We start from the raw sequence: 137,411 nt of genomic DNA, 5'->3' as shown, positions 1-137,411 counted from the left end.
AATACGGTCTATAGTGAGTATAAAGTTGTTACACTAGATGTTTTGGAAACTTGAAATCTTGTTGTTGACATATACAATTAAACATTCGACTTAGAATAGAGGTTTGAGAGTTACGACATCTCAGTCGGGACGCCACTTGGTACATGGTGACATTGCTGTGTCGAATAGTGCCCAAAATTAGGCCGCTATTTAACCTCCTAAGGCCCAGCCGTAGAAGAAACAAATCCAAATTTTGCCTGTGAAATTTGAACCTACAAGGTAGGAAATAGAGTCGATTTTGGTTTGAGTGAATACTAAACGAAACAAAACAAATGCAACTCTATTCCGATTGAAAATTATTTTTTCATCGAACTTAATAAGTAGGTCAAAGGTCAAATAATTTAATTGTAGTACCATTTTGTACTTTTTAACAGTGACAATCAATATGAAAGTCGCTATGGGACCTCATGCTATCGTCACTGTGACAAGGTAGTATTAGGTACGAAATGGTACTGAAATTAAATTCCTTGACCATACGACCTTGACGTTTTTGAAACAGAATAGACAATTTTAATTTAGATCCTTAGGAATACATCATGTACTGCATTGTAACAACTACAACATACGTTTGTTTAACTTACATGCGTATAGAATTTTACATAGGTACTTTAACTAAAAACGTGCCTAAAATGTAAGATTATTTGTTGATGATTATTGGCTTTTAGAAATCTCCTTGTACCAAAAATGGCGTCTCGATGAAAACTATGTTATAGCGTAAACTGTTGTTATGACACATTTTTATAAGATTCCTGACTAACACTTGTTACTCGGCATAGCGTGTTGTAGTTATAAATATGTATAGTCTTCAAACCTACCACAGAGAGGTTTAAAACTGTTCTAACTTTTAATATAACTGAAGGAAAAATATAACTATGAATGTGTTAAAAAAAATCGATTTGTCCCAATAGTGATACGGATTTTTACATCTGTATTTGTTTTGCCACTTGCAATGTTTCGCTTTCGATACACAAGTGTTAAAAAACTACAATCCGATCACTGTTCGGACAAAAATCTTCAGCAACACTTTAATTGTTAAAATTTTACGTACCAGTTAATAAAAACACTTTTTTACTAAATAGCACGCTGTTTTAAAAACTACTTATATTTTTAAATTGTTGACATACTGTTTTAAACTTTACACTTTTCGGAATAAGGTTGCTTATTACTGTATACTGTCGGTGTACATAGCATGTTGAACGTTTATATAATAAAGTGTTATAGTCTCCATTGTCAAATGTACTCTATATCTGTGAGAATACGGTTCGTAATTGTATGGTTGGACGAGTGATAAATATAGTATAACTGCCGTGAGTGACACCAGTCGTCATATGATTATCGGTCTTATGTTCTACATACGTGTGTACGCAGCCTTATTTGTTTAGTTACACTATTGATTTCAGAATACCTTAAATGAACTTTTATCTAACTTTTTAAAATTTCTTCAATCAAACGGTATTTTCTTTAAAATCGTTAAATTATCTACTACTTTTATTTTACCCATATCGTATTAGCGCCAATACTTTTTTTATTCAGAAAATAAGTATCTAAGAACATATGCAAAATGTTGTTTACAATTCTAATATATTTCAATTTTTAACTTGTAGATAATTATTATAACAATATGTGTTCTATGTTACTATGGAAAAGTTAGATAATCGCTCTTATAGGTGAAGAAGTGTTTCAAACTAGTCACCACAAGTATTAATGACAGGAAATAGTAGAGTGGGTCTAATGCTAACATGAGGCAGCTCATATACTCATTTAACTTAAGATTCTTATGATACAGACACATAATATAAAACATAAATTTGAATTACTCATTTAAATCATGCATTAGAAAATCAGAAGCTATTTTACAACTTTGTAGCAGTCTATTGCAGACCCACGAAAATATGGAGCATGAATGGAGAAACAACTAGCTACTCGTACATGCCAAAAATTATCACATGCCAAATATTCACGGTCATGTTTCACTGCACTATATTATATTGTCATTTTTACTGACGTTTGGCAGCCACATTCAACTCGTGGCACGGTTACAGCGCTCCCATCGTAAAGTCAGGTGCAGAGAAAAGGTACCACTCTTGCATACAAACTTCTATGCAGGGGTGGTACCTTTTCTCTGCAGCTGACTGTACAATACAATGTAAGGCAATTCAGTACCGAAAACCAGCCAACTATAGTCCAAAATCTCCTAAGTTACAAAACTAACTCTAATATCTTGGTTTAGGTGTGACAATTATATGAATGGGTGGGTCCACACCAAAACAAGCCGCCTCGCGAGGAAATTGCCGCGCGAAGCAGCTCGGTCTGTGTAGATGTGCCTCGGAAGCAAACCCACTCGCGGCCGCAATGCCTCGGGCGAGGCACGTCTTCACTGACGGAGCTGCTTCGCGCGTGGCTCCGATTAATTACTTAGTTCTCAGGCAAAATAGTTTCATAAATGGCGAAAACACCCAGAAAAAAAAACTTATAACTGGTATTTATACTTTCAGTGTTGAACTTGTAGACCGTAGTGGTAGTCTTGGACTATTGTTGTGTGATTTTGCGGTATGTCTAGTTTATACTACGCAATATTGTCGATCTCTTCACATGGTTTTATAGTTAAATGTAATAGGTAACCAAATGGTCCGAAGCGCTGTAATTAGTGCCACCTAAAACTTTCTGCACACTCAAATTGTTTAATGAACTCAACACTATTTTTACATGAACTCGTGAGACTTAATAACTATTTTTTGTGCATTTACTGTAATCCATTTTACTATTTAGTCTTTAGAAATGGTGATATTTAAAACTACTATTTTCTTGTTTAGGATACCTTTTCATACTGTGTATTGTGTATATATATTGACGTTGATGTTGAACATAATGTAAGTGTATCATAAATTATACCGAATGAATGAAATTAGGTATCTATTGTGAATGAGCATTTTAATTGCAATAAAATTTTACATGAATTCATGTTTAAAAGTCTAATAATGTCATGGCAATCTTTGTATTAGTCTATAAATATTAAATAATCGGGTTAAGAAGAATTTGGTTCGTCGGCAGCTAGGCAGGGCTTGGAATATACTTGGTTTTTGTCTGTGGATCCTCTATTGTTATTATATATCGTTGTCCATATCATTTGCTGTACCAATTTATTGACTTATCATTATCAATCTAATCTGATAAGTTCTAGTTCGTACTGTGCGAAAAAGGCGCGAGAAGTCACTTCGCGCGACTTGTTACTTGAACTTAGTCATGCTAACCTAACAGCACTGTATGTGTTTTATGATTTTATTTTAATAATCTTACAAATGTTTTCAATCAACTAACGGTACTTCATGCCGTATGACGGGGGCAATGATTCTAATTATAATTATCGTTGTACCTAATATATAAGTTATCTATAGAAGTTGGTCTCAAGCCCCGCGGCTAGGTGTTTCGACCCGAGAACATCATGACAATAATATATAATGTTCTATTTTTCTGGTCGTTCGAAGCAAGTGCCAGATCATGTAGGATGTTAACTTTAATGAAATATTTTATGCACTTTACGATAATTCTTTTCGGCCATTGTTTCCTTAAATATTTCACAAAATATCATATGCATTCTACCTAGCAATAACATCAACAATATTTCTTGTTCGACATAAATGTTGATATCTAAAGATTAATAAAGCAATGGCCAGATGATGCATTTAATGTTATTGTTCCTTATAGAATGTAAAGTTTTATTCCTTGGGTATTTTTGCTAATATAGATCTAAGCATAATATTGCATTTAACTTATTGAACTCCTCTGAGGGTTGATTGTAATCAGAATAAAAATATTTTCATATTCTCCAATGAAGTGATATTGGATAAATTATTTATTTTACACTTCAATTTAAAAATTCTTATTATGAATTGTATTAAAAATAGTTTAGTTTTCTAAATACATGCATTGCAAAACGCAAAATTCTCAACATACTATACATAGGTACTTTTTATTTATTATGGACAAGTACCAAATTACCATTTGTTATTAAAGGTCCTTAAAGAAAGTCTGGAGAAATACCTGTTATGATTTCGCTCCTTGCAGTCTATGTATTTATTTGTTTAAATATTAATGTATTTAGGGAGCAACTAAAATCTACAGCAAAAATATGTAATATTCACCCGTTACATAATATTATGTGACCTAGTTCTCAGCGGGTATCGTCCGTGCCTTCTAAAGAGTAATGTTGCGTTTCAAGCTACTTATTATACCTACGTTCCTCTATCATTTACTTATTCATAGTGCATTTGTATTAAGAGGAAAGTTAGATTGTTGTGTCACTGACTATTGTCACTGACAATAGTCAGTTACACGCGTAATAAACAATCTAACACTATCAAAATTTTAAATCATTGTAATTGTAATACAAAAACTAAATTGTATAATTTCCACAAGATTCATTGTGTGGTTAAATTGTGAATAAAACTGAAATGCGCATACCATATAAACAGACGTCGCAAAGCACCTGATAATTAATAAGTTACCTTAAAGTTACGGCGAAGAAATGGTTAATACACATTACACCTAGGTAATGTAATCGTTGTTAACTAGTTTCAATTGTTTATGTGCTATGATCTTTGTTTATATCGTCTGAACACTAGTTTTAATGGAGAACCGATATACTTCACGAGGCAATTTCCTCGCGAGGCGGTTTCTTCTGTAAGTATACTACTTTTGTCGGTGGCAGCGTAGTTTTGTTTATCAAATGGACGAAAAGTTGTTTAAATTGCTGTAGTATACTATATCACCTTGTTAAGGATAGTTTTAGCAGGAGCAGCTCTTGGCCGTAGCTGTAACTAAGTTATTTCGTGGCAATATTTAACAATTAAGCTTTAAACAAATTACTTTACTCCTTGGATCCCTCCAGTTTTCGTTGTAATAACGACAATACAGCGATGTATTGCTCAATGTTATGCTCATTTACTTCGTCTAGTATTGATATTAAATTTAATTGTATGTGTATACGTTTCGTTGGTCACTTGCGAGTGATTCTAGTATATTTTGTCAACTTTCTGTGACGATTCGCGGACCACGTCCGCTTTGTATTTAGAATAGATGAATGAATAAACATTTACTTAGAATCATTCCGACTTTTATTTTTCCTACTAATCGAATACCATCCTATATTTTATTCCACTTACCTACAACGGCATATGGTACCTACCCCGAGATAACCGGATATTGTGAATAAATTTACGACTGCTTTATGACAACACATATTTTTTTTATTCCTTTGTCCTCCGCCCCACGTGACAGATGAGAATTATTTTTATCATTTATATGACTGCCACCTTTGGGATGGATCCGCCAAGTATCAGCTAGCCGCCTTAGATTCCATAGACAAGCGCGCTAGGAAGCTTATTGGAGATGCGGGATTGGTTGAGGCTAGACTGCAGAGCCTTGAACACCGTAGAAAGGTAGCTTGTTTATCGGTATTCTACAGGATACATTTCGGGGAGTGTGCGATGGGATTACATAATCTAATCCCCCCATCCCCGTTCTGCCACCGCGGGACTAGACGCGGACTTGCGTTTCACCCCTACGTTGTTGCTCTGCCACTGGTTCGTACCAAACGCTATGCATCCAGCTTTATCATGCGAACGGCTAAGGAGTGGAATTCACTTCCTGCAAATCTATTCCCAATCCACTATAACTTGGATCTTTTTAAATCGAGAGTGAATAGACATCTTTTAGGTAAGCATGTTCCATCCTAGACTGCATCGGCACTTACCATCAGGTGAGATTGTGGTCAAATGCTTACCTATTTCTAATTAAAAAAAAAAAAAAAAATTTCCTCGCGAGGCAGCTGGTTCTATGGGGGCTATTATTTAATTTTCATTAATGAAAAGACATTATTAAACAAAAAAGTTATATATTTAATTACTATAAAAACATAATTTGACTTAATCTCGGCCAGCTGTTCATTCAGGTAGGTTTTTAAAAGAAATAAACAAAACCTGAAAAGGTTCAGGTAACAGGTACCTATTAGGTAGTAACATTTTGACCGAGTGGTTTTGTTTATTTACATTCAATAATAACATACCGAGAAGATAGATATATAATTTTGAAACAATATAATAGGTACCAATTTCTAGGTGTAAGTAGTGCAACTATATATTTTTTATATTTCAAGCAATCAAGCAAACCCTAAGCGGGTTAGCTATTAGGGCAATTTAGCATTTTAAGAGTAGGTACTTTCTACATTTATAGGCAATAACTTCATGTAGAAATAACTTACATTAATTTAGGATAAGGACATACACATAAGAACTTTCCGTCACAAATATCTGTGCGTTTTTTTTTCAAAATCAAATTTTACGATAAACGTAAATACGGTTTTGTAAAGCCAAAGTTTACGGAATATATTGTAGCTGAAAGTACACTCAGCTGCAAAAATGCATGGACACTTTATGATTACCTACCTACCTACATTCATGAAGTGTCCAAGTTTAAGCACTTTTGCAGCTTACATTTAGAGGCAATCGTATTTCCTGTTTGATCTATCATAGTGTGTTGTTAGTTATCACATTATAATTATAGTAAAAATCTTACAAATACTAACATGCAGTCTTATCGTTATCATACTTATAGACTAAGAGCTAGCACCGAAAAACATTAGGTACCCAAAAATTTTTTTTTTTGGGGCAAGCTCTCAGACTATTACAAGCGTCTTAACCACGCGTTATCGGAAAACCATAAGCTTGACATATGTAGTAGGTACCTAGAGGTAAAGTGTCATTCAATAGAACTTGCTAACTATGTAAACAAACCGCCATACTAAAATTGACACTGAATGTCAATTTACTTAGTAACTTTTGTTTAGATAGTTAGCAAGTTCTATTGAATGACACTTTAGTGGAAACTTAACGGATAATTCGCTTGCTGCTTGCTCATAATCCTCCTAGGATTTAAAAACAGATAACTTAGATCACTATTTAACTATCCTGTCTATCGGCAGTTTAATATTGTAAAAGTTATGGTTATATAATTTCAAGCATTATTTTCTAAGAAGGTAAGGTAATGCACACTGCTGTAATCAAAGTGTTCAAATATATCTTAACACCTTTTTGAAGAGTATTTATACTCAAAATTATGCTGAGGGTGTGTTCAGTTTCAGATGTTAGACTTGAGCATTTCATGATATGGCAATCATTTCATGAAAAAGTTAAACCTAACTTAACCATATCATGAAGTGATCAATTATAAAATGGAATTTTACGAAATGATCAATAATATATCTATGATTGGGGCACGACTAGGGTTTGCACGACGGATCCGAAATGTATGGGAAGATCCGAGGATCCGGATCCAGATCCGGATAATTTCATACATTCTGGATACGGATTGCAAACCCTAGGCACGACAGACATTGGTGAATAACTAATAGGCCACCTATAAGCTCAAATAAAGGTCCAATCAAATAACAACTATCAGTACAAAATGCAACTCTGTTGCTAACTACACAAGGTTGGAATTGCTTTGACGTCACTACAGGGAAATACTGGGAAGGTACTTAACTATTTCATGGCACTTGTGATTTAAGGCATACCTATTGCGGTTAGTGGTCTGCCTTCCCCAGGCATTATGCATTCACGATGTTAGCTTAAGGCGTAATGTAATGATCTAATTAATTGTCGCAATTGTTTTTTAGGTCCCAGCACAGTTCTGAATGTATAGCAATTTTAAAATATAGATATGAATTAAGGGTGTAAGATATCTATACACTACACTAAAAATGTGTATTAACCACCTTAATATTTGGGCAATAAAGTTGAAAGATGTGTATTTCTTGACAAACCTGTAGAATTGCAGATATACTTTATAAACGTGCTGGTACCCATTGAGTTCTTTATGTATGCATAAATCATCCTAATTTTTGACAAAACTTTTGAGCCGCTTAATATCCAAAATTTCATTTGTAATTGAGTTGTTTATGTTTTTTAGTCACTGCTGATTCAACACGTAACTCAAAAATTGTGTCAACTGAGTTGAACATCAGTCCATAATAATCAACAACATTATCAACATTCTCTCATTCATTATCTTATTCTCATCTATATTGCTGTTCAATAAATGCCTATTTAACTTATCTTGTTTTTTAAGTGCATACAGGCATCCCATCTTAAATAAGCTTACTTAGATATTATTTCCCAATACAAAACATTTGTTAAACAATTTTTTTACAGCATATCCCTAACATTCTCATTAGACATTTTCTCCCAAATTTGCCCTGATCTGTAGAGCCTGTAAATCTTGTTGTTTACCAAACTCGGTCCAAACTTCATCATGGCTGCTTCATACTTATTACGGAACACTTCCATCTGCGTCTCGTTGAATCCTACACCTCTCGGATGGTAGCTGTTTGGGTCCCTGCATTCCGTATATTTGTGTACAGCTAGCAAATTGGCAGGTATAGCTTGCCCGCTGGTAGTGGTAGCATTGAAAATGTCCTCAAAAGTGGTCATGGAGTCCAAATTTCTAATATACACTGGCCGCTTCTTCTCCTGTGGTAGCTGGTAATAGTGCGTCTTTTTCATAATGTCTGGATAACCAATTTCTGAGTTGTCATCATCATTCTGATTTAAGCAGAATAATAAAGGCTCCACTGTTATTGATTTCTGTTTGTATGTAGGGTCGAAATCTGAGATGACAGCTTTTAAACTGTTATGGATGCGGGGAACAAGAAATTCATCCCAGGAGATAACAATAGCATGACTTGCTTTGTTTGTGTCTTCCTTGTCTAACTTAAAGTGACGAAAGAGACAATCCAGCTCTATAGCCTGCTTGACTATGTCATAACTTTTGGCAAAGTTGAAAGGGAAATTTAAGGGGAAGAACTGTATGTCCCACTGTGTAATATCACTTGGTACCAAATTCAGTCTTTTAACAATGTCTTCAGAGATAAGACTGTCATAAATGGTGAACGAGTTGACACCCATCATGTGGTGAAAGACTAAGGACTCTATGAGGGAGTCTCTGGAGACTATTGGCACTTGGTTAGGGATGATGCACATAGCCGGCACAACATTGTTTACAAATTTAATGTTGTTTGTATACCTCATGGGTCTTGATTTCCGTTTTGTAGTTACGTCAATCAGTCTATTTATCGGGGCATGAATGGGACTTATTTTATAGTCATTGGCATAGAAGCTTATGCCTTTTAATTTACCTAAGTTTTGGCTTAATGAGCACTGAAATACGAATAATCTGAAGCCATTGATAGGCTGAGAGATTGTTTTGAAAGTGAATGTGCCTACTTTATGTTTGGAACTGTTCTCTAGCCAGATGTTACAGCGGAAATTGGGGCGCGCATTCGCTCGCCCGATGACGATAGTGTCTATGTTGTGTGCGTGAGGCGTGAGCTTCTCGTACTTCTGATACGAGCGCAAAAATGACGAGTACGCGTAGAAATTATCGTCAATCTGTTGGAACAGCGGTGGAGTTTCCCTCACCTCCATCGACGAGTTCCGCATTATCTCCGTGAGCATCGTAGCATTGAAGCCAGGACCGCAAAACTCGATCTCGGACAAACCGGGCTTCCCGAAGAAGTTGAGTACTTCGAGGACATATCGCAGTCGGTAGTACTCGTGCCGGTAAATAAGAAGCGTCACGATGCTGACGAAGCACACTATGACGAGAATAAGCTGGTAATATTTCCTCATGATGGATCCTGACGACTGTCGCGGAGTCTTCATTTATTTGGCGACATCTGCAACGATTTAGTAAGTTTCAGACGCACATTGGAGTTGTATAACCGAAAATCGAATATATATTGTAAATATTCACTTACGAATTATTGTATAAATCTTAAAGAAAGAGCACAAGACAGTAAAAGTTTTATTTCTCAGCCTAAGATGAGCAAATTGAGCATTGCAGATTGCATTGCAGCTGCTGAATCTGACATTATGTTGACATTGACATGTCATTTGTTTTTTTCTCATTCAACTAATCCCTAAGACTAACATAACTGAAAGCATACTGCTTTTTACAGGAAAAAATCGCAATATTAATACAAGGACACGCGTGAAATCTAAATATATTAGAAATTATCAAAACAGTGAGCTGTAATTATTACATTTAAGAATGCTGTCTAGCATTAAGGCTTTTTGTTTTTTGGTTCCGCGAAAATCGAAGTTCGCAAATTGCGGGCATTTTTCTCCGTCACTCTTATTATGTAGTCATTGGAGTAAAAGAGAAAGATCTCCGCATTCCGCAATTTGCGAATTTCGGTTTTTGCCTTGTTTTTGCGGTAGCCCCTCTGACTCTATGTACGCTTAAAACTTCCTTTGCCTTGTCTGTGGCCTTTTTTTCCTCCTCTAAATGAAATGTCAAAAATTCTGAACCGTCATCCATTGCAACGAGTCGGTATTTTTGTGTTTAATTTCATTAAGACAATAAACTACAATAATCGTTAGCATGTCGGCTAATAAGGAGGACACATTACGACAGTTTTGTGACGTGACCGGTGCCGACGAAACTCGCAGTCGTTTCTTTTTGGAATCCTCGAATTGGCAGCTTGACGTGAGTTGGTTAAATTTTTGTTTGTTGATTTTGATGAGTTTGTATTGTAAAATTTTAGTATATGATACCTGTTTTCACTTGCTTAAGTATTATTGTGTTTATTCTGGTATTTCAGGTAGCGTTATCTAGTTTCTATGAGCACGGAGGTAGTGTAGACGAGGCGCCTATACCTACGGTTGCTCCGGCGTCGTTGCCGACGCTGTCGGACAGTGACATGGAGTCCCCGCCGGCGTCGCCGGTGCGACAGAAGAAGGAGAAAAAGAAGCCCACTGGAAACTTCGCGACGTTAGGATCGCTCCAGCAGGAGAGCTCCAGTGATGAAGATGAAGGTGGGTTGTCTATTATTTCTGATTGGAAGGGCACAGAAAAATAGCGCCTAAAAACAGTATATCGTAGAGAATACCAATGTGATTAATAGCATTAAGATCATTTGGTACTGATTTCACTTAAAAAAATCAGTGTATGAGTCAGCTCTTTAAACAGAATCTTTTGGCATCAGTGCAAGCAGTTTGGGAAACAGAAAAAGACTATGATGTATGTTGTGACATTGCTTCATGTTCCAAAAAGAATACTTATAATGAAAACATGCCATCAACAAGTAAAAGTATGGATTATCCATCAACTAGCAAAAGTTACTCGGACCGTACAGATGTTGTTAATGAGAGTTTATCTCCTGAAGATGAGATAAAACAATTGAAAGAGAAAATTAGCATATTGACAAATGAGAATCAAGCTCTGAAGGCAGAAATTGCAAGATTGAAAGGAGAAAGTGATAAAGGTGTGTTAAGTGACATGCATTTCTCAAGAACATTCTCAGTTTTGTATGAGAAACATTCTTACTTAAGGACTTTTCTGGGGCCTATTGCATAATAAAATACAAACTAATACAATTAGCAATTTTGTATGTAAAATTACTAATAGTATTAGCTTGTATATTATTATGTAATAGGTCCCTGATAATAAAACTGAGAATGTCCTGAAGAATGGCAAAAACACTTGGTGTGTCAATATACAACATACAGTCTTGATAATTACTAGCTTAACCCCTTGAATGCCACTCCTATCCCTATTAGGCTGTCAATGCACACCTAAAGTCTTTGGCGGTGAAAGGGTTAACACTGCCATAATTTTTTTGCTCTTATTTGTTGCAATAAATTGTGGGTGGGAAAGATTCTTACATGCCTACTGGATACTTGTTGGTTTTAAATTTAGAAACAGACTAATCAATATGTTGATCACAGTGTCAAAATTACTACTCCTTACTATTATTAGCATTGGCAGGGACTAAATACAGATTTTACTGTGTAGGCATAGCAGGGGAGTCCAACCCTTTTGACAGAAGGAGGCCCTCTATGTGGCTGTAGATTGGAGACCTATATAATGGCTTATTGGATATATTTCAGAATAAATTACGTAAATCTATCTCTTATTGTTTCAGGGCAAGCATTCTACGCCGGCGGGTCAGAAAGGTCTGGCCAACAGATCATTGGCCCAGGCAAGAACAGGAAGGACATAGTCACTGAGATGTTCAAAAGTGTGAGAGAGTGAGTATTTGAATTTAAACATGGGGCCTTTTTAACTAGATAAAAACTTGTAACCATATTTTTAGCCCCGTAGGGTTTAAATTTCAAAAACAATCAAATAAAAATAACATAGGGGAAAAGAAGGATACATGGTTCAAATGTCAAGGTTCCATCTTCAAAGGTTTAGGCTGTGTATTGTGTCAGTATCTAAACAGAACTTTTTATATGTGGGTCATACTGAAAGTTTCTGGATTCTGATATATGAGAAAACTTATTTTTTCTAAGTGGCCAGTCCAGGAATTTTCAGTATGACCTAAGTATAAGTATATAATATATGTAGGTTGGCAGGTTCATACTAATCTTGTACTTGTTTGTTTGATCCACACCAGACGTGGGGCCGTGGTATTTGAAGACGAGCCAACGACGGCCAGCCGAGGCCGCGGTGGCGCTTTCAGCGGTACTGGCTACAGACTTGGTAAGAATTCAATTGTTACATTATATTTTTGTAATATGTCTACAAACATTTCATATTCAGTTTAAATTTTTTTTCTTCTTATCTAATTTCCAATAGGTCCTATTAAAAAAGATACAAATGGTTTTAAAACAATAATTTCAAATCTGGCAGACAAGATTTTAGAAAAATATATTTCGATAAAAAAAATCCTTTTGTAAATATTTTTTTTTTTTTTTTTTTTTTTTATTGAAAATTTTACATAAAATACAGCATTTTAGTACCTTAATCTAATGTTTCGCCAAACTGTGAGACAGTTTGTTGGCGGTGCGCTCTAGAGTAATCTTAAGCTAAATTAGGTACACTAATTATTAATAGTAACAAGTTAGCATTAGGAACATAAATTTACTTATATGTATGTATCTTAAATCTATCTTGCGAGACAGCATCACACTCAACTATAACCATGCGTAGATCTTATATCGTAGAGATAAGGTCCACGCACGGCCATCCAATCACATTAAATTGTATTAAGCTTTGTTATTGAATTACTTTATAAATATTATGTATTCCAATTACACTTTACATATGCGAGTGTAATTTTAGGACAGACATCAGACGACCACGAGCCAGTGTCGGCGCCGGGCGCGCAGTCGCAAGGGGAGGACATCCGCGCCGTGCGCCTGCGCCTGTACAGAGAGGGCTTCACCGTGGACGAGGGCCCCGTGCGCTCCTACACCGACCCGGAGCACGCGGAGTTCTTAGACAGCATACGCCGAGGGTGAGGGTTGTACAGTGACACACAGACAGCAGTAGACATCCGCGCCTGTACAGAGAGGGCTTCACCGTGGACGAGGGCCCCGTGCGCTCCTACACCGACCCGGAGCACGCGGAGTTCTTAGACAGCATACGCCGAGGGTGAGGGTTGTACAGTGACACACAGACAGCAGTAGACATCCGCGCCTGTACAGAGAGGGCTTCACCGTGGACGAGGGCCCCGTGCGCTCCTACACCGACCCGGAGCACGCGGAGTTCTTAGACAGCATACGCCGAGGGTGAGGGTTGTACAGTGACACACAGACAGCAGTAGACATCCGCGCCTGTACAGAGAGGGCTTCACCGTGGACGAGGGCCCCGTGCGCTCCTACACCGACCCGGAGCACGCGGAGTTCTTAGACAGCATACGCCGAGGGTGAGGGTTGTACAGTGACACACAGACAGCAGTAGACATCCGCGCCTGTACAGAGAGGGCTTCACCGTGGACGAGGGCCCCGTGCGCTCCTACACCGACCCGGAGCACGCGGAGTTCTTAGACAGCATACGCCGAGGGTGAGGGTTGTACAGTGACACACAGACAGCAGTAGACATCCGCGCCTGTACAGAGAGGGCTTCACCGTGGACGAGGGCCCCGTGCGCTCCTACACCGACCCGGAGCACGGAGGATTGAGAAATCATCCGCCAATGAGGGCTACCGCGTGTAACTTCGCCGCTAGGGGCGCTAGTGGAGATGGAGGTCTTTCAAAATGTCAAATGCATAGAAGTTTTGGGGGTTTCAAGCTTTTTTAAAGCTTTTTTCACTTATTCATAGTTGTGGTAAATCTTTGTCCATCTTTGATTATAATCATGGTAAACAATAGATATAGCTCATTAAATGTGAATGTTTTAAAAAAAAGTGCCAACTTAGATATTATGCAAAATTAAACAGGTTGAATAAAAACCTTTGTGTATATTACTGATTTTATAAAAATAAGCATAGAAGAATTTTGAGATCTGTTTTTCTGTTCTACCATCAACAGTGGCGCCAAATGGTGAGCAAAAAACCGCTAGCCCCAGTGAACGGATATACAAGGAAACCGCCTTTGGGAACATTACCGTTCAAATTCTCGGGCCAAATTAGCACACATACACAATTACGCCTACATTTAAATAAGACGATACGTTTACAGAGCCTGTCTCTATTACACTAACGTACACAGCTAAGTGTAGATGAAATGCATATAATGTCAATAACTACCAATCAGCGACATTAATCCGCTAATAACCTTCTTGCTGTACGTACTGGCCGCTGAGAGTTCGCGGTTCATATTTGATTAGAATATGACTTGGACAGGGATAGGTTTATGCCATACATTGAAGAACCAGTCAAATAATTCACGTATAATAATTTAATGCAGATTAAAAGATAACTAGTTAAAATGTTGTTATGAAATGACAGACTAACTCAACATAAGTAAATATTCATTGTTGTATAAATGTATTCCGCTAGGTATAATAAGTATTTTTTTATAGCTAGGTATAATATGGCAGTGCGAAGTCACGGTCTGTCCGTTTTTCTAAGATCAAGCACGCCATAATAAATAATAGTTTATAAATGTATGGCGAACTTGATCTTAGAAATCGGACCGGCTATACAGCCTGCAAAATTTATATGGGTACACGAATCGGGTCAAAAATATTTGAACAGGCGGAGTCACAATAAATCCCCACTTTCAGTTCCAATGGAAATATTTTATATGTATATAGCCGGTTAAGCAAGTTTGTCAGTAGAAAAAGGCGCGAAATTAAAATTTTATATGGGACCATAACCGTTCGCGCGCTTACATTTTCTAAATTTTCTGCTCTTTTCTACTGACTGAAATGGCTTGAGAGAGCATATATGTGACAGTAGAGGGTGGATTGAAATGATCAACATAACGTGTGTATTTGTTAAATTAATTCAGTGAAAACGTGATAGAAAAAATGTATCTACATATAGGAGACCGGGTATAATTATCTCACGGGTTATCTCATGAATAGAACATATTCTAGATATCTTGCCAGGCATCCACTCAATTTCATGTCTCTCTAATTGGACAGCTTTTTTCCATAGTTCTCTGCGAATAGCATCTTGTGGGAATCTGAATAGAAAGTAATGTAAAATGACAATACCAAATTTGATTATTAATTTGAAATAACTAGGTAGTTTTTTTATAGCTCCATCCCATGAAATAAAAAAGGAAAATACAAATCTGTAAGAAGGAATTTATTACTACATTTATATTTAGGTATATAGAAAATACCTAAATCAAACACAAGTTAATAAAATAGTCTACTTCATTTGGCATAATACCATCCCTATTATCCTCGCAATTTAAAATGTCGTATGTTGTTAAGAAAGTCGTATGCAGTTGTTACGTTTTAGCTTAGCACGGTAGTATTGAAAAAATGTCGTCATGTTTATTCCAAATTTTACTGAAGTTATCTGTTTACTACACGTGAAAAGTGATTCCACTGTCCTTGGTATGAACTAAAATAACTTCTGCACCACTTCACGACCCATGAAGACATTCTTAATTACAAAAAGACGTTGTTTTTATAAACCAATTTAGCCATCCGTCACTGACTGTCATCTCGGTCGAACTGAAGTTGCCAATCGAACAGTTCGTAAGTACCGCCTACAATCGAATACTTTACGTTGGGTCATAATTGAGCGGACAGAATACTTCCATGGTAAATATTCGTTCACTGGCTAGCCCTCATTCCCATGACACATTAGAGTTTGGCAGAATTTTATTTCCTAGATTCAAACCGAAAGCTCGCCGATATAATCTTTAAAAAATTGTTTAGGAAATTATCATCACCAAGGTTACTGGAAATAATTTGAATGATGGATGGACGTGGTTGCAGGGAAATTCCGGCGAGCCTGGGTGGCGCTGGCGCGGTGCGCGTGTCGCTGGAGGACCGGCGGCACGAGCCCGCGCCCGCGGCCAAGTCGCACGCCTTCGCCGGCAAGGGCCAGATGCTCGGCAGGTATGTTAACAATGTGACTTGAACCATAGAGAAAAAAATACATAGAGTGCTCACTCCATACCAGGGATCGGATACCGGTATTTTTTGTATGGGAACGGAAACGGTATTTTTTCGTTCTTTGCTAATTACTTCATTTCTAATTGGGCAATCTAATAATACGAAGTCGTAACCTAAAAACACAACTGAGTGCTACATTTCGAGTATAAAATAATTCGAAAAATATGGTTATTTCTATGTTTTTGCAAAAAACCGGTTCCGATCCCTGCTCCATACATCAGTTCAGACTATTAATTTCAGTGTCTACATCTAGCATCGAGTAGCGGAACTATCAGTACTGCTACTTGACAATAGATGTAGCACCGACCGGAAAGTCTTATCTCAACAGCGTAAGACTTTCCGGTCGGTGGCGACATCTATTGTCAAGTAGCAGTACTGATAGTTCCGCTACTCGATGCTAGATGCTAATAGTCTTTTTGGTACTAACTGATGTATGGAGTGAGCACTCTATGTATTTCTTTCTCTATGCTAGAACAGAGATTTGCTTATACATACATACATCCTCAATCACTTAACTCTTCCAAGTTAAACCTCATGTTTAATCTTAACCCTTAAAGGCATGATTTTTTCTTTTTGCCCGAAATTAATATATGTATCACATATTATCTATTTTCACTGCGAAATCAGTGTTAAAAGTTGCATAGGCTAAATCATATTTTTGGAAATATATAGCTATATTAGTAAAGGGTATAGGAAAAATCTTAACTGCCATCAGAAAGGTACACTATTTATGATGTTCTTATGATAAAGTTTGTAAATATAAAATAATTACAAACCCCGAAAAATCTGCCCAAAATAATATGCTTAAAAATCATCAACTTCCAGGTTTTTCCAAGTTTTCTGATATTTCGTGTATAAACAAATGTAATTTTTATAAATTAAAATACTGCGTAAATTTATGTAATAATTCGGAAAATTGATTAGTTTTACTATTGAAATAATACACAGGAACAAATAGAATTTGTTTAACCCTTAATCTGTGAGCTGTCTTATGCTTTGTAGATATTTGGCAATACTATGCATTTAAGGGTTAAAATCGATTTTATGTTGTTGTGTAATAAATATACCCCTGGGTTTTGGGTGCGGGAATGATATTTATAAATTAAAGCCTAAACTACTTTGCTAATCCGCGAAAAGATAACGTGCTAGTCAATTAGTGCTATTTAACCCGTTATATGTGACGTCCCACGGATAAAGGTACCTTATGGCCGTTGGCGCTTACACTATTATTAACGCCGCCCCGCCGCCGCGCGCTATTATTATTGCGGCGCTATGCGACGTAAGCGCCAACTGCCATAAGGTACCTTTTGCCGTGGAACGTCACATATACTTCAAAAATCCAATTTTACATAATTCTTGTAAAGCAATATGATGCTTAAAAAATTAACCGAAGGGCGATTCCGGTGGTTCGGACACGTCATGCGCCGAGAACCCGAACATATGACACGTAAGGTGCTAGATATGTTCCCCACACAATCACGACGAGGAAGACCCCGACTGACATGGCTGGCAACAGTCAAGAGGGATGGAAGAAGCCCAAATCACATCTGCGGGCTCAGCACGGTTCCATTTTTATCGACTATCACTATGCCCGTCACTTTCGCACTTACATACTTGTTAGAACGTGACAGACATGGAGATAAACGATAAAAATGCGACCGTGCTACTAGGGCTGAGACGGCCCAGGACCGTGAAGCCTGGCGAAACATAATTAGGAGAGCCGACCCCAAATAATGGGAAAAGGACAAGGAAAAGAAGAAGAAAAAGATGCTTAAATAAAAACCGGCCAAGTGTGAGTCGGACTCGCGCACGGAGGATTCCGCACCATCAACAAAAAATAGAGCAAAACAAGCAAAAAAAACGGTCACCCATCCAAGTCCTGACCCCGCCCGACGTTGCTTAACTTCGGTCAAAAATCACGTTTGTTGTATGGGAGCCGCACTTAAATCTTTATTTTATTCTGTTTTTAGTATTTGTTGTTATAGCGGCAACAGAAATACATCATCTGTGAAAATTTCAACTGTCTAGCTAGCACGGTTCGTGAGATACAGCCTGGTGACAGACGGACGGACGGACGGACGGACAGCGGAGTCTTAGTAATAGGGTCCCGTTTTTACCCTTTGGGTACGGAACCCTAAAAAAGGTTAGGTTTACCATCAAGTAAAATCAAGTAAATAATAATTATTGTTTTTCAATTATCGTATTATAATAATGCATGTTTGTCGAAGCAAACATTAAATATTGTAAAATTTAAAATCTTTATCTACGCAATTTATAAATAATATAAAATTTTATGTACCTATTCATCAAATGTTATGAAAAAATGTTTCTCATATAAGTGAAATGTAAATTTCTTTTTGAGAAAATAAAAAAATTCTTTAACCCGAAGTATATAAAAACGTTTGTGCTTCAGTCCGACGCCACCAGTGGTGGGCGCGCCGGCGGCGGCGGGCACGCCGGACCGCGACGCCAACACGCGCGCCGCGCAGGCCGCCGTGCAGCTCGACGACACGCAGCCCGCCACCTCCATACAGGTATACATGACTATACAGTCCCAGGATATAGGGGTTACATCTCTATGGTAACACGACAAAAATCTACTCGGCGACCCGGAGTAAACCATTGAACATACTTTTTTCTCGAAACCTGTCAGAAGTGGTGCTTAATTGTTTCAAGGTGGTTAATCGAGTAATAAGTTAAGGCATCATAGTATTTATGATGCCTTTACTGCATGTAATAAAAAATATTTGTTTAAATTTGAACTTTAATAGCCGTCAATAGGGTTGAATATCATATCATATGGCATTGTATGCGTAAATTGAAAAGCTCCAACTCATTTCCAAATATTTTACGAATGGACGTCGTGTTGGGATTATTATATCTTGAGGTTAGAAATTATGTAAGTTGGGTAACAATGAAACAATATTATGGTACCGTCGAGCTGATCTGATGATGCCGACGATGGACACAAGAGGTAGCCGTAGGAACTCTGTGATAAAACAAGGCAACCTAATTATGTTGGTATCATCTTGGGTCGTCCCATTCGTTTTTCGTCAAGTTCTTAAATTAGTCCTATTCTGCTTTCGTCACTCATTCTACATTCGTCACAATCGTCGGTGGCTTTCAATGTAGAATGAGTGACGAAAGCAGAATAGGACTAATTTAAGAACTTGACGAAAAACTAATGGGACCACCCAAGATGATACCATTATGTTTGGGTTTGTTAGAATTATCTCGATGTGTGTTGAAAGAAAAGTACAGTTAGCGAGAAAAACCTGTATCTGACATGAAGATTATTTCCAGTTCCGGCTAGCGGACGGCACCCGCGTGGCGGGCCGGTTCAACCTGTCGCACACGGTGGCGGAGCTGCGGCAGTTCGTGTCGCGCGCCGAGCCCGCCTACCGGGCGCGGCCGTTCCTGCTGCTCACCTCCTACCCGCCCGCCGAGCTGGCCGACGCCGCCACCGTGCAGCAGGCCAACCTCGCCAACAGCACGCTGCTGCAGCGGCTCAAGTAAACACTTCATCAACGGCTGCTAACTTACACTTATACAGTGTGTAAGTCAAATACGGGCAATAAATTAAACCAGATATAGAATTTACCCGTCTTATCATTAATTAAGATGTTTTTTTAAGTCACACTTAATTATGACCCCGTGATTAATTTTTTCCACATGTACCGAGCAGCAATGTACTGTAAACATTAAGAAACAGAAGATGATAATGACATTACGAGATACGAGCTTTTCATAGTAACTGCCAACAACCGTTGACAGTTACTTTAAAAAGCTCGTATCCCGTAACGTGTGTGGTGTATTACATTGCGGGCCGAATTATTTTGTATGGTTAAAATTTTCAATGCATTTCTAAGTAAAATCTATCTCAATATACTTTTTATTACGTCCTATGCTAACCACCGTTTAAATATTCGCCCGTATTGGATTTACACACTGTATATACCGGGATGTGAACCGTGACAGGCGTGGCTCACTCCGCGATTTCGTCGCGTCGCTATAAGTACATGCGGCCAACACCAATTTTGGTGTCTAGCCATAGTAGTTGCCGCGCACCGCTACGGAACGGACGCCTGCTCGCGCTTGCGCCACCTAGCGGTCATATATGTCGTAATAGACACATTTTGTTAGAGAGTGAACCATATGTACCTAGTACTATTATTTAGTCTGTGACCGTGATTACCTTTAGTATTGTTTTCGAGCTCCCGATATTTCGACGCAGTTACATGCATCTTGTTCACGGGTAACTGCGGGTGGGTGTCAAAGTTGTGTAGACCGCGCTCGGTCTACCCTCATTTAACGTTGAAAGCGAACGCAGCGCTACCACCAGACGCGTCCACACTCGTTGGTTCGTTCGCGTTCACACTTGTTGGTCTATGCAAGCACACTACACTCACAATGTCACTACGCGAGTTTGATTCGGATGTCACTGGTTCACATCCCGGTCTATATAAGTCTAGTGGAACTAACCGTGAATCATTCAAAACTGTGGCTGCTAACCTAATTAGTTGGTGATCGTCGTGTATCCCTATCTGTCGTTATGTCACAGAGAGGGACAAACGATGATCATCAGCTGATTAATTTAGTAGACGTTTATGACTAATAAATTATGAGTAACACCGTTATAATACAGCCACACTATGCTCCTCGCCCTCTTTCCAGGCCGTACCAATCTACAAGGTTTTCTCAAAAAATGCAAATATATTCCAACTGGACAGTTTTGATTTGTAGAAGTCACATTTTCCAAAAGTCCAATCTAATTAGAACCTTAAATCGGATTGTTAAGGTGGAAATTGTATTGGCGCATCGCGTGTGTGGTCGATAAATCGTACTATGCCTGGAAAAGGGTTAACTCCTCGTATGCGGTCTGGGACATTGACATTTATAGTATTTTTTAAACTAGAAGGGTACGCTGACAGGTGTCATCTCCATACAATATATAACCTAAAATACCAAATGTCGAATCATATGTCGAATGATCAAAGATAAAATTGGAACCATGCTGCACCGCAAGGTTATACGTTTTCTTAACAACTTCATAAAAGTTAGGAAAAAGGCTTTTAGGACAAAATGGTTATGTGATAACTATATACATATAGTACTAAATACTACGTACACTTACTCCTTGTGGCTGTGTACTTCGAGGTCTTTTTCTCTTTATTTTGACTGAATGATTGTTTTAAGTAATTCATAATTCTATGAAATATAACAATCCTATTTAGAATTATGGTTTTAGTTAAATAATAGTTTAGAATGCAAATGTATCACCGGCCCGCCACATATTTGTAATCTATCTATGTTATTTTATTAATATTTAATTTTATTAAGATTTATTCGTAATTTAAAAGTTCATAAATTTAATCAATTTTAAAATAGCGGTCGCCAGAAATGTTAACAGATTTACTCCTAACTAATGCATAAATCAAATAATTATTTGTTAACGTTCGTATTCACATTCAAAAGATTTGAAATCGTATAATTCATAACTTAGTACAGATCTGTTTACATCATTGGCGACTTCTATCCACCCAGGTGAATCGCGTTGAAGCGTGTCGCGCCGCCATTTTGTAAGCACGGGATGCACAAGATGGCCGACGCCGTTTTCTTAAACCAAAAGCTGTAACGATATATTTTTATATAGCGTGTAGTATAAAAGTGATTGCTTGAATGACGCCCTACGTATGAAATGTACTAATTGAGGCGCTCATGTAAAGATTTTCTTAATAAATCTTTGTCTAAACACGATTTTCTTTTGACACTTCATACGTTCAAATCAAACCGTGAGTTGTTCTCATCTTCGATCAACACGGGCTTCTGACACGTCGGAAGGGATAGGCCCAAGCGATATCTTGACATTCAAATCATTCTGCCATTTTTCGCGGGGGGGAACGTGCACACAGTCGCACTTATCACACACTTACATACAAAATCCAATCTGTAATGACGACACAAATACATAGAAAATGACACACGTCAAAGACAAATCTTGCAAACCTCGATCTCTTTTTGTGTACGGACGAGTCACAAGTGTGACAACACGCACACTAACACATTTACGTCGAAGAATTTTATTGTATTCTGAGAGATGAGAAGTCGGATTTGTCGCTCGACCGATCCACAATTTGTACTGGACGAGCAAAATCGATAAATCCAGCAATTACACGAGACTAAAATATAATAATTGTGTTTAAATGTAATTAAACGTATGACATGTAAAAAAAATATTACATGTGAAATGGTACCTTCTTTTTGTAAATTTGATGTCCACGACCTCTTTTTACAACATAAAACCGAGCAATTAGGCATTTTTTCTGCTGCTGTATTCACTCGCGCGTCTGGACTCGGTCTAGTTAAAAATCCGAGCGCAACTAGTTTTATTATACCCGCGCTAGATCAGTTGATCTTGTACCTAGGCAGAGGGGAAATAGTGCGAATGCCGCATCCCTTCCGTGTTGATCGAAGGTTCTCATAGCGCCAAACGCGCGTGGACTGACAAAATAACATTTACACTTTTAGATTTCCTTCAAGGTTCTTGTACTAATCACATTGGCGTGTGCGTCACATTTTTAGTTGATAAACAGTTTAAAATGTTAAATAGAAAAAAGTGAAATAATATATATTGCCCTAGAGTAGAGGGAAATAAAACCGAACTTCGCTTTCTTTTAAAATAAAAATGATTGGTTAATTGTAGAGTCTGTTCGGAAAGTGAAGAGTCATGGAATGTATTGGGCCCCATACACAGACTCTAAACTAAAAGAATGCTCAATAAATTACGAATGTACGACAAAATGAGGGCAGCACCAGTCGTGCACATAGCGAATACAATGATCCAATGTTGAGTGAACAAGTGGCTTATTACTTGTTTTGAGCCACTTTTTTGTATTGTAGAGTAGCAATATGCAATGATCTAAACGATTTGTAATATAAGCAATTTATATCAGTGAGCATAATGAGTAAGAAACTATTTTTTCGCATTTTGAGCCTTAACCCTTTCGACGCCAAGAATAAGTCAAGCCCACCATGTCGTGAACACTTATGTACGTACGTTGTAAATGTCATCTTCATGTGTTAAAATAAGGTTTATATTGGCTCGCTTGCCCTACGTTTTTAGCGTGTGAGTGACGTGTGGCGTTCAAAGGGTTAATGCATTTTATAAAGTGTTCTTATATTAATAAAATTCAAAATACCGAAAACGTTCTTTAATTTAAATAAAATAATTTACAACCAAAACTAGAATAGAGGCTTATACTAACCCTAATTACCCGTTAGATTTTAACAAATAACCTAGACAGTGTTTACCTAATGTCTGCGAATACCTACTCTTAAAAAAAACGTAAAAACACAAATCACAGCCTGATTTGGCGTACAGATGTACAAGTTTCAGAAAGTTTCCTAAATATCCTTTCTCCATATACAAAAATATGTGTAGGTAGTTTCCGAAATTACACCATGCGGAAATTTCGTTATTCTGGAAACTTTCCGACGGCACATCAGTGAGTTGGCGCCATTTTGAGACGGGCGCCATTTTGAACACGCTCAATTTGGAGGCAATATGGCGGCGGCTAGCTGCAGCACGCCGCTCTTGGGAACGCGCACGCGCAGGGGTCCGTGGCGATGCACTCCGCTGGGCACGTGCAGTCGCACGCTGGAAGAAATATTTCAATATGTAACTATGCACAATTATGTCCTTTCTGGGAACAGAGGATAGGGGAGGAGGTGTCTTACGTTTGCAATCACCGTAGCTGCAGGGGTCGATGTACTGAGAGCAGTCCTCTCCGGGCGGCAAGAACGACGACCTGTAGACCGTCGTCGCGTCGATCTGTGGGAAAACACGGGACGTAATTAATTGTGGCAGTTCTCAACCTCTTGTCTATCTATGATAAGTTGATAAGGGTCCTGGCCGAATTTTTAGTCATCTTTTTGCATTATTTGGTATCAGCGTAATTCGTCCCATTCGTTTTTCGTTCATTTCTTATGTCCGTCTCATTCTGTGTTCGTCACTCATTCTTTATTCGTCTCGATCGCTATATGTCCCTATCGTCTTAAGTACAATTATGTAACCTGTCTCTTTCTTAACAAGTCTTTTTCGTTTTTCGTCACGGTCTTCCTAGGACTCATTCTTTCTTATTCCCTTTCGATTTTTGTCTCATTCACTTATTCGTCTCATTTTTTTTCATGCATTCGTTATTAGTCACATTCGTGATTAGTCTCATTCATTTTCAGTCTAATTCTAAGTTCGTTACATTCGTTTTGCGTCTCGTTTTCTTAGTTTTTGTGGCTGCGGAATTAGAAAATTTGCGTTTCAAAAATCATGGCCAACATCTTGATGTTGGCCATGATTTTATTGTAAACGAATACCATGCCGATTATTGACGGCATATCAAAATCTATGAATGCAGTTATTCTTATTTTTTCATATGAAATAATGTTTATCTTGAGAAAAATTAACTATCTTAAGTATCTTAAGTCCCAGACCCTTCAGGGCCCTCATTTTTTTCCGTTCTGTATATGTACGGGACATATAAACTTCAATTTGTTTATGAATTCCGATCCGGAGGACATATGAATAGCAACTAAGACCTACTAGTACGGGACGATTAGCGAACGTGCCCAAAAAAGAACGGAACGAGTTACCATTAAAGACAAAAAAAGAGTGAGACGAATAACGAAAGTGACTAAAGATAAAGTGCGAATGATACCAAAAAAGAGAGACACAAACAAAGACATAGTCCTAGGAAGACCGTGACGAAAAACGAAAAAGACTTGTTAAGAAAGAGACAGGTTACATAATTGTACTTAAGACGATAGGGACATATAGCGATCGAGACGAATAAAGAATGAGTGACGAACACAGAATGAGACGGACATAAGAAATGAACGAAAAACGAATGGGACGAATTACGCTGATACCCATTATTTCGAGAATGATTCTTTCTGTTTTATATACAGCACAACCGAAGCGAAGTTTGAACCCACGATTTTTGTAAACGTAAAGCGCGACATCTAGCCTCGTATTATATAAGACCCAAGGCAATTATGGCGCTTTTTAATTTCGAACTTTCTTGAGTTCAAAACTCGAGTTTAATTTGTACTTGTACAAGTACACGGGGACTTACGACTCTTACGAGGCTAAGTGTAAGGCCTGAGTGGACGCTCGAGTTGGGCGTGCAGCGGGGCGGGGCGTGCGGCGTGCATGTTAAACAAATGCAAGCGTATAGGAGCGGCCTTAGTACACGCTGCTCACATCACTTGTGAGCCCGACGCCACGCTGCACGCCCCGCCGAACGCTCCGCTTCGAGCGTCCACTCAGGCTTTAGGTACACTAAGTAGGTACAATACAAGACGACGACAACGCTTCATACCTTGTCTGTCGATGTTGAGTCGAAGTGATGGTTCGTGTCGCATTTCCGTTTGCTGTTTTAACACTCAAGAATGGGCATAGGTAGTACTATTTATTTACATAACAGGTACCTAATTACCTACATAGGAAACCAAGGTGGATGGCACTATTACATACCTTCTGGCACGGCTTCTGGTACTGGCCCTTGCAGGCCCAGGGCGGCCGCTGCGGCGCCGGCGCGCACACCGGCTGGTACGACAGCTTGTGGGTCGTTGAACCCTCCATCTTGGCTGAAACGTATATTAAGCAGTGCTATTTCACTCTGTTCTAGCGCACTCGGCTCACGATTGCTCGTAGCAGTTTTTCGACGCCAACGACGGATATATCCGAACCGCAGGTCCAACGCTAAAGACGGATTAATCCGTCACAGAACAACAGACGTGCATATGCATAATAAAGTTGAATTTCAGTTTTGACACTGCGGTGACGTGGCGTCCGAAGTGACAGCTTTTGTGTTTGACACGGCGTCGAAAAGTGCACAGTCTAGGCTAAATGTCGAATACAAATCTGTGGCTTTAATGAAAAGGGATGTAAGTTCCAAACAGCTCTGGTTAAGAAGTAAGAAGTGTTTTTTTATGGAACTTAGCGACACTTGTATACCCCTTTTCACAAGAGCAACAGAAATAGGTAGAGTCAGACCAAGATAACTCTGCAACTGCGATTTTGGTAGCACAGACTGCAAGTGTTAATTGAAACGTCATAATTTAATAGAAGTTTGACGTTTATTCAGTAATTCGTTTAAAATAGCATTTGCACAGGCTGTGCTATGAAAATCGCTGCAACGTTAGCTTGGTCTGACGCTAGTTACCTGCAGGTTTCTCGTAGCACTTGACAGGTGCGAAGGAGGCCGCGGGCGGCGCGGGGCCCGGGTTGATGTACGACATACGATTCACGGTACGGTCTGCGAAAGAGAACACACACAGAAGAACGTAATTACAATAAGGTAAGGTCAAACCTTGAGTTGCCATGGTTACCAGTACAATTTGACACTGGGGTAACGGTTTAACCGTTTAATCCCGGTTTATTGGGATGGTGCAAATGGCCCTAAGGGTAATTTCATGGATTCTAGAGTTTACATTTCTCGTGAGCTCATGTGAACTTTGGCGCCTTTTTAGGGTTCCGTACCCAAAGGGTAAAAACGGGACCCTATTACTAAGACTCCGCTGTCCGTCCGTCCGTCCGTCCGTCCGTCCGTCCGTCCGTCTGTCTGTCACCAGGCTGTATCTCACGAACCGTGATAGCTAGACAGTTGAAATTTTCACAGATGATGTATTTCTGTTGCCGCTATAACAACAAATACTAAAAACAGAATAAAATAAAGATTTAAGTGGGGCTCCCATACAACAAACGTGATTTTTGACCGAAGTTAAGCAACGTCGGGCGGGGTCAGTACTTGGACGGGTGACCGTTTTTTTGCTTGTTTTGCTCTATTTTTTGTTGATGGTGCGGAACCCTCCGTGCGCGAGTCCGACTCGCACTTGGCCAGTTTTTTTTGTTGCAAGTAAACTTTGGTGTACCTACCTACCTCAGGGCATTCACGGGACTACCAATTTTCCTAACTAGTGTAGATAATAAGTAAACTTAGTCTAAAACGATCGAAACGCAACTGTCACTGTCGCACTAATATGGAAGAGTGATAGAGATACAAAGCGTTTCGTTATCGAAGCGATAGCGATTGTCAGCTTGGCTAGGCCTGCTGGCCGTACACTTACTTTCAAACGGCGACTCGACGCAATGGAACTTGGGCGGCGGCTTGCACGATTCCCTGATGGCCGAGGGTTTGGGCACGTAGTCGTGGCGCTGCGTGGTGATGGCCTGCATGGGGCCCTGTCCCCACATGTCGTGGTGGCACGGCCGGATCGGCTGCGTCACGCACACCGGGTTCGGCAGGAAGGACAGCTGAGTACAAACGCACCTTTGTTAACCTTTTCAACGCCAAGAGCCACTAAAGTGGTCGAGTGCTGTCGTGCCCATGACGCCAACAGCCACTAAAAAGGCTATGACGGACGCTGTCAAAGCAATTTTCCTGCTGACAGATAAGGTTTATTTTCGCTCTTCATATTGCAACCATTTGGCGTATAAGCCACATTTTAGCATGGGACGAAAAGCGTTGAAAAGGTTAACGAATTAGTACCAGATCTTAGATCCCGTTTTCTAAGGGGACCTTGCATTTTGGAGACAAAGCAAACCGCTTGGAACAGGTGTTCCTGGGGGTGATCTGAGCTGATTTTGCCCGGTTGCCGAGAGGTCCCCCATAGCAGGTGGGCAGGGGAGGGGGGGGAAAAGTGCCTCCGGCGCGCCTCACTCTAAATTGTATATCTGCATACATCTAGCAACTATATCAAGTTTGGTGTCTTTTTCGTGTAATTCGAGGATAAGGAATTCATTTCTGTGACTAAATTTTCACTCACCCATACAAAAAATACGAGAAATTCAAAATTCAAAAAAAATCTTTACACTTTTTTTTTCGAAAATCCTCTACAGAATTAAAAGTATGAGGATTTGCTCTAGAAAAAAATACCTGTGAATAGCCCAGTTATCCTTCTATATAGAATAATAAACTTGTCAGACATTTTTCTTTTATAACTCTCGTTAAAATAAATGTTTTGTGTCGCGCGGCGTACCTGCATTGTAAGAGCGGTATGCAGCTTTAGGATTTTTAAGCAGATTTCTGATAAGTTGTTATTGTTCTGGTTGTAGATTAAATTAATAAATTACTTTTGGACGTGATAAATTAAATATATAAATAAAAATATTGGGAAAACTTTCGAGCGTAGAGTTATTATAAATGTGATAAAATTTTAACATATTTTTAGTTACCTAGGAGATTTTTTTAAACTTTATTGCACAAATTTACACAAAAAAAGTACAAATGGCGGACTTAACGTCTTGAGGCATTCTCTGCCAGTCAACCATTGGGCTAAACAGAGACAATATTGGCAACGCCTGCTCAATATTTCCTTGTTTGCCTTATTTAAATCCCTCCGTTACAGCAGGATATGCGCTCCAAGCTTGAAATACGATTTTTTTCCCTTTCCACACAAAAAAGAAACAGTGTCGCAACCTGAAAAGGCGTGGAAGAATGGCAAAACTTCTGTCCTTTCTGGTCCTGTAAAATTAATTATAATATCTAGGAGACCGAGCTTTGCTCGGAAAACATAAAAACTCAAAAATGCGCGTTTTCACAGAGATAAGACCTAGCTATATCGATTTATCGCCCCCGAAAACCCCCATATAGCCAATTTCATCGAAATCGTTAGAGCCGTTTCCGAGATCCCCGAAATATATATATAAATAAATATACATATACATAAATAAATAAACACAAATTGCTCGTTTAAGGGTATTATATTATTATAATATATTATAGATACCTATCTATGCGTTACAAATAAAATCATATTATATTTAAAGAAAGTTTGCAGCACGTGACCAATTGCCCACATGACCTGTTTCGTACTGCGGTGACATATTTATTTTATTTACAATTAATGGAGGAACTACAAAAGTTACCTACCTAAAGAAGCTGCAATAGCATGGCACAAGAGAAACTGGCGATTCTTTCCTGTGCCAATATGTACCCATAACTCCTGGAGCTCCGGCAATTGTGATAAACATGTAATCAACAGTAGCAGAGATAAACAAAAACGAGATCCAAGTAGCCACGAGGAAGCAGACATGCGCATGATGGTCCATGTCGCTGATGCTGTAGCCCAAGGTCACACAAAAAATATGTTACGCACAGTGGATACTGATGTCGTTGTTCTCGCAGTTGCATTGCATGTACATCACACTTGCCGGAGCTCCAGGAGTTATGGGTACATATTGGTACAGGAAAGAATCACCAGTTCCTCCCGTGCCATGCTATTGCAGCTTCTTTGGGTAACTTATGTAGTTCATAGATATATAATTTATTTTAAAGGACCAAAAAGGACAGAAGTCATGCCATTCTTCCTCGCCTTTTCAGGTTGTGACACTGTTTTTTTTGCGTGGAAAGGGGAAAAAAGCGTATTTCAAGCTTGGAGCGCATATCCTGCTGTAACTGAGGTATTTAAATACAGCAAACAAGGCAATATTGAGCAGGCGTTGCCAATAATGGAAACAATTGTTATTGTCTTGTATGACAAGTAAGAGTCTTACAATATTAGTCTGAACAGATTTGAATTACGAGGTGTGAATTGGTCCCTAGACATTATTTTAACACTATGCATTTTGTTACTGATTTCAGATCAGGTATAAGTGTAAATGAGTGCCGTTAAGTACTTTTTACAAAAAGAAATCTCCAGTAAGAGAATCTGTCTCCAACGGAAGATGCGCTACGTAAACATATTCTCCGTGCAGTTTACCAAAGAGGCTATTTTTGGGGACAGATGATAGCCCCTCAGCAACAGCTACCATGCCCTGCTGACTGGGGCTCGTCCAAACAAAATGGTTATTGAGAGTATTTGAGAGCCCATATGGACAAGCCTACCTGCGCGCGGCGGCTGCTGCTTGTTTAGAGCTTATTCGTTGCCGCTGCAAAACAAAATGCACAGGGAGGAGCAACTGCATTAAAAAACCGGCCAAGTGCGAGTTGGACTCGCGTTCCAAGGGTTCCGTCTATTAAGTCCGACTCCCGCTTGACTGCACATTTGCACGGACCTATGTGCATTTTTTGTCAGACATATCCTAACTAAATATGTTAATTTTATCACAATTATAATAACTCTACTGGCGAAAGTGTTCCCAACATCTTTATTTATATGAATTTAAAAATGGAAAAATTACTGTCTTTGGTGAGACTTGAACTCACGGCGTATTTTTTAGTATTTTTTCCAATTTTTAATTTATTCTGAGCATAATAGCATCGGTCGCAGACATTTCTGCTTCTTAAAAAAAAAAATTAAATTGTATATATCAAGTCCAGAAGTAATTTATTAATGTTATCTACAACCAGAAGCATAACAAACTTATCAGAAATCATCTAAACATACTTAAAAATCCTCAAAGCTGCTTACCGCTCTTACAATGCCGGTACGCCGCGCGACACAAAACATTTTTTTTAACAGGGTTATAAAAGAAAAATGTTTAACAAGTTTACTATTATATATAGTAGAATAACTGGGCTATTCACAGGTATTTTTTTTCTAGGGCAAATCCTCATACTTTTAATTCTGTAGAGGATTTTCGAAAAAAAAAATGTAAAGATTTTTTTTGAATTTTGAATTTCTCGTATTTTTTGTATGGGTGAGTGAAAATTTAGTTACATAAATGAATTCCTTATCCTCGAATTACACGAAAAAGACACCAAACTTGATATAGTTGCTAGATGTATGCAGATATAAAATTTAGAGTGAGGCGCGCCGGAGGCACTTTTCCCCCCCCTCCCCTGCCCACCTGCTAGGGGGGACCCCTCGGCAACCGGGCTAAATCAGCTCAGATCGACAACAGGAACACCAGTTCCAAGCGGTTTGCTTTGTCTCCAAAATGCAAGGTGGTGGACCTTAGATCTCTTGCTAAATTCTGTAAGTGAAGCTGTGTTTTTATCGAGCCCTATGTAAGTCTCGCTATTATCGCTTTTAGTCTAAGTAGGTAGATTTTAAGGCAGCAGTGGTGACTTTTATACAAAAATTGACAAATGAAATGGACAACAGGAAGGCTAGGTTTTCCATATAAATCTATCACTTCCTTCATGATGGCTTGTATGACGAATCGGTATTAATTACAATATGATAAGGTACCTATGTTGACGAAATCGTCGACATACCATAAATGCATTGATGAATTGACTGAGTATGATATTGCCGCCTTCAAACTAACAGTCTGTAAAGTACTCTAGTCTGAAACAGGGATGTTGCGGATGCGGATGCGGATTTTTAAAGGTTCACATCCGCGGATGCGGATGTCAAGATAGTACCATAAAAAACGTCAAATATTACATTTTAGTAATTTTTATTTCAAAAAACCGGCCAAGTGCGAGTCGGACTCGCGTTCTAAGGGTTCCGTACATTAAGTCCGACTCACGCTTGACTGCTCATTTTAATAGGTTTTTGGTTAATGATTAAATTACCTAGCAGTCTAGCACTTACGCCGATGCTAAGACGTTCCTGTACCGACCTGTTCCACATCCGCATCCGCATTAAATCCGCATCGATTTTATGCGGATGCGGATGTTGAAAATAATGCGGAAGCTCCGCGGTTGCAGATGCGGATGCGGATATTCGCAACATCCCTGGTCTGAAAGACGAGCAGCCTAGTTAAATTGAGGACAGCAGATATTGGCACCTTCTGCACGGTGTCACCCTCCATCATGGCTGTGGACGGAACTAGATTGGGCACCGGCTTCACCGGCGAAGGGATCGGGGCTGCCGCCGGCAAGTAGCTGCAACCAAGAGGAATCTTAACTTTATAGAATAGAACAGAATAAAATTTATTCAGGACGCTTATACAACATTTTACAAAAACATGTCACAAAAAAGGTTTAAAACGTCGCTGAAAAGGTTTCCACTCAGCTTGGTGTCAAGGTATCTTATGAGTACCTTGAGGCTCGTCTTCCGTGGAAACCCTCTCATTGATGGATGGATGGACGCCTAGGCACCATAAGGAACTCATTCTTAACTTTCTCGTCTTTTTTATATTTAACTCTAACCAAACCTTAGTTGTAGCTTTCAACACCGCTTGGTACGCTAATTAATCAAATACCTATTACTTATTTGCGGTAGCCGACTAGCCATTGCAACCTAGAGAGGACACTAAAGATTATTGAGATTAGTGCCAGTTGCACCATCCGCACTTGACAGAATGATCAACGTCACCCGGCGCGCCGCGGCGGTTTACTATGAAACTTTCCATACAATACAATTTAGCGAACTCTCTAACGATGACAAACAGTTTGATGCAACTGGCCCATATAGTGTTGCAACTGTTGTATCTGGGAGCATATCCTCATCAATGGAATACATTTTATAGTTTCACACCTGTTCTTGTAAATGGTCTGCGTATCGAATCTCTTGGAGGACGTCACGGGGTTACCGCAAGAATCAGGAATGATCGCGCGTCGCCGGCAATCGCTTTCCGCGTTCAAGTAACTGCACAAAATGTTAATGTAAATATTACCTATGTAATTTATCTAATATATAAGCATTGCAGCCTAAATAAATTTGTAAATACTTTCGAGAAAAACTGTTTCATCTACAGCTGGAATCTGAAATGATTATGAAGTGTATTATGGCATGTCAAATTGTGGGTGTTAATGACATATGTGAACCAATGTTTTTGAATTGGTTAGATTTATTTATTGGCCATACTGATGTGTAGTAAGTAGGTAATGTAAAATTTCTAGAGCGCTTTTATTTAAGTTAGGTTAGGTTAGAAAGAAGAATGGCAATGATAAGATGTAATATACGTTACACTAACTATACCTCATAGTGTAAGTAGTGCTAGCGTCTAACTTCTGGCACGGCTTCTGATATTGACCCCGACACGCCCACGGGAGTGGCTCCTTCGGATTTATCTAAAGACCCAACAACATGATTTTATTGCAACAACAGCTATTCTCATCATCTAAATCAGGAATCTCTAAACTGGTGCCCTATTGATATTCCGAGAAAAATTACGCCGATTTTTGTTTCGCCGACAACGATTCGCCGACGGGTTGTTTGGCAGAGTAACGATTGGCCGAATCTCATTACGCATAATAGTCGTTTGCGAGAGTAGTCAATAAGCAGAACATTGATACGCATATTTACTATTCGTAGAATAATCATTTAGTAACTGTCATAATTACCCGAGAAACCATTGGTCGAAACACAATAGGTCGAATGTTCATTTGGCATATTATTGACTAGCAGAACTTAGAACTTCCCCCGGAGTTACACACAATATTTTTCATCACACTTGCGAAGAAAGAACTAAATTTTAATCGAAATAATTATAAACTAAGGTGAGAGTTCAAATATTTTGATGAAGTGTACCTGATGATGATGATTGTTTTGATGATAATGATGATGATTTACTTCAAGTAATATGTTCAGCGATTACTCCGGCACCCATGGTCCGATTTGAGTAAGTTACCTTCGAGGTATTCCCATGATAATTTTCTTCTTTAATCTTTATTCTGAGGAATTGAGGGAACTTCTAAATTTTTAAAGGCTGTGTATTATGATTTGGATATTTTCTAAAGTAACTCAAGCATTTCCTCCCGAAATCCACCAATTTGATGTAGTGCAATTGTAGCCTTACGACGAGTCTGACACTACATATTCGCTAATTTCTTCGTAACTTACTTTATATACATATGTATCTACTTAACGCATTTAATTAAAAAATGATAATATTTTATATCTTATCTTATTTATACCTTTTGTTGCGAAAATAAAATTATATGTATAATGTGAAAGGTTATTCGACTAAACATTGCTTAAACGAAACAGTTACTCTGCCAAATGGAAATCGTCCGATAATAGTTCAGCTAATTTACACAGAAGCGAACTGAACTGTATGTGAACCAAGACTTTGCGTAACGTTAGTCGACCAAAAGTTACATTTACAAATAAATGACTCTGCGAAACGATGTTCGGCGAATCGTTGTCGGCGAATCGTTGTCGGCGAATCGATAATCTGCTAAAAGTTTCTCGGAGAATCATTAGGTACCCCTCTAAACTACAACGCGGTAGAGCCGAAAGCTTGGCCAGAAATAAGCGACCATAACCGTAAAAAGATTCTCGCCCTTACCAGGCGTGGCACACTCCGCGATTTCGACGCTTTGCTACAGGTAGCAAAGCGACGGTGGCTAAAAGTACATCCGTTCCGCCCCAATTTTGGGGAAAGCCATAAGCCGCGCGTGGCGCTGTCGCCACCTAGCGGCCATATGTGTGCTGATCGTAACAGACGCGTTTTGTTAGAGAGTGAGTCTTCTGTACTTAGTACTATTATTTATTCTGTGCCCTTACGAAGAATTTATCTAAATTAATTTAAGTGTGATCCTTGAGTCAACGCCTAATCTACATAGGTATACGTACTACTGTAAAGTGTCATTCTAGAGAACTTACCTACTATGTAAACAAACCGCCATATTGAAACTGTTAAAAAATATGAATTTACTAGTGACTTTTTTTTACATAGTTAGCAAGTTCCAAAGAATGACATTTTATAATCTTTAAATACGGATAGTACCTATTCGAAAGTATGAAAAAGGTGATGTACTATACCTAAAATGTCTACCGAGAAAACGAATAGTCTACGACGTCTACCTACGTGTTCATAAATGGTCTGTTACCGGGACAGGCATGTAGCTCATCTTGTGTGTGGTAGAGCCGTCCATTTTCGCGACGGGCTTCTCATAGCAGCGCTCGGGCGCAAACGACTTCACCAGCGGCACCCGCTCGGGAGGCAGGTACGACAGCTTGTTCACCGTGCGATCTGAAATGTTGCATTAACGTAGCACGAGATATTGATTGAAACAACCAATCAGGAAACAAAACGAGGTATTTTAACTTTCCTCGTTTTCTAGATATCAGTCTAAAACGAAATGTTGGTATTTTTGTAAATCGGGTACCTACTTAGGTACCTACTTATTTAGGACCTTTTTTTAGGGTTCCGTAGCCAAATGGCAAAAAACGGAACCCTTATAGATTCGTCATGTCTCTGTCTGTCTGTCTGTCTGTCCGTCTGTCCGTCCGTATGTCACAGCCACTTTTCTCCGAAACTATAAGGACTATACTGTTGACACTTGGTAAGTAGATGTATTCTGTGAACCGCATTCAGATTTTCACACAAAAATAGAAAAAAACAATAAATTTTGGGGGTTCCCCATACTTAGAACTGAAACTCAAAAAATTTTTTTTCATCAAACCCATACGTGTGGGGTATCTATGGATAGGTCTTCAAAAATGATATTGAGGTTCCTAATATAATTTTTTTTTCTAAACTGAATAGTTTGCGCGAGAGACACTTCCAAAGTGGTAAAATGTGTGTCCCCCCCCCCCCTGTAACTTCTAAAATAAGAGAATGATAAAACTAAAAAAAATATATGAAATATAGAAATAGAAATAGAAATATATTTATTTGCCATTAAATGTGGTATACAATGTTGTTACATTATTATTTATAGAGCCATACACATTTAGGCTTTAAAAAGCCATGCAAAGTGAAATTATATTAAATTTAAGTTTAATTTACATTATTATTTTTAAACATAAACATGCATTATTAAACTAGTTATAAAAAACTATTAAAAGTCTTAAAATTCTAAAATTATGAAGATACAGTTTTATCTAAAAATTCATTCAGACTGTAGTAACACTTGTCAACAAGGAAAGAGTACAGTTTGTTTTTAAATTTTTTAAGCGGTAGCTGTTTAAGCTCATCAGGCAGTGTGTTAAATATTTTAACGCACATTGCGTAACAGCTTTTATTTTTCATGACTGTATGCATATTAGGGAGTACTAGTCTGTCAGGATATCTAGTGTTAAAATGTGTTATATCTCTTTTCATGACGAACATATCGGGGTGCAATTTAACAAATACACAAACTTCATATATATAAATCGAGTGCACCGTTAACAATTTCAACTTAATAAATATATGATGTACATTACCATGTAAACTTCCACCGAAAATTGGTTTGAACGAGATCTAGTAAGTAGTTTTTTTTTAATACGTCATAAATCGCCTAAATACGGAACCCTTCATGGGCGAGTCCGATTCGCACTTGGCCGCTTTTTTTTAGTTTGTATCACTTGTGTGAGTCAATCGGTCCTCGCTAGAAATACGGGCGGCCGGTTGTTCTTTGTCGAATAGAGGATATAATAATGTTAGTTATTCGGTGGGTTTGGTGGGAGTAGTTGCCAAGCGGACCCCAGGCTCCCATGGGCCGTGGCATATGCCGGGACAACGCGAGGAAGATGATGATTCTTATTCTTACGGAATAATCCTGTGGGGCAACAGTACAGATGTTCCCTCCCTATTCATCTTGCAAAAAAAACTTATCCGCATAAGTACTAGGTAGTAAACATAAAACAAATTGATAGTTGTAAACCTCATTTTAAAGAACACAAAATACTTACCTTACCTTAGTCTTAGCCTTTATATCTTAGAAATATGCAAATTTGTCCGCAAACATCCAGTATTATATACCAAACGTGAAGATATACAGCTAACTTATACAATACACTAAGAAACAAATCAACGTTAATGCCACCACCCTCCCGATTAAAACTCCAGTCATCTGGCCCTTTATCAATGTCCATAAAGATATATAATAAACTACCACAAAATATAAAGGAAGAAAAGAAAGAACATTTATTTATAAGAAAATTAAAAGAAACCCTTATAAACAAAATCTACTAATATACACTGTCGACGAATATTTAAATGATAAGTTTTAAGATGTAATAAGATTACAATTTAATATTTTTATTTGTATTAGGTATAAGTTAGGTTAAGTAATATGCTATGCTCTTGCAGGGCTCATGTTTGAAACAACTCATTTGTTATTTAATACCCATATTATGTACAACATGCAAATAAAGAACTTGAAACTTGATGATGATAGTTATTCACTGGAATGTTCATAAAACAATTTATGTAAGTACCTACTTATTAATAATTCTGTCTATGCCGCCAGGTAAATTGTGCGTTGCCCTGTGGTATTTTGGCTGGGTATTAAACTTATTTAATTTGAAATAATCGGTGAAAATTTTGAGGTGAGGTATTTCAGCGAAACGTTGAAATATAAATTCAAGGAATTTATTATTTATGTTTATTGCCATTATAATTTTACAATAGGTACGAATTTATTAATCACGGTTATCTGTGTAGATCTAAATTACCTACTTAATGCACCTAAACGCAATTAATTATTAAAATCAGATCTGATAAGTAGGCAGTAAGTAGGTAGGATAATGGGATGACATGGCATGTAAGGCAAGAAAATATGATTATTGATTTAGGTGGTGCCCTATTGATATTCCGAGAAAAATTACGCCGATTTTTGTTTCGCCGACAACGATTCGCCGACGGGTTGTTTGGCAGAGTAAAGCCCTTGCTACACGGTCGCCGACAAGCCTTCTAACTGTCCTTGATCAGTTTTGGTCAAATTTTGTTGGAAACAACTGTCTACACGGTCCGTCCAAACCAAGGCCACGCGGTCTGAGGGGCTTGTCGGCGACCGTGTAGCAAGGGCTTAACGATTGGCCGAATCTCATTACGCATAATAGTCGTTTGCGAGTGTAGTCAATAAGCAGAACATGGATACGCATATTTACTATTCGTAGAATAATCATTTAGTAACTGTCATAATTACCCGAGAAACCATTGGTCGAAACACAATAGGTCGAATGTTCATTTGGCATTAATATTGACTAGCTGAACTTCTCTATTATTTATGACTATACTAGGACATGACTAACCTTTACAACAACTTTTAGTTTGAGTCTGATAAACATGGTTTTAGATACATTTAATTATCTAATAGTTCCGTTCCGATTTGAGTAATTCTTTTTTTGTTTAAAAGAAGTTACCTTCGAGGTAATACCATAATAATTTTGGTTCTGATCTGATGTTGGAATCCATGAGGAATTGACGGAACTCCTCAATTTTTAAAGGCATGTGTATTATGATTTCGGTATTTTCTAAACTCTAATAATGATTTGTTTTATTAATATGTACATTAACGACCTTTAAACTTTAAATTTAAAAATATTAGATATTTTTAAGTTTAAAAAATGAAATTACTTTCCATAAGTTTCTCTCAAAGCTGAACTTCGCGACCCCCTTGGACAAGTGCCGCGACCCCCCTGGGGGTCGCGACGCACACTTTGAAAAACACTGTTCTAAAGTAACTCAAGCATTTCCTTCCAAATCCACCAATTTGATGTAGTGCAATTGTAGCCTTACCACGAGTCTGACACTACATATTCGCTAACTGCTTTGTAACTCAGGTATTTTGTAAACATATACTTAACGCATTTATTTTAAAACTGATAATATTTTATATCATCCTTTTGTTTTGAAAATAACGACTTATATGTAAAATGTGAAACGTTATTCGACTAAACATTGCTTAAACGAAACGATTACTCTGCGAAATGGAAATCGTCCAATAATAGTTCTGCTAATTTACACAGAAGCGAACTGAACTGTAATGTGAACCAAGAGTCTACGTAACGTTGGTCGACCAAAAGTTACATTTACAAATAAATGACTCTGCGAAACGATGTTCGGCGAATCGTTGTCGGCGAATCGATAATCTGCTAAAAGTTTCTCGGAGAATCATTAGGTACCCGATTTAGGTACCTTCTGTAGAAAAACCTAACTAATTTGCTGATGACATTCACAGTTGACATCACAAGAATTCTTTGCCGGGTCAAACATGGCCGGATCTGTTGCGAAAGGCGCTAGAATTCCACTACTCTTTAGAGGTGGGGTCTTAGAGGGTAAGCTCTTTCTTTTAAACGAATTCCTTACAGGATTAACCTGGGAGACAACCTGGGTTGGGACTACTACTGGGTTCAAAGTAGAGTTCTTAATTGGATCGGCCTTGGAATTAACCTTTGCTGTTGCATAGTGCAGTAAATTGCGTACACTGGACGAGTCCTGGCTTTTTGAACGGCGCTTATTTTCAAACTGCATCTGAGCTGGCTCCATTTTGGAAACAGTTTGCGCTGTATCTAGGCTTTTAAAAGGCGGTTCTTTTGCTAGAACATGCTTAGAGGGAATTTGCTCCGTTGCATAGGGAGCTAGAGCTCCTTTATTTACTGAGAATTTTCTTTTAGAAGGTCTGTTACATTCACATCGCTCCTCGTTGACCCGGGGTAAGGTCGCAAAGTTAGGGGGATTTTGCAGGGCCTTCGAACTAATCTGATCAATCGCATACGGCGGTAACCTTTTACTCAACAAAGCTTGAAGACTCTCAGGGCTCTTACTTTCGAAAGGTTGCTCGACGCAGTGGAACTTCGGTGGCGGCTTGCAGCTTTCTCGAACCACGGAGGGTTTGGGCACGTAGTCGTGGCGCTGCGTGGTGATGGCCTGCATGGGGCCCTGTCCCCACATGTCGTGGTGGCACGGCCGGATCGGCTGCGTCACGCACACCGGGTTCGGTAGGAAGGATAACTGGAGAAAATGGTTAATTTTGGTTTAGAACTATTTTAGCAAACTGTAGCTGTGCTGCCACAGCTAAAGTATGTGTTATTAAATTTAATTAAACGGTAGGATAAACTCTACTCCTATGTATAAGTGAACAAAGTTTTAAACGAGAATCCCATTATGTTTCTGTACGCCCAGATTTTTGCCATCGGCAATAGGCAGGTGTAGTTACGACAGTTGTATATCAGAGAGCCTTCAACAGAAACCGACAGCTTGGTGTAAAGCGAGGTGCAAAATTTGCGTATTAGTAGTGGCCAGCAGACATCTGTAAACACACATCTGTCTCATAGGTTCATGAGCTACCTTCTGCACAGTGCATCCCTCCATAGGCTCGCAGCTCGGCACGAGGTTAGGCGCCGGTTTCCTGGCCACTCCGCGCAGATTCTTGCTGTCGCATGTCGGCAAATAGGAAAGCTTGTAGGTCGTGCAGCCTTCGACAGGAGCCGTCGGTTTGACGTAGCACCGGCGTGGGGCGTACGAGTCAGGAATCTTAGGTTGCTTGTAGCACTGGGGAAGGAAATGTAACAACAACCGCTTGAGAAAGGCATCTACGATATAGATGGTGCAAGTTTGCGTCCTAATAAGCTATGAAGTCTCTTCACGGTTTAAGCGCTTGAGCGATTTAGATGAAATTGCGTATGGAGATAGTTTGAGGCCCCGGAATGGACATGCATAGGAAGGACAGAAAAACTCTAATCAAGCTTTGGCTAAATACATCTACTTCATTTGTTCGCAGGTAAGTATATTAATCTCTTGTTCGAATTCACAAGAGCGATCGATATAGGCATCAAATATACCTACTATTGTTGCGGTAATACCCCTGTGCGTATGATACCTATAATCCTTCAGCGCTTTTGGCGGCTAAGTAAGGTTAAAGAAAGACGAATTAGTACCTAGTAATTACGTTTCTTTGTTGTCAAAATACCAATTCAGATTTACCAATATGTTTAAGTTTTGATTTTGTAATGATACAATTTCGCGTGTACCTACCAATCACGTCGTACGTCGTACCTATCATAACATAACAAGATCAAAACCATAACGATTTGTAAAACAGAATCAGCCTTCAGTTGAGAGCAAGGGATTAGTGTTCTAACTTGACTATAGAGTTATGAAAGATGACTATTTTAGACATATGAAAGTAATACCGGAATGAGTGGGTGGTTACCGGGTTGACTTTCGCAGGTTTGCCGCAGCAGCAGGTGCGGCAGGGGCACGGCCCGCCGGCCGGGGCGGGGGGCGCGGGGCACGCGGGGCATGGTACGCATCTGGATGACAACCAAATAATTATACAATAGGGATGTTGCCTGTTTTTACTTGTTGTGTTTTATATATAATTTCCATAGTCTCGTCATCTCATCATAAGTCATATCACTCTCAGATATCAGGTATTGAAATTACTGCATCCCAGCAATTATTACGACAGGACGTTGCCTAAGAACTAACGACTAGTGGTTAGGTGTCGTGTCTCGGAAGTTTCGGGGCTACTTAACTGCCGAATCCTACACAAGAGCAGATGATTCAACGGAGCCACGCCGTTTTGTCCCCAAAATAGTGTTTAGTTTTTATGTTTATGATTTTTTTGTATGTTGTATTTATGTATGTTGGTATATAAGATATATGTAAAAGTCCATACCTTGTTGCCTGACTCAAATTAAAAAATAGAATAAATAAATCTCACGGTAAGACCATAATTATGAAGCTATAACTCTGTCGATTCGCCCCTGTGCCGTAACCACATAGATTAACTTCTCAATTGACACTACACCTATTATGTAACAATGACACATACCTACAGTTTATAACCGACCTTCACACCTTCGCATAAAGTTCATGCATTTTGTCTCACAAATAGGTACAATTTTACACAACATTTCTAAGAAAGGTCTTCTAATACTTAACTACGCTAAATCGTACAAGTAGATACTTAATACATAGGGATCTTACGAAGCACCTGCGGCTGTCTTTTATAGCAAAGTTACCAAATAATGATAAATATTACTTACTCAGGCATGATTTAGTAGATAACACGTAAACGTGTCTAAAATATACTGAGTAAATAAAAAAATAACATAAAAACTAAATTGACTCTGAAAATAACTGAAAATAATTTTAAAAATACATTTCAATCGAAAGGTCCATAATATAAAAAATGACAGTAGGTATGACATAAGCTATTGTTTTGCTTGCACCTATTCAAAGTTCACAAATTGTTCTTTATTTAAATAATAACATGTTATGCATGTAGGTACCTAGTTATGTTACAAATTAAAAAGTTTGTAATGCCGGGACCACACTCGGGAAACGCTAATCAACTAGCGCTGGCGATACACCACGAAATTCAGTAGAAAAAGACAAACCAAAGAAAGTCTGCAGCGCTAGATTAAAAGTAGTTTTTAAAAATCAGTATGTGACAACACCACAGAAAATGGATTAAATAGTCTTGATACTTGTGAAATTTCTACCATATTTACCGTCTATGAAAAAATTAAGCTGTATGAACAGCTTAATTTTTATGGTAAAATAAATTTCATTCCAACAATAGATGTCACTATTAATATGTAGACATATACTAATATTGATAAATAATATTGGGAGAATGTGACATTTGGCTTCATCAAAATTAATAAGCTTTTGTAATATCCGCGACGGCGGTAAATAGGTACAGAGGGCCTACCGCGAACACCGAAGTTCTCAATATGCGAGCATCTTTCTCTTTTACTCCCATTAAGGCGTAATTAGATTGACAGAGAAATTGCCCGCAATTTGCGAACTAAAGTTTTCGGAAAAACGAAATAAACCATTAAAACAATAAATATATATTAAAAATTAATTTTAGCTTTAACTAGTAGGTACCCATGCCGTGAGCATAAGCATGGAGGTTGTGGGTTCGAGCTCAAAACCCGGCTAGTACCAATGAGTTTCTCGAAATGTTAGAGGAAGTTCATAAGTATGCCTATACCTATTAGGTGTGTTCAATTTGATGTGAAACCTTAGTCTAAACCAATATTATATTATCTAAGTAGGTACATATGGTGAAGTATTAAGATGTTTCATTCCACGTACCCGTCATCAACTCCAAATTTTGTAAACATTGTCGTTTTTCAGCTTGAATCGCCTCGTGCTGACTTTTTACAAGTGTAAAATTATTCGTCATGCGGAAAAGTAACTCCCGCACGCCGGTTTTGTAAGGTTTCACCATGTTTATTCCGTTCATCACAAAACACAATGAATATTTAAACGATTTTGACAAACACATACCATAGTGCATGACGTTTACTGACTGCTTAAAAAACATTGCCATATGTAGTTTTTTAATGACAGCGTTTTACACAAAAATAAAACGCTAATTAAATAACTTACCATATTCGGAACCTAAAGTAATATATTGAGAGTGGCAACACTGTAGTTAGTCGTATTGTCCTTTTCTAGCATATACGTCCATCTCTCTCCCACACCCCCACCACTTCAGGCAGTTGCGTTTGACAATTTTGACACTTAGAAATAAACGCAAATTACCTCATTGTCTCAAAATTATACATATTTACACCAGGCAGGATTAAAACTTTAGGTTCCGAATATGGTAAGTTATTTAATTAGCGTTTTATTTTTGTGTAAAACGCTGTCATTAAACAACTGTACCGATATTCGGAACCTAAAGTAATATATTGAGACGTGTTTGTTATCGCCTGGTGGTGGGAAGACGCCAAGCCAATGTGATTATACATGTACTTACATATTATGTATATGTAATATTATTATATTAGGAGTGTTTAATTAATTAATTAATTATGTAGTACACCCTTTATTTTAATACATGTGAGGAGAGAGGTATTTAGTAAAGCATACAATTTTATATGCCATTATATTATGATACTAACTTTCCATTTTATATACGTATTTAATGTAGGTACTTATAAATTTTCAACGAAAATAAGTGAGTCACCACAAGGGTGCTATAGTACTTAATTATATGTATGTGAGACTATGTAAAAGAAGATAAGTCAGTCTACTCTTCAGGGAGCATACAACATCTGTGATATGGAGTGATGTAATTAAAATATGAAAAGATAAAAATCATAAAGTACTCGAGTAGTTTTTATTTATAACTCCCAATTATTGACAAATTTGATAATAATTATCTAGTAAGGTAAGCAGTTGCAGGATATAACAAGGACAAGACCTTTCTTATTTCCAGAATCCCTCAGGATTAAGTAGACGAATATTTTAAATATTCGTTATATCACTATCACTACCCACAAAGTTAATATTGGGTAGGTACTTAATAAAATGTCATAGGGAATACTTTTAATGATTTTACTGAATTCTTTTAATGACTGTGAGCCAGTGTGAGCTATTTATTTGGTTATAGCTATAAAATTCATTTAATCGTTTGTACGCTTTACTAACGCGAACGCGAGCTAATGGACCTAAACAAACCTTACTTAAAATTGTGAAGGTTACTTTGAGAGCTTAAGCCATATCATAATACTCATGTGGGCACTAGTTACGACGCTTTTTGGTGCTCTTGGCGTTCAAATGGTAAATGTAGAATTGCCACAGAGCTTTATCAATGATATTTGTATAGGTGCAGCTCATTCTGCTTATATTCATGTTTAGCTATTATCAAGTGACCTTAATTGTACTCATTATTGTCTATATATGCAGTATGAGTAGTTTACCTTATCTGGTGCCTACTAGTAGACATAAACTTGATTGTTTCTGAACGCTAAAGTGGCTTAATTTATGTAAACCATTCATAGACATAGCTTAATTCTGAATATTCAGTCTTCTCTTTCCAGATTAAGAATAAGGTACTTAATTCGAAACCTTAGCTCATCGCATATTTGTTTTTAACCAAAATGAAAATTTGTGTTTATTTTGTGATTTTACATTATTTGCAATAACTGTGCGGAACCATGGGGTCCCCGACCTTTTGCCGGGCACCCGTGGGCCCAAAGCCAACAGCGCAGATGCCGTTTAAGAGGAACCTATTTTATCCAATGCTAGGGTCAACACTTTGTCGAATATATTTGATATTTATGTATATTTATCCTCCTTATGACCTAAGGGTAGGTAATTGTAACTTTTTGATATCAAATATACGCAGAATAGTCAATTATTTTGTATTCTGAAGTGCATATAATATTACTGGATTTGGGCCAGTGTGCTTTTGTATACTATATCTCTGGCCTACTATATAGGCTAGTCTATTAACATCCCGCCTCCTGGAAGGCAGTATACAGACTTCTTAGATATATTCACGGTAGTGCTAAGAGTGTGGACCTGGTTTTCCGACACTTGACTGCATGAGATTATTTTTTCAGGTCTCGAGCAAGAAGGGTGCCTAGATAGGTTGAGGTCCTCAACTTGTGGATTTGGTAGGAGCAAGACACAGACGGGGTGTAAATTAGTTAATCCACCATGTTTCAAGAGATTCATGTGCATTCATGCCTTCAGGTTACACTGTAGAGACAGACTAACACTTTGGCAGAGTTTTGCTAACATATAATAAATGATTGCATTTGTTTGGGTGTACAATTACATGTTCCACACCAAAAACATAATTATTTATATATTTCAATCTATTTTTGAAAGGTTTGCGTTTCAAAATAGCTTCGCCTTTTCGCAAGGCGTGCTCCTGTTCCCCTATTTTATTGTGCAAAGCGAACAGTATCACAATGCTATAATTTTGTATAAATTGAGAACTAGAGGGTCATGCCCTAGACGTGACCGCCCAGAAACTGTGCTAGAACCGTTCGTGCAAACCATTCAGTCACTATTTTTAAAAACCTTTTGTAGTGGGTACATTCCACGGTCTTAAATTTATTAAACGTGTAGTATCAAACTATGACAAGTCATGATAAGTGAAATAAGTGATAACAGTATCTGGTCCGTGCATAGAAGCACTTGCCCTTGAGGTTAGGGCATGGGTAGTTTATTATAAACTTAATCCGTGCATAGGAGCACTTATGATACAGGTGGTTTAAAACTTCCAGGGTCACAATACAGACACAAGGGTGTAAAATACATAATTCATAAACGCCCGTTAGGCCAGTTTTGTATATTTTATTTCAAACATGCTTGTGCAGCACCGCCAGCACATGATAATTTTCCTAATATACCATGGCAGTCAGGGATATAATAATTATGTAAAAAGGTAGGTAACCTTGGTCATGTCGTGTACATAGGTAGGTACTCGTAAACATGTTAACTGAAAGACAAGTGCTCTCCAGCCAAATGTAATTTATGCAACTGTGAGCTGCTCTTACATTGGGATCATATGTATTTATTTCTAGTCTGTCATATTGTAGCAGGCCTAGACTTCAAAGGTTTGTAGATGTTTATAGGGCCGTTAAACGGACCCTTTGTACACCTTGAGCAGGCTGTTTGTTTCACACCATGGGTAATATATATTGTAAACATAGCTTATTTCAGAATGGAATCGTAAGCTCTGTCGTGTCGTGAGCTTACCGAGCCTGATTTAATTAGAGTCCACAGATTGTATGGACCTTGGAGGATTGACCACTCCTTATTCTAATTATCAATATTCTGCCTGGGCTTATAGTCGAAATTAGGTGACTAAATCTCTTAGTATTATCTATGCCACCCAAGTTACGAGGCTTAGCGTCTCCAGACCACAATTTTATATTAGGGTGCAAAGATTTTTTCATCTTTAAAATAAAAATGAGTCGAGATAGGCCTGGAATCTTAGGTTTTTATTTTACCTATTATAATTTTAGAAATGTTATGTAAATGGAAAGCAGTTTTCACTTTTACCACAGTTAATTAGCCCAATTTCGGGTTTAGCCAATAGGGTGTTCGGGACCCTTGAAATAGATTGGTAAACAAAAATGAAAACTCTAATAACGAAGCCTTGCCTATTTCGACTGATTTTTAGCCAAAACATTATTTTAAACCATTTTTACTTTCTCTAAAAAGAGATATTTACAACTTAATCTTTGTAATATTTTTGTGATTGTGGTCTACTCGCACGCCTGTGTTATGACCATATCATTTATATTTCTGTGAATATGTCTGACGTGCCTTGCGCAGGCTTACATAGGTTATAATATCATCATCAATAACTTGACGTCAGTTTGTGAACGAATCAAAGATTCTTTTGGCACACCTTACGCAGGTGTAAACATGGCAGCCTTGCGCAGGTTTAGATAGGTACATAATATATTGGTTTCATCACAAATAACTTGACGTTAGTTTGTGAACGAATCAAAGATTCTTTTGGCACACCTTACGCAGGTGTAAACATGGCAGCCTTGCGCAGGTTTAGATAGGTACATAATATATTGGTTTCATCACAAATAACTTGACGTTAGTTTGTGAACGAATAAAAGATTCTCTTAGGCGCACCTTAGCAGGTGGAACCATAACAAACGTAAGTTTAAGAATAAGTATCATTCAAATCAAATACCCTGAGTTTATGGGTAATATTCCCTAAGTTGCGGGTTCCTTGCTCGACAAGGTGAAAGGCTTTACGCAGGCTTTAACAGGCACTTTTAGAAAGTGTCATTCACGGTGACGTACAGATTTGCCAAAACTAAACTTTAACTCTACAGTTAACTAATATAATTTGACAATATGAACCAAACCATGCGTCTTCGTCAATGAATCAATCTAAAGATTCCCGTATCGTTAATGCCCTTCCATGTCACAGGCTTCCGATTTTATTTGAAACGTTTAATTTAAGTGTACTATTTATGTAGGTAGGTAAGTAGGCTTAAGAATTGACCCTCTTGTATGTAGTTACGTATAGAATTAATAATCAAGTTATTCAAATTCAAAATAACACAAGCACATATAGCACCTACATGCAAGAGTTCTTTTCCTTAACCTTTAAAGCTGTAAGTACCTGCTAAGTTATATATTTAAGTAGGTACCTACCTACATAAATCAAAGATCTAGTTGGAGAGATATAAGTTGATAGATACAGAGTGAAATACTTCACGAATTCGCATGTCATTCTTGCGCAGAGCCATGCTAATCTCTCTCTATGTCTAGTCAGATTTAAGTTTATGTACTGCCGAAGTACTCACTTTCCACAAAAATAAATGCAATGTTTGCGATGTAGGTTTGTTCGTTACCTTGTGTCCCTTAGAGCGGAAATATCGTCGACTCCTATTCGGGTACACGTTATTTATCAGCAAGTTTATTACCAAAAAATTAATTTTGCAATATTCCTCCACACATCACCATTTAAGTATTATATAATTTCAACCGTTATTATACACACACAAAGATTTAAACTAAGAAGACTCGGAAGAGACTTAATAAAATTAAATTATAATGGTGACACGTGCACGCTTTACCAGCTCGATGTGTTTTCTACCATGTGATTTTAGTATTTTCATTGGCATAGCGACGGTGCGCGCAGGCAGCCTTTGAAAACACTTGCACATCACTATTCCGGATCATTTTTATTTGCTAGATAGTTTAACGGACAACTAAATTTAAATATTTATTTCGAACGGCAAAAGCCGTTAGAAACTGTTTTTCAATATAGTCAGCTAAACTGGGGTACAAATTCAAAAACTCACCAGCAGTTTAGCTTCACGACCTTCCAGATGGAAAAACAGCAAGCCAATGAGGTAATTTGCGTTTATTTCTAAGTGTCAAAATTGTCAAACGCAACTGCCTGAAGTGGTGGGGGTGTGGGAGAGAGATGGACGTATATGCTAGAAAAGGACAATACGACTAACTACAGTGTTGCCACTCTCAATATATTACTTTAGGTTCCGAATATCGGTACAGTTGTTTAATTCGATGTCAAATTATTGCGCTGCAGACTTTCTTTGGTTTGTCTCTAACATCAAACCCAAAAACTGTGTAGGAACTATTACACATTATTTTTTTTGACCTAACACATAATTATATTTAAGAAAAAAGTGACAAAATGGCTTCAACAAAATTGTTTCTACAGCCTAAATGAATATTTTAATTATAATGCCATTTAATTATTGAATGAATATTCCTATTACTTATATTATATGTGATTTAAATTTTAAATTTTACCTAATGACTTTATTTTGCAATACTTACTTTATTTTTTCTTGTTTCTGGAATTCTGATAATTGACATAATTTTGTATCTCCTTACTTTAAAATATTTGTGATTTAGATAAATTTAGATAAGTTTAGTTTAAGCAAACCTTCTTTGCATGCTTTGTTAAGCAGAATGTATTGGACATTTTTATATTGTAAGAACTTGTTTTGTGTACTACATTCTTGCAAATGAATAAATGATTAATGATTAATGATTAACTCTGGAGAGCTTCCATCCTAGTCCTTCCAAGATCGTAAATTTAAATTTAACATTGGCAATTGAACTGTCGTCATACAAAGTAAAAATGTACCTACACTGGATATTTAATTCATGGACTCTGTTACGATTGATAACCCTTTCAAGACCACCATCATATTGCTATCCTTTTCCAGCACGGCATCGGAATCTCAACAGCATAAGACTTTCCGGTCGGTGCTACATCTATTGTCAAGTAGCAGTACTGATAGTTCCGCTACTCGATGCTAGACGTAGACACTGAAATTAATAGTCTGAACTGATGTATGGAGTGAGCACTCTTGTCTTACTATATTTATCTATGATAGAACAGAAAAAATCGTTCTCGTAAAAAATTCAAAAATAAGACAAAATAATTCGGTCTGGATTAATGATATGATAAGGTCATACATAGACAAGAGGTTAATATCAACTTTGTAAAGATAACCACATGCGACAAATATTGATTATCCTAAATTAGAATTAGTTTATTTCCTTTGTTAATCTTGCCTCAATTGACCTCATTTTACAGGTGACGATAAGCAAAGCCACAATACTGGAGTGGCAGGACCGTCCTATAGCTCTGGTGGGAGGTTTCATCGCCAACTACTGCAAACGCCGCGCTTTGCTCCATGCCAGCCAATAACCCCCAATCCTGTAGCTCTGGTGGGAAGTTTCATTGCCAACTGCTGCTAGTGATTTTTCACCTCAGCAGCTCGAACAAGGGTAGTTTGCTACTTAAAAACAGTGAGCAAAATCGCATTTTGCTCACTGAGTGAGACAAAATGACATTCAAGTGACCTTAATATTCAAATGTCATTTCAACATGCGGGGTCTAATACAAGTTCGAAATACTTGGATTTTATTATCTCTGTCCCTTTCACGTCGTTAGCAAAAAGAAAGAGACAAAAAAAGTTCAAACGACATTCAACGGTATACTGACGGTTTATAATAGACCCCCGAATAACGTCAGAACGCATCGTTCCAAAACATATACGAGTATGAATTCTTAATAATTAATTAATGAAAATAAAGTTTAAGATTTGACAAAAACACTATATTTTACGTAATTTATTGTCAGATTAAAATAATGAACTCAAAAAATACACAGAATATCACGTAAAATAAATAATTATACTTTTAAGAATCTCTACTATAGTTTACAAATAGTAAGTATCCGCAATTCGGACCGTATCTTACAATGATTTTTTTTTACAAAAAAAAGTTGTCGCATGAAGTGTCAATCAATTGATGGTCGTTGCATGGTCGTTGTTTTCATATATTTCCTATTTAACTGAAATTTACTACGTTTTGTTTTTGCGTTTGATTGTGGCGATTAAACTTAATTGTTAGTATATCATAAGAGAACATGAGTGAATAGGTAAGTCATGAAGAACGATTACATCTTTCGGGTTGTCTAATATGTTCTCACTGTTGAGGTGAAAAGTTTTGTGAACTACACGAGATCAAAGTTATTTACATCTCGTGCGCTTTTGAGTCCCTTACTACGCTCAAGATTCTAAATTAGATTCACTCGCTACGCTCGTGAATCTACTATAGAATCTTTCGCTTGCACGGGACTCAAAATAAGCACTCGAAGAAATATCAAACTTTGATCTCTTGTTGTACAAATAACTATTTTTTCCTCAAAATGAGACATGACGTTTACATTCTAAAATAAATACGCTTAATTGAAATTCCTTGTATAATTGCATAAAAATTATATATTTTTAAGTATTTCATTATTTTATTTCAATGTATGTATTATTTTTAGTATTTTATGCAGATTTTAAATAAAAAATAGTCAAAATGTATCCGTTTTTTTATTGAAAACTTATTTCACAAAGTACAGAAATGCAAAAAATCCTTAAAAGGAACATAAAAAGCTTTTGCTACAAAATCAAATACATACAAATTATTAATAACCAAGTGTTAAGGATGTAGTTAAAATTCCCCACTTTGAGAGAAATATCTATATTCTGGCAATACAATATAGTGTGTGTTGCTGAGCGTAAAACACGAGCCTCGCACGCACACATCGATCGAGTTCCGGCCAAGTTTCGGCTTCACTTTTGACAGGTCAGCCGTATGGGGACTATCTGTCTATGCGTTATTCGTTTAAGGCTGTACTTATATTAGATACTTATTGTTTACCATCGCACACGTTGAAACAACAGTTAGGTTGGGACTTCAAATTCATGAAACACGACTAGTTCAGGGACGTGAGGGCATTTCCATAAAGGTTCTGATAGACTTGAGCATTCACTCGAACATCGACTAGGTATTCGTAGATTTTCAGAAAATTCGTGAATTGATTCGTCGCTCATTACAAGCGAACGCTCAAGTCTATTAGCACTCAAGCGCGAGCGCGAAAATGACAAGTCTGTGATTAGCACAAAACAAAAGCCGTAGATTCAAACCTCGGTTGTGCTGTATAGAGCAGAAAATAATATACTTATCTCGAGAAAAATGCAAAAAAATGACTTATAATTATGTCAGGAATGTCAGGATCCTTATCATACATAGACAAGAGGTAAACAAATGCAACAGGGTGGACAGAACATACACACTGACCAGCCACCAGAGACGGAAACTTTCACAACTTGCATAACTTTTCACATAAGATAATATCCAAATCTGTCACAATTTAATAAAAAGCTACTTTTGAATATAAAGAAAATCTTTAACTCCTGTTTAAAATAATTTCCCAGAAGTTTCCTTGAACCATGCCAACTTTTTGTACCTACATTTTCAGTAACTTGGAGTTGGGACATCTGTAATTTTGTGTTTACCTTTCACATCAGACCTAAAGCGGGCGACGTGTAGATAATTGATTGGGTACCTTTTCGCTCGAATGTATCCCGATTATTTATTCTACATCCCAGCTACATCCCGAGTTGATTGGTGACGTTTGTTTAGGTCCTAAACTTTAGGATGTTATTTATAGAACGAATTTGTTATATATTTGATTCGTAAATGTGATTATTTTTGGCTTGAGCGTGCACGTTAAGAAGAAGAAGAAGAAGATGTATTTATTGTCACAACACAACAGCGAATACATGACACACAATATAAAAAAAAAGAAGTTACTTAACCTATAAACATTAGGTATACCTATTATCTAAAAACTTAACCAAACTATTGTAACTTAATAACTAAACATTTGCTGTGACAAATGGTTTGGGCGTCAGCATAATGCTGCCAGCATCAACTCAGCATGAGTGACACTGCAGCGCTGTTTTTCAGCCCAGACCAGGTTACCAATTAAAACAAATTAAATTAGCTCCGTACTTAACATCTACACAACACAGATACAATATTTAGACTTAGCCACTAACGAAAAAAAGGCAAAATAAACTTTAGTGCATATAATTGAATAAATAACAAAGTGCTAAAATTTTGTAGACTACTCATCTATTATTCTATTTATTTATTTATTTTTCCTATTACATTCATGAATGCAAAATTACTCGATTGATGGAATCTAAAATACCTCTAAAATAAAAGATTTTTGGTGCTAGGTTGATCTGTTTGGTAGGTAAGACTGTCTCCCAATACTATTAATGTTATTCTTCTGATTGATGAACTGATTTCTAAAAATTTTATGTTACCCCATTCTGGGGATGTTTTATTTAAATTAACCCCGTACTGCAAGTAAAACTAATTCAGTAATTTTGAACTTTAATAGCTGTCAATAGAGTTGAATATTATATCCGCCGCATATTGGCTTCGTATGCGGTAAAGGGTTAAAAACAAGTAAAAATAATTACCTGTATAAAAGTGTGTTTTTAGTGTAGTATGTAAGTACAATTTTATTAACCTAGTTATAAGTAGCTGAGTAACAAATGTGGACTGTATATTGTCTGAATAAAGAAAATTATTATTATTATTCTCTTTATTTATTTATCTTCTCTAAGTTAGGTTATTTTATAACATGGATATAAAAATAAAATACAAAAACATTTACAAAAACAATACAAAATACTTATAAACATATTATAAAAAACCTAACCTAGGGTGCCGCCAGCAGCGGGGCAAGGCCCAAGCTGCCGGTGGTCAGGGCTGCAGAGAGAGGAACCGGCGGACTATCCAATTATTATTATTATTATTTTCTCTTTATTTATTTATGTTCTCTAAGTTAGGTTATTTTATAATATGGATATAAAAATAAAATACAAAAAAAATACAAAATACTTATAAACATATCAGAGTCAAACCGAGAAAAGTCTGCAGCGATTTTGATAGCCCACGCAGTGCAAGTGTTATTTACACGTCATAAATTCATAGAAGTTTGACGTTTAAAATGACACTTGCACTGCGTGGGCTATCAAAATCGCTGCAGACTTTTCTTGGTCTAACTATAGAGTTAGACCAAGGTTAGGTTTATAGAAAAAACCTAACCTAGGGTGCCGCCAGCAGCGGGGCAAGGCCCAAGCTGCCGGTGGTCAGGGCTGCAGAGAGAGGAACCGGCGGACTATCCGTGCCGTGTCCAAGATTACCGCCTTCTGCATCTGACCCTTGATCCAACCACCTAGCGAGAGTCTCTCAAGATGTTGGTCGAGACTCTTCGCTATTAGACCGTTCGCTGATAGAACTATCGGGACAATGATTGTCAAATCAACATCCTACATGGCGGTTATCTCGTGAGCCATGGGCTGGCCATTCTGGGGATGTTTTATTTAAATTAACCCCGTACTGCAAGTAAAACTAATTCAGTAATTTTGAACTTTAATAGCTGTCAATAGAGTTGAATATTATATCCGCCGCATATTGGCTTCGTATGCGGTAAAGGGTTAAAAACAAGTAAAAATAATTACCTGTATAAAAGTGTGTTTTTAGTGTAGTATGTAAGTACAATTTTATTAACCTAGTTATAAGTAGCTGAGTAACAAATGTGGACTGTATATTGTCTGAATAAAGAAAATTATTATTATTATTCTCTTTATTTATTTATCTTCTCTAAGTTAGGTTATTTTATAACATGGATATAAAAATAAAATACAAAAACATTTACAAAAACAATACAAAATACTTATAAACATATTATAAAAAACCTAACCTAGGGTGCCGCCAGCAGCGGGGCAAGGCCCAAGCTGCCGGTGGTCAGGGCTGCAGAGAGAGGAACCGGCGGACTATCCAATTATTATTATTATTATTTTCTCTTTATTTATTTATGTTCTCTAAGTTAGGTTATTTTATAATATGGATATAAAAATAAAATACAAAAAAAATACAAAATACTTATAAACATATCAGAGTCAAACCGAGAAAAGTCTGCAGCGATTTTGATAGCCCACGCAGTGCAAGTGTTATTTACACGTCATAAATTCATAGAAGTTTGACGTTTAAAATGACACTTGCACTGCGTGGGCTATCAAAATCGCTGCAGACTTTTCTTGGTCTAACTATAGAGTTAGACCAAGGTTAGGTTTATAGAAAAAACCTAACCTAGGGTGCCGCCAGCAGCGGGGCAAGGCCCAAGCTGCCGGTGGTCAGGGCTGCAGAGAGAGGAACCGGCGGACTATCCGTGCCGTGTCCAAGATTACCGCCTTCTGCATCTGACCCTTGATCCAACCACCTAGCGAGAGTCTCTCAAGATGTTGGTCGAGACTCTTCGCTATTAGACCGTTCGCTGATAGAACTATCGGGACAATGATTGTCAAATCAACATCCTACATGGCGGTTATCTCGTGAGCCAAGTCTAGGTACTTACTGGACTTGTCCTTCTCGGCTTTCACGAGATTCTCATCATGGGGGATGGTGATGTCAACGAGCACGGCCCGGCGTTGCGCTCGATCTATTATCACAATGTCAGGCTTATTGGCTACAATAGTCCTGTCAGTGATGATAGATCGATCCCAATAATTATTATTATTACAATCAATATTGCAAACGCTTGACGCATAAAACACGTTACAACACCCATCCACAGGCTACTTGTAGTTTTACCCTGTGCTCGTTTAGGGGTCACGCGGGCAAAAAGACAGCTTGTCGGACTTATCCCGTGGTATGGGGACAGGTGGAGCTACCAACCCATGCCCGTGGGATAAGCAAAGTCTAATCCAGTGGCGGGGGCAGCGCGTAGCCGGACTTAATCCCTGCGCTGCGCCAGTAGCCCGGGCATACGTACATAGGCCTGTAATTGAAATAGGAATCATTTGTAGGGTATAGTACACATTATGCACTAATGTAGGTAACAAAACATCTCATGCACTCTCTATTGGCAAACCCAAGAACAGTGTAGGAACTATTACACATTTTTTTTTGACCTCATGGCTCCTCTACACGATGGGCCAACGCCGGCCACTCCAAGGGACGCAGCCATGCGGTAGACTGAGATAGCAATATCATTTGCTCCCTCTAACGCATAAATGCGTCCCTTGCGAGTGGCCGGCGTTGGCCCATCGTGTAGAGGAGCCATAACACATATATTATACTACACTTTGCCTAACACTCCGCTGTTCAAAACTTTGACGCCATTTATTTCCTTGCAAGCATCTACCGTTAAATGAGCCGTCTTCACGCTATATCCTTCCACGACCACGATCAATTCCTTTCTTCGGATTTATGGGTGATTACCGGCTGTACGCGGACAAAGCCGCAGGCAAAGGTATGGTTAGCTAACTTGAGATCAAATAACATTGTACAGTCAGCAACAGACGTTGCTAAGCAGGCGAGGTGTTGAATATTACCTTGACACATGCTTGACACACTCTTATTATCTTAACAATATAGTCGCGTCGAGATCATTTTGAACACCTGGCCCGCTTAGTAATTTCTGCTGCTGACTGAATAATAGGTAGGTACCTACCTACCTATTCACTAATGACACTAATGCTTGAGATAGAGAAGATAAGTATATAATTACAAATAAATTGCTTGTCCTTAAGCTACTGTGGTGTGGGACGTAAAGACAAACACTATCTCTGGAGTATAGGTTTATTCTGCTCTATGATACTTATGCTAGGGTATATATAGGGTACATGTGAGAGAGTGTGCGTGCACACTACACCTCCCTTCCAAAGAAAAAAAAGATTATAAGTTTAAATATATAATAATCTTTTTTTTTGTTCATATATTTAGTAAGTGTTAATAAGAGTAAATAGAACACAGTTACACAGTTTTAAAATTTATAACAAAAAAAATATTAAATCAAAATCTAAGAAATATCAATATAACCTTTTATCGTTTAAAGTTAGATTGGAAAAAAAATTGCAAAAAGAAAAACCTTAGTCGTAAAACAAAGCAGATATATTTACGGCTGTTGTTGTCCTGAATACCAATAAAATAAAAATAAAAAATATAATTAACATATGACAATTGCAAAAAAAAAAAAAAAACAAAGATAATAAACACAATTTCAGCACGCTTTGATGACGAAACGAAATTACAAAGTAGGTACATTACACAGTTATATACTAGTCATAAGAAAAATAAAAACCCAAAGATTTATAAAAAAAAAACACAAAATAAAAAAGAAATCACATTATTCAAACATTATCACTATTATAAAAAACAGTTCTTGTCCATTTAGGACACATGTGTCTAATTAGTCAATCCTAGGTAGGTACCTTTACTTTACATTCGGTATTTATCATATTTTAATACATCAATACATCATATTCTCAAATCCATAATTGTTGTTACATACTTGCAAGTAGTTTCTTAATTATTCCGTTTTTAAGACGTCATTATTGTTAAATTTCACTTTATTTATTATATTATTTTAACTCAAAGTGTGCATCCTGTGTGCATCACTTGCGGCAAGGGTACACAACGCATTTATTTTATGGCCGGCCGACCTTAATACACATTTATTTATTTATTTGCTCAGGATACAAGGAATTTATTTATTACGCGCGCACACCTATTATTTCATTATTTATACACTCAGGCAGTTCTTTTAACACGTCCATACATAAAACCTTCCATGTGTCCAAGGAGTCTCCACGATTGATGCTCGATCGAATCATGGTCAGACGCCAAGGATTCCGTGCCTGCCTTGTATCCTGGCGTACCCTCGCTATACCGTATCGCTCAAGGCCGCCTCTCGGGCCACCGAAGATGCGATAGGCATGTTCTATTTATATATATTTTACTTCATATTTCCCTCTCATACACAAAACATTCAAAAACCAACCGTATAACGCAACACCATGAAAGCTTCAACATGTAAGAATTTCAACAACTCTTAGTTGATCAGGCTAATCGTTCTTTGAAAAACTTATATATATCAGCCTTCCCAAGCACTACTTAAATAAAAACCAATTCCTTCTACACATATCAAACTATACCTCTCAAAACTATTCCATCCTATTTCTTTACATAAACTTCCAATCTCAAACATTTCTAAACCACAACCCATAAAATTCCAGCTTTAAAACAATCCTAAGCATACCTACCAACTAATAAAACTTTTCATAAACGATCACAATCCTGTTTTTTTAATACTTTTTTTTACCACCCGATTCATTTATCGTCATTTATCAATATTGTCATTATTTCATTTCACTTTGATCTTAAATCCGTCAAGTCCATATTATATGTCAACTCCAAACACATTAAATTACAAAAAAAATTGTCTTAAAATCAAAATAATCCTTAATTAATAAACCATCACTAATCTAGTATAATAATAATATGATATATGGTTAAAAGGCGGTATCGCGTTATATTTTGCATTTGTTATTACAAAAATATTATTATGTTAAGTTTTATCAAGTATGATTTGTTTTAATACATTACATTGAATTCAAAAGATCTAAAACACTGCAGGAAGACTATGAAATTTGAGATGAAATGACAGACTTCACGTGCCATTCCATATATGGAGTACACGCGCCGCCGTCATGTGGGCTATAGGTATTCGAGAAGGATGAAGTAATTGTGTCATTCATGTACTGATAATACTTAAGCAAATTTGAAAAAAATATGAATGATCACCGGAAAGCAAATTGAGGCAAGGAAAAATAATAATTATAGGAAAAAAAAATTAGCACCAAAATACACTTAAGACTGAAAATTAATTATTATTCTCGTTAATCGTTATATAATGACCGCCCTTTTATCCATATTGTGTTTCGTCATCTAGCGGCATTATCATAAATGAAATGTTATCAATAGTTCATACACTTATAAAATAATTAGTTAATGAATGCCTTAAAAATGTACGATTAAAAACTTTAAAAATAGAAGTCACTTCAATTATGTCTGTTTTTCACTTTTTTACTACCACTGTGATACGCTGGATCTCGTGCCTTGGTTTAGGGCACCCGTAGCTGCAGACCACGCCCTTATCCACCGACACGAGCAACGCCCAGCAGCAACCAACATCACAAAAATTACAAGTCTCAATTTTATTTTTAATTTTTATTAAGGTAATTCTTATTTATGTCTCGTTTACAGTCACACCTTATTTTTCTTTAAATTATTTTGTTTACTTCACTGCCCGAGAAATATTCATACGCACTTTATTTTTTCCACTGTTTTTATTACTGTCTATTTACTTAGTCGAACTTTTTTTTTCCCGTTAATTTTGTAACAGAGTTCCGTTAAATCACTATAAGTTCGGATCACTACTTATCAACTGTTCCAATAGTCCGATAGGTTTTTTTTTTTTTTAAGTTGTTATAACACTTTAATTTATGCACTAGTTTAACTTTCAAAACTGTCCACACTGTGCAGTATCTATAACTGTCAATATGATTGAAATCAAATGTAATGTCCTTGTAAATATTGTTGATTTAATTTGTATTCTTCGTTTTCTTGTTGTTCGTCCTCTGGCTGGCGCGGCGCGCCGCCAGTGCAGCGCAAGGCCGCACTGGCAGGATCGCCATGTGGTGTGGGACGTAAAGACAAACACTATCTCTGGAGTATAGGTTTATTCTGCTCTATGATACTTATGCTAGGGTATATATAGGGTACATGTGAGAGAGTGTGCGTGCACACTACACTACGTTATCTCAGAATGAGAGTAGGATGAAGTGATAACTGTATATTTCATATATAACTTTATTCTTTGCCGATAACTCCTCATCGATACCGACACATGATAATAGGTCTTGATAACACTTCTGATATTGACACAATGACCTCTCGGAGGGCAAATGAAAATATTAATAGGGGTTTCAAAACATAACTTTTTAAAACTAATTTCACTCGCAAATATTTGGCTGTGGATTTATGTAAGTTAATGTATTTATACTGATTTTGTGACTATTATGCTTGCGTGAAATGCGGTGTAAAACTATATTAGGAACTAGGTGCACTGATAAGTTAATAGATTATATTAATTAGGTAATTACATCATAAATGAATATCTAAATGCATTATCTGTCGATGTATCCTCAAAGTCGATTAACTTACAATAATATTATCATAGGCAACCCTATTGTTTGAATCAAAGATCACGTTTATATAATATAAACAAACGTTTGTATTGTATTAGTCCTACTGCGACTGTTGACTAGAGAAGTTCTGTTCTGTATAATCAGAACATAAAAGAAATATTGCTTATAAAAAACAACAAAGAATTAAAACCCCACTTGGATTGCCTGTTCTAACTCCCATAACCACTGTGATCAAAGACCGTAAAAAGTCAAAATAAAAATAAAGTGTTGTGTTAAAAATGCTGTGCAATTGTGACCATCTCTTGGAAAATTCCAAAGAGCACTACTACAACTGTAGTGCTATGTGGGATGAGCGCAAGATTGGATATCCATGTCCGAAGTAAGCAGCCAGCCTATTATGGATAGCTTTATCCATCTTTATCCACGTGATAAAATAACTGTCACTGTTTAACACCGTGGGAAAGAAAGTGACGGACACCGTTTTATCACGCTGTCACGTAGACAAGAACGACCATCATATCCGTACAGCCAGCCTATTATGGATAGCTTTATCCATCTTTATCCACGTGATAAAATAACTGTCACTGTTTAACACCGTGGGAAAGAAAGTGACGGACACCGTTTTATCACGCTGTCACGTAGACAAGAACGACCATCATATCCGTACGACTCTATGTAGATACCTATTATATGTTTTTTATTAAAGTGTATAAGTGCATATTTTTAATAGAAAAATATATTAATTGATCTTATATCAATAAAGGAAATAGGCTTTTTAATTTTTTTTGTGACTGTAGAACTACTACCAAAATTAATAGAAATTGGTGCAACCACTTAATACTTGCCTATGTATTTTGCTTGCATTTTTGTACCCACTGAAAATTACAAAATGTTACTAAAAATCGGTGGATTTATTTTCAAGTTTTTGCGAGACTTCATTGCAATTTAAAATATTTAGGTAAAGTCAGCTGAAGATCGTGAAACGTCAGATGCTAACAAAATCTGTGATACTTTGTTTACATTTTTGCAATTTCTACTGAACTTCACTTTAATAACGTAACGTAATAGGAACCCTGACGGGACACTGCGTTTGCGCAATCCGCACCTGCGACACCTGGAGCGTGACTTCATCTACCACCTGGGCCTGGACACTAGCGCCGACGTGTCCGCCATGTTCGGAGACGTCAAGGTTAGTATACAGCTGTATACAGCACTACACCTGGAGTGTGACGTCATACCACCTAGGCCTGGACACTAGCGCCGACGTGTCCGACATGTTCGGAGACGTCAAGGTTAGTAAACAGCTGTATACAGCACTAAACCTGGAGTGTGACCTACCTATTGATTTACAGTCTTATTCGAACTTTAAAGATACGTCAAATATTAGATATAGAAACGATATGGATCAGATATGTCAGTGTCAAAAGTGACGTTTCTTCAAACAAAACGAAGAAACGTCACTTTTGTCACTTGTTTGACACTGACATATCCCATCCATACAAGTGTCAAATGTGACGTTTTTTTGAAGAAACGTCACTTTTGACATTTCATGTACCACCAAAAGTCGTGATATTAAATAAAATTATCAGTTTCGTACGGTAGACTTTTTAAACTTAGGTCAGCTAAACGTACGAGTAGGACACATGTCGTTAGAAATTTCGCAATTTATCCATTTTAAACTTAGGTCAACTAGACGTAGGAAAAAAGGTCGTTAGTATTTTCGTGCACTAGCAGTATTGTACTTTAGATATTTAAAACATAGGTTAAATTAACCATAGGACGTTCATCTTTAGGAATTTCGTACATTAGACAATTTGTTTTTCGATGTTCTGTCTTTAGGAATTTCATACTTAGGATTTTTGATTTTAGAAATTATGCTACATAACCGTTGGTAGGTATTTGGAAATACCTTACATCGCTACATGGATAAAACTAAATTATTCTAGATGGTCTAGGTTTCAAGGCGAGTTACTTGATCATTCACTTATAAGTTCATTTGAAATTTAAATAAGGTAAATGGAGCTTAAAACAAGGTAGGGCTGTGGTGCATTTTAACAGCGTTATTCGTAAGGGTCAAAAATAATACTGTGTTCACGTCTTTCCTGTAGACATACACAAGAGTTAAGGGCTATAAAGGTTAATTTTCTTATTTAATCCTTATCCACGTGAAAAGGTTCTCCTTTTATTTAGAGAACTATGATAAAATCATTACTTACATGCCCACAAGCTGTTAACTATTGCCCACAGGAGAGAAAAATGTACAGTTCGCGCGAACACACTAGTTTTCTCTCCTGTGGGCAATAGAGCACGCTCGATCAAAAATTGCTGGCGGTTAAAATTAGGTATCTCCGTATTAGGTATCTAATTTTGTGGATAATTTTGGAATGCGTTGACTTTACCATACTTAGGTTTAAAGTCGTAGAAGTAGTACGCCATTATTTCCCAACAACTAGTACCTACCCTTAATCATCATAATATTTTTCAGTTCGTCTGTATGGGCGGCACCAAATACCGCATGCGCGAGTTCGCTCTCCACGTAAGACAGGCGCTGGGTCTGCCTGACACAGGCAAGATGGAAAACCTGACCAAACACGCGCACCGGTACGCCATGTATAAAGTGGGGCCTGTCATCTCTGTCAGCGTAAGTAATAGTACATTACATACCTAGGGAGGTGAATTCGTGAATGCTCCAGATCTGCGATCTGGGGCTTTACGAATTACCGCCCGTGGTTTGTCTAAAGTTTTACGTCTTGCCTTGGCCACGGGCCTAGGGTGACGTAAAGTCTATTTTTTTTATTCGGTGGACTAAAATGACATTTATTATTATGAAATTTTATTTTATGTTCATATTATGAAATGTCATTTTAGTCTACCGAATAAAAAAATAGACTTTATAGATAGGTACCGAAGTTCACGGTGCATGTGAGGCAAGCTGTTTTACGGACACAGGTAGGGTTTGCACAGGCATGGGAAGAATGAAGATCCGCGCATCTGGATCCAGATACGGATAATTTCAAACCCTAGACACAGGAAAGCAGGAGGACCGGGCTGAATCGGGCCAAGCATGCGTACCGGTAGGCGGTACTACGCCATATATAAATATAGTGTCTGTCAGCGTAAGTTTCTATGAAGCACATAATATTTCACATCATACGTTGTGCGGATGTCCAAATGGTTATTCAATTACATATTTAACTAACTCTGGAGAGCTTCCATTCAAGTCCTTCCAAGATCGAAAATTTAGATTTGACACTGGCGATTAATCTATCATCAATATCATCATACAAAGTAAGAATGTACAGTCAGCTGCAGACAGAGGTGACCCCCCTGGATAGAAGTTTGTTTGCAGGGGAGGGGGGGGGGAGGTCACCTCTCTCTGCAGCTGACTGTACCAATACCATATGCAACTTTTGACATCAAATTCCAATCACACAACCCTGGATATTTCATTCATGGACTCTGTTACGATTGATAACCCTTTCATGGCCACCATCACATAAATATTGTTATCCTTTTCCAGCACGGCATCGGAATACCCTCCATGAGCATCCTCCTCCAGGAGATTTTCAAGCTGCTCCACTACGCGTGCGCAAAGGACCCAGTGTTCTTCAGAATAGGGACCAGTGGGGGTCTCGGTGTGCCCCCAGGGTCGGTGGTTGTGTCGTCGTGGGGCCTGAATGGGACCTTGGAAAAAAGTTACAATATTGTGAGTGTAATGTGTATTGTTTACCCTGTGTTTTTCAGTCGAGTTCACAAACACTGTTCCTGGTCCTGGATAGGAACTAGTGGTGGAGTTCTAGGAACTAGTGGTGGAGACCTAGGAACTAGTGATGGAGTTCTCGTAGAAATTATGTCGGATTTTACTTCAGGAGTGGGCTGGGTGTCTGAAGAGCATGAACCTTGATGGGACTCAGTGGCTTTAGGGACTAATTATGATCAGTTTCGAACGGTAACCATTGCAGAATAAGTATAGAATCTCGGCAAATATAACGATTTAGGTATCATTAAAAGGCAAACTGAATTAATAGTGGTATAGGATTACGGTGTCCCTATTACACAATGTTAAATATGAGTGCCAGTGTAGGAGTAGAAACATTATTACGTAGCACGCTATACAAATCGCGAAAACAACAACAACGCGTTATGTGCGCTAGCGGCGAGGCGTTTCACTTGATCTGGATTTTGGATGCAGTGGACGCACCTTATGAAGTTGATTTAAACTCTTTATTTCAGCCTGTGCTTGGCAAGGTGCGCAAACTGCCCTCGTTCTTTGATGAGCGTCTGTACAGGGAGGTGCAGTCAGTGGCCACACACGAGGGTTACACCACTTATATCGGAGGCACTATGGCTGCAGATGATTTCTATCGAGGTGAGAAACACAGAATTAAGAGACACAGATTTAGGATGTGCAAGCACACACTGCTCGCCCTTAGAGTTGGTCAAAGAGTTGGCGTAATCATGATTTATATGGCTGAAATGAGACTGTAATCTTTTAAATTAAATCAATACCTTATTTTCTAGGCCAAGCTCGCATTGATGGACCATTCTGTGACCACACAGAGGCGGACAAAATGTCCTTCCTACGCACTCTCTCAGAGCTAGGCGTGAAGAACATAGAGATGGAGGCCACAGCCTTCGCCGCGTATACCAGGGAGGCAGGAGTGCGAGCAGCTGACGTATGTGTCACCCTTCTGGACAGACTGCAGGGCGACCAGGTCCGTAGCTTTGATGAGAGATGGCGCTGATATCAACCGCGTAAAGTTTTTTTAATTTGCTTATAGATGGCGTGATAATCAATATGAGGATTAGTTTATTTCCTTTGTCAGACTTGTATCTTCATTGTACAGGTGACGTCAAGCAAAGCCACAATGCTGGAGTGGCAGAACCGTCCCATAGCTCTGGTGGGGAGTTTCATCGCCAACTACTGCAAACGCCGGGCATTGCTCCATGGCAGCCAATAACCCCCAATCCTATAGCTCTGGTGGGGAGTTTCATCGCCAACTGCTGCAAGAACGCGTGTGAGAACCCAAGTCATGCTAGAGGGTCTGGCGTGGGAATCGTGGGATTGGCTTGGCTTGGTGAAAGAATGGCCAGAAGGCTGTGCTTATATTAGATACATTGTTTACCATCGCACACGTTGAAACAACAGTAGGTTGGGAATTCAAATTCATGGAACACGTATAGTTCAGGGACGTGAGGACATTTCCATAAAGGTGCTCATAGACTTGAGCATTCACTCGAACATCGACTAGGTATTTGTAGATATTCAGAAAATTCGTTAATTGATTCGTCGCTCATTACAAGTGAACGCTCAAGTCTATTAGCACAAAACAAAAGCCGTGGATTCAAACCTCGGTTGTGCTGTATAGACCAGAAAAAAATAATACTCGAGAAAAAATACTCAAAAAGATGACTTCAAATTATGTCAGGATCCATCATACATAGACAAGAGGTTAAACAAATGCAACATGGTGGACAGAACATACACATTGACCAGCCACCAGGGACGGAAACTTTCAAAACTTGCATAACTTTTCACATAAGATAATATCAAAATCTGTCACAATTTAATAAAAAGCTCCTTTTGAATATAAAGAAACTCTTTAACTCCTGTTTAAAATAATTTCCCAGAAGTTTCCTTGAACCATGCCAACTTTTTGTACCTACATTTTCAGTAACTTAGAGTTGGGACATCTGTAATTTTGTGTTTACCCTTCACATCAGACCTAAAGCGGGCGACGTGTAGATAATTGATTGGGTACCTTTTCGCTCGAATGTATCCCGATTATTTATTCTACATCCCGAGTCGATTGGTGACGTTTGTTTAGGATGTTCCCTTTAACGAGCCGTTTTATTTATAGAACGAATTACTGACTGACTGGCCCGTTTAAATAACTATATTTGATTCGTAAATGTGATTATTTTTGGCTTGAGCGTGAATGCAAAATTACTCGATTGATGGAATCAAAAATAACTCTAAAGATTCCTCGGACTTCGCTTAGTTAGGTTCATCTATTGTTGATCTGTTTGATAACACCGTCCCCAAATACATATTAATTTTATTCTTCTAATTGATGAACTAATTTAAAAAAAATAAGGCTGTAAAATTAAATAGATTTAAACGCTGCGTTACGATACCACAAACAGAATGATATATATATACATAAACTCCCTTCTGTTGACCGACGACCGTTCTGTTTCGGAGGTTACGACTGGACGTATAATCTAAAAATCAAATAAAATCTGCATTTCAATTACTTTATTACATTAAAATCAATATTGCAAAGACTTGACGCATAAAACACCTTACATTACAACACCCATCCACAGGCTACTTGTAGTTTTGCCCCTGTGCTCGCTTAGGGGCACGCGGACAAAAGATAGCTTGTCGGACTTACCCCGTGGTATGGGGACTACCAACCCATGCCCGTGGGATAAGGAAAGTCCACTCCAGTGGCGGGGTGCAGCGCGTAGCCGGACTTAATCCCTGCACTGCGCCAGTAGCCCGGGCATACGTACATAGGCCTGTAATTGAAATAGGAATCATTTGTAGGTGACACTATGCAACAAGGTAGGTAACAAAACATCTCATGCACTCTCTATTGGCAGCCGACAAGCAGTAAAAAATAAAACAGGTCGAAACCGTTCAGATATAGTGACGCTAGGAGCGCTGCTGGGAATCTAGAGGAATGGTGTGAGCTCGTTAAGGCCATCACGTCAGATATGTACCAGTGGGGTATAATCGAAAGACAACATTTAGTAGCTTAAAATGGTTGAATAATACCAAAGCGACGGTTCCATTCAGTGGCCGTGCAATTTTGCAGCTCGCTGTACATTAATGACTAATGAGAGAGTCGTTTGAAAGCTCTCAGTCGACTGACGTAGCTTATTGTGAGAGCAAATGTGAGGCCATACTCACTGCAGGTCAGCACTTCTCAGACAAAATAAAAACCCTAAATAACACTTACTGTGACGTATACAGAGGCATGATTATCACTGGTACACAGTAATGTCGCACAGAGTTCACAAAATTAATTTTAATCTAAAAAGCACCTTGAAATATTTTTAGTGGCATTTATATCAAAATGGTTCTTCTTCTAATGAATTTGTTTTTTTGAACTCGAGTCAAGTTGTCAATGTTGAAAGTTCTTAACTTAAGTACACTTAAGTATAAAAAATTAAAGTCTTTTAACTAAAGAGTTTTTACCATAGTTACCTAAATCATCTAGTCTGTTCGAAAAGAGACGTGGAATATATGCATGATGAATATGATTCATCATGCATATATTAATAATTTTATAGAGTTTTTATTGAGTTTTTTTATTTATTAATTTTATAGAGTCTGATCGGAAAGAGAAGAGTCTCTTTCCGATCAGACCCTATAAAATTAAGTTGGAGCAGCTCGGCCTAAAGATGGATGATGGTTTTCAATCAATGAAAAACTTTAACGTTCAGTCCAATCACTTTATTACAAAATTAGTATTGCAAATAACATTTCTTTGATATCACTAGACAAGATTAAACTACGCCGCACTTGTAAACCACGTAGACAAAGTTGGGTTTCTTTCCAGTTTAGTTTATATTTCAGTTGGTCATGAGAATAAGCAACATTACACTGATAGGGCCACGAAATACTAAAAGTAATATTATAAATATACGAGTGGCATAAAGAATTAAGGGTCCCGCCGTCACGCTCTTAATCTGGTTGACAGACAGGGGCACGGATTGGGGCACAATGACTAGAAGTTGTAGCAGCGGGGTATGCACGGTGAGTATGAGTAGCACGAGTAGCACAGGTATGGGTAGTTAGGGCTGGCGCTGTCGCGCGCGTGGCCTGATTTGATACCGGCGCCCGGCCAGCATCCGACGTGGCAGCCCCTGCAGAAATTTGGTTAAATATTTGAATGGCATATACTTAATTACCTATTTACCTACTAAATATTTGGTATTTACTTCCCTAACGGTTACCATTATATAGAGAAATAATCTAGTATTTACAATAATAATACAAAGACGATTCATTAATACTTACATAATTCAATATGTAATTTACGTGCTAAAGCAGACAGAAGTAAATTCACAACACTAATTTTATTTCTATTTGTAATTGAGAATAATTTTGACGGCATTTATATAAAAAACACGTCAGTTTAATGCTGACCAAATAATGCTGACTTTTGCTTTTTTTCTGTTTTGAGGTTCGGGATATTACTGCACGAAGGTTTATCTCCACTTTTCAGGTTTTGGAAAACCGAACATCCGAAATTTTCCTAAAGTCCAGGGTTGGTCCAGGGATCAAAAATCTTGGAAATCCGGAATTCTGAATACTTAAAATCTTATTTCATGCAGGTGTACTGAAGGACAGAGGCCTATATTGATCCCGCGGGAGTTATGAATTGTGAAAAAAAAAGCTATAGGATAAAACTGGGATAGATGCCCCGGGGGTATAGTAGCCTTGATTGCAATTACTCTAGTTTCGCGAATGAAACACATGCTATTTTATTTATCTATCGAGAGACTCTGCAACTACAAACTACAACTAAGTTGACCGTGTTGCATGTCTCTGCGCAATTGCATGGGACGGCTAGTTGCGATCAAAGTCTTTGCGGGATAAATATCCTCTTTCTCGACGGGGCATCTATCCTAAACGTAATTTACATGGATCTACATGGATTATGCAACTATCCCATGATTGGGATAGTTGTCCCAAAATTTAGAGGTCCGCAAAAATCGCCAATACTCTGGAAATATCAAAGATAATGTTTATTCCTTTCATAAAATTGAAGATAATAAACCAAAAGTACCTACCCGTTTTACAAATTAGGCATCTTGCTTTTTGTACTAAGAGATATAAAGTAATTTCAAAAAGCGGCCAAGTGCGAGTCGGACTCGCCCATGAAGGGTTCCGTATTTAGGGGATTTATGACGTATTAAAAAAAACTACTTACTAGATCTCGTTCAAACCAATTTTCGGTGGAAGTTTGCATGGTAATGTACATCATATATTTTTTTTAGTTTTATCATTCTCTTATTTTAGAAGTTACAGGGAGGGGGACACACATTTTACCACTTTGGAAGTGTCTCTCGCGCAAACTATTCAGTTTAGAAAAAAATTATATTAGATACCTCAATATCATTTTTGAAGACCTATCCATAGATACTCCACACGTATGTGTTTGATGAAAAAAAATTTTTTGAGTTTCAGTTCTAAGTATGGGGAACCCCCAAAATTTATTGTTTTTTTTTTCTATTTTTGTGTGAAAATCTTAGGGCCCGGCCACATGTCAGCGGTGCGGCGCCGCCGCCGCCGCGCGGCGCGGCACCGCAGAAATCTGCGGCGACGCCCGCCGCAACGCAAAATTCTGCGGTGCCGCGCTGCGGCGCCGCAAAGCGGTGCGCGGCGTCGCGCGCGGTGCCGCAAAGCGGTGCGTTTCGCCGCGCGCGGTGCCGCAAAGCGGTGAGTTTCGCCGCGCGCGGTGCCGCCAAGCGGCGTGCGGCGCCGCGTGCGATGCCACGCTGCATAGTAAAGAATAAAATTCGACTACCAGTTGTTTAATCAGACATGGATCCCTTCACACGTGTTCTGCTCTTGCTGTTGTTATAGCGATAGCGGTTCGCCAAAAAACGCTGCAAATGGTGTTAAAGGTATGAAAATCGGTACGATTGATCTTTAGGACATTTGAAACAATTTGACCCGAAGCACCAACAAATAAAAAAAAACGAGAGGAGTTATGACGTCATCTTTTTTTTGTATGAAATTTAAAAAAAAAATGTTTAGAAACCTATCGTGTGTAGTATTAAACGAAAGGGCTTTCTGAGCCTATTCCAAAAATATATCACATCATTACATTTGAGTCATTTTTTTTTCAATTATAATAAATAGTATTTTATGCAACCGTTGTTTAAGAGGGGTCAAAAAAGGCGAGTGGCGTGAGTAACAATTTGAGGCGAAGCCGAACATTGTTAATAAAGACGCCACGAGTATTTTTTGACTTAGTTAAACAACGTTGCATACAATACTTTTTCTACGAGCAAACACTTACTTTGAAATAAAATTGTAAATTTAACAAATATTTTTCATGTCATCTAGTGGACTTCTACCTACGGTATGTAGATCTCACTAACGTTCGTTTCTTAAACCCACACTCGTATTTTGATGCCTCTCATTATGTAGCAGTCACATAAACTACTATTTTTGTTAAATATAACTCAAATTATACCTAATATCCTCATATCTAATTCTAATAAAGCAATTTTGAAAATATTTACATTTAGTATATTTGTTTTAATTTTTTTCTACTCCCGTACCTTTATTTGTCATTTAAAAGGTCGTACACACACCGTTAAACTCCTATGTTATAGTTGTCAAGACAAGTCTTTAGTCTATTCCCCAAAAAAGTATTTGTGCATACACGCAGTATCCTTTTGATACTTTTACGATACTTCGTGTAATCACCACTTAAAAAATATTGTATGAAATACATTGTTGCCAACCTAATTTTAATTGTCATCTCTGACAGATGAGTACTAAGTGCATTGCTGCCAATTTACAAAATTATTTTTATTATAATTAAAAAAATGACTGAAATGTAATGATATGATATTTTTGGAATCGGCTCAGAAAGCCCTTTCGTTTAATACCACACACGATAGGTTTCAAAACAGTTTTTTTAAATTCCATACAAAAAAAGATAACTCATCTCGTTTTTTTTTTTATTTAATGGTGCTTCGGGTCAAATTGTTTCAAATGTCCTAAAGATCAATCGTACCGATTTTCATACCTTTAACATCATTTGCAGCATTTTACTGAATTTTTCGGTGTACTGCCAGCGCTATTAAGAAGGCGCAGAAATAAAAAAACAATTGAAAAGAAAATTTTGGGTGAACCCATATCTTCGTATAATGATTGAAGATGCAAATCATTTCAAAAGAAAATACCGGCGCGGCACCGCAGAAATCTGCGGCGCCGCACGCCGCTCGGCGGCACCGCGCGCGGCGAAACTCACCGCTTTGCGGCACCGCGCGCGGCGCCGCGCGCGGCGAAACTCACCGCTTTACGGCGCCGCAGCGCGGCACCGCAAAATTTTGCGTTGCGGCGGGCGTCGCCGCAGAGCGGTTTGCGGCGCCGCAGATTTCTGCGGTGCCGCGCCGCGCGGCGGCGGCGGCGTCGCACCGCTGACATGTGGCCTGGCCCTTAATGCGGTTCACAGAATACATCTACTTACCAAGTTTCAACAATATAGTTCTTATAGTTTCGGAGAAAAGTGGCTGTGACATACGGACGGACAGACAGACAGACAGACATGACGAATCTATAAGGGTTCCGTTTTTTGCCATTTGGCTACGGAACCCTAAAAAAACCAATTAAACACAAACTTGTTCATTTTAAGAAATTTATTACAAAAGAACTGTTTCACTTGACATTACACGATGACAACCCTAGTCTCGTGTCTACCAGTGTTCACGTGACATTAGACAGTGACAACCAGTAGCATCCCAGTGTCGTGACAACCACATGACTACCAGTAGGAGACGGGCAGTCTCGGGTACGGGTAGTCCTGCTTGCCGTCAATGCAGCGGCCGTCCCGCGGGCCGGACTTAACGCCCGCGCTGGGCCAGCAGGGGTCGTTAGCGGGCCATACTGGAGGACACCTGTAAATAACATGGAAGAATCATTTAACTATAATGGTGGTTAATAAAAAGAAACCGGCTTTGTTCATAAGCAATGGGGAAGGCAACTATGATAGGTTTTTAATTTTATAGATGGCGCCAGCATAGGTTTCTTTTGTTTCTAGTTTTGTTCTATGGAGCTTTATAGCTTGGATGCTTACAACAAGACTTCAGAAAATAATAATAAGGATGTGAGACACGAACCTAAATACGAACAGAAAGATAGTTACCAAGTACAAACGAATGAGTTAATTTATAGCAAATGATCCAAACACATTTAATTGTGACCGGGTATGAACTTCATACTGATAAACAGATGATGATGGAAATATGAGCTAACGAAAAGAAAATACTCACCTAAGCATGATGCAGTTTTAGTTGCTTTGTACGTAGGTTGAGAAATATCTATCGTTAAAGTGATTGATATTGTATTTTTTATATATTTTATGTATTTTATATAAAAAGATTACAGTTGCCCAGACGGTTATTCAAGTACGAATGTGTCAGAATGCTTAAAAAAGTTAAAAAAAAATCCTCTGTTTTTCAGTAGCTTGTTCCATTTTCAAAAATATGGTCTTCTGTGGTGCCAGTGGGGTGTGCGCATACTTCGCGACTCGTGGTGTGGTTTTCATGCACTTTTGCAACAAATCTTTGTACAAAGGAGATATTTAATTATGTAAATATTATTTAATATTTTTATAGTAGGCTAGAGTCTGTGCGGAAAGAGAAGAGTCGTGGAATGTATGGAGCCCAATACATTCCACAACTCTTCTCTTTCCGAACAGACTCTACCACATAAATATAAAAATAAAACCATATTATTTGTCTATGGACTACCAGACCAAAAACTAGCATCCATACGTCACACACGTCAACAATATGTCAACAATAATGCACGTGTCATTAGCAAAGAAAAACTGTGATTGGATAAAAGAGAATACATATAAATATTTTAAAGTTAGATCGAATTTATAACAAAGTGAAATCATAAGTCGATCTGTTACTGCACATCTGCACATAACACAAGTTGTATTTCCATGGCTGCAATAAACGATTATGATTATGATTATTATGATTTTGATTATGATTAAGTGCAGATTCCGGTAACAAGATAATAAGTTCCATGTTTATTATTGCTTGAGATATGAACTGTTACAGGAAGTGCAAGTTTTCGTGTTTGAATTAAAATGAAGCAAGAAGTCCTCATTGGAAAACCCTTCAAGTAAGTTACATGAATATATTAAAAGTCCTTTCTACAGCAAATATACCTACATATTATTATCTCGATGGCATATATAACGACGGCATCTTTATAATCACTTATTATTGACGACAACATGGGCTACGGACTCTACGGCGTAGAGGCGATACGTGGTGCTACGAGTTTAAGTGCACTGTTGCATGTGTGTATTGTGTAACCCTTCTCAAGCCTGTGCCCAGCAGTTTGACCTATATAGGCTGAATTACATTATGTATTGTTTTATTCCACGCATACCAATGTATCCGACATGAATCACACTACTAAGAGCTCTCTCGAGATTCACCTTGACTACCCTACCGGCCTAATACTAACCCTCTACGGTTAGACGATGTAAGCTTACACAGCGCTGTAAGCGCTGTGGGGGTGGCTACGTGCGCAAACCGATTTCCCCCCAAAATTCTACGTCAGTACGTAGAGGCAACCCGCGCGAGCCACCCGCTACGCTCCACCCCCGTGCGTCTTTTGTTTTTGTAAGCCAATTTTCATTAATAAAAACCCAACCCTGTGAATAATAACGAGTGTTATTTCTGTAAGATAACCTTGTGGTTTCGTTTGAATTGTGCGTGTTTGTTTTTATCTGTGCATCTTGATGAGATTAAGCTAATCGTTCGCGTGTATTGCGTTTTTTGAATGTGTGTGTGTGAAAAGTGCGTTTTTTGGATTTGGATGTGTTATTAATGAAAAGTAAGTTTCAATAACCTCTTTAAAAATTCTGGTAATATTTGTATTTTATGCAATTTTCAGCAGCGGTTCATTCTTCAGTATTTTCTCTAATTATGGTAATTTCAAAACATTATTTATAAATGTAAATGTGGTAGAAAACGTTGTCGTGCTAGCCCGACGTTTAGAGAATTGTTTGGAACAGGGCAAGCATGATAAGCAATTAGATTATTAGAACCGATTAATTAATACATTATGCAATGTATTATTGTACCTACAATAAATACCTTTATAGGGTTTTTACGAATTTTATATGAGATTTTTTATTAATTCAGAAAAATCTCACGCTATCTTATGAATCATTCTATAGTAAAGGCACTACATAAGTCCTGGGTTTTATTCTCAGCGTAACATTCCTCTGAAGGTCAAATGTTATATGGCCAGTGGTGAATTAATTGGCACAAGCTTTTACTAGCCAGTCAATAAAATCATAAAATTCATAACCATAAAAACTTTGTTGAGGGGAAATGCTGTTTTCCCTCCGGTGACATTGACCTTCCGTGAAATCTAAGGGCTTTCGATGATTAATTATGAAAATTTCTGATTAATGATTTAAAAATTGTGATTTATAAATCGAATCTTTATTGTTGCTGAAATTCATTCTTATTGTTATCATCATTTCCTTTAACTCTGAACCCAAAAGAGGAGTTAGTGGGGTTTAAAACAAAAACGTTTTTATTCCGAATTTGTACACTCGACTACAAAGAGATATACTATACACTTCTTCACCTTATTACATTGTAAAAAAGTGAAAAAATGCATACATTTCTTTGCAGTTGACTGAACCTATTAATTTGGTAGGGTTGGTCGGAAAACCGAGTATTAAGCAAACTAAACTTTTTGCAGGTAATCAATAGTTATTTGTACAACAAGAGATCAAAGTTTGATATTTCTTCGAGTGCTTATTTTGAGTCCCGTGCAAGCGAAAGATTCTATACTAATTTAGAATCTTGAGCGTAGTAAGGGACTCAAAAGCGCACGAGATGTAAATAACTTTGATCTCGTGTAGTTCACAAAACTTTTCACCTCAGCAGTGAGAACATATTAGAGAACCCGAAAAATGTATTCCTTCTTAATCACTTACCTCTCTTCACTCATGTTTTCTTAAGATATACCAACAATTAAGTTTTTTCACCTCAGCTGCTCGAACAAGGGTACTTTGCTACTTAAAAACAGTGAGCAAAATCGCATTTTGCTCACTGAGTGAGCAAAATCACATTTTGCTCATTTTGTCTCACTCAGTGAGCAAAATGCGATTTTGCTCACTGTTTTTAAGTAGCAAAGTACCCTTGTTCGAGCTGCTGAGGTGAAAATATTATTACTTATGTATTTAACGACAATCATGATTAAATAATTGTTTTACATACTCATATGTATGTTGAAGAAGAGGGAGTTGGAAGGGATAGACCTCGGGGGACTTTCTCTGATCAGATCGGGGAAATCCTGAAGAAAGGCCAGGTCAAGAGCACCCTTTAAGGCACCCGGCGAGCGTGTATGAGGAATGTTAAGATTATGAAAGTAACGGAAGCGAAAGAGGTAAGTATGTCAGGATCGTAGCAAGTGGAAATCCGTGGTCTCTGCCTACCCCTCCGGGAAATAGGCGTGATTATATGTATGTATGTATATGTATGTTGAGTTATAAGAGCTAGCATAAGATTTGTCCCGATCTGTCAAAATTCTTATTATAAACCCACGCCAGCTCGTGAATCTCGCGTGTTACATTCTGACGTATAACCCTTAATGTCTAGACAAAGTCCTTGCCAGTGTGATACTGGTCGGGTGTTGCCAAATCAGTCAGAATCTAGGCCAACGAACTGTAACGCATGCGGGACCAGTCAATAATTTAGGTAAACATTGTAGTTTTAAGCGTGGAGAAGGGGTCTATATTGTTTCCCAAAAAGTTTCACGTCATAATTTATTGTTTGCCCGCATTTGCGTTAGTCATAATAATTAATTTAGTTCAAAAACTCGTCACTTTTCAGGATTGCCATAAAACAAACCTAACATAACCTAACCTATCTATAGGATAACCTTACTAAAATCCTGATAAGTTAACAGTTTCAGTTTTGTGACTAATGATAATACAGCAAACTATAAATTATGACTTAAAACTTTATAGGAAAAAATTATGATTAGTTTAGTTTTTACTTTAAAGGTACTTAAAGTAAAAACTAATGTATAATAGGCAAAGTAATAGTTAGACAAAATAAGTAGGTAATTAAAAGAAAGAATAAAGGAAAGAAAAAGGTTGTATGTGTGTGTGTAAGGCTACAGAGATTGTTAGCATGTAAGTGTAGGTTAGGTGATGACCTTCAACAGCATCTCAGTTTGACTGTAGAATAGGTACAATAAGGAAGTAAAGGAACGCGGGATGTAGACACAGAATAATGCGATTCAGGAGGAAATTCCAGAAAGTTGCGAATTAACGTGAGGTGGTACCCCCACCTCACGTCGCGTAATTACGGTTATTTATGGGCGGCCAGTTGGTTCGTCTGATTCTAATGCGAATGTATCATGATCCACACACATAGGGAATGCGAAATCGTTGCATGTCAAGTAACAGGCTCTGTGATCAGAGCGGCTAGTCAAGATGACAATCGTTAGTTAAATTAAAGTTAAATTAATCCTCCTCGCATGCGTGAAAAAGATTGATTATTTTTGTTTGTTATGTGAGTTATTAATTAAAATCTAAGCCTTCGTAATTCGTAAAATTTGTAAATATAAATTAATCTATAATACTCGTACAAAAATTATGAATAAATTTATCTTTGTGCTTCTAATGCAACCTTAATTAACCAAAAGTTGCAGATTTTGCCGGCGATCTATTTTATTGCAACCAAGTATTCGTCTCGAATACAAGCAAGTATGTAGGTACGTGATTGTTGCTGATAGTCGTCGAGCTCGATTCAGATGCAACAATTTGTTTTGTTTTTGAACTAGTTTTGATACGACCGAGAAGATCGCTCACGCAGATTGGTGCATGCGAAATGAAGTGAAAGTCTCGTCCGTGAGATGCACGCCAATCACAAAGACGATCATCAAGGTCATATCAAAACAAGTTCAAGACCCTAACAAATAGTTAAATTACAATCGTCCTTCCACCTCCCCGTTTTATTTGCACGCTTGTGTACTGTGCACGTCTAGAAAACAAGCAAGTTGTACGTGATTGAAATATCTTGCAAATTTTTCCGGCTTCTTGTGAGTTTCATTGCACGCTACTACCCATTTTTTTTTTCAAGTCAGGAAAGCGTAGAAGGAAATTATGAGCAAGCTTAAGAATAGAAGAAGTATAAAATATCTTTAAAAAATCTCTACCATTCAGAAGAAAGTTTTATTTTATCCACAAGAGTGATTTAGAGTTGTTTCCTCATGTTAACCGGTATAATTGATTAAAGTAATAATTTTTAATGATAAATATTTGAAAGCGTTCATTTGGATTTGATATTAAATGTTTTATACTTAGTAATTTTCTCTCGTTGGTTTCCTAAAAAAAATGCGCTAGCAAAGTTTGTTTAACCCTCCTGCATTGAAACGCTCGCAACGCTCAAGATTCCATTTTTCGAATCTATTTAGGAATAATTTGCTTGCTCGGGTATTGAGTAAAACATATAACTATTTACTGAAATGGTATCACATAGTAGTGTTTCTAGTTCTACTTGAAATAAAAACAATAATTTAATTTGTTCTAACTAATATGTAATAACTATTTAGGGGAAGTCCGGGTAAAGTGAACACCCCAGGCAAAGCGAATTCGGGCTCCCAATCCTAAACTATTCGACTTTGTCGCACCACGCCTATATGATGTTCAGGATCCTTCGCTCTATGAGCGGCAAGCGTCACAGGGAGCGGTCGCTGTGAGCGTCGTCGGTGATGAGTCAAAATGTGTTTTTAGTGCAAAATATTTGATTTTCGAAGGTAAGTACATTGTATGTTATTCTGTCACAGTAATTATCTCGAATTTTAATTCAAGATGCTTCTATTGCTTATTAAAGTATCTTCCTTTTACAACGCATTTCTTTTAAAACAATCCAACGATTATTTTTATTTAATTCCTAATTTCTTTAACTGACTGAATGGGCAAAGTGGATCGGGCAAAGCGGATAGCGTGTTCACTTTGAATTTATTAGGTAATTTTTTTATGATAATATTTTGTTACAGATGGTATATAAATATCAAAAAAAGATCGATAATGGATCCTGGCTAACAGACGTCATGGAAATGGCTATCAGAACGTGGATTCGCTGTGTTAAAATGTCTTCAGAAATGCCGTGAAGACTTATGCTTATGAAATCAGTGAAAATATATCAAAAGTTACTTGTGACAGTTTTTTCTAATTAATATTATTGAAATGATCTTATGTTGATTAATTTTCACATAGTTATTAAGTTCACTAAGATTTTATGAGTAATATTTGCTTTGCCCGGGGGCCAGTTTCACTTTGCCCGGCACCCTGGGCAAAGCGAATAAAATATATTTTTTTACGTTTTGTTCAAAATTGCAGCAACTCTTAAACATTGGAGAGGCTAGTGTTGTTTTAAATTAAAAGATTATTAAATAAAGACTTATTATGGATACTTTTTTCATTTCTTCATCGTTAAATTTTTCTGTTATGTCAAGTCAAAGGTAAAGGTGTTCACTATGCCCGAACTTCCCCTACTACTCGTTAGTGGGAGTTGTTAGATATTCCCAGCGTGCCGTTTTATTGCACGCGTGTGTACGTCTGGAATACAAAGTGCGAGATTGGATTGCCATGCTGTGACTTCACCGCCCGCGGTTCTAAATCAATGTCGGAGGGTAAAGTGCATGTTTCTTTCCTAGCTTCGAAGAATAAACCTATCATTATACGATTTTTATCTGTACCTACAGTCCTACACTTAGGTATATTTTTATGAACTTAGATGTTTTTAACTAATGAATGTTTATTTATAACGGGAAACGTGTAGGTAGGTACTTTTTTAGGGTTCCGTACATCAAAAGGAATAAACGGAACCCTTATAAGATTACTCGTGCGTCTGTCTGTCCGTCTGTCACAGCCTATTTTCTCCGAAACGACTGGACCAATTAAGTAGAAATTCGGCACACATATGTAAGTTTGTGACCCAAAGACGGACGTATAACGTAAATAAATGAATTTTAAATAAGGCCATTTTTTTTAGGGGTAAATGAAAAAATTAAACAGTAAAGTTTTGCAAACTATATCGTGTTACATATCAAATGAAAGAGTTAATTGTAAGAATCTCAAATATATATTTTTTATAATTTTAAGATAAATATAAGTTTGGCAGTTATTCAAGAAAATAGGCAAAAAATGACCACCCCCCTCCCTTTTATGTATAGGAGGCAAACGAGCAGACGAATCGCATGACGGGAAGCAATTGCCGTCGCCCATGGACACCTACAACACCAGAGGGGTTACAAGTGCGTTGTCATTGGCCTTTAAAATGGGAGTACGCTCTTTTCTTGAAGGTTTGAAAGTCGTATCTTACCGGGTGACAGTTCATTCTGCAGTTACACGTATACTTTAGCTAAATGGTATCTTAATATCCTAAGGACAGACCTCCGCACGTGTTGTAGGTATAACCTGAATCAGCAAATCTGGCATGGACCGATGAAAAACCCTATTTCATAACTTTTCTTTCGGCATCTACATTTGCTCACCCGACCTTAATACCAGAGGATAATATTAAACAGGGTATTATACAACATTACATTTAGTTGGATAATATAGCATTACAAAGGCAAATGGAATTCGGATGACATCGAGAATTCGAGAAAAGTTGGCAAACAATCAAAGTTTCAGACTCCGCGCCCCTAGGGAGACGTTTTGAGTAGGTACGTACCTACAATGTGTATGTGTAGTGACATCGTTTGGGGCTATTTTGGACAATGAAAAGTTCTGAGGAGGCAACACCAAATCCGCTCAAATTTTGTATCAAGATTAATGATAAATATAAAAATGTTAGCAAAACATATAAAAATTCAGAAATGCGCGTTTACCCAGAGATAAGACCTCCTAGATCGATTTTTCGCCCCCGAAAACCCCCATACCCCATATAAGCAAATTTCATCGAAATCGTTAGGGCCGTTTCCGAGATCCCCGAAATATACAAGAATTGCTCGTTTGAGGTATAAGATGAAACTTAAATTTTTACGTTAGCGAATTTAGTACCTAAGATACAAATAAACAATGGATTCTTGTTCATTAATTTTTATTACGCTCTAAGTTTCTACAATAATTAATATTTTATACATTTAATTTTTAGGTGAGCCATTGGTTTCTTTCATAAATACCATCACGATGACGAAGAGAAAATCGTAAGAAGAAGAGAGGTTTAGGCTGTATTTCCACTGAGGTGGAGATGAGAAAAGACGTTCGAGGATTAATTAATAGCATTGTTTGTAATCCACATCTCATCTCCGTTCCACTGGATTTCAATCAAAATGCTATTGGTCGATTCCCGCACGTCTCCTCTCATCTCTGCTCATTTTGTCTTTAGTGGGAACACAGACTAGGTATAAAGGACAGAATAAATGCAGGTCTCACACTACAAACATAACTCGTACCACCGTTTGTGTATTAAAGCTCTCTAATAAGACAAAGAGTGGGCTGAAGGACGGGCCAAAAAAACGAAAAGGTAAAAATTTAATTAATTCCGAATACAATGCTCTGACTCGGCCTTACGAGGCTCCAATTAAAAGATTAACGTATCAATTTGAGCCATTGGAGCAGGGAATATTCCAATCTACCGAGTACGGGCGAGTTGAAGGCTCACTCGGGGGTATCAGTATAATATATAGGTACCTATACTAACAGCCACCCTCTTTACCTGGCCATAAGTGGATCTAATAACCTTGACAATAAAGTTTACGAATTGTCCGTAACCCTTTGAAACCCACACCTATTAGTAACGAACATAATACTAGTTTTCGTTAATCCACCCACCCGCTCCGTGTGGGTTGAGTCCTCTACTACAAGACTCGACTCAGTTTTTCTGACTCTTATACCTAGTTAAGTCTAAACTCGAGTTTTATTCAAGTTGTTAGAGATCACTCTCTTACGTACAGAGTTGAGTCCTTTTGAGAGAACTCTCGATTTTTTTACAAACAATTTCGAAATGCATTGTGCTTATGTAAAACGAACGAACGAACGAACGAAACTATCATCGTGATTTATTCATCAAGGTTCACGTCGGGTGGCATTTCAGTTGACCTGCTTTTATAAATAACATGAGTATAGTTAAAAGGAAATTTAAAAGGTAGGTGATTTCTGAGAGCAAATTCACGAATTCTGGTAAAAATATCCAAATCACTATATAATATAATTTTTATATTTGAAGCCTCTATTCCTGGATCAATGACTAGGACGAATTTAGGTCAGTTAAAAAGTCACACTTTTCGTAACTTTTTAGGGTTCCGTACCTCAAAAGGAAAAAACGGAACCCTTATAGGATCACTCGTGTTTCTGTCTGTCTGTCACAGCCTATTTTCTCCGAAACTACTAGACCAATTAAGTTGAAATTTGGCACACATATGTAAGTTTGTGACTCAAAGATGGACATGTAACGTAAATAAATGAATTTTAAATATGGAGGCCATTTTTGGGGGGTAAATGAGAAAATTAAAAAATTAAGTTTTTCAAGCTATATCGTGTTACATATCAAATGAAAGATCTCCAAAACTACTGGGTCTAAAATTTTGAAAAAAATTCAAAAAATTGTTCTTTACCTATAGATGACAGGAAAACCTATTAGAAATGTGCAGTCAAGCGTGAGTCGGACTTAATGTTCGGAACCCTTGGAACGCGAGACCGACTCGCACTTGGCCGGTTTTTTTTGTTTTAAAATATTCTGTTACTGACCGAATAAATAGCAAAGTAACAAAGACTCGCCTTGACATCTGTGATAATACACAGACACAGACAGCAAAAAGTATTCCTCTGAAAGGAAAAATGTGGACTGCTCATCTAATATAATTTCTTTCTGGGAAAAGGCCGAAATTGGATTGTATTAGGAGACGTACATATTTGCAAACAATAAAGTCAGATATAAAATATAAAAAAACCGGCCAAGTGCGAGTCGGACTCGCGCACGGAGGGTTCCGCACCATCAACAAAAAATAGAGCAAAACAAGCAAAAAAAACAAGCAATAAAACGGTCACCCATCCAAGTACTGATCCCGCCCGACGTTGCTTAACTTCGGTCAAAAATCACGTTTGTTGTATGGGAGCCCCACTTAAATCTTTATTTTATTCTGTTTTTAGTATTTGTTGTTATAGCGGCAACAGAAATACATCATCTGTGAAAATTTCAACTGTCTAGCTATCACGGCAGATACAGCCAGGTGACAGACGGACGGACGGACGGACAGCGGAGTCTTAGTAATAGGGTCCCGTTTTTACCCTTTGGGTACGGAACCCTATAAAGGCCAGGGGCCCGTTTCTCAAAAGCTTGTAACCTGTAATATAATACAAGTGGAATTCCCTTTCTAACAAAAGCTGCCAAAAAGTGACATCCGCTTGTTTTACAAGTTACAAGCTTTTGAGAAACGGGCCCCTACCTGACTTTCATGAAAGATACTGAATTCAAATAAATTAAATTAAAAGTGGAAAAGTTCACTGTCTTGGGTGGGACTTGAACCCACGACTACTGGGTAACTAGTACACGTAGTAGTAGCGGTGACGTCAATTTTGAAAGTATTATGATACTCATAAAAGTCATAAACGTAATTAGAACATAAAAATAAATTAAATACTGAAAAAAAAAACAGGTTCCCCACAGACAGACATCGTTATCGTAGATATTCTGTTTATAAATTTCATAATTTCAATACAGAATACTAAAACCACTTCAAAATGCATTAATGGGAATATAGTTCTTCTGATCTCTTCAAACTCAGGGCTTAATATGTAAATTGAGTGACAGTGACAGGGCTAGAATGGGCTTGAATAAGGTTTTGTAGTAAGCCTGGCACGTTGCCAAGAATTACGAGTTTAATCGTTAGCGCGAGCCATAGAACAGAGACAGAGTAGACTACGTAGGTACTGTGAAATATTGGCAAACTATCTAATATCGCAGTATAAACGAACCAGCTCACAGAATGAATTTACTGGAGGGATACGAGTATTTGTACTTTACCACCAGCAATATAGATCTCAAAAAATTGAAAAATGTACGCTGCCATCCTCCTTTTTTCTTTTTTTCCTGTAATATAAAATTTGTAGTATCGTACATATTTACCACGTCTTTGACACCGTGTCATTGTTTTGGTGGTGATGCCAACACTAACAGACAATGTTCCACAAATTGACAACTATTGAAAACGTCAAAACTGTCGTATTCGAACAGAAACCATCTGATTTCAATACCCGGTAAATTTGAATTCTTTTGCAGGTAAGTTGGAGACCTTTTAAAAGGATATTGGGCGTCTATTTGCTTACTTATTTCTCTATTCTACTACTCAGTCGGAAGTCTTTTAATAGGTCTTTGGGCGGCAGGAGAGGTTTGAAAACCCGTCTGTAGGTAAATGATCTGTGGTGCGAGCTAATCCGGTTAAAAGGTTAAACGCGTAATAAGCGCGGTTGGCATTCAGACGTGTAATTAACTAATTACACACTTACTTGGACGTTTGGGTCATATGTTAAATTCAGTGACAAATAACATAGTAGTCAGAGTAGTTAAAATATGGTGATAAGCGCAGTCTATTGATTTTTTAGACAGTCAACGTAATATAAGGTAGTAATAATACAATTGTTAAATTGTACAACGGGACTTAATCGCGTATTTAAGTTTTAAGATTTACTTCCCACGCACAAGACCAAGTGCGGGTAGTTCGAAAAACTCGCGCGGCTAGAAGATGTTGATGTCAACTTTAGCCAGTCTTCTCCGAGACCAACGGGACAACGCCGTCCTCGAAACGTCGGAGGTAACTCTTAAAACTTAAATACGCGATTAAGTTCCGTTGTACGATTTAATAATGTGTAAAAATCCTGAAAGCTAAAATCAGTGAATAATACAGCAATTAACCAATTGCTGTATTATTCACTGATTTTAACTTTCAGGATTTTAGAGAACCCTCTATAAAAATAAGAAGGCCTGTTCTAACTCAAATGAAGAAGTACACAAAGAGATATCAATCTTCAGAGATAAATGAGCGAGATGTATGATGAGACCGCCGCTAACGCTGATCGGTGCTGACGACCGAAGGTCGTATCAAAAGCTCAAGACCATATCAATTTGTAATAGCAGAGTCGGCCTCCAGGCCTCCAGGCCATGCATTACTTAACAATGTTTGTGGACTCTTGAGTGCATTAACCCCGGCTCTTTTGAAGGCTTTTACAAAAGTTTGTAAAGCCTTCCGACTAAAAGCAAAAGGAACTAACAAGAGCCTTTTGAATTGAAACAACTGGTGGTTGTGATGAATAGTAATTATTTTGAAGGTGTTTTTCTTTAGAAATCAGGAATGTTGTTATGTAAGGTAAGACCAACCAGATCATAGCTTGGTCGAAGCGACACTCAAAGGCCCACAAAACCCCAAAGACCAACCAGGCGGATTTCTGCATGGGTTGTATTAAGCTGCCTTCACCTAATTTTCTAAGTTTCTGAAGAAAAACAATGTACCTATGTATGTATGTAATGTATTATTTATAAAAATACATACCAACTTACATAAACTCTATAGTATAACTAGTAGTTCGCCCCGAACTGAGAACTCGCGGTTAACCAAAAATTATATAGCGATTGACTTTGTTGCACCTACTTAGGTACTCGTATAGTGCGACATAAAATAATAGAAAATAAATGAGGGCGCCACTTTCTACGTACCTGTCACATTTTTGACGTAAAATGCTTACACATGACAACAATTTAGTATGGACATTTTTGAGTTCCATTTTATTTAATTTCTACTATTTTATGTCGCTCTATAGGCGGCAATGGATCAAAGATCGCGTGGATTTATTGCAAGGTCTGTGGAGCCTTTAACTGATTGATTTAAGCAAAAATTAATATGTATATATAGTTGGACAAGCAGATCTTGTCAGTAGAAAAAATGTAGGCGCGAAGGCATATGGTCTCATAGAAAATTTGAGTTTCGCACCTTTTTCTACTGACAAGATTTGCTTTTTTGCATCAATTTTGAAGCGCCATTTACAAGTTTAGCGTTAAGTAATATAGATGGCGCTATTTTTTCGAATAAAGGGCTTCGTATATGGCTGTCCCTCCCCTGGCTTTAAGTCACTACCATAGAGATTAAAATAAACTGTATCTGTGCTAAGCCGAAATATTTATTGTCAAATGTCACATACATATATTATGTTTATTCTATTTTATTTTTATCTTGCTAATTATTTCAAAATGGTAAATTTAAAAACGATATTATAAAAGTGTAAGTCGAGCACTTTCATTTGATACTAAACTCGACCATGTTTCTTGCAAAAAATTGACCAGAATAGCAAGACCCCTCACAAACAGCTTTTTGGCCTTCTAAGCTCTTCTAGCTCAATAACCTCTTGATCGGGCCTGCTCATAATTTAATGACTAAAATATAATGCCCTCGACTACACGTTTACCCAATTTCATTTAAATTAGAACAAATTTACTTAAGTTATTGAGTATCAAACTATCTTCTGACAGTTCAGCTTAAAAACATCGAAATGCCGAGACGTGCCGCTAGCCAGCCGCGTGTTCAAAGTCGAATGTAAGAACTTCGCTTCGCTTCGCTCGCTCGTTCGAATATCCAAAACACTATAGATGTGTACGAATATGCATATTATTATCAACTATACAATTATAAAATTCAAACTATTTAAAGTTTAACTTAGAAAACAAGGAGAATATAAAAATATGAAACTATACTTTTGTGTATGTCCTTATCGATCAAGTTAGGGATACATACATGTTTTTCAAATAAATTTCTCCTTTTTCAGACGGGCGCTAGAGTGAGTGCGCACGCGCCATGATCACGTGCGTGCGCTGCGACAGCTGACAGGAGCTGCGCGAAGTCATGTCCACCAAGAAGCACTCGCCGCAAACCAGTGAGTGCCCAGTGTTCTTTTTATTTCACATTCCTCCTCCTCGTGCCATATGCCGTATTGTTGAGGGTCATGATTTTCCCAACGAGAGATCAATCCTGACGCGCCATGATCTGTGTCTGTTCTTGGAGTTTTTTATTATTATTAAAAATACTCATGGCCATGGCTTACTCATGGCCACAGATAGCCGAGGCGAAGACGTGGCCTACGATGGAGCGAGCCTGCCCAGAAGGTGCCTGTTCACCCTTGATTTAAAGGTTGCCGGGTTATATGAGCTCGGAAATATAGACGCCGGCAAGGAATTCCATTCCTTGGCAGTGCGCATAAGGAAAGAGGAAGCAAAGCGCTTCGTGCGGATTCGTGGAATATCTACCAAGTAAGGATGGAAACCGCCCGTGCGTCTAAAAGTCCGATGGTAGAATGGGGACGGTGGAATAAGGTGGCGCTGGTTGGACTGCGACCTCTTGGTCCCGACAATGTGACCGAAAAACTCCAGCATCCTTCTCAAGCAAGGTGGTGGAGAGTCGAGATCCTGGAAGCGAGCTTTCACGTTGAACTCTCTAAGGCTAAGGTTAAACGCGTTGGTTCGAAATGCGGTCCACGGAATTAAAAGCATCGTTTCACATTAAGTAATACCAGGTGCTGAATGTCCCTTATATGGGCTATATGGCACATCTTAGACCAGTCAGTGCCCAGCGTCCCTTATTCTGGAATATCTAAAGTAGGTAAACGCTGAAGTAAAGTAAGTGGAGTACATAAATATTCTCTATTCCTATCTGGAATAAAGTATATTTATGTATAAAGGGGCCCACTGATTACCAGTCCGCTGCGCCAGACGGTATCGGCCTGCCAGTTGTTCGTAACTGTCAACTTTTTGTTCTCACTGACAGGCCGATATTGTCCGGTGGACTGTTAATCAGTGGGCCCCTTTACTGTGTTAAAACATTTGTCGGTTCAAGTCATTCAAATCCAATCGTAATGAATCTAGTTATTATAGCTAGGTAGGCTGTTAGATTCATTTATAATACCAATAGAACATCGTATTCCCATTGGCGAAAACATTCGCTAGAAACTTGGGTGCCTAGCCAAGATGCCAATCATAGTCGTAGCGACAACGAAACGCTATCTGTTCTCTCTATCGCACTAATATGTTAGCAAAACAAAGATTATAGATGCACTAAGCCACGCCCAGAAACAAAAATGGAGATGGGCTGGCCACGTTGCCAGACTTCAGGACGAGAGGTGGACCTTACAAGCGACAGCCTGGAAAGGCCCAGACGGCAAGAGAAAAAGAAGACGGCCATTGGCACGCTGGGCTGACGACATTATTAAAGTAGCGGGGGTCAATTGGATATGGGAGGCCCAAGACCGCACAAAATGGAAAAAGCTGGAAGAGGCCTATACCTCCAAAGAGGGTTCTGGTGAAATTTAGATTTAAGCATAGGTTATGTTACTAATACTTTATCCATGTTATGAAAAACCAGAAATAAAAGGCTTTTTTATTTATTTTATTTATTTATTATGTAAGCATTTCGTTGTCGTAGTGCAAACGATTGACATCTTGGCTAGGCAACCTGAGAAGCCAGGGCCTCCATGAATAATTAATTGAGTTCACTAAAATAGAACCTCTTGGATTCGATTCGACACTCGCTATACACTGGTTTAATATTTGTCTCAAATATTGCCTCGGTTGAAAACCACCGATATATTAGTTATTGGTGCGAGCGTAATATTTATCTAATCTAATACCTTTAAACGAGCAATTCTTGTTTATTTATATATTTATTTATTTATATATATATATATATATATATATATATATATAAATAAATAATATCTGGGTGAAAACATATAAAAACTCGAAAATGCGAGTTTTCCCAGAGATAAGACCTAGCTAGATCGATTTCTCGCCCCCGAAAACCCCCTAGTAAATTTCATAGAAATCGTTAGAGCCGTTTCCGAGATCCCCGAAATATATATGTATATATATATATATATATATTATTTATTTAGATAAGTATATATTTCGGGGATCTCGGAAACGGCTCTAACGATTTCGATGAAATTTGCGATATGGCGGTTTTCGGAGCCAAAAAATCGATCTAGCTAGGTCCTATCTCTAGGAAAACGCGCATTTTTGAGTTTTTATATGTTTTCCGAGCAAAGATCAGTCTCCCAGATATTATACATTTATACCTATATAATAATAGGACAATGCAAATTACAATTATATTTCCTTCTAGTACCATTCTGCTATAACAGTCTTATTAACACAAACAGCGCCCTGAAGGTGTCTTGCGGTCTGACGCCACTTAATCAAATCAAATCGTGTTAAACCCTATTCGGGTCCCCGCAGATTATTCACGAGTTGTCTGAGCTTGGTAATTTGACGCCTACGTATTTAGGTATTTCGAGAAATGTAACAACAATGGCATAACTAAGGGCCAATCGAAATTATGACATGACTTTTCGTTGCATTAATATCTTGTCATTTTTAGGCTCTATAATTATGTATTTCTGTTTTCCTAAAAACGTTAAAAAAACATTGGTGAAAAATAATATATTTTTGACCCATGTGGATGAACACACTATTTTATTGAACTTATAAATGTGTATCAAAAAGTACTTTTAGGTAAACCGGGGTGACTTTCAAATGCAGGGGCGACTTCGATATTTCAGTTTTTCAGCCGTTACATATTTTTATTCGGATTTTTTAGTAATAGGTAAACAAGTATGTATAATAATCTAACTTGTTACACGAACAGTTCGAGAAAATAATGAATAATGATAATTTAGTGGCAGTTTTAAAACTATCAAAGTATCCCCAAAATTTCCTAAAGTCACCCCGTTTTACGGTACCTCCGTACCGTGCCGTACCGTACCGATGAAAAGTGGCAACCATGTCATTTTCTTTTTCGAGTCATATTGAGTCCCTAATGTGTCATTCTATGGAACTTGCTAACTATGTAAACAAACCGCCAAATTGAAATTGTCTTGAATGATGAATTTAATAGTTATGTGACTTTTGTTTACATAGTTAGCAAGTTCCATAAAATGACAATTTATTTTGAGTACCCTCATTACCTGTTTCCCTAAAGTTCATAAGCCCTTTCAGTTTACAGCACTGGCAGGAAACGTAAACAATTAAGTACGTGGCAGTTGTAGACAATACGGCGTGTAATTTGTATTGGGTGACATCCGCAATGGGGCACTGGAACTTTACACATATGGGTAATTAATTGGGTAGGTCCGGGACTATCTGGGGCACGTATTCTTTTTTTTTTACGTTTGAGGCATATTTAGATAAGGCATTGCTATAGCAGGATTTTATAAACACTTAGGGCCGGATACACCATAAACTATCTGTCAGCGTCATTATATTTGTTTATGAAAGCTTGTAATTTATTTATTTATGGGTGATACGTTTATCAGTTCATTTATCGGGCGTAGTGTAAGCTGGTGTTAAATCTAATAATATAACTTTTTACGCGACGATATTTTCAAATATCACCCCTAACAAGACATTAACTATCCAATCTTGACTATGGCAGGGGACTATTGAGTAACACATTTATTTATGCAACCTGTACCTATGCGTTTACGGCGGGTAAAGTAGGACCTAAGGTTTTTGTGTTCTTCGAGGCGTACGAGTAGATACACTGCAACGTCTGCAATATATACTTAGCCAAAAGTCTAGAAGTTAATTTAAGGGCTTCAGCAGAGAAACAGAACAAGAAACGGGCCCCGTTTCTTAAAAGCTTGTACTTACTTGTAATACAAGCGAGATAACTTTTAAGCTTTTAAGAAACGGGCCCCAGGTATAATCACGCTCCGTGATTGTTACGTCATTTAGAGTTCTAGCTAAATTGGACATTCCATAGCGTAGATATGGAACAAAAAATTTAGCTAGGACCCTAAATGGCGTAACAATCCCGTGTGGTGACTGTAAATAACGTGCCTTAGTAAATATATTCACCGTGCATTAAAGACCAGAATGAATAATTGATAAGACGAGGAAGTTGAACCACCGTCATTTGTTATAATTTGACAGCTGTAATTCGATACTATAATGTCGGTAGATACAAAATAGCTTTGTTGTTATTTGTTTGCATTATTGTTGTGTTCTGTATGATTTACAGTCGGACCAAGGTTGCATTCACAAAGTGTTTTATTGTCATAATTAAATTAGTGGCAAGTTTCTATGAAAGTATGAGGTTTATAATGAGTCTATCATTTTGTTCCTTTCAAGTCGGTGCAAAGTTATCTTAGACGGACTCTAGGATTCTTATTTCTTATAAGGCTCGCTATTTAAAGAGCGGCGGGGGAATTATAGACACTTGGTAAATAAAATACTGATGAGACGATAAATCTAAAAATTGACACAAACAATTGACAAAAATAAACAGTTGATAGGTAGTCTGTGCGGAAAGAGAAAAGAGTCGTGAAATGTACGGGATCCAATACATTCTACGACTCTTTCCGCACAGACTCTATCTATACAGTGGCCGCTCCATAATGGCTAGAGCTATATTCCTAAGTATGTGTAGTTTCTATCATTTTAAAATTCTTCATATATTCAATTAGTTGACGTTATGTCTTGTCTTGTCTTGGTGTCCATTAGTTCGCCACTGCACGCATAGTATTCTTTCTCTAAACGCCTAACAGCCTGTTAAAAGGGGCGCCTATTTTATTTTAGGTATCTCAATTTATTCTTCTCGATATGGGCTGATGCCGCGCGCGTCGGTTGACTTTTTTGGCGGTCAAAGGGTTAAAAAGTCGAAGTTCAAATTTGCGCAGTAACAGTCTAACAGATTATAAAATCCTAATACTATTCCATTATGAAACAGTTTCCAAGCTAGCCCTCGCCAATGTAAGACTTAATTATTTCCAACACGCCAAGTCTCGTGTTGGAGCTACATAAAAGTAATGTAGGTCCTGTCGGTAGTACCAACTTACAGGATATTTCCCGTTATTAAGTTGGTAGCCGTAATTATGTTCTTGCCACTGGTACTCGATAATTCTGGACCTAAATACATTATCGTATTTTTTTAACAAATTGCTCAAGTTTTGCAAATATAACTATTAATTAAAAAAAAAAAACCTAAGCTTTATGCCAAAAATGCCTTGCATCATTTTAGGAAAGAGCTGATACTCATCTCGCCGGCGCCAATACACGTACAAACAAGTACGGGCTAAATGTGCGCTGAATGACATCAGTTAGATGTTATTCTGACATCAGTGTACTCGTACCTACGCAGCTACGTTCGAATTGGCCTGTAAGTCTATTTACACTAGGGCTTCCAAATACCGGACTTCTCACAATACCGGTATTAATACCGAAACTGTCTTCATCAATACCGGGATCCCATTGGATATGAATCGCTTAAAAATACAACAAACAAATACAAATATCTTTATTTTCCAAATTGACATGACATGAAACCTTAGTAATTAAATTAAAATTAACTACAGAATATGTACAACAGCTTCTTAGAACAAAAAATAGCCCTCACACTAGGTCGAGCCTGTGCATCGTGAGGACTGTGGGGCATTAAGCATAAGATTTACCAAACAAGATGCGTACATACAGATCTGATAATTAGAGGCAAATTTTGAAGTAAGATAATACTATATACACACATACTATAATACTGTATAATATAATACTAATAATAACACAAAGAACTATATACTTAACATAACTTATTTGTACAGATATATATAATATATAGTTTAATTAAAAAGAGGAATTAGAAAGGCCCACTGGAATACCAGATTATGTCCTAAAAGCTATTACAACAATAAACAATCAATGCCGCCATTTGCAATAATTTTATTTCACACTCCAGGTTGGCAATAATTTTATTCAATTTGTTGACTTCACCTCACCAGTCACATTTGTAGTCCAACTTAACCAACCAGACAACATTTTTTCAAATTTCCGTCTAATTTGGTTTGCCATTATTACAGTTATCCTTGCTCTTTTGTTTTATTTTTTGATTAAATTATAAGAACTAATTATGTTAATGTTAATGTCACTATCATCATATTCATCACTCACATAACTTCAGGATTCATCCACCACCAACCACCAAATATTTATCTGACGCATAGGCAACGAGGCTACTTGTTTCAATAATAAATTGCGGGCTAGAGACCAGTTAGAGTTAGACCAAGTAAAGTCTGCAACGATATTGAAAGCATACGCTTTATGAGATAGCGTGCAAGTGTTATTTGTACGTCATAATTTTATAGAAGTTTGACGTTTAATATAACACTTGCACTGCGCGTGCTATCAAAATCGTTGCAGACTTTTCTTGGTCTAACTCTAGATGCGTCTGACGTTTAGTAAGCTTTTTGATACAGCCGAATATAATGGATTTAAAGGGTTTATACTGCGCATTTCCCTCATTTTTTAAAATACCGGGATCCCGGTATTGCCTTTAACCTTTTCAACGCCAAGAGCCACTAAAGTGGTCGAGTGCTGTTGTGCCCATGACGCCAACAGCCACTAAAAAGGCTATGACGGACGCTGTCAAAGCAATTTTCCTGCTGACAGATAAGGTTTATTTTCGCTCTTCATATTGCAACCATTTGGCGTATAAGCCACATTTTAGCATGGGACGAAAAGCGTTGAAAAGGTTAAAAATACCGGTATTGAAAAATGCGTTTAAAAAGACGGGATCCCGGGATTCCGAAATACCGGGATCCCGGTATTGGAAGCCCTAATTTACACCGGCTTTATCCGATAAATAGGGCCCTTGGAATAGTTTAGTCTAAACCTCGTGTCAATGCGGTTTGGAGAATAAGTTATTACCCGGTTTCCTCACAAACTTTTCACCGAAAAAGAAGGAATAATGATAAAGCAAGACTTATATCTGAACCATTAGAAAAAAGGAAAAAAAGTACAAGTATAAGAGTTAAGGGACAATGGCTGGCATTTGCGTATAAAAAGGATCCCGAACGGTGATGCGATCATTCAGGAGCACTTTGTATCCGTTATCGCACCTTCAGGCCGCATTGTATCTACAGTTTTACAACAGTAGTCTTAACAGTTATAGGCTTTATTTTTTCCGACTGTGACGGTTATAATTTTAGTTACCTATGTATTTAAATAAAAAGGCCATGTTTTGTACCGTAGAATCAAAACTACTGAGCCAATTTTGGTGATTGACGAGAATCAATTTTTTTTTCGTCACAAGTACGGATGAAACTAGGTACCTAACAAAGTTGCCGACCTTTTGAGTGAGCTATTTGCCTTATAATATGACGTATGGCATGTCAATGTTAAACGGATTATATCCCATTAGGTAATGAGTTTTTCACCACACCAGCTCGGAAAGGCTTACTTTGCACTTCAAAAACTGATAGCAAAGTTGCATTTTATTCACATGTGAGGAAAAGTAATCAAATGCAAATTTTGAGTTGTTTTCTTATGTTTGCTGGTAGAATTGACTTTTAAATGATGATTGTGGATGATAAATATTTAATAACACTCATTTGGATTTGATTTTGTTTCATATTCTACATTTAATATTTGCTTCGAGTTGGTGTGGTGAAAAAATTTGTGTTTCACTCGGGGGCAATTTTTGTTTAACTCTCGTGCTTTGAAACCCTCGCAACGCTCAAGATTCCATTTTTCGAACCATTCGCTACGCTCGTGGTTCAATTTTGGAATTTTTCGCTTGCTCGGGTATCATTATTAGCACGAGCGGTTAAACAACAACTTTGCCCCCTTGTAAAACAAATAACTATTACAGTACACATGGCCCTATTTTTCCGCACTAGTGCGTAAAATAGCACTTTTCGTCTGTATGTCAAAAGTTTAAAGGGCCATATGTACTGTGAAACGTACGATACACGTGCGAATAGGTAATTCGCAACTCGTGTCGATTTAAAACACTCCCTTCGGTCGTGTTTTAATTTATCGCCACTCGTTTCGAATTTCCTCTTTTCCGCACTTGTATCGTAAATGACTATAAATATATCCCGACGTTTCGAACCGTTTACAGCGTTCACGGTTAACGGATGACTGAGGAAAAACCACAATATTAATATTTCACACAATATTCTGTGTACTGCGCGGGAAGTCAGGAGAGGCTTTTTCTTGCGCGTTGTTTAGGCGCTGCCGTTAGCTTCTCGAATGAAATATGACTGGATTTTGTTCCGAGACCACATATTCACGAGCCGGAGGCCCATTCGAACTTTAATAATTCTATCTTGGTTTGATATTAAGATATTATTTGCAGTGGATCGTGCTTGTAGACTCCGACTACGCTAAGTTTGCATTTGCACTGACTTGGCAGTGACAATGACAATGCATAAGGCCGATCGGGGTAAAAAAATGCAACTAAATATTGAGTTATTTCGTCTATTTAAGTGATTTTTAAATAGGTAACGTGTATTACATCCCGTCATCTAGTGATGAATCCTGAGCTACTTGGAGAATACAACGCATACGGGGCGTTCCGGCCAATTGGCTACTTTCCTACTAGTCAAATCAAATCAGCTTCTTTTTTACAACTTTCAAAACGATTTTCTAACATGGAATGTATATGAAAACGTGTATAGTGACGTCACGGTCAACTCACCTGCATTTTATATTTCAATCCAATTTATTAAATAATAAGTAAGTAAATATTCTTCATTGCACCAATAATTATACGTTTTACATACATGTAAAACTACAAAGACATTTTAACAGAAAAATAGAACCAGGTAACAACAAGCGGTCTTATCGCTAAAATGCGATCTCTTCCAGACAACCTATCCATCTATCTTTTCCAGAGATTTAGATAAAATAGAAATATATAGTATTTAAAAATAACTGATATCTATGTTTTTCTAATAATTATCTGGTGCTTTATTTCGTGCACGGTGTGAAATAATTTATTTTGTGTAGAGGAAAGTACCCAATATACACGCAATATCTAATCCCCATACCTCGCAACCGAGCTAGCAAATCTGTAGCAGTTGTACGTCAGGGTTATCACTACTACGCATAAACTAAAGTACTTACAAAAAATATTTTTTCTTTGTTTTCAAACACACCAATATTTTCAAGCAATGAAAATTCCATGTTAATATTTGAAAGAAATGCGAAAAAAACGTGATTTTATAAACAAAATAACAGATACCTACATTGAAACGCATCTAATATTGACATTGATTTGTTAATTTATATTATTTGACAGTAAATTAAACCGAGTTATATCGAAAGAGGGTCAACAGGGTTCTCGATCAATTTTATTAATCTTACATACAATAAAGTTAAAGCAAAATGGTTCATCATAATCGCCAACCCTGACACAAAACTGTCATTTGCTACGGTTTTGCTAGCTCCGTTGGTAATCCCACAGTTGCATTTATCCCCGTACCATATAGTACCGTACCAATAAGGGCGCATTATTTGACGTAGCACTTGGTATGCAAACTTAGCGTGGTCCGACTCAAGAGGTGAGCGTGAGATGAACTGCGAAATTTAAAATCTCAATATTATATCAAGAGAAGATTTTAAAACTTCAAATAGGTATCCCGTGCTCCGTCTGAAATATAGCAAGTCAAATAAAATAAACGACTAAGGACATCGTATGTCGTTATGGCAATTGTGCTATTGTCCCTTGATTTACATAACATGGCTTTGTTAAAAACCGGCCAAGTGCGAGTCGGACTCGCGCACGAAGTGTTCCGTACCATTAGCATTAGGTACGCAAAAAACGGCAAAAAAATTACGTTTGCTGTGTGGGAACCCCACTTAAATATTTATTTTATTTTGTTATTAGTAGGTATTTGTTGTTATAGTGGCAAAATAAATACATCATCTATGAAAATTTCAACTGTCTAGTTTAACTTAACACTAATCAATACCTAAACAGGCCCTAATTCAATAACGTTAGACCAAGCACTCAGAGAGCAATGTCACAGTTAATAGACTTTGCGTGTGCTAAATAGAATCCATTACGATCTGTATAAAGCCTCTCCGGTAGAATCTAGATTTTAGATGCTCTAGATTCCAGGGCATTCAGGCGGTATCCTAAGTGTCGGCTTGCATAGTCGACAGTTTCCGGGCCACGTATTGTCATTGCTTAGCGCGTCAAGGCTAGTCGAAGGCTCAGTCGAGACCCATATAAAGTATAATACAAATACTTTTTATTGCCCAATTCAATAAACGAAACGAATACAGAGATTTACGACCGGTCTGGCCTGAGTGACCCTGCCTGAGAAGCCGATGGTAAGTCGAATCCCGGTAAGAGCATTTAATTCTGTGATGAACACAAATATTTGTTCCTGAGAGTTTTTTCTACATATGTATGTATACTAGCTGTAGCCCGCGACTTCGTACGCGTGGATATGTATATTGGTGGTTATATATTCTACATTAGCTTAGAACATTATGCAGCAAAAGATAGCAGTAGGGGCTGTTAATCATTTGTTAATTATTATAAATACACAACCTGGCTACGAAGTTTCAAGCCCCTAACTGAATAAAATTGTTCTCGATATAATCCCTCTCAACCCCCAGCATATTTTCATGTCCACTATTTAGTAAAACCTACTACCTAACAACCTATTTACGAAGTTTGAAGTTCCTAGCTTTTAATAAAATTTGAACTCTCTACCAACTTTCAACCCCTTTTTAAACCTTTTAGGGGATGAATTAAAAAAAATCTGAAATTACTTTTCATGTATTCTAATAATATGCCTTTATACAACGATTCAAGTCCCGCTCTCAAATAAATGTTTGACCTCCATACAAATTTTCAACTCCTATTTTACCAACTTGAGGGATGAATTTTCAAAAATGCCGAAATTACTTTTCTTGTATAATATGCCTTTATACAAAGATTCAAGTCCCGCACACAAAAATATGTTTGATATCCATACAAACTTTCAACCCCTATTTAACCCTTTTAAGGGTTGAATTTTTAAAAACGCTGAAATCACTTTTCTTGTATTCTTATAATATGCCCTTATACACAGATTCGAGCCCCGCACTCAAGAAAATATTTGATGTGCGTACAAACTTTCAACTCCTTCTTCACCACCTTGGGGGATGAATTTTCAAAAACGCTGAAATTACTTTTCTTGTATTCCAATAATATGCCTTTATGCAAAGATTCAAGTCCCGCACTCAAAAAATGTTTTGGTCTCCATACAAATTTTCAACCCCTATTTAACCCTTTTAAGGGATGAATTTTTAAAAACGCTGAAATTACTTTTCTTGTATTCTTATAATATGCCCTTATACAAAGATTCAAGTCCCGCACTCAAAAAAATATTTGATGTGCATACAGACTTTCAACCCCTTTTTCACCACCTTGGGGGATGAATTTTCAAAAACGCTGAAATAAGTTTTCTTTTCTTTTATTATAATACCTTTTTACGAAGTTTCAAGTTTCTAGCTTATAATAAAATTTGAACCCCAAGACAAACTTTCATCCCCTTTTTAACCCCCTTAGGGGTTGAATTTTTAATAATGTTTAATTAATGTCATTTTTTATTTTATGTTACGCGTTTATAAGAAGTTTCAAAGAATTTGTAATGGATTCCATCTTTCAACCCCTTTTTAAACCTGTTAGGGGATGAATTTTTAAAAACGCTGAAATACTTTTCTTGTATTTTAATTTAATATATTTTTGCAAAGTGTCAAGTTCCTAGCTTAAAATAAAATTTGAGCCCTATACGAACTTTCAACCCCTTTTTAACCCTGTTAGGGGATGAATTTTACAAAACGCTGAAATTACTTTTCCTGTCTTCTAATAATATCCCCAAATACAAAGATTCAAGTCCCGCGCTCGAAAAAAATGTTTGATATCCATACAAACTTTCAACCCCTTTTTCACCACCTTAGGGGATGAATTTTCAAAAACGCAAAAAAGATTGTTTTCTTGTATTTTAATTTAATACCTTTTTGCAAAGTTTCAAGTTCCTAGATTAAAATAAAATTTGCACCCCAAGACGAACTTTCTTCCCCTTTTTAACCCCCTTAGGGATTGAATTTCCAAAAACGTTGCAATTACTTTTTTTTGTAATCGGCTATTATGCCTTTCTAAGAAGTTTCAAAGTATTTGTAATGGATTCAAACTTTCTACCCCTTTTTAACCCTGTTAGGGGATGAATTTTCAAAAACGCTGAAATTACTTTTTCTGTCTTATAATAATATCCCTATATACAAAGTTTCAAGTCCCACACTCACAAAAATATTTGATATCCATACAAACTTTCAACCCCTTTTTCACCACCTTGGGGGATGAATTTTCAAAAACGCTGAAATCAGTTTTCTTGTATTTTAATTTAATACCTTTTTGCAAAGTTTCAAGTTCCTAGATTAAAATAAAATTTGCACTCAAAGACGAACTTTCATCCCCTTTTTAACCCCCTTAGGGGTGGACATTTCCAAAAACGTTGCAATTACTTTTTTTTTGTAATCGGCTATTATGCCTTTCTAAGAAGTTTCAAAGCATTTGTAATGGATTCAAACTTTCTACCCCTTTTTAACCGTGTTAGGGGATGAATTTTCAAAAACGCTGAAATTACTTTTTCTGTCTTATAATAATATCTCCATATACAAAGTTTCAAGTCCAACACTCACAAAAATATTTGATCTCCATACAAACTTTCAACCCCTTTTTCACCACCTTGGGGGATGAATTTTCAAAAACGCTGAAATTAGTTTTCTTGTTTTTTAATATAATACATTTTTACAAAGTTTCAAATTCCTAGCTTAAAATAAAACTTGTACCCCATACAACCTTTCATCCCCTTTTTAACCCCCTTAGGGGTTGAATTTTTCAAAATCGCTTCTTATCTCTTGTACACTTTATAAATGAAACCTAGTGTGCAAATTTCAACTTTCTAGCTTTTGTAGTTTCGGCTCTGCGTTGATGAATCAGTCAGTCAGTCAGTCAGTCAGTCAGTCAGTCAGTCAGTCAGTCAGTCAGTCAGGACACTTGCATTTATATATATAGATTATATCGTCGCCTAGCACCCATTACAAGCTTTGCTTAATTTGGGGCTAGGTTGATCTGTGTAAGATGTCCTAATAAAAAGACAGGTCAAGATTGTTTACCTTTTTAGGGTTCCGTAGCCAAATGGCAAAAAACGGAACCCTTATAGATTCGTCATGTCTGTCTGTCCGTCTGTCTGTCCGTCTGTCTGTCCGTCCGTATGTCACAGCCACTTTTCTCCGAAACTATAAGAACTATACTGTTGAAACTTGGTAAGTAGATGTATTCTGTGAACCGCATTAAGATTTTCACACAAAAATAGAAAAAAAATAATTAATTTTTGGGGTTCCCCATACTTTGAACTGAAACTCAAAATTTTTTTTTTCATCAAACCCATACGTGTGGGGTATCTATGGATAGGTCTTCAAAAATGATATTGAGGTTCCTAATATCATTTTTTTCTAAACTGAATAGTTTGCGCGAGAGACACTTCCAAAGTGGTAAAATGTGTGTCCCCCCCCCCTAACTTCTAAAATAAGAGAATGATAAAACTAAAAAAAATATATGATGTACATTACCATGTAAACTTCCACCAAAAATTGGTTTGAACGAGATCTAGCAAGTAGTTTTTTTTAATACGTCATAAATCGCCTAAATACGGAACCCTTCATGGGCGAGTCCGACTCGCACTTGGCCGCTTTTTTTCTAATGCTAAAAAAAACGAACTACACCTACTCGTACCTCTCTTAATAGAGTACTTATACAGATATTCATACTCTTATTATTCGTGTCGTATGTTATCCGATTAAATTTGCTAGTCATTTATCTCCAGGATAAACTTATATTGGCTTGTCAAAGACCTACGTTTGATTGGATCGGAATAGCAGCCCTGCTGCTCAAGATAAGCTGCTAAAGGCAGGAAATCTGTAACCTGGCTAGGCGTCCATTGAACCCGATTTATCACCGGCTTGCATTTTCAGAAGATTTATATAAAAAAAACAGGACAAGTGCGCGTCGGACTCGCCCACCTAGGGTTACGTACTGTTTAGTATTTGTTGTTATAGTGGCAACAGAAATACATCATCTGTGAAAATTTCAACTGTCTATAACTATCACGGTTCATGAGATACAGCCTGGTGACAGAAAGATAGATGGACAGTGGAGTCTTACTAATAGGGTCGTGTTTTTACCCTTTGGGTACGGAACCCTAAAAACAGCCCATTCGATTCAGGCTAAGTATGCTCCTGAATAAGTAATAGGGACATGATTTGATCTAGTACACAGACCTTGTGAGTTGTGGCACATATATTTAAATTTCGCTAAGGATGATGATGCGCAATGTTTGCCTCGTAACTCACCTGTAGATTTTTATGGTCTCAATCACTACCACCCAGACAATTTATCAAATTGCTGATTAAATTAGACTAGTAAAATGAGACAAACGAAACGCTTTGATTTTACAATATTGTATATGCCTCTAGTGTTGTAGTCAATCTTGTTTTATGTGAGATTTTGCTATTTAAGCAGAAATCGTATCGTGTCAATTACCAAACACATGTACTTATAATCTGCCCTGGAAAAAGATAATTATTCGGCAGTAAAAAGACGGCAAAATTAAATCAATTTATGAAAAACAAGAGCCTCTAATGGCTCATGTATTATTCAATCGTGAAGCTTTAAAGTTAATCGGTTCGACTCTTTTACTTATACAAAACCTTTTAAGATTATTGGTTAGTAAAGGCAATTAAAATTAACTTGATGAAAAGCTGCCAGGCGCCTGGCTCTAATAAACCGGATGCTAGCAAAGTAACATGATAAGTTTCATTTGCTCTGAAAATTGTATAGGTACCGAATACTTACATATCTATTTCTGAGGTTGCAGTTGGCGTGCAGTTCCCATACAAATTGCAGTCGGGTTGCAGTCCATCTGTATCGGCCCTTAGTCTAATATCGTGTTAGCCAACATTCATAAATTTAAATTCAAAATTCGCCTACTATTATTGATTTATTTCATTTCATGTCATTGCATGACACGCAGAACCCATTTACTAGGACTCGTTCATTCGTTTTTTGAAGCTGTTCGTAGGATAACGACCCTTTAAATTCCGCTCCCACCTGCCCAAATAATACAGAGCAATTGTGAGCGCCCTCATAAAAGAATTCACACCTTTAGAATCGTAAACATTTCGTTTGCGGATACGTAGCGTGTGGCCTTCACCGGCCCTTAGGGATACACTGTATACATGAGCCTGTATACGATAAAGACAGTTAGATATTATAATTTTACATGAATGTTATTTCAGAATGTCGTTTTAAAATGAGATCGTAATTTCGGTTGCATGATGGCTATGTCTGACTCTTAAAACCATCCTACACTAGCGTTTTTTGAGCGTCAGTGTCTAGTCAGAGCTATGGAAAATAGCGTCGCTACGCAGTTGCGCTAACGTTGCGTCGAGCAGCAGCCATAGAGTTTACTAGACGGCAGACGCCGACGCTCGGGAGACGCTAGTGTGGGGTGGCCTTTAAATTCAACAATTCTAAGAAATCTGCATACCCGTCGTCTGATGAGCGTGACATTAAAGTCCGTAAAGACAACAAGACAAGCGATCTGCATGCTAAGCGGTAACTTACCGTGTTTATGCTATCGCCTATTGGGAAGGTGCGAAGTCGGTGGAGGGGGAAGTGGCGCTGATCGTCACAAACACAGGTAATCTTATGGAACGTCCGACATTAGTACTAGCGGCAGCCGCTTGAACTAATTTTACTCCATAAGATTTAACGTAGAAAGTCCGACAAGATTAGGGCAGCACCAGTCGTGCACATGTAGTCTAGCCTGTTCACTTTAAGATACTGCAAATCGATGTACAGGTTAGCCGTTTGGCACACGCATACTAGATGTCAAAACAAATTTTTTGACCCGCAGTTCCTAAAAAAAATTCCCTGCAGAGGGGAGTGCCAGTGCCAAAACATTTTTGTTTTTGTATGGATTTTTTTTTTTCAGAAACCTATCTTGTGTAATATAAGTATCTCGGTAATATGAAAGGGCTTTTTGAGGCGATTCTAAAAATATACCACATCATTACATTTCAGCCATTTTTTTTAAATTATAACAAAAATAATTTTCAAAACATACCAAGTTTGGGCTCTTCCAGAGACGATATGGCTGATTTTTTTTTTGTACAATAGGCCACAAATAATATGTGACATCCTCATATCTAACCCCAAGGAAGCAATTTTGAAAATAATTTCATTTAGATTTTTTTTTCATTTTTTCAATATTACAAAGTGATACAGTTCTACTTCAGTACCTATTTTACGAGACTTATGGAACTGTACTGCACATACGGTGCATATTAATCATAAAATGATACGTAATATCCATATATCCAACGGGGAATACCCTTTAACCCTTTTACTGCGCCTTTTCATCACCTGGTATAGGTTGTTTAGTTTTTCTGGAAGATACTGACTTAAAAAAGTGACTGAAAGTTGAAAGAAAGATGTTTATTCCTTTAGTTTTTATTTAATATTTACTATGGATTATGCTTTTTACATACTTACTTTTAAAATATATATTTCTTCTTGCTTCATATTTCTTCCTCTCTGTCTTCTATATACTTTATGCTGCAAATAAAAAAGTGGTAGGTAGATATAAATTAATCCAATTATGTACATAAAAGCCGTAAATTGAAAAAATAATAGCGCACCTCGTGTTATAGCAATCACCGTGGCAAATTTTGCAGGCTGGGGTGCAAGGAAGGTTATTTTTTTTGCATGAGCATCGGTTGGTTTCGCATCCAATTTTGCATCCACACCTATCCAGCTCCTTAACTCCATGCCATATATCGTCTAATTCACTCCAATTAGGCTCTAATGAAAGGTCTGGTCTTCTCTTCCATCCCCACTGCTCTGGAGATGGTCGGGTTGCTACGTGACTTTCTAATGCACGCCACCGGGGGGGACAGCGAGATTATCATTTGTGATCGTTATTACCACTTAGATAACACCCATAATAAACAAAACAGCACAGTTCAATACAGTTCCATTAGAATTGTATCAATTTGTAATATTGAAAAATTATACACATAACAAATATTTAAAAAAAAACGATATGATATTATTTTCAAAATTGCTTTCTTGGGGTTAGATATCAAGATATTACGTATCATTTTTGGTATATTGTAAAAAAAAATCTGTTTGGTATACCGTACATAACATACTTCTACCTAGTTTGGGCTTTTGATATTTTGTGTGAAAAACTAAACAAACTATACCAACTGATGAAAAGGCGCAGAAAAAGGGTTAAAAAGATATTCCCCGTTGGATATATGGATATTACGTATCATTTTATGATTAATATGCACCGTATCTGCAGTACAGTTCCATAAGTCTCGTAAAATAGGTAGTGAAGTAGAACTGTATCACTTTGTAATATTGAAAAATAAAAAAAAAATCTAAATGCAATTATTTTCAAAATTGCTTTTTTGGGGTTAGATATGAGGATATCACGTATTATTTGTGGTATATTGTACAAAAAAAATCAGCCATATCGTATCTGGAGAAGCCCAAACTTAGTATGTTTTGAAAATTATTTTTGTTTTAAATAAAAAAAATGGCAGAAATGTAATGATGTGGTATATTTTTAGAATCGCCTCAAAAAGTCCTTTCATATAATACCACACAGGATAGGTTTCTGAAAAAAAAAAATTTTGTTTTCCATACAAAAACGAAAATGTTTTGGCACTCCCATCCGCAGGGAAATTTTTTAGGAACTGCGGGTCAAAAATTTTGTTTTGACCTCTAGTATGCGTGTGCCAAACGGCTAACCTGTACATCGATTTGCAGTATATCTATGAAATTGGGGTCGTACGGCTGCCGCTAATAGCGAATACGCTCGTAGCGCGTGGCTAATAATGTCTTAGTCAACCTTAACTCTCGGTTCTCATGTGAAAAGTCTGAGTTAAGCGGTATACATAGACACACAGGTATTTAGCGTACAGTACAGGTACAGGTAGTACGTATTTATGAATATGCTAAGCGGCTTAATCACCGTAACCCTTCCACAGGGATTACTTACGTTTGACGTAAATTATACAGGCTTCCCTCGTGTGCCAGTAATTAAGAAGTTTTATGTTTTATGCTGTAATAAAAATAACTTAAGCGTTACAAATTCTCCGGTAAAGTCTTATTTATGCATTCTCTCGCTTACATTTTAAATTTTACTGGCTTTGGTCTGTTTTACTTTTTTTCCTTTTCCTCTATGTTTACCTTTATACCATGGTTCACGTACAAGTTGGACCAAATATAATTTGCCAAATAATTTTTAGAAATATTTTTCTTACTTATATGTCTATTACAACATGCTAATCGTTTACCCTCCGTAGCAACGAATCGCAACTATTGCTGTCGCACTATGGAATAGTGATAGAGAGAAAGAGGACTACACGCTACGCTACGGAGCGTTAACTATTGGCATGTTGGCTAAGCACCCAGGCCAATTTGTGACGAACGATTATGTGTCAAGCGAACTTTTATTTAGCAATGACACCAATGTTATGTCCGAAACAACATATTTATTTATATGTAATATAATTATATGTATATTTGTAAGTTGATCCTTGTAATATAAATAATTTAATTATCTTAATAAATATACAATCACATTTACATGTCAAACTAAAATACAAAATATTCAAAAATAAAATTAAAATAAAATTATCAAGTTAATTACTACATACACAAAAACAAATTAAACATTGCACTTCCCAATGTCAAACCACAGAATAAGTAATAGTATTATGTCCAACCTTACAATCTAAACCAAAACGAATGCACATATTAGACATAAAAAAAATACAAACAAAGACACTAAAACTACCTTAAAAAAAGCACACTATTAATAAACAAACCTACTTATCATCCCCATTCCGACCCCCACCCAGCCCAAAAGTGCCAAAGATACTAGCGGCATTACCGCGCTGGATGGCAATATTATTATATATAATACAATGATATTTATATTATAATACAATGTAGCTAATACCATTTGACGCAGGATACTTAATTTTCCCTAATTTTGATATGCCACAAATTAGGGAGAGTTAAATTTTTGGTTAAATGGAAATTATTAACTACTTTCCTGGTTCCATGAGTAATTTTTCCTCGTTTTTTTGTATTAAAAATTGTAATCATTGTTCATGTGAAAAAAAATACCCGAGATCATCATCATTATGTACCTACGGTTATGATGGTTACCCTTTTGAATGTGATAGTACTGACAGCACGATAAAGAAAAGTGCATACATATATTGAAATTGAAAATTCTCTGAAATGCCGGATTATTAGATTAGTACGGGAAATATAAACTTTTCGCCCTGTAATCCGGCGTTCAGGTGTGTAATCTGCCGAGGACGACCTAAGTCGGATTGGCGGGAGCCGGATTACCAGCAGCGGTATCATGGTCGTGTTTTTATCACTTATCATGTCATGCGTCACTTTCGGACTTAGGTACATAGTTGTTAGAACGTGACAGGCATGGTGACAAATGATAAAGAGACGGCCATCATATCCCTTCTGGCTGCTGGAGCCTACTTTATTTACAAAAAACAAAATTCTAAGCAATATGTACCTTATCTCGTTTTAATAAGGCTTTTAACTGGACAGTAACTTGTGTCGACTACAGTTCATGTGGGTATGAGTTAAATAACAAGTACTTGCCTACTTTACCCTAACCAGAGATGTACAAAATGGTTTTAAAAAAGCATTTAAATACAAAATGCAAAATACTTTTCAGATTTACTATTTCAAATGCAAAATACCAAATAGTTTTGCGTTTTGTATTTCAAATGCTAAATGCAAAATAGGTATATTCAAAATACTTTTTCAAAATAAAATACCTTTTGACTAAATCTCAGATAATTTAATTTATTTTAGGTATTTATCATAAGAAATAGAGACACAATGCCGAGCCGAACAAAAACGTCTAATAACATGGCACCTTATGCATGACATTTTGGTTATATTTATCAGTACGCGTATCAATAAATTCTGTTAGGTATGTTATTAATAATAGTCCATCGGTTCCTCTCTCTGCGGCCCTGACCACCGGCAGCTTGGGCCTTGCCCCGCTGCTGGCGGCACCCTAGGTTAGGTTTTTTATAATGTGTTTATAATATTTTTAATATTGTTTTTGTGGGTTTTTTTATATTTTAATTTTATATACATATTGTAAAAAACCAACCTAAGAAGAGAAATAAATAAAGGAAATAATACTCACTTAAAAAATAATGTAAAAAACTAGACTAACGAAAAGAGAGCCATTTGTCCATGGCTCCATTTTGTGACTTGTGTGGCCATTTATTTCGGTTGATTGTGCATCTAGTTCTTATTTTATTATTATTACACTTTTCTTTTATTAATAACGACTGGACTGGTATTGTTAAAAAGTGCAAAAAAATAAACATCAGTTTTTATTTATTACGCATTTTAACAATACCAGGCTAGCAGGCGCCTCTATCGGTCAAATTCGGCAATACAAGCGTCATTCGTTCATTTCATTTTGTTTGACTGGTAATGTTGGCTGAACTTAATCACAAAGTATTTTGCATTTTGAAATGAATATTAAAAATGCAAAATACATCTCGAAAAGTATTTCAAATAAAATACAAAATGTTTTTTACTAAAAGGCATTTAAATGCAAAATACAAAATAGGTATTTTGCATTTTGTATTTGCATTTTAAATAGAAGTATTTCAAATAAATCGCATCTCTGACCCTAACGACTGACCCCAGAGAGTAGATAATTTATTATATAAGACGGGTTAATGGCACCTCTATTTATAGGTTTTTACGATGCTGGCGTAGATATTTGTAGGTAAATAAACACACGATTTTTTGGTTAATTTTAGTAACTTATAACTTGATAAAACACTTCATAATAAAGAAAAATATGTAGGTAGTAGGAATACAAGTCATAAATCGTTTAATGCAATTATATTAGGTAGGTATGCTAAAGAGCGATGTCTTTTAGGAAATCATAAGGTAACAGATCTAACTTTTGGTTGTATCATAGGAGCTTTAACTAGTAGTAGCAAAGATGGTTCTGCAAGGCACAACGTCAAATGCAGATAAAATTACAGTTCGTCCCAAAACATAGGTATGTGCCTCACTAACACAATAATAACGTTTATTTATAATAAAGTCAATGTTGCTAATTCCGTCTACTAGCGTTTTTCTCGAACAAAGAACAAAATTTATATTTTCATCGACAAACCATCGATTGCTTTTAGTTTCAGCAATCAAAAGCAGTTTTTTTTTCCTACGATTGAAAATCAAAGAATGTGGACGGAATAGTCCCTATGACGGAATTACCGACATTAACCTTATTACAAACAGCAACACTCTTAACTGTCCAATGTCCATCTTATTTTGTAGGTAATTTAAGATTTACCAACTGTCAGTTAATAATGTGGGCGATGGTATTCGTTGATGTTAAAAAGCCGTTACAGTTTAAGTAATTATTAAGTCAAGTAATAACTTCATTCAATTATCTAGGAAGTTTGAACAAACTCACTTGTCACGTTTAAATTAAAATTGTTAATCAAATGTTAGTCCGAGCGCCATATCCGAATTAAACCGAGTGACATTATAAAAGTGTCACGACATGGTCACGACACATCGCATGTTCTGGTTCTGATTTTTTTATTCGATTCGCGATTAGAGAATTTACACCAGTCTTTTTTACTTTATTTTTCCATAAATAGGGAACTAATCAATATTTTACTAAACGCCACTTGCACCATCCCACTAACCCGGGGTTAACCCGTTAAACCGTTAACCCAGTGTCAATATGTACTGGTAACCATGGTAACTCCATGTTTAACGGGTTAAGTTAACCCCGGGTTAATGGGATGGTGCAAGTGGCGCTAAGACAGACAGAGTTAAGAACTTTACAGTTTATACATTTTATAAAGTAGGTACCTATAGATAATACATATTAGTATTGTATAGTATAGTATAGATAGTATAGGGATAACTATATATATTATGATATTATTATACAGATGTACAAAAGTGTATGTGAAGTATCCAACCCGCTTTGGGCCTGCGTGAGCCGCATCGCATCCCTCTCGTGAATGAAGGAGGCTTCCCATCCAGGGCAGGGGCAGGGGAGGCAGGGAGGAGGGTGCCCAGCAGTGGGATAGGTCTTATACGTATAAAGGCTGATTTTTTATTACCATACTGGATGGGTACAGTCAGCATCAAATAGACAGTGACGGCCAAAGTAGCCAATATATCGAAAGTATAATAATTATAATATAACAAACATGTGTTACGATACGATAAATACTTACTGGCAGTGGCTGCTATAATCAACATTTTCCTGGTATTACGAGTAAAAATGTTATACATATACAAATTATTCAACAGTCCAATACGCCATTTTAATTTAATTATTCATTTCCCCGAACAATTTTGTTAATGTATGTACGAAATTAAAATAGTTATTATTGCAATATTTTATTGTGTACGTTTCGGACTCTGAAATTCGCAGACGGCCATTTAATATTTAATTACTGTAGCACTTCAATTTGATTAAAGTCAAAGGTGAACGAACCGGCGGGGCTTGTCTGACTACAAAAGTTATAACACACGACTTTAACTATAGGTAATTTTTTTGCTAAAGCATTGGCCCCAATTGTGTAAATGTAATTGTATGCCGTTGCTGATATGGAGAAAGAGAGAGAGAAAGAGAGAGAGAAAGAGAGAGAGAAAGAGAGAGAGAGAGAGCGAAGAGCATTGTGAGCGAACATGCTGGCCCGCAGGTTTGCTAAGTGTTGAAATACAATAAATACAGAAGTATTTTTGTGCTCCTTATGTACTACTAATACAGATATATAATATCATTGCATTCGTACCGGTAAACCACATAAATTACCTGGTTAAAATATATTTGTGCACTTATTGTTTTTGTACAACCTAACATTGCAACCCAGCCCTAGTAGCACGGTCGCATTTTTATCGTTTATCACCATGCCTGTCACGTGCCTGTCACGTTCTAACAAATACGTAAGTGCGAAAGTGACGGGCATAGTGATAGTGGATAAAAATGGAACCATGCTGAGCCCACTGAAAACAGAAAATAATGATATGAACTATTTGATCTGATCTGTTATCGCCGTTATCGGCGCCTATATTAGGGTTCAGATATATTATTACTTTATTACAATAAGCCTGAGCAAGAGTTGCGATGTGACAGGCTGACGTTTACGACACGAATCCCTGGATACAAATTACTAACAACCTCCATAGCAAAATGAACCATATCTGTATATTAATAGAGTAGAAACAGCGACATTTACACCAATATAGAAAAGTTATAGGAAAAAGGACATTATTGACAGCCTTTAGGGCATAAAACTAGATAGCAACAAATTAGGGACGTCAAATGTTACCAAATACTTAGTTAGGGAATTGGAAATACATTATCGCGTAGGCCGGTCGTGGATGTTTGCTAACTTTATTATTTTAGGGTTACCTGTCAATTCACAATATTACCTAGGTTAAAATATTACCAGAATTATTCGTATACCTATAAGTATTATGTGTGTGTCCGGGACATAAAAACGTGCTAACACACTTGTAACGTCGGTGACATCGTCCGCCACAACGTGACGAAACCCCATTCTTAAAAAAATAGATTTAAAAAAAATGTCGAACTGCTTTTACATTTGCTTACCTGCCCTGCACTACCTGCAATTCAAACATTCGCTAGAATGCTCATTACAAGTAAATGCTCAGCTGTATCAGCACAGCACCAACCTTTCTAGGATGATCTAGAGATGTGAAATAGACATCTGTTAGATATCGAATGTTACGTAAGCATTTGCTAAAGCAAGAGTTCGAATAATATCCCTCATTATTATATTTATAGTATGTATTTTATAAATATGTGGTAGTTTATATATATTTTATTTATTTATGTAATTTATACGTATAGTTTGCTTTTTTTAATTCACTCAATATATTTTCTCTCTCTGCACCAATTGAAGGTATCTCTGTTTGGCCCTATGGTTGACTGGTAGATAATGCCATTTGGCATTAAGTCCGCCATTTGTACATTGCTGTATATATTTTGTGCAATAAAGTTTAAATAAATAAATAAATATCTTTTAGATATCGCCAAGATACGATAACGATATGTTTAAGATCTAACCTATCAAATTTGACATCTGCGCGATTCTGGAGATACTCTTGAACGATTTCCACAAGATATGGCTTAGAGATCCAATTCACATCTAATAGATATCTAACTCTATCTAACGTAAAAGTGACCTTGGTTGCTTGAATTGCGCTGCAAAAGAGAACTAGTTGAAATCTAAACCATAACGTATCTAGAATGGATCTAGTACGTGTCGTCTCTTGTGAATATCTTGAAGTTCGAATACGGCAGTAAGTTGCATACAATGTCACGTTCAAATTTTTTCTCAGAAGGTAGAAGATTTTTATTCAAAAGATGTAAATGTTGTCATCAGAGCGGTCCGAGGCGCTGAGCGGGCGGCTGTCAAAGTCTGCGTCCGAGCTGTCATGCGCGTCGCCGGCGCCGCGGACGCCGCCGCCGCGCGCGCGCTCCGCGCACCACCACGCGCCGCTGTCAGTCGTGCACCGCACGCAGCACTTCTTTACTAACCTGAAGGTGAGTTACTAGATGGCGCTGTGCGGTCGATTTAAATCTTAGATCGCGCTAACGGTGTGTCAACGTATAATCATTAAAGTTGGCGGTTTGATGTATTCGGGTTATGTTATGTGATAGTGACATAAGTTCTACTGGCAACCTTTCATGTCAACCACGCGCCATCGTTCGTGCTATCGAGGTTCCAGTGCATTAGGTTTAAAAGCCTATTTATATTTCCTTGATCGACAAAAAGAACACAAAAACTTTTCAACTTGTTTCAAGGAAACATCGTAGGTATTATAGGTATAATATTGCAACGAGTTTCATTGCGAAACTTCATGGATGATTTCATTTGGCTATTCCATTTCCAACCCTTTGGAATGAATGTACTGATTTTTCAATCAATCAATTCTTTATTCGTTCATCACACCTGTGATTGATTTATCCTAGTTTATTACGGGATGTAGGTACATATTATGTACAACATAAATAGGTGATAAATTAATATTCTAAGGAACAGCCATGATGTGCCTTTTGGCGTATGAAATAACTACTTATTAAATTATTATCTAACTATGTATATGCATTTTTTTTTATTAAAAATTGGCTTACTCATGGCCACAGACTAGCCGAGGCGAAGACGTGGCCTACGATGGAGCGAGTCTGCCCAGAAGGTGCCTGTTCACCCTTGATTTGAAGGTTGCCGGGTTATATGAGCTCGGAAATATAGACGCCGGCAAGGAATTCCATTCCTTGGCAGTGCGCATAAGGAAAGAGGAAGCAAAGCGCTTCGTGCGGATTCGTGGAATATCTACCAAGTAAGGATGGAAACCGCCCGTGCGTCTAAAAGTCCGATGGTAGAATGGGGACGGTGGAATAAGCTCGTGTAGCTCTTGAGCACACTCCCCGAAGTGCAATATGTAGAACACCGACAGACTGGCGACTTTCCGCCGATGGGCCAAAGACTGAAGCTTACCCGTTAGCTTCTTGTCACCAATCATCCTCCTGGCTCTGCGCTCCACTGAGTCTAAAGCAGCGAGTTGGTATTTAGCTGAGCCGTCCCATAGGTGGCTGCAATACTCCATACACGATCGGACTTGAGCTTTATAAAATGTTAGAAGCTGTCCAGGTGTGAAGTATCGCTTCACCTTATTTAGGACGCCCAGCTTTCTGGCCGCAGTCTGTGCTTTAGATTCAATGAAGGTGCCGAAGTTGAGGACTGAACTCAACTCCACGCCGAGGAGTTCCAGGCTGTCAGTAATAGGTACAGATGCACCTCGGAAAGAAGGAGTCAGTTCGAATGGACTCCGTTTTGCGGAAAACAGACACGCCTGCGTTTTTGAGGCATTGAACGCGACCAGATGCATATATATTTTTTACATTATTTACATGGGTTTTAATTTTATCCGGCTTTTTACGTCAGTTATACCTACCGTAATAAACTAGGATAAATCAAACAGTGACAAGTGTAAATCATATTTCGATGCGTCAATATTTTTCGCAAACCACATTTTGCCCAACCATAAATCAAACTATAAAATATTTTTTCCTTTTTTATTTCACATACAATACATAAAAATCTCATTGTTATGAAAAGTATAACTACACATTTTCGTACAGTCGCAAACAATAATGTTTTGCTAAACGAAGCGCGCAAAAATATACGACACTCTTAATTTATGGTTAATAATATATTCACCGCTGAGCTACGGTCGTAGCTCTACGTCGTAGCCGATAACACGGAATTTCCCGATAAATAGCTAAGCTAGCTTTGTTCTTCAAACAAACACGTCACTTTTGACACTTGTTTGACACTGACATATCCGATCTAGAGGCAAGACGACAGTGTCGTGATTACCGCTGATTAGGTAAGATTATCAAACAGTGTCATCTTTGTCACTAAGGTTAGGTAAACTAGGATAAATCAAACAGTGACAAATGTAAATCATATTTCGATGCGTCAATATTTTTCGCAAACCACATTTTGCCCAACCATAAATCAAACTATAAAATATTTATTTCCTTTTTTATTTCACATACAATACATAAAAATCTCATTGTTATGAAAAGTATAACTACACATTTTCGTACAGTCGCAAACAATAATGTTTTGCTAAACGAAGCGCGCAAAAATATACGACACTCTTAATTTATGGTTAATAATATATTCACCGCTGAGCTACGGTCGTAGCTCTACGTCGTAGCCGATAACACGGAATTTCCCGATAAATAGCTAAGCTAGCTTTGTTCTTCAAACAAACACGTCACTTTTGACACTTGTTTGACACTGACATATCCGATCTAGAGGCAAAACGACAGTGTCGTGATTACCGCTGATTAGGTAAGATTATCAAACAGTGTCATCTTTGTCACTAATGGCAGCAAAAGCCTCCATCCACAACTATGTTCTGTCCAGTGATATGCCTGGCAGCATCGCTAGCAATGAAAGCCACTGTCTTCGCCACGTCCTCGGGTTTGATGAACTCTCCAAGGGGCACGCGCGGGAGAATCTCTCGACCGAACTCCTCGGGATCTGTCAAATTAAAGCCAAAAATGTTCTTCACAAGACCTGATCGAGATGATGAGACCTGGTTGAGATGTTAATCATTAATCAAAAGTAAATAATTTTAATTTTTTGTAAAAGCTTTTAACGCTGACTATACTTTTCTTTCCACATGCAACTAATAGGCTCTACTCATAGAGACAATTCTTAATAAGTCCATACCCCGGATTATTGTTTGCGGTAATGATTTACACTAGGTAGCCAAAAACTAGCTAAAAAACTGTTAAATTTGAACGTTTCTAAGTGTAAGGCCTTAGTGGACGCTCGAAGCGGAGCGTTCAGCGGGGCGTGCAGCGTGGCGTCGGGCTCACAAGTGATTTGAACAGCGTGCAGCGTGCACTAAGGCCGCATTTGTTTAACATGCACGCCGCACGCCCCGCCCCGCTGCACGCCCAACTCGAGCGTCCACTCAGGCCTTACACTAAGCCTCTTTTGAGCATTGCGGGTTTTACCTCATTGAAAATGAGTCATCAGATTGGGTTACAATCAGAAATAAACTCTAGTCCTTACCTATATTCGCTCTCTCTATAATCTTCGTGCCCGTAACATAGCCCAGAGCTACAGAGTTAGAGCGAACTTTCTTCGGCCCCAGTTCGTAAGCGATATACTTTGTCAAATGCTGTATCGCCACCTTTGACAGACTCTCAGTCAGCAGCCCTTCCACGTACTTCACCGCTTCCACGCCAGATATATTGACGACATTACCTGCACGCAAACGTACAATTATTATTATAATCTAATGACTATTGACGAAGATAGATATTAACTATTATCATATGTCCTTGTCAAAAAAAAGCACTGGTGGCCTAGCGGTAAGAGCGTGCGACTAATTGCAATCCGTAGGTCGCGGGTTCAAACCTCGGCTCGTACCAATGAGTTTTTTTGAAACTTATGTACGAAATATCATTTGATATTTACCAGTCGCTTTTCGATGAAGGAAAACATCTTGAAGAAACCGGACTAATCCCATAAGGCCTAGTTTACCCTCTAGGTTGGAAGGTCAGACGGCAGTCGCTTTCGTAAAATTGTTGCCTACGCCAATTCTTGGAATTCATTGCCAAGCGGACCCCAGGCTTCCATGAGCCGTGGCAAAATTCCGGGACAACGCGAGGAAAATGATGATGATATCACCTTGTCAATTGTTTAATGAACATTTAACAAATAAGATAAGCATCGCAAAGTCAAATATGTACGAGCATGACTCATCACCATCAGTCCGCATTTCACATTCCCCCGCAAGCTATCGTGAGACGATATCGGACAAGGTAGGTCACAGGATGAAAAAACAGTTTAAAATTAGAATGAACATTTCATATTCAACCAAAAACAATAAATAAAACAAATAACCAAAAGAAAGAAACTAATTAGGTTGATTAATTATAAGTCTTTAAATTACAACTACTTTGTTGCTAAAATGTTGGAGAGACTTACCCTTTGACTTGATAAGAAGTGGCACAAATTGTCTCGTCAGGTTAAAAGTCCCCCTGAGATTCGTATTTATATGCGCGTCAAAATTTTCCATAGTAGCCGTCAAGATATCATCAGATATGAACACCCCGGCATTGTTCACTAGCACATCCAGCCGTCCGTATGTTGCAGTGACTTTATTGACAATCATTTCAATATCAGCATCCTTGCTGACATCTGCTTGTATCCCCATAGCTTCAGTCTCACTGTTCGCTGTACAAATATCTTTCACTTCATCTATAGTCGCTTTAGTACGACCAATGATGACTATTTTAGCTTTTTCTTTAGAGAAATGTACGGCTATGGCTTTGCCGATACCCGAGCTCCCGCCGGTCACTAGAACAACCTTGTCTCTGAACGCCATAGTAACGAATGCATCGTGCATCAGCAGCGATGCTTTTTATAGACATGTTTATTTATATTATCATAGCAAATTTGGACAATAATCTGCGGATTTGTTAGCCGGTTGTGATAAAGTCACCTTCATCACCTTCATGCACACTACGTTTGTCGCTAATAATAGTAATAATCCTAGGCGGTCTTCACATTGGACCCCGCTCCGATTTGCGACCGGGACTTTATTTCATAATCGTAAGTACAGGTTTATTATGACTGCTCATATTGACCAACCGGCTATTAGTGTTATTACGGCATAATTACAGGGCGAAGTTTGGTTTTATTATTATTTAGGTGTATAAACCTCTTTGTGATAAATTCGGATAAGGTGACTTCGCTTGTGACCAAACATGTAGTTCTATTTTCAAATGTACATGGCATGACCTGTTGTACCATGTTTTGGCAAATACATATTCTGGTACACCCAGTTTGTCAGTAGAAAAAGGCGCGAAATTCAAATTTTCTATACGACAACCCTTCGCGTCTTTATTTTTATAATTTGCCGCCTTTTTCTACTGACAAACTAGGTGTGCCAGAGCAGGGATGTTGCGGATGCAGATTTTTTGACATCCGCGGATGCGGATGCGGATATTTAAAGGCTCACATCCGCGGATGCGGATGCGGATGCGGATGTCAAGATTAGGTACTTAGAAAACGTCAAATATTACATTTTTAGAATATTTTTATTTAAAAAAAACGAAACGTTTAGTATTTGAGCAAGAATATAGGTGCGTTATATTTAATAAACAGTAACTTCGCCGACTTTTCTGGATCTAGACGATTTCGTTATAGGTAATGACGAAATTACCTAACACTTACGCCGCCGCTAAGACGTTCCTGTACCGACTTGTTCGACATCCGCATCCGCATAAGCTCCGCATCGATTTTATGCGGATACGGATGCGGATGCGGATGTTGAAAATAATGCGGAAGTTCCGCGGTTGCGGATGCGGATGCGGATGTTCGCAACATCCCTGTGCCAGAGGATACCAATATCTGATTCTGATTCTTCAACTTTAATAAAAACTCAAATAGTTAATTATAAGAGAAGGGAGGGGAAGGGAGGGAAACCACAACATGGCATAATGTTTCCACTTGTATTTTTAACCAACTTCAAGATTTCAAAAGGAGGAGGTTCTCAATTCGGTTGTATGTACCTTTCGACCGATTTAAAAAACCTTTTATTTTTTTTGATAAATGTACAATTTGTATATACCTATGCAGTATACCTTGGTCTTGGTTTCATTTTTGTCAAGACCCAGTTGTTCCATACCATTCGTCGAGTGTGTGGCCGGTGTAGGTATAACGTGTGCGGCGTCATTGTGAACTTTATCGGAATGCACGAAGGATGTTATTGGTCTGTAGACGGGCGTGTCAGCTGACGTCTTTGGCGGTCATAAGATTATCAGACGGTGCATCACTGTCCTTATCATTCAGATTTCAGATGATTTATTCATAAATGTACATCTCATTTACATTACATACATTAACAGCAGAAAAATCCTCCGTCCATAACTATGTTCTGTCCAGTAATATGTCGGGCAGTATGGCTGGCAAGGAAGGCCACGGTCTTGGCCACGTCCTCTAGTTGAATGAACTCTCCAAGTGGTACGCTTGGGAGAAACCCTCGCTCGAACTCCTCGGGATCTGTCAAATTAAAGACGAAAATGTTCTTCACAAGACCTTCTTAATCAAAAATAGAAAAGCAATTAGAAATGGTGTAAGAAGTAACCTAGTAGAACTGACAGATTGTGTTAATCTTATAAAGGAGATGTTCGGCGTTTTTACTTTTTCGAACGTGAACTTTAGAAAATCGATACTTAATGAAATTTTCATAATGATATTTTAAGTGTTTATTTTTATTTCTTGCAACATTTAAGCAATCGAGGGTGTGATAGGCGTAGAGGAGCTACGATGCCACGAAGACATATAGATATTGGCGTCAAACAAATAGCACCCCTCTTTTTGCGTAGGCACGCACCCTCTTTTTGCGGGGTTTAAAAATAGTAGTAGATACCTGCTTTTCTTTTCTCAATGAGGGCAATAGAATTCACAACTTTACCTCATTTTAAATTGCAGATTGCATTACAATCTAATAAATTAAAGTCCTTACCTATACATATTCCCTCCTCTAAAATCTTCGTGGTCCGCGTGACATAGCCCAGAAGGGGCCCACTGATTACCAGTCCGCCGGACGATATCGGCCTGTCAGTTGTTCGGAACTGTTAACTTTTTGTTCTAACTGACAGGCCGATATCGTCCGGCGGACACACCGTGGTGCGTTACGGTGTAAAAGTGCCTCGTACACGTGTTAAAACTGCTATAAAGTCCTATTGTATAATTTTTTTTCTGACAACTTTAAAGATTATGAAATTACCTACGTCATGTTCTCTTTGCACGTAGACACGATAAAAACGCATGAAAATGTATAGAAATGAAAGCACGGGGTTATTTTCACCCCGTATCGCACTAAAATTGAAAACTTACGGGGCTTAGCAAACCCCGTAACGCACATATCTTAGTTATGTCGATAAATAAATAGTGATGGAAAATAAAACAAACGATAGTTTAGTGTTTACTATATCAATAATTAGACATATAATATATATTCGTAAATTAGTGTAACTTTCATTCGATTGCGTGACGTAACATAGGTACTACTCGTTTGCGTTGTCATTTTATATGGGATTTTGAGTTTCCCAAACGTCCCGCTTGGCACGATGTTCAAAATCCCCTACAAAATGAGACTTAATGCAAATGAGTACGTTACGTCACCCAATCGAATGAAACTTACACTAGGGCACTAGGGGTTCTGTTTATAAAGTCAGATGACTATGTTGTAACCAGTAATATGTCGCAGTATCGCTGGCAATAATGTCCACTGTGGTCGCCATATTCTTTCAGGCAAAAGAGTCGTATTCAGATATTTGTAAGTGATATTTAAGAGTAAACTCTGGTCGTAAGAGAAATTAACTATGTACCAAAAAAAAGCGGCCAAGTGCGAGCCGGACTCGCCCATGAAGGGTTCCGTATTCAGGGGATTTATGACGTATTAAAAAAAAACTACTTACTAGATCTCGTTCAAACAAATTTTCGGTGGAAGTTTGCATGGCAATGTACATCATATATTTTTTTTAGTTTTATCATTCTCTTATTTTAGAAGTTACAGGGGGGGGGGGGACACACATTTTACCACTTTGGAAGTGTCTCTCGCGCAAACTATTCAGTTTAGAAAAAAATCATATTAGAAACCTCAATATCATTTTTGAAGAGCTATCCATAGATACCCCACACGTATGGGTATAATGAAAAAAATTTTTTGAGTTTCAGTTCACAGTATGGGGAACCCCCAAAATATATTGTTTTTCTTTTCTATTTTTGTGTGAAAATATTAATGCGGTTCACAGAATACATCTACTTACCAAGTTTCAACAGTATAGTTCTTATAGTTTCGGAAAAAAGTGGCTGTGACATACGGACGGACAGACAGACGGACAGACGGACGGACAGACAGACAGACATGACGAATCTATAAGGGTTCCGTTTTTTGCCATTTGGCTACGGAACCCTAAAAAGACAGGAGTCGGCAGCTCAGCAAGCGAGCGACCGCTCCACGTCCCCATAGATTATTAGAAATTAGTTGTAAGAATAGTTGTAAGACAGGACAAAATGAAACAACTTTTAAATTTATATAAATTTATTCTGTACGCACACACTAACAAGCACACAGCACAAACAACATGACACTTATACAGATCTTTCAGACAAACATAGGTAGATTGTAAGTAGCTGACACACCCACAGGCCGAATACACCACCGACCTGATGGACATAATGTAACATATAAACTAGAGAAATAAACACCTTTCTATTCTATTCTATTCTAGAGTGTCATTCTATGTAACTTGCTAACTATGTAAACAAAAGTCACTAGTAAATTAAATTCATAATTCAGACTGATGGATGATTTCATTATGGCGGTTTGTTTACATAGTTAGCAAGTCCTATAGAATGACACTTTAGCAGGTGTCCAAGCATCTTTCCTCTTCTGTTTTCTATGGTCCTCAACAAACTTATCTTCTCTCCTGTTATGCTTAAAACCTTTTTGTTGTGTATCTTGCGTATTGCAAAATGTTAGATTGAGTACTTCGCACTAATAGCAACTGAACCCTCCGTCCATAACTATGTTCTGTCCAGTGATATGTCGGGCGTCATCGCTGGCTATGAAGGCCACGGTCTTGGCCACGTCTTCTGGTTTGATGAATTCTCCAAGTGGTACGCTTGGGAGAAACCCTCGACCGAACTCCTCGGGATCTGTCAAATTAAAGACGAAAATGTTCCTCAAAATACCTTGTAAATCATATAAAAGCAATAGAAACGGCGTAGGAAGTACAGCTGGCAGATTGTGTTAATTCCTTAAAGAAGATGTTTGGCAGTCTTTTAGTTTCGAAAATCAGTAATGAAATTTTTAAATATTTTCATCTCCATCTTGCAACATTCAAGCGATAGAGACAGTGTTAGACGAAATTTAGGACAATCGCAGAAAATAATAAACTGTAGTAGTAGGTAGTTTTCTTTTTTCTATGACGGCAATAGAACTCGCAACACCTCGACTGTCAGTAGAAACCCTCTGTGATGAACATTTCATGTTATATTATCTCATTAAAATGAGTCAGATTTTAATCAACAATTTATTTATCCTTTTAAAGTTCACATAAAAAGAAAACCTTACTGTACAAAAGGTGGACTTAATGCCATGAGCAATATAAAGGCTTACCTATATTTGCTCTCTCTATAATCTTCGTGCCCGTGACATAGCCCAGAGCTACGGAATTAGAGCGAACTTTCTTCGGCCCCAGTTCGTAAGCGACATACTTTGTCAAATGCTGTATCGCCACCTTTGACAGACTGTCAGTCAACAGCCCTTCCCAGTACTTGACCGCTTCCACGCCGGATATGTTGATGACATTACCTGCACGCAAACGTACAATAATTATTATAATAATCTAATGACTAGTCTGGAAAAATACAGTTATTGTATCTATTAAACTATTATCATATGACCTTGTAAAAATTTGAATTGACTAATAAGATAAGTAACGCAAGGCCAAATATGTTCGAGAATGACTCATCAGTAATCAGATTTAATTGAAATAATATCCGTGTTTTCTTAACGCACGTAGAATACAGGTTTTTATACTGTATAAAAAAACATAGGTACCTATGTGTTGGTGCTGACAAATTAGTTACCGCATTTTAAGAGACTGTTCTTAACGTTAAAACAATTAACTTTATGAAAAACGTTCTCTCTCGAGAATATTTCCCATGATAAACGGAGAACGTTTTCGAAAATGGCAAAACTAGAATTATAGGTACGGGTACTAGGCAGGCAGTCGAACTAGCAGCATTGAGCATGTATGTTGCCGTAGCAGATGCTCAGATGCTTTTAGACCCACTGTTACATCAACTTTCTTGCTGAAATGAGTCAGACTCATCCTGTGACTTGATAAGAAGTGGCACAAACAGCCTCGTCAGGTTAAAATTTCCTCTCAGATTTGTATTTATATGCGCGTCGAAATTATCCATAGTAGCCGTAAAGATATCATCAGAGATAAAAACCCCGGCATTGTTCACTAGCACATCCAGCCGTCCGTATGTTACAGTGACTTTATTTACAATCATTTCAACATCCGTATCCTTACTGACATCTGCTTGTATCCCCATATTAGCTTCATTCCCACTATTCGCCGTACAAATATCCTTCACTTCATCTATAGTCGCATTAGTACGACCAATGATGACTACTTTAGCTTTGTCTATAGAGAAATGTACGGCTATGGCTTTGCCGATACCCGAAATCCCACCATCAGTGACTAGAATGACTTTATCTCTGAACGCCATAGTAACAAATGTAGCGTGTATTAGTAGCAATGCTACTTTATAGCAACGATAATATTTCTATTATCGTAGCAAATTGATTATAATATCTGCAGATTTGGTACTAGTCTGTTTTGATAAGTCGTCTTCGTGTACATTACGCGTGAGTTTCTAAAACCCTAATAAGATAAGATGCCGTCAAAAATCCGATCTCTGAAGATAACAATAGTACATAGGTACTTGCATAGGCAAAAATAGTGTATGATGTTGGCCGTAACTGTGATAGCATATCTAGGTAGCTACACTAGCTTCTAATGATTTTATTATTACTCCGACTTCTTAGCTCATGCTGTATAATGCAGCAAATCACTCGACGGTCGACGGCAATAATGCAACTGCATTGCTACAGGAAACATCAAATTTCATATCAATGTCTTGATAAAATTACCTTTTTCACGTAGGTAAATGTCTTGTGATGCTTGAATAAATGACATCTTGGCAGCAGTGCTATAGTAGTAATGCTGCAGCAGTGAGACTTGTGCAGTCTCGATCCGAATGTAACCTTTAGTCAACTCGCCGTTAAAGCAGTAAATTCTCATAGCTTTAAAATGCCAACAACGCGAATGTGACATAGGCAACAAACTGCTACTATTTGTAATGGAAGCCGTAAATATTTATAAATCATTTACAACAGAAATCGATTTATATGACAGTGCAGTATTCGAGCATGTCATTCAAGTTATGAAAATCGAAAAATTTGGAGTTGGAAACACGTTTCCCGAACAATGGAATGGAATAAAAATACGGTCTTTAGAACACTGTTGTATGCATAACCGTTAGACCGCATTTGTCTTTTAATCCTTATATTGATGTTCCCTAGCTTTAAGAAACTCAATGTTGCCAGGCTGGTTGGGGTAAGGGCACCAGCCCTGATCCCAATCAGCCCCTTGAAGTTCCCTCGTTACAATGCTCATAAATTCGCCGTAGAAAAAGTCGCACCTTTTTCACAAATCGGATTCCCACCGACAGCTTGGAGGCGGGCCGCACCGGAGCGCATTTTCAATGTACCTACGGCAGAAACGATGGAATCCGTCCGGAGCCGTCGTCCGCGTCCACGTGCAGCCGACCTTGCTGGCTTGCGGCCATACAAATGACTGTGAAAATGCGCCCCGACTCCGCCCGTTCGGTGGGAAATTGGGAATCGTATTACTTAAATGATGCTAGCTCTTAGTGAAATTGCACTGCCTGATTAATATTAGTATCAATTTAAATTACTTAAATTATATTAGGTACCTTTAATTCATATTGATATATTTTTGTATTACCTAAAAATATTTTTAACGCTAAAAATCAAGCGAATCGTAAGTTAATTGCATCACTTCTTAAAATAAAATTGTTATTTACATACATTATAATACATTAAAATACACTTAGTTGTTAGTTTTGTCCTTGTAAGTTTACCTAAGCACGAATACATAATTAGGTAAATATATTATGTCATAACGGAAATAAATTGATAATAACCGTGCTTAACCCTATAATCTCATATAAATAAAAAATCAGAGGAAACACGGTTATTATCAGATAATACTATGTTATACTAATTTTATATCACCGGTATAAGTATGTTCGTAACAAATAGGTACGGGTAGAATTGTGGCAATAGATAATGTTAATCATACTGAAAACTAAAGTGTCATTCAATAGAACTTGCTAACTATGTAAACAAACCGCCATACGAAAATTGACGCTGAATGTCAATTTACTAGTAACTTTTGTTTACATAGTTAGCAAGGTTCCCCTTGTATACGCATAATTTATTTTGGAATAATTCAAAATTGCATACGCAGTATTGCCATAATAGTAGATACGCAGAAACTGATGTCGCATAAATATATGTCCCAGAATGCTATTACGCATATCTAAACTAAGCCGAATGGTTGGTACGCATAATTTGGAAAGACCTAATTGTGCTGAGACAGAATATTATTTACGCATAAATTCATTAAACAGAAACTTACCATCGCATAACATAAAATCGCAGAATTAATAAACTATGTAACCTATCTCAACTAACAAATTGGTAATAACATCAGGGTGATGGCGGCCGTATTGTGTCGGGCTTAGGAGTTTTAAGTTGTAAGCTAGTGCTTTTAATTATAAATGAGTCATATAACTACTCAGAAATTAAAATTCAATTAATTTATTAAATTAAATATAATAAATAAACAATATTTAAAGGGGGCATTAAAAATTTCTTACAAAACCTAGTAACATTCGTCGAAAATATTATGTTCGCATGCATATCTGATTTGTTATACGAGTACTTACCCATGTTAGTTAGGTACTTAAAATGGTAAAAAGTATAACAGTTATTGTTTTTCACGAATTGTTTGACCTGTTATTAACTTATTATTGAAACTGCTTCGCTATTGCATTTCACAGACTCATTAGTCGTACAAACGTCTGGATTATGATCACTCTACAAGCAATCGCACTTACAAATCGAGAACTTACGATACTTTTCCGACTAAAACGTCGTTTAATATATTTTTTTATGACAGCTGTGGGACTAAATATGCTTGCTTATGACGATAGAGTGACCACTCTACGACTATTTAGCCATATAAACTGCGCCAAAATCGCGTCATATAAACGTTTGTAGGTATGCCTTAAATTGCTACCATCAAGCTTTATGAAAAACGTTTGTACAACATTTATATGCCTTATTTTTGCTAGTTGGGATGATATTACAATGATAACATTGATTTTCAACAACATTGCTCAGGGGTTATTGAAAGGCACTTTAACTATTTCATATTATTTATAATCATGTTAGAGGGTAAGTGTATAATTATAAACTGAAGTGCCGGTGCATCTTATTGTCTTCTTTATTATCGCTTGCAGTATTTAAGCGTGATTAAAATGGAAAAAGCAAGCGAAAACCAAATAAAAGTGTTTAAAACAGTACGTGGTGGAATAAAATTAGAGATCGATGGATTTGTTTACGAAAAAAACAAATCTAAAAACAATAAATATTACTGGGTGTGTGAACTGCGGCGAAATAAGAAATATAAGTGTAACACTAGAGTAATTACGTTGTGCAACGAGGACAATTCTTCGCATACACTAGTAAACAACAATGTTTTAGAACACAATCACGATCCCGATGCGGTGAGGTCCAAAGTAGCAGAAATTATAAATACCATGAAGCAGGATTCATTAATTCACGTAAACAAAAAACCAAGTCAAATCATAAATGACTGCATATCAACAGCGTCTGAAACAACATCTGCCCATTTGCCAACTGACAAAAATTTGAAACAAATGATATATGCAATTAAAAAGAAAACCCAACAACCTTTAGTGGAACCGGAAAAAAATGATTTCAAACTGGATATGACATCATTGCTTTGTGTGAATTTTGAAGAGGAGGAATTAATTGTACGGGATAACTTAAGAAATGGAAAACGAGTCATAATATATACTACCAAACGACTATTACATCATTTAAGCTCATCAAAGTTTTGGATTTTAGACGGTACATTTAAGATAGTACCCATAATTTTCCATCAATTATACACTATACATGGGTCAGTGCACCATAATAATACATTCCCAATGGTGATGGCATTGCTGACTAATAAGGACAAAGTAAGCTACGATATGCTACTTGAAATGTTATTAGAGTGCAGTGAATCAGCTGGTGTTTCTTTGTCGCCTCATTATATTATTATGGACTTCGAAAAAGCCCCACAAAATAGTTTACGAAAATATTTCGACGATATCATTATAAAAGGTTGCAATTTCCACCTGGGCCAAATTATATATAGAAAAATACAAGAAAGCGGCTTTCAAACATTATACGGAAATGATGTGAAATTTGCCCAAGAAATTAAATGCTTGTTTGCACTATCCTATTTATCCCCAGAAGAAATTCCAGTACATTTCGATGAATGGCGTGCTAATATATCCCCAGAAGCTAAAATTATTGCTCAATGGTTTCATGACAACTACGTCTGGGGAACTAATTCACACCCACCTCAATGTGAACCACGTCACTGGAGCACTACAGAATTAATTGATAATAATATACCACGAACACAAAATAACGCGGAATCTTGGCACCACAGAATAAATTCAATAGTGGGCAAAAAACACACCGGTTTTTACAACCTTTCAAACAATTTAATAAAGGAGCTAAAATATTCAATGATAGAAATTCAAAAGCTGAATATAGGTGCCCCACCACCATCAAAAAAGAAACGCGTTCTAGACAGAACCTACCGTATAAATCAAATTATACAACATAAGTCTGATTACACAAAAGTTGGATTTTTAAAGGCAATTGCGGCTAATTTAAAATTAGTGTAGCATTTTACATGAAATTGTCATGATGTAACAAAATCCATTTAATAATAAATAAAGCATGAATATCCAATTCCGGTCTCTTTTATTGTACTAGGTACCTATACTGTTGTAGAATGTGCACCTGCTTTTCAATGCGGGGGGCTGAGCCCCCCGCACCTCCTCACCCCTTCCCCTCTCACATAAGTGTTGTTGTCTCTTTTAGTCTACATCGCGAACGGTGTACAACGCAAAATGCCAACATTATTTTTTTCGCTGTATCTTTACGTTAGCGATGTCGCCGGAGCCCCGCTGCCGCGGGGCCCCTATTCTGTACTGTTTGGCCTTCGGCCATCTAAAGGTAACTAACGAACCTAATCTACTTAGTAATATACAAAAATTGGTCATTTTGCGTTCTAGACCCTTTTTTGCATAAAAAAAACCTAACATAGAGTGCCTTACCATTGATTATTGCAATAATCAAAAATAATAATCATATAATCATTTATTTGTCGCAATCCATGGTGTTACAGATGTTTATTGTTATTTAATACGTATATTGTTGTTTCGGACATACATTCGGACATGATTTCGGCGTTTCAAAAATCTGCTAAATTAGAGATATGCTACACAACAGTATGCATGTTAAAATTCGGCCATGCCGATATTATGCTAACAGCATTTTCGGGTAAGCAAGCATTCGGCTAATTACTAATTATGCTCAATACATTTTCGGCAAGATAAACATTCGTCATGAATAAATTATGCGAAACTTGGTATGCATAATACGTTTCGGACATAAAAAACTATGCCAAATGGATGGCACCCATTTTGTTAATTTCAATTATTAAAATTTGCCGTCTCTACTCTAGGTACCTAGATACATTTTCCGTTCTGTCCCTGCCACTAGGGCACTAAGAAAATGGAGGTACGAGTGACCGCGCTGTGTTCACACAAAAGATAGTTTTTGATACATTATAATACCACAATTACAATAGCATTAGATGTCTGACTAATATGACAGACTTACCTTGTGACTTGATAAGAAGTGGCACGAACAGCCTCGTCAGGTTAAAAGTCCCTCTCAGATTCGTATTTATATGCGCGTCGAAATTATCCATTGTAGCCGTAAAGATATCATCAGAAATAAATACCCCGGCATTGTTCACTAGTACATCCAGCCGTCCGTACGTTGCAGTGACTTTATTGACAATCATTTCAACATCCGTATCTTTACTGACATCTGCTTGTATCCCCATAGCTTCATTCCCACTGTTGGCCGTACAGATATCCTTGACTTCATCTATAGTCGCTTTAGTACGACCAATGATGACTATTTTAGCTTTTTCTTTAGAGAAATGTATCGCAATGGCTTTGCCGATACCCGAGCTCCCGCCGGTCACTAGAACAACCTTGTCTCGAAACGCCATGCTTGTCACTGATGCTTGTAGTTGGAAGTGAAGCTACTTATAGGGACTATTACCATTATAAATACAGCAATTTTGAAGATAATGTATGTCGTTTTGTAGTAGCTAATTGTAAGTAACCTTCATGGATATTGTTCGCTCGTAGAACCAATTGGGGTAATATAATATAATAGAACCACATGTGTGGCCGGAATAGCAGTTTTTACAGTGAATCGAAGCAAATTGTTTCGCCTAGTAGGTAGGTACATACGTATAACATTCGCAATATTTCATAGGCTACGTACGAAATGCGGATGATCTTAAATGTAGTATATGTTATGTTGTTACCTACTTTATTTCCTCCACAATACAAATGATGATAGGTAGGTAAGGTAGGTTCCACAGTCTAAAGTTAAATCATTTAACATTTTATAGAACTAGCTAACTACGCTTTATAAAACAAAGTCCCCGCCGCGTCTGTCTGTTTGTATGTTCGCGATAAACTCAAAAACTACTGAACTGATTTTCACGCGGTTTCACCTATCAATAGAGTGATTCTATTGAGGAAGGTTTAGGTGTATAATTTGTTAACCCGTGCGAAGCTGGGGTGGGTCGCTAGTTAACATATAAAATAGAACGCTAAAACTGGATCTTTATTTTAGTGTTTTGAAATTAAGTAAGATATAAATAAAATAATTCACTTTATCAGCTAGCTATACTTGGTTATAGCGTAAACGGAGCTCTCTGTCAGAATATTTTGCATCTTGCTTTTAATGAAGATGTTGGAGCTCTCGTCGAGTTTTGTTTTAAAGAGGCTTAATTCCACTTCATTGCTTTGTGTACTTGATGCCCTTTGTTGATTTATTAAGGAATTTAGTAAATCATAAATAAATAAATAATGAACAAAGTATTGTTTCATTATACCTATAACAAAGTACTTGTGAGTGCTGCTAAAATTATACAGATAACGCCTTCAAACATTATTGCCATGTATTCGCTTTATTTTACCTTTTTACTGTCAAAAATATCTTTGCTGATGGCATTCTCAGCAAAGTAGGTACTTAAATAGGCATAGATAGCGTTTGCAAGTTAAATATGTAGCACACTGGTCATTGACGCAAAGGGTATAGCCGGGTAAGCATGGCCAAACTGCCCTTAGCGAAAAAAACAATATCCTTTTACTGGATTATTAACCTATGTATATGTAGTGCTTTCACCAAATATTAAGCCTCAAATGCTTCAGATTTAAAAAAAAATGCAAAAAAAGAAAAATCATTTTTATTTTATTACAGCCAAAGTAATAATCCGATTTCTTTGTAATTTGGATATGTTGTATACACAATTAAGGTCGCTTTCTGAAAAAAATAATATTGAATTATCTCTTAAAATAATAGTAAAAAATTGAGATGAAAAATTTCAGAAAAATAAAAAAAATACGTGCGAGATAGCGACAGTTACCAAATTTACATATTTTATGTAGAATTTAATAATGTTTAACATATATTTTTTTCAAAAATTAAAATCGGGATTAACAGTGTGAAAAACTCGAATTTGTAACATCCCATAATACTCTCTCTTCATACAAGCAAAGCTAAGTAGTCATAAACGAATGAAGTATATTGTGAACGCAGTCTTTACGAATTTGAATTTAGAATGTGACGTATTTTATTCATCAAAGGAACAGACATTTTTCAATCGTTAACGCTCTGTATAAAATTCGTGCCTATTTTCCTGTTCCCGCGCTTTTTTTAGGGTTCCGTAGCCAAATGGCAAAAAACGGAACCCTTATAGATTCGTCATGTCTGTCTGTCTGTCCGTCTGTCTGTCCGTCCGTATGTCACAGCCACTTTTCTCCGAAACTATAAGAACTATACTGTTGAAACTTGGTAAGTAGATGTATTCTGTGAACCGCATTAAGATTTTCACACAAAAATAGAAAAAAAAAACAATAAATTTTTGGGGTTCCCCATACTTCGAACTGAAACTCAAAAATTTTTTTTTCATCAAACCCATACGTGTGGGGTATCTATGGATAGGTCTTCAAAAATGATATTGAGGTTTCTAATATCATTTTTTTCTAAACTGAATAGTTTGCGCGAGAGACACTTCCAAAGTGGTAAAATGTGTGTGTCCCCCCCCCCCTGTAACTTCTAAAATAAGAAAATGATAAAACTAAAAAAAATATATGATGTACATTACCATGTAACCATATTCCACCGAAAATTGGTTTGAACGAGATCTTGTAAGTAGTTTTTTTTTTATACGTCATAAATCGCCTAAATACGGAACCCTTCATGGGCGAGTCCGACTCGCACTTGGCCGCTTTTTAAATCTCTGAATGCCGTTCGCCCTAGCCGCATACAGCCACGGAGTTTAAGGTCCGCGCTCAGCGAAATAAGTCGCGTTCTAAATTCAAATTGCGTTGGGAATATAACTTTCTAGTATAACGTACAAGTTATTTTGTATGAAGAGAAGGTATTATGGGATGTTACAAATTCGAGTTTTTAACACTGTTAATCCCGATTTTAATTTTTGAAAAAAATATATGTTAAACATTATTAAATTCTACATGAAATATGTAAATTTGATAACTGTCGCTATCTCGCATGTATTTTTTTTATTTTTCTGAAAATTTTCATCTAAATTTTTTACTATTATTTTAAGAGATAATTCTATATTATTTTTTTCAGAAAGCGACCTTAATTGTATATACAACATACCCAAATTACAAAGAAATCGGATTAGTACTTTGGCTGTAATAAAATAAAAATGATTTTTCTTTTTTTGCATTTTTTTTTTAAATCTGAAGCATTTGAGGCTTAATATTTGGTGAATGCACTACATATACATAGGTTAATAATCCAGTAAAAGGAAATTGTTTTTTTCGCTAAGGGCAGTTTGGCCATGCTTACCCGGCTATACCCTTTCAATATAAGTAAATATTTGGCAATGTTCTTGGTTTTATGATCTACTTTTTCAGTTCAATAGGCTACATGACTAATTTTTTTTATGGTATCAATCGATCGGGTTTGTTTTTAGGATCAAATGTCTATATGGGACCCATTGCATTAAAGTAACACGCAAAAGTCAGAAATTGTAGTCAAAGTCCGACAGTCGCACTTCACTCGCGAAACGCCCTATACAAAACGGCCAGAGGCCGTGACGTCATCGCCCATCTTGTAGTATGGACAAAACAAGAAAATTGCGTTTTTGTCGGTGAAATATTACGTTTATGTTTATAGTTGCTATACAATATTTTTTTGGATGAAATGTAAGGAATCGAATGGTACCCTTACTTTTATTGTTTTTGGAAGTTAAAAAAAACTTAAATTTTGAAACTTTCAGGTCCTGTAATTTTGTAATTTTTCAATATTTTATTTTAATATCCACATTATATTGTGATAAATTGCTCGTTTGCTATCTATTTTATTAGATTTTGTTATAAAATTCAACATGTGTCATTGTCGCAGGGAAATGATCAAAACAGAGATTTGAACAAATATCTAAGGGATATGATCAAATCACGCAGGATGTTAAAATGGCGAATCCATATCATCATTTCCCTAGAAAAATTCAGTCATTTGACCAAATCACTGACTCTGTTTAGTGAAAAGACAAAATCGGCCAATAAACGCGAAACGCTTTTTCATTTCACTAGATTTGTTTAGGGATTTGACAAAATCCCTAACCACGACAGTAAGTTGACGAAACGAACTCAAAAAGTCAACTAGTTTTATCATTTCGCTAAACAGGTTTAGTGAAATGATGAAGTCTCAACTGGAAGATGGTATAATTATGGTGATTTGATTAAATCTCTGAACGGTTTAGTGAAATGACGAAAGCAAGTACAGAATACAACAGTTTACTCTCTACAGTTAAGTGATTTGATCAAATCTCTCGTTTTGACAGTTCTAAAAATGTAGCTGATTTGACTAGTATGAAAGTAGCCAATTATTTGTTAAAACATGTGTAGATTTGTGGCATCTTGGTGACACACATGTCATTTTTTTTACAGGCAAATATAATCTAATCTTCGTCGGGTGACAAGTAAAAGTCACTAAGTACTATCAAAAAATTAAAGTAACAATGCACTTTACGAGTATTACACTTGTAACAGTTGTAACACGGTTTATTGTCCAATAATTTCAATGATGTTAGTTAGTGACTTTTACTTGTCACCCGACGATTTGTTTTGCATTGTACTTTGGACTTTTTACAGGAACACTTCTTGAACCCCTGATCTCTAAATACAGATAACTTAGCTTCAATTTCACGTACACTATAGTTCGTAGAAGGAACTGCTGCAGTGAATGACGTTGTGGTTGGCTGAAGTGCGTTTCTAGGTCTTTTATGATGCCAACAGATTTACCGATTTGGTACAGATTATTTTTAATATTTAAAACAATCCCCGGTGCATTACTTCCATCTAATGGACCTCTGTCTACCTAGGGACGTCCACCAACACGCTTGATTTCATTAGCAACTCTTTGAATTTGTGCAGAGAAGTCTCTTTTTCATTTTTTCAGCCGATATTTTCAAAAAAATCACTTAATAATCGCTTAACTGTAGAGAGTAAACTGTTGTATTCTGTAGGTACTTGCTTTCGTCATTTCACTAAACCGTTCAGAGATTTAATCAAATCACCATATAGGTACCATCTTCCAGTTGAGACTTTATCATTTCACTAAACCTGTTTAGCGAAATGATAAAACTAGTTGACTTTTTAAGTTCGTTTCGTCAACTTACTGTCGTGGTTAGGAATTTTGTCAAATCCCTAAACAAATCTAGTGAAATGAAAAAGCGTTTCGCGTTTATTGGCCGATTTTGCCTTTTCACTAAACAGAGTCAGTGATTTGGTCAAATGACTGAACTTTTCTAGGGAAATGATGATATGGATTCGCCATTTTAACATCCTGCGTGATTTGATCATATCCCTTAGATAAAGGTTGAACACGCCAAAACTGGGGCACACAAAATGTAGTACAAAATTATAATAAAAGTGAAAAAGTATATTATGTTTTACACATTTAATAGCATATTTAACGCTGTTTAAAATAACATTCCATATTTTAGATTTGGTCTACACAGTAAGCCATTTTTCTAACTTTCCTACGTACACGGCTCATAAGACTTTGCACCATGTTAATAGAACACTGTCTTGACGCCCATGTCCACATCTTTTGTAGTTCAGGGACCGATTTTACTCCGCCGCCTTTCTTTTTTAAAATTCCCTTCATAATACTCCAGTACTCTTCAACGGGCCGCAGTTCCGGACTATTTGGGGGGTTGCACACTTTTGGTACCACCACGATCCCATTTGCAGCATACCATTCCATCACTGGTTTTGAGTAGTGGCAACTGGCTAAATCTGGCCAAAACAAAGGTGGTGAGTCATGCTTTCTTATGAAAGGTAGCAAACGTTTCTGCAAACACTCTTTTCTATAAATATCGCCGTTTATTGTCCCGGTAGTAATAAACGGCCGACTTCTTTTCCCACAGCTACATATTGCTTGCCAAAGCAGGTACTTTTTTGGAAATTTCGAACGTTTTTTTAATTTACACTCTTCAGGGGCGTCTACTCTACTTAGGCTGGTATAGAACTCTTGCCCAGGAATTTGTTTAAAGTCACCTTTTATGTATGTTTCGTCGTCCATGACGACGCATGCAAATTTGGTTATGAAATTCTCATAAAGTTTTCGAGACCGTTTCTTCGCGGATGAGTTCTGTTTCGAGTCTCGATCTGGTGCTGCCTGGGCCTTATAACTCCTTAGGCCAGCCCTACGTTTCACTTTTTGAACATAGGACTGAGACATTTTAACTTTTTTAGCAACATCGCGAGACGAAATCTTAGGATTTGAGGCAAACATGTTCACCACCTTCTCGTCCTTTTTTTTATTCTTGACACCCTGCACGCCTCCACTTCCTGGCTTCCGATCTATTGTTAGGTGCGCACGGAACTTTTTTAATACGCGACAAACCGTAGATTGAGGACATTTCAGTCGTTTCGCGATATCTCTGTAGCTCAGTAATGAATTTTCTACGTATTCGTGCAAAATTCGCTCGCGTTGTTGATGTTGTTTGCTCGACATTTTGACAACGAATAAACATAATTTAAAAAAACTTGATAACATTATAGGCCAGTGTCTTGTGACCAAGTAGGTGCCATAAAAGTTTGTATATCTCTATTATTTGCATAGCAATAGTCGATTGTACATGCCCCAGTTTTGGCGTGTTCAACCTTTATTTGTTCAAATCTCTGTTTTGATCATTACCCTGCGACATCATCATCCCTATTAATTGTGGTGAAAACGCTTTGACTATTTTTATTCTATTAAATAATAGAATAAAAATAGTCTATTACAATTCTATTCTTAAAATCTGAATTGTCAAATTTTATGTCAATCGCCTTCATTTTAAGTGTATTGTAAATTGGACCTAAACCGTCAATAGTAATTGTCAATAACTAAAAATCGCTTTAAAGTGATATTCGGATGGAAACTGCAACGTACACGTGAAATCCGCAGCACTAAATGCTGGTATAGTACAGCTGCATTTATCCGATTGTCACATTAAGACTCATGGGCTCAAAGGTAGATCATAGACCCTTTATCTCAAGGATTTCTTTAATTCCAGAGCCGATGGCAGCGCAGCAGAAGCAGAGAGCGGTGTCCAGCCGGCACGGCGTTCTCGCTGGCGCCCGGCCAGGACAGCAGTGGCACCGAGTACGCTGGCGATGGCAGTTCGGAACACAGCACGCCTGCCAACTCCCCCAGGAGACGCAAGACTGGTCAGTGTAGGTTAGAGTGAGACAATAGGAGAGAGCGGTGTCCGGCCGGCACGGCGTTCTCGCTGGCGCCCGGCCAGGACAGCAGCGGCACCGAGTACGCTGGCGACGGCAGTTCGGAACACAGCACGCTAGCCAACTCCCCCAGGGGACGCAAGACTGGTCAGTGTAGGTTAGAGTGAGACAGTAGGAGAGAGCGGTGTCCGGCCGGCACGGCGTTCTCGCTGGCGCCCGGCCAGGACAGCAGCGGCACCGAGTACGCTGGCGACGGCAGTTCGGAACACAGCACGCTAGCCAACTCCCCCAGGGGACGCAAGACTGGTCAGTGTAGGTTAGAGTGAGACAGTAGGAGAGAGCGGTGTCCGGCCGGCACGGCGTTCTCGCTGGCGCCCGGCCCGGACAGCAGCGGCACCGAGTACGCTGGCGACGGCAGTTCGGAACACAGCACGCTAGCCAACTCCCCCAGGGGACGCAAGACTGGTCAGTGTAGGTTAGAGTGAGACAGTAGGAGAGAGCGGTGTCCGGCCGGCACGGCGTCCTCGCTGGCGCCCGGCCCGGACAGCAGCGGCACCGAGTACGCTGGCGATGGCAGTTCGGAACATATCACGCCGGCCAACTCCCCCAGCACGGCTAGCACATGATTACCCGCGGGATAGCTCGCGCCGCGAGAGACGGCAGTCGCCCGTCACAAATTTCTATCTCTATCTGTCAATTCCTCGATTTTGGCAGCATGAGTTCGCACATCGAGAAAAGAGTTCCACGAGAGAGAGCCATCCCGCGCGCGACTTAGCCAATGTGGCCATTTATACATGGAACAAACTTTTCATTCGTGGCAACACTGAATCGGTAAAATAATAATCGGATAAGTAATGAATAGTCAGCCTTAGAAACGGAGCGTCCCTAGTCACGATAACTTTGTCTCTTTCTCGCAGTATGAAGAATAAGAAATAGCAAATATTATTTTTAAGTCGAAAATGTCAGTGTCAATACTGTCAATCAAAATTTGATTCGCTTTGTCGTTACAAGTTGGGATATATTATTATAATTATCTAAAGATTACCTACCTAATCATTAAAATACAACTCCTTACGAATAATTGGCGTTTTGTTAAAAGTTTTGGCTAACAAAATACCATCTTTACGAAGAAGTCAAGTTGTAAGTACGTACACAATTCAATCTTCATAAAGCTCTTTTCCGTAGCTTTTGCAAAAAAATTACATTCCTTTTAAATCTTATTTACAGACTAAATATCTTATGCTAATCCCCGACATATCTCCCTTATGGCTTCGAAGATAGATTGAATGATAATCATGCACAAGCCTGTCATCAAACACGGAGGTATTCTCTACACCTAAGCATGCTGCTGCTAACCGCAGCCCTCCTGCCATCACGGAGGACATAGAAGGGCTCAAGTTGGGAACCTACTCCGTGCAAGGACAGTCGAGTGTTGATAACACTTCTCAAATAATGTGACTTTTAAATAAATACTACCAAAAACTTTAAATGATTTTATTTACTTTGACCTTTTTGAGATAGGTACTCAGATTTAAGTACGATTCGTCGGAGTCGGAGCGCATTTCACATTTGTATGCCCAAAGCCGCTCGGATGGCTCCGGACGGATTCTATCGCTTCTGCCACACATTATGTAATAGGTACACTGAAAAAGCACTCCGGCGCGGCCCAACTCTAGCCGGTCGGTGGGAATCGTAACTTAAGGATTAGGCTAGTACCAACTCGTACACTACAAAGTAAGTATTACGGCTGTGGTCTTCTGTGAGGTGGAGGTTGAGTTGAGCTGCCAGATTCATTATTTGCATTCTTTGTGGAATGATGTTTCACAAAATTTCGTCTAAATCGGTTCGGCGGATTAAACGTCAAGAGGTAGCATATAGTCAGCAGCAATAGTTGCTAAGCGGGCGAGGTGTTCAAAATTACCTTGACGCGCTCTTATTCTCTTAACAATAAAGTCGCGTCAAGATCATTTTGAACACCTCGCCCGCTTAGCAACTATTGCTGCTGACTGTACATAGGTACATATTTACTTTTGCATTTACTTATTATAAGTAAGGTTGATCGCAATATTCAGGTCGGGATTGTGTTGTTTATATCCCGCAATGAATGGAAACACCTAAGGAGCGACATAATATAGGTTGTCAACAATAATTGCATGTAAAAATACGCGTGTAAGTAAATATAACGGGTTAGCACTGATTGATAGCACGTAATTGTTTCGCGGATTAGCAATGTACTATTTTTGTATCAATTATTTATGTTTCTATTAATTATCCCCCAGTCAATTCGCCACCAAAGGTTTGCTTTGTTGATGAGGTCGTGGTCGTACAATCTTAGGCTTAGATTTTTTTCTGTCGGATTTTCGTTTAACTTAAGAGAACAAACAAGTCATTGTGAAAAAATATAATCATTTTGATATTAATGGCATGATCATGAAACTCAAGATTCAAATTATACTTAAACAAAAAAGTGTTGTAGTATGAAATAAATATAAAATATGGAAAATTATCTTTCTTTTAGAACAAAAGTCAACAAAAATTCGACCAAATGCGCTTGTCGCGACCCTCTAGCCTCGAAGACAATTTCTCTCATTTTGACGTTCAAACGCGGGACATTTTGTCTCCCATAGTACACTCGTGCTACGATTTTTGAGAGTATCCCGCGTGGAACTGTCAAACGACAAAATTATGTCGCTTTGACATTTGTCCGCGAGACAGCGGGTTGTCGCGCGGTTCTTATGCTACCGATTCGCGAGAGAGCTCTATGTCGCGGCATTTTCTCGCCTGTCGACTGTCGCGCCCATCATGTGCTAGCCGTGCAGGAGACGCAAGACTGGTCAGTGTAGGTTAGAGTGAGACAGTAGGAGAGAGCGGTGTCCGGCCGGCACGGCGTTCTCGCTGGCGCCCGGCCAGGATGGCAGCGGCACCGAGTACGCTGGCGACGGCAGTTCGGAGCACAGCACGCCGGCCAACTCCCCCAGGAGACGCAAGACTGGTCAGTGTAGGTTAGAGTGAGACAGTAGGAGAGAGCGGTGTCCGGCCGGCACGGCGTTCTCGCTGGCGCCCGGCCTGGACAGCAGCGGCACCGAGTACGCTGGCGACGGCAGTTCGGAACACAGCACGCCAGCCAACTCCACCAGGAGACGCAAGACTGGTCAGTGTAGGTTAGAGTGAGACAGTAGGAGAGAGCGGTGTCCGGTCGGCACGGCGTTCTCGCTGGCCCCGGCCAGGACAGCAGCGGCACCGAGTACGCTGGCGATGGCAGTTCGGAACATATCACGCCGGCCAACTCCCCCAGGAGACGCAAGACTGGTCAGTGTAGGTTAGAGTGAGACAGTAGGAGAGAGCGGTGTCCGGCCGGCACGGCGTTCTCGCTGGCCCCGGCCAGGACAGCAGCGGCACCGAGTACGCTGGCGACGGCAGTTCGGAACACAGCACGCCGGCCAACTCCCCCAGGAGACGCAAGACTGGTCAGTGTAGGTTAGAGTGAGACAGTAGGAGAGAGCGGTGTCCGGCCGGCACGGCGTTCTCGCTGGCGCCCGGCCAGGACAGCAGCGGCACCGAGTACGCTGGCGACGGCAGTTCGGAACACAGCACGCCAGCCAACTCCCCCAGGAGACGCAAGACTGGTCAGTGTAGGTTAGAGTGAGACAGTAGGAGAGAGCGGTGTCCGGCCGGCACGGCGTTCTCGCTGGCGCCCGGTCAGGACAGCAGCGGCACCGAGTACGCTGGCGACGGCAGTTCGGAACACAGCACGCCAGCCAACTCCCCCAGGAGACGCAAGACTGGTCAGTGTAGGTTAGAGTGAGACAGTAGGAGAGAGCGGTGTCCGGCCGGCACGGCGTTCTCGCTGGCGCCCGGCCAGGACAGCAGCGGCACCGAGTACGCTGGCGATGGCAGTTCGGAACACAGCACGCCGGCCAACCCCACCAGGAGACGCAAGACTGGTGCCGTAGGTTAGAGTGAGGGATCAACAGCTTTCAAGAGACTAACCAATGTTAGAGCACAAGAAAAAGGGCACTTACTAGGGCACAATATATTACAGATGTACAGATGTAGTGCATAATTATTTTCTGTCGTATTTTCACGGAAACTTACGAACAAAATTTCAGTAAGTCTCGGTACAAAAAGTACCTACGGACATTGACTGAACTAGCATGACAAATACGAACGTTTCCGAGAAAATACAATAGAAAACAATTATGCACTACATCTGTTCTGTAAGTATATATTTTAAAGAAAAATTGAGTATTAAGTTATAATCATCGCTCTGGAGTACCGTATAACGAGCATAAACACAAACACACTTGGCTCGCTGCGCTCTAAAAACAACCTCCATTTTGCAATTTTAATTTGACTCCCATAAATTACCGTACAACATTTTTTTTACATGATCCCCATATTGATTAATTTTATTTAAAACCTCTATTGCTAATGGCATAAACTTGCTTTTGCAAAACCGGATTTTATGTCAAATAAGACATTATGAATTGAAAAAGTATGCAGTGGGAATCGTGTTTTAACTTTCTGAATATAATATTTCTGCATGGTTTTTATGGGAAATAGGGAATCTATTTCGTAATATACAAGGTTCCTTTTGCAATGGCGTGTATATTAAAAACCATACCAAAAGGATTGAAAACCTCGCGTTCAGATACAGTTATTGCTGAAGAGCGACC

At 37.8% G+C, this 137,411-nt stretch overlaps 7 protein-coding genes, 1 long non-coding RNA gene and 1 other non-coding gene across 11 annotated transcripts; 3 read left to right on the top strand and 6 right to left on the bottom strand.

The window, feature by feature from the left end:
- Positions 1-8,216: 8,216 nt before the first annotated feature.
- Positions 8,217-9,963, bottom strand: LOC134660276 (uncharacterized). The gene is made up of 2 exons (XM_063516023.1): positions 9,851-9,963; positions 8,217-9,769 (listed from the first exon to the last, which is right to left on the bottom strand). Exon 2 carries the CDS (start codon positions 9,753-9,755, stop codon positions 8,241-8,243), a length of 1,515 nt encoding a protein of 504 aa, XP_063372093.1. The 5' UTR covers positions 9,756-9,769; positions 9,851-9,963; the 3' UTR covers positions 8,217-8,240.
- A 421-nt stretch (positions 9,964-10,384) lies between these two features.
- Positions 10,385-19,921, top strand: LOC134660265 (NSFL1 cofactor p47). The gene is made up of 8 exons (XM_063516012.1): positions 10,385-10,581; positions 10,697-10,910; positions 12,020-12,125; positions 12,494-12,579; positions 13,162-13,336; positions 16,222-16,344; positions 18,815-18,935; positions 19,705-19,921. Exons 1-8 carry the CDS (start codon positions 10,477-10,479, stop codon positions 19,915-19,917), a joined length of 1,143 nt encoding a protein of 380 aa, XP_063372082.1. The 5' UTR covers positions 10,385-10,476; the 3' UTR covers positions 19,918-19,921.
- Positions 19,922-23,865: 3,944 nt separating this feature from the next.
- Positions 23,866-42,106, bottom strand: LOC134660689 (stabilizer of axonemal microtubules 1-like). The gene is made up of 13 exons (XM_063516470.1): positions 41,944-42,106; positions 41,106-41,205; positions 40,241-40,444; positions 39,718-39,904; positions 35,070-35,212; positions 33,214-33,305; positions 32,770-32,880; positions 32,078-32,174; positions 27,526-27,712; positions 26,622-26,714; positions 25,931-26,043; positions 24,139-24,232; positions 23,866-24,058 (listed from the first exon to the last, which is right to left on the bottom strand). The coding sequence occupies exons 1-13, from the start codon at positions 41,949-41,951 to the stop codon at positions 23,976-23,978; spliced, it is 1,512 nt and encodes a 503-aa protein (XP_063372540.1). The 5' UTR covers positions 41,952-42,106; the 3' UTR covers positions 23,866-23,975.
- Positions 42,107-47,883: 5,777 nt separating this feature from the next.
- On the bottom strand, positions 47,884-47,987 carry LOC134662253 (U6 spliceosomal RNA). The gene has a single exon (XR_010098055.1). It is a non-coding gene; the product is annotated as a U6 spliceosomal RNA (small nuclear RNA).
- Positions 47,988-59,828: 11,841 nt separating this feature from the next.
- Positions 59,829-64,548, top strand: LOC134662220 (uridine and thymidine phosphorylase-like). Of its 2 annotated transcripts, XM_063518486.1 has the most exons (7): positions 59,829-59,959; positions 60,649-60,769; positions 62,066-62,221; positions 63,101-63,286; positions 63,814-63,949; positions 64,102-64,295; positions 64,428-64,548. In XM_063518486.1, the coding sequence occupies exons 1-7, from the start codon at positions 59,859-59,861 to the stop codon at positions 64,539-64,541; spliced, it is 1,008 nt and encodes a 335-aa protein (XP_063374556.1). In that variant the 5' UTR covers positions 59,829-59,858; the 3' UTR covers positions 64,542-64,548. The 2 variants fall into 2 exon arrangements, with proteins under 2 accessions (XP_063374556.1, XP_063374557.1); XM_063518487.1 differs by lacking the exons at positions 59,829-59,959; positions 60,649-60,769 and adding an exon at positions 60,814-60,872.
- A 3,951-nt stretch (positions 64,549-68,499) lies between these two features.
- Positions 68,500-68,843, bottom strand: LOC134662219 (uncharacterized). Its single transcript, XR_010098033.1, has 2 exons — positions 68,749-68,843; positions 68,500-68,706 (listed from the first exon to the last, which is right to left on the bottom strand). It is a non-coding gene; the product is annotated as an uncharacterized LOC134662219 (long non-coding RNA).
- Positions 68,844-72,754: 3,911 nt separating this feature from the next.
- On the top strand, positions 72,755-133,361 carry LOC134661376 (multiple C2 and transmembrane domain-containing protein-like). The gene is made up of 6 exons (XM_063517427.1): positions 72,755-73,195; positions 85,155-85,262; positions 109,741-109,901; positions 132,570-132,723; positions 132,757-132,898; positions 133,229-133,361. The coding sequence occupies exons 2-6, from the start codon at positions 85,232-85,234 to the stop codon at positions 133,359-133,361; spliced, it is 621 nt and encodes a 206-aa protein (XP_063373497.1). The 5' UTR covers positions 72,755-73,195; positions 85,155-85,231.
- On the bottom strand, positions 112,236-114,302 carry LOC134660788 (3-oxoacyl-[acyl-carrier-protein] reductase FabG-like). The gene is made up of 3 exons (XM_063516580.1): positions 113,875-114,302; positions 112,954-113,148; positions 112,236-112,413 (listed from the first exon to the last, which is right to left on the bottom strand). Exons 1-3 carry the CDS (start codon positions 114,293-114,295, stop codon positions 112,253-112,255), a joined length of 777 nt encoding a protein of 258 aa, XP_063372650.1. The 5' UTR covers positions 114,296-114,302; the 3' UTR covers positions 112,236-112,252.
- On the bottom strand, positions 118,333-125,973 carry LOC134660247 (3-oxoacyl-[acyl-carrier-protein] reductase FabG-like). 2 transcript variants are annotated; one of them, XM_063516001.1, is made up of 3 exons: positions 125,561-125,973; positions 119,084-119,278; positions 118,333-118,620 (listed from the first exon to the last, which is right to left on the bottom strand). In XM_063516001.1, the coding sequence occupies exons 1-3, from the start codon at positions 125,958-125,960 to the stop codon at positions 118,460-118,462; spliced, it is 756 nt and encodes a 251-aa protein (XP_063372071.1). In that variant the 5' UTR covers positions 125,961-125,973; the 3' UTR covers positions 118,333-118,459. The 2 variants fall into 2 exon arrangements, with proteins under 2 accessions (XP_063372071.1, XP_063372065.1); XM_063515995.1 differs by lacking the exon at positions 125,561-125,973 and adding an exon at positions 119,803-120,231 and having other exon boundaries at positions 119,084-119,279.
- Positions 133,362-137,411: the final 4,050 nt, after the last annotated feature.

The sequence above is a fragment of the Cydia amplana genome, chromosome 2 (genome assembly GCF_948474715.1).
Source record: "Cydia amplana chromosome 2, ilCydAmpl1.1, whole genome shotgun sequence".
In the NCBI taxonomy this organism is placed as follows: domain Eukaryota; kingdom Metazoa; phylum Arthropoda; class Insecta; order Lepidoptera; family Tortricidae; genus Cydia; species Cydia amplana.
Note: the sequence above shows the minus strand (reverse complement) of the source record. Positions and strands in the feature narration are given on the sequence as shown.

Excerpts from the sequence above, each read along its gene's own strand:
- LOC134660276 (XM_063516023.1), bottom strand. The coding sequence starts at position 9,755 with ATGAAGACTCCGCGACAGTCGTCAGGATCCATCATGAGGAAATATTAC.
- LOC134660265 (XM_063516012.1), top strand. The coding sequence starts at position 10,477 with ATGTCGGCTAATAAGGAGGACACATTACGACAGTTTTGTGACGTGACC. Across the intron at positions 12,580-13,161 it reads CGGTACTGGCTACAGACTTG|GACAGACATCAGACGACCAC; the intron begins GTAAGAATTCAA and ends GTGTAATTTTAG. Across the intron at positions 18,936-19,704 it reads AGCCCGCCACCTCCATACAG|TTCCGGCTAGCGGACGGCAC; the intron begins GTATACATGACT and ends GATTATTTCCAG.
- LOC134660689 (XM_063516470.1), bottom strand. Across the intron at positions 32,175-32,769 it reads CAGACCATTTACAAGAACAG|CTACTTGCCGGCGGCAGCCC; the intron begins GTGTGAAACTAT and ends TCTTGGTTGCAG. Across the intron at positions 26,715-27,525 it reads CGTCGAGTCGCCGTTTGAAA|ACCGTACCGTGAATCGTATG; the intron begins GTAAGTGTACGG and ends TCTCTTTCGCAG.
- LOC134662220 (XM_063518486.1), top strand. The coding sequence starts at position 59,859 with ATGCTGTGCAATTGTGACCATCTCTTGGAAAATTCCAAAGAGCACTAC. Across the intron at positions 60,770-62,065 it reads CCATGTTCGGAGACGTCAAG|TTCGTCTGTATGGGCGGCAC; the intron begins GTTAGTATACAG and ends AATATTTTTCAG. Across the intron at positions 62,222-63,100 it reads GGCCTGTCATCTCTGTCAGC|CACGGCATCGGAATACCCTC; the intron begins GTAAGTAATAGT and ends ATCCTTTTCCAG.
- LOC134661376 (XM_063517427.1), top strand. The coding sequence starts at position 85,232 with ATGTCCACCAAGAAGCACTCGCCGCAAACCA. Across the intron at positions 132,724-132,756 it reads CCCCAGGAGACGCAAGACTG|AGCGGTGTCCGGCCGGCACG; the intron begins GTCAGTGTAGGT and ends ACAATAGGAGAG. Across the intron at positions 132,899-133,228 it reads ACTGGTCAGTGTAGGTTAGA|GAGAGAGCGGTGTCCGGCCG; the intron begins GTGAGACAGTAG and ends GTGAGACAGTAG.
- LOC134660788 (XM_063516580.1), bottom strand. The coding sequence starts at position 114,295 with ATGCACGATGCATTCGTTACTATGGCGTTCAGAGACAAGGTTGTTCTA. Across the intron at positions 113,149-113,874 it reads ACTTCTTATCAAGTCAAAGG|GTAATGTCGTCAATATATCT; the intron begins GTAAGTCTCTCC and ends GTTTGCGTGCAG. Across the intron at positions 112,414-112,953 it reads TATAGAGAGAGCGAATATAG|ATCCCGAGGAGTTCGGTCGA; the intron begins GTAAGGACTAGA and ends TTAATTTGACAG.
- LOC134660247 (XM_063515995.1), bottom strand. The coding sequence starts at position 120,207 with ATGGCGTTCAGAGATAAAGTCATTCTAGTCACTGATGGTGGGATTTCG. Across the intron at positions 119,280-119,802 it reads CACTTCTTATCAAGTCACAG|GGTAATGTCATCAACATATC; the intron begins GATGAGTCTGAC and ends CGTTTGCGTGCA. Across the intron at positions 118,621-119,083 it reads TATAGAGAGAGCAAATATAG|ATCCCGAGGAGTTCGGTCGA; the intron begins GTAAGCCTTTAT and ends TTAATTTGACAG.